The sequence below is a fragment of the Crocodylus siamensis genome, chromosome 9 (genome assembly GCF_052110815.1).
Source record: "Crocodylus siamensis isolate JL-2025a chromosome 9, ASM5211081v1, whole genome shotgun sequence".
In the NCBI taxonomy this organism is placed as follows: Eukaryota; Metazoa; Chordata; order Crocodylia; family Crocodylidae; genus Crocodylus; species Crocodylus siamensis.
Window position 1 is genome coordinate 23209366 of NC_143403.1, and position 134037 is coordinate 23343402.

General features: G+C 42.6%; 1 protein-coding gene across 1 annotated transcript; it reads right to left on the minus strand.

The window, feature by feature from the left end:
* Positions 1-50407: 50407 nt before the first annotated feature.
* On the minus strand, positions 50408-120387 carry LOC149857215 (ATP-binding cassette sub-family C member 12-like). Its single transcript, XM_090063277.1, has 29 exons — positions 120269-120387; positions 119526-119681; positions 117889-118036; positions 113774-114007; positions 112863-113036; positions 112224-112371; positions 109732-109880; positions 107515-107622; positions 105301-105579; positions 103735-103806; positions 101314-101438; positions 99808-99880; positions 89764-89967; positions 85630-85764; positions 85429-85525; positions 85265-85336; positions 79522-79611; positions 76695-76798; positions 69176-69379; positions 67282-67508; positions 64935-65072; positions 62752-62938; positions 59988-60077; positions 59682-59871; positions 58417-58576; positions 57425-57503; positions 56993-57106; positions 53997-54161; positions 50408-50500 (listed from the first exon to the last, which is right to left on the minus strand). Exons 1-29 carry the CDS (start codon positions 120385-120387, stop codon positions 50408-50410), a joined length of 4134 nt encoding a protein of 1377 aa, XP_089919403.1.
* Positions 120388-134037: the final 13650 nt, after the last annotated feature.

Genomic DNA, 134037 nt, shown 5'->3' on the forward strand with positions numbered 1-134037 from the left:
AGTGCACATAAACCAGTTTCAAAATGGCAAAATCTGGTTTAAGATAAAACTGGCTGAATGTAGTATCAGACTTAACTGATTTGGGTCAAACCAGACCCAAACTTCTGTCCCAGACCCTTTCCTGGTGTAAGTTAAATCAGCATCCCAGAAAGTTCTGGGCTGGGCTAGGCTGTCTGTTTCCAGCCAAGAAGGGTTTGCCCTGCCCCTCTCCTCCCTAGCCAGAGCGCTGTCACTGCTCCAGCTGCCTGCGAAAAGGGTGGGGATTGGAAACCCTGCTTTGAAGTGCTGCCAGGTCTGCCTGGCAAGGGGACAGAAGCCCTTGCCAGGCATCCCTAGCCCTCCACCTCCTTGTTGCTCCAGCTGCAGTAGTGGGGGCAGGGCCAGACCTTGCTAGCCAGAGAGGAAGCAGGGCTTTAATCTCCCCCATTGCAGAGGGGTGTGGCATGGGCACTGATAGGCTCCACTCCTGTACCCGGGGTCATTCACCTAGGGCTGTGAGGGACAGATGCCAGTAGCCTGAGGGAAAGGGGGGGAGTAATTCCTCCATTGCAGGCAGCAGTGGAGGGGGCACCAAAACAGTGCCCTGGGCCAAGTCCCTCTGAGGAGTGGCCAGCAGGCCATGGGGAGGAGGGTGGGGATGTAACCTGGCTGCAAGTTGGGGGGTAGCTAAGCCTAGGTATGGAGCCCAACTCACTGCAGCTCCCCTGTAACAGGTCCCCCCCCAGGACCATTTTCCCTGTTAAACTGTGCTATACGTGGGGTGCCCTTGGACTCTGTTTTGGAACTCTTATGTCCGGCCCTCTACTTTCCTGCCATGTCTTGATGGAGATTATTGTTGTTGTTCTTACGAGTGGGAGACTGCCTATTATGTTTTGCCCACCTGGGTCTGATCCCTGTTTTCTCTAGCTAGGCCTCCTCATCCAGAACCCACCAAACAGGGTTTGACTCTTAGCCTCTAGCCTTCTCCAGTGTGGGGCCTCATTACCCTTCGCCTCCCCCCCATCCTCCCTGGGCTCTTTGCTGCCCCTGTCTCACACTGCGCCCTCTCTGGTACTTGGGCTCTCTGCAGCCCTGTCTCACTCTGCTCCCGCTCTGGGGTGTCTCGCTTCCCCCTCTCTGGGGCGTCTCACTACCCCTTCTCTGGGGCTTGTTGTTGCCCCCTCTCTGGGGCTGGGATCTCCATGCTGCCATGGATCCTGTATGAGGCCTCCTCCAACCCCTAATAGCCTCACCCAAACCTCTGGTTTTAAACAGCAAACAAAACACAAGCCCCTGGGCTATAACATAAAATTCTCTTGCTCTGCTAAAACATCATTCCAGCTACACCAAGGTGTTCCATCTCTCACGAATCAGGCTGCTCATGTAGTCAGGTCTCTCCCTTTTGCTCACTCTGGCAGAGCTCCTTTCCCCTTGGCTGCCAGCAGGGAACTGCCCGCCTGACCTCTCCCTGGTGTTTAAATGGGAGCTAGGCCCTGCCCCTTCTGGTCAGCTGACCGCTAGCAGGTGTGGGTCACTGGCTCCCTCCGGTTGTCATGGTAACCCACAGCTGGGCTCCTTCCTCACTGCTCCATAAGTAGCAGGCACCTTAATGCCCTGCTACACCCCTACTGTGGCAGCATGGCCCAGGCTGGATTGGCCCCAGCGGGCATGGATCAGTGCTCGCCACCTCCTGCCTCCAACCCTGCATGGGGGCCATAATTTACAGGGTGGCTGCAGCTGCATTGTAGTTCCCCACCCCCTCCCTCTCCTGGCAGCAGCAGCATCAACTAGCATGATGGGCACTGGTGAAGCACCTGCTACCTGCTCACAGTGGTATTGGGCACTTGGAGCAGACTGCTGATGGCCAGGGGTGTGGTCTGTGGTGGGGGGAGGTAATGGACCACTGTAGTCCAGTCTGGCCTGGCTCCACAGCCCAGGAGTGCAGCCTGGTCTGGCCTGGCCCCATGGCCCAGGGGCCTAGACAGCAACTGGCCCATGGTAGCTCATCCCAAGCTTCTGGCACACCATGAGCAGGTTGTGGGTGACAGGTGCCTCACCTCCACCTGCTGTAGTTGTTCCGTCTGCTGCTGCCACTGGGAGAGTGAGTGGAAGGCTGCTACGGGCCAGTCACTGCCTACACTTCTGGGCTATGGGACTGGGCCAGACCAAGCTGCACTCCTGGGCTGTGCGGCTGAGCCAAATCAGGATGTACTCTTGGGCCATGGGGCCAGGCCAGACAGGGCTACAGCAGTTCATTGCCTCCCCCCAGTGCTGCCCATGCCCCTGGCCCACAGAAGCCCACCCCAAGTGCCTGGCCTCATGGCCCAGGAGTGCAGCCTGTTTCAGCCCAAACCTGTGGCCCAGGAGTGTAGGCAACAACTGGCCAATGGCAGCGCTCCCTCCCGCCCCCCCACGGTGGCAGTGGAGGGAACCATTGTGAAGGGTGGAGGTGAGGTACCTGTCATTCAATGCCTGCTTGCAGCAATGCCAGGCACTTGGGGTGTGCTGCCATGGGTCAGTTGCTGCATAGGCCTGGGGCCACAAGGCCAGGCTGGACACCAGACTGCACTCCTGGGCCATGGGGCCAGGCTGCAGCAGTCTACTGCCTCCCCCTGCCATTGCTCATGTCCCTGGCCTGCCGAAGCCTGCCCTGAGCACCTGGCATTGCTGCAGTGACAGGTGCTTCAGCTGCCCCTGCTGCAATAGATCACTCCTCTGCCACTGCCGCCAGGAGAAGTGTTCACACCACTGATCAGCAGATACTGCTTAGGGATCATTAAAGCACAATTAACCCTTAAATGGAATGTGAAATATGGACACAGACAACTCAGTGTCCTAAAATCAAAGTCTAACTTTATTAGTACAACAAGTATTATCTTAGCAGTTTCTGTATTCATAGATTTCATAGATTTCATAGACATTAGGGCTGGAAGGGACCTCGGGAGATCATCGAGTCCAGCCCCCTGCCCAACGGGCAGGAAGTCAGCTGGGGTCATAGGATCCCAGCAAGATGAGCATCCAATTTACTCTTGAAGGTGTTAAATGTAGGTGCTTGAACCACCTCCGCTGGCAGACTGTTCCAGACCCTGGGGGCTTGGACAGTAAAGAAATTCTTCCTTGTGTCCAGCCTGAAACGGTCTTGCAGGAGTTTGTGACCGTTCGACCTCGTCTTCCCTTGGGGCGCTCTGGTGAACAAACGTTCCCCCAGATCCTGGTGGTCACCCCTGATAAACTTATAGGTGGCCATCAGATCACCCCTGAGCCTACGCTTTTCCAGGCTAAAGAGTCCCATGGCTCTCAGCCTGTCATCGTAAGATCTGTTTTCCTGACCCCTGATCATGCGCGTGGCTCTCCTCTGGACTCTCTCAAGCTTCTCCACATCCTTTTTGAATTGTGGAGCCCAAAACTGGACGCAGTACTCCAGCTGCGGCCTCACCAAGGCCGAGTACAAGGGGAGAATGACATCCCGGGATTTCCTCGAGAAGCATCTATGGATGCAAGCCAGTGTTTTGGTCGCTTTACTAGCCGCAGCATCGCATTGCAGGCTCATGTTCATCTTGTAATCAATGATGACCCCCAAGTCTCTTTCTTCTGTAGTGCTATCCAATGTAGCACTGCCGAGCCTATAAGGGTGCTGCAGGTTTTTCCTCCCAAGGTGGAGAACCTTGCATTTTTCAGTGTTAAACACAATCAGGTTCTCGTCTGCCCATTTGCTGAGCTTGTCCAGGTCAGCCTGGATCACCCACCTATCTTCTGGCATGGATGCTTTGCCCCAAAGTTTGGTGTCATCGGTGAACTTGGCCAGTCCACTCCTGACTCCAATGTCCACATGATTAATGAAGATGTTGAACAGTATGGGTCCAAGGACAGAGCCTTGAGGGACCCCACTGGTCACAGGGCACCACTATGAGTGACTGCCATCAATTACAACCCTCTGGGTCCGACCATGGAGCCAGTTTCCCAGCCAGCGGATCGTGGTGGAGCCAAGGCCACAACTGGGCAGTTTCACCAAGAGGTGATCATGGGATACCAGATCAAAAGCTTTTTTGAAGTCAAGATATATGACATCAATCTCTTCTCCCTTGTCCAGGTGATAGGTCACCTGGTCATAGAAGAAAATGAGACTGGTCAAACAAGACCTACCCGCAACAAACTCATGCTGGCTGTCCCTTAGAATGTTAGCCTGGGCCAGTCCATCAAGGATGGCCTCCTTAATAAACTTTTCTAAGATCTTCCCCAGGATAGAAGTCAGGCTAATGGGCCTGTAGTTAGCCGGATCCACTCTCCTCCCTTTCTTGAAGATCGGTACCACATTGGCCTTCTTCCAGTGTTCGGGCACTACACCAGAGTGCCAGGAGTTTTCAAAGATCCGTGCCAGGGGCTGGACTATGACGCTCGCCAGCTCCTTGAGTACCCTGGGGTGCAGATTGTCAGGGCCGGCTGACTTGAAGGTATCCAGCTTCTCAAGGTGTTCCTTCATGAGGTCAGCATTTATGAAGGGTAGGGGATCCCCATCACCCGGATCTCCCTGTCCCATAGCAGGAATGGGCGTGCCATGGGACTGATGAAAGACTGACACAAAGTACCTATTTAATAGCTTGGCTTTTTCCTGGGCATCAGTTGTCAGTTGCCCCATCTGGTTTAGCAGGGGTCCAACATTGCCCTTGCTTTTGCTCCGGCTCCCCACATATCTAAAAAAGGACTTTTTGTTGTCCTTGATGCCTGAAGCTAGTTGGAGTTCAGTTGCAGCCTTGGCTTTCCTGGTTTGCTCCCTGCAGGACCGGACCAGCGCAGAATAATCCTCCTTGGAGGTGAATCCCGTCCTCCATCCTTTGTAGGCTTTCCTTTTTAGCCGCAGGAGGTCCGCAGGAGGTCCGCTAGGTCCCTGGAGAGCCAGGAGGGATGCTGTGCCTTCTTGCTGCCTTTCCTCCGAGATGGAATAGAATTAGCTTGTACATTGAGGATCGCTCCCTTGAGGAGCAACCACTCTTCTTGAACTCCCCTCTCCCTGGGGTCATGGTCCCTGAGGACCTGACCAACAAGTCTCTTGAGCTTGTCAAAGTCAGCTTTTTTGAAGTCAAGGACTTCTGTGTTGCTGACTGACTTGCCAGCTTTACGGCGGATGGTGAAGGTGATCAGCTCGTGGTCGCTGTCACCCAACTTCCCATCGATCACTAGGTCGCTGATTAGGTCATCCCCCGTAGCCAGTACCAGGTTGAGCAGCACTTTGCCTCTCGTTGGCCCATAGACTTCTTGAGTCAGGTAGAGGTCATCCACGCACAAGAGAAAGCTTTGCGACCGCTCGGAGCTGTGGGATCCTCTCCGCAATGTCTCGGATGCGGGCCCCCAGGAAGCAGCAGACTTCCCAGGCTAAGGGGTCGGGGCGGCAGATTGCCCCCTCAGTGCCCCGCAGGATGGAGTCTCCCATAACAAACAACTTTCGCTTTGACTTGGGGAGAGCGGGGCCAGTAGCTGTGGTTGAGCCTGGGTTGCCTGCGGGAGCTGGCAACTGAGCAGGCTCTGCTGGGGCTGCAAGAGGTGAGAACCTGTTGCTAAGCTCCGGCGAGGGAGAGGCCTTGGTGCGGTGGGCCTTAGGGCCCTTGACCACTTTGGTCCATGCCCCTGACTGGGTAGAACAGGAGGTCCCAGAGTCCTCCTTAGTCCTGGAGGGAGATGGTGCTCTACCCTGCGGCTCCCGGGGGAGAAGGGCCTGGCAGTAGGAGTCTATCTCCTGCTCGCAGTCCCTGATGGCACGCAGTCTCTGGACTGTGGCCTGGAGCTCCTCCAGCTGGCGCGCCAGAGACCCCAGTAGGGAGCAGACCCCGCAAGGGGAGGTGGCCATGCTCCCGGGCCCCAGAGCCTGAAAAAGGGACAGGCAGCCCCCACAGCCAAGAGCCAGGGGCTCTGTCTGCGTGGAGCCCGGGACCATGGGCTCCGTCTGGGTGGCCGTCTCTGAGGTGCCCAATGGGGGGGCTGCAGAGCCTGAGGGGACCCGAGGGGTGCGGCGCGTGCCCATCCGTGTCATGCCTCTGGTAGGCTGGCTATGGCTGGAGCTGACTACTCTGGGGGGGTCGCAGGCAGGGTCTCGTGCCCTCCCGTGCCCTCCCCTGCACGAACTCCGCGCTAACTCGAGCGCCTGTTTATGCAGCCTGTTCGCGCGGCTCTCGTCGCGTGGCTCCCCGGGGGGCTGGGCCAAGTAGTGGCTTGGGTGGGGGCTTGACCCGGCCCGGGACCAGGCAGCGGCTTCCTCCCAGGGAGCGAGGAGTTAACCCCTTCCCACTATGAGCCCGCTTACCTCCGGCTGTGCTGAGGGTCGGCAGGGGGCTCTGCGGCTGCTGAGGGGGTGACTGGGGGGCTTCGGGGGAGCGGGGGCGCAGCGGGCTTCACCTGTGCGTCTCTCACCACTCCGGAGCCTAACTGAGCTTTTTCAGAGAGAGAATAACACTTAGTACAATGATCTCACCCAATCCCAGATGTTACTTTGCCTCACAGAAAAGACGGCCACTCAGTTTCTGAAGCAAAGGGTGTGTTGTTGGCTAGGATGATTTGGACAGGTGTTGAAAGCTGGATTCATGATGTGAATGATGATGATGACGAAGACACACAACTTTGTTGTTTCCACCTTTTATGCTTTTCTTTAACTTGACTCCTCTGATGACTCCTTGCTTTAGGATTGGTCTCTCTGCAGTTAGCATATTGTTCATATTTTATCCTGTCAGCATATTCCTTTGTTCAACAGCCCCATGATGAGCACACCTCTTAACTTGGCCTTTTTCTGGGTCTTTAAGCATTGTCCATTGGTCTCCTTTATCACCTTTCATTAACATATCCCAATCATTTTATTCCTCTGATTCAGCTGGTTAGTGCCAAGTTCAGTTAATTTGACCTAGTAACAAAACTATTACTATGTTGCGTTAGAAAAACCTCTCACAGCGATAGAAAAAGGAAAGAAACATCATGCGAGCAAACTCAAGGCTATAAGCTGCTTGCAAGAAACAAGGCCAGCTGATATTGCAAACACCAGCAAAATGAAAAGTTCAGATAACAATGAGGCTGTACAGAACTTCACTGGGGAAGTCCCTGTTCCCCCGAGCACTGCCAGGAGTGACCAGGAATAATGGTCACAAGCTGGTAGAGGGTAGGTTTAGGTCAGATATCAGGAGGCACTACTTCCCGGTCAGGGTGGCTAGGGTCTGGAAGCAACTTCCAAGAGAAGTGGTGCTGGCCCCTACCCTGAGGGTCTTTAAGAGGAAGTTAGATGAACATCTTGCTGGGGTCGTTTGACTGCAGTAATCTTTCCTGCCATGGCAGGGGGTCGGACTAGATGATCTGCTCAGGTCCCTTCCGACCCTAGAAACTGTGAAACTGAAACTTTAGGCTGAATATAAAGAAAACTTTAAACAATGCTATAATTCACCACCCTTTAAACAGGTGCAACTTTAAAGCATAAAATATGACAAGGTAACCTAGCAGAGGGAGGAGGCAGGGAGCCATGCTGCAGCCTCAGCCCACCTGTAAGCAGTTCACCTGCTTGGGGCTGGAGGTGGGAGGCAGCAGGCTCTGACCCCTGCTCCCTGGGTCCACCCCAGCCAGGCTGCACTGCTGCAGCAGGGCCGTCAGTGAGTGGGGCTCTGTACCTAGCCTTGGCTGTCCCCCTCCCCACAGCCAGGTCAGATCCCTCCTCCCCACCCCTTCCTGTGGCCGGCTGTCAGCTCCTCAGAGGGACTCAGCCCAGGGTGCTGTGCCGATGCCCTACCCCCCCCCCCCCCACTGCTTGCAATGGAGGGATTAAACCCCACCTCAGGCTACTGGTATCTGGCCCCCATGGCCCTGGGTGCATGGCCTCAGGTCCATGAGTGGAGCCTATTAGTGCCTGTGTTGCCCCTCACCCCCCACAATGTGGAGATTAAACCCCTGCTCCCCCTGTGGCTATTGGTGTCTGGCCCTGCCCCTGCTCCTGCTCCAGTCATGCCCCAGTTTAATCCCCTCCCCAGTCATACTCAGGCCTGTCCACGCCCCCCCCATTGGTTTTCCTTCAGACAAGGGCTCGCTCTAGCTCCCTCTGGCTTCTGGCCTGAGCCACTGCAAGCATGTGCCTGCATCTCCAGAGTCAAAAGTGATGTCTATTCACTTGCAAATTGGTTCAGTCTATGCAGGTTAAACTAGATTGCAAAGATTGAATCAGTTCAGGCTTTTTAAATTTCTGGCCGTAACCTTAGAAAACTCAAACTGATTGATTTCTTTGTTCACTGTGTTTAAAAATGATAATGACCATTGATACATTGGTAGAAATTTGTGTTTTAGCACCACATTTCTCTTTAAAAAGGTGGCTTTAGTCTGTTTTCAGTCTTCCTAATTTACTGTGCAACATGTTACCCCTGAAATTTACCAGTAATCCGGTCTGAAGGATAGTATTCTCTAGTGAATAAGATAACATGCAAAGACATTTGGTGTTGCATAAATTTTCATTATTGGCTACATTCACAAAATGGGAGGTGGCTGATAAAGTGCTCACTGGAGGGTTTTTTGAGGCTTTCTAAGTGTACAGTTTTTACTCGTGGAACAGTATGTTTTATGGCAAAAGAATTTATATGCTTTTCAGACTTTTATTTTATCTCAGCTAGTTTTCTGTGAAAATGCAGCTTTTGAATCTTCTCCATTTCATGCATTCACTGGTTATACGGTAATGCTCTGTCCAGCTCAAACTTCAAGAGCTATAAAAGGTTTTCACCCTCCAGTGCCTTATTTTCTGTGTATCCCATCACCAAACATTCAGGTAAAGCTAGGAATTTTTTTAAGGTTCTTTTTCAGGATCCGTTTGAAGCAATGAAATGATAGATGTTTTGTATTATAAACACTATTAGTAAAATTGATTGAGATGAGGTGATGACAAGTATTTATGTCAAAAGTAGTAAAATAGTAATTTTTATTCCACCAAGGTTTTTTCCCACAGAGTTGCATAGTGCATCATTTTCATTAATGGTGATGGGAGCTGGATCCCTATACATGGCATTGTCTAAATCAGGGTTGGGTATCGAGGACTGGGACCTGCCACCAAATTCCTTAATATAGAGCTTCATTTGGGGTTGTGAGTCAGTGGTGGGAGGGGTAAAGGGGGACACCAATGGCTGTGTGCACTGCTGACACTTGCCCCACTTCCACTGCATCCTAATCTGGTTGAAGCAGTCTGCAGCCTGCTTCATTCAAGGAGGCTGGACTTTGTATATTCTTTGCAAATAAGTAACATCGCATTAAAAACTCCAGCACCATTTACTCCTTCTAACTTGGATATCGCACAGAAAGCTGAATTCAGGTTAACTGTAAAAAATGTACAGAATTTAAAAAAACCAACATCTGATCAGGGTTTAGCTGTAACTAATTGATTTGGACTAGTAAATAAAAGCAGAATTATTAGACTCAGTACTTAGTCACAGATTTTGAACACTGGCTTTGGATTCTTGTTTTATATCAATAGTTTAATGCTGTCATCACTTTAAAAAAGATGAAGGGCAATGTATTGCTCTTGGTTACTTCAAATTTAAATTACTATAAGAGGGGGAAATTTCTTGTAGTCTTCTTTACTGAGCAGTGCACAGGGGCCAGGCAGTTTTGCATTATACTGAAACTGTTGAAATTCTAGTGGCATAACAATCTCTGCCTGCACATCATCAACTGTTGATGCTTTTGGACACTTCTGTGCAATGGATCAAGGGGCACATATGATGGATTTTCACATGTCACAAGTAAAGAAAATCCATTCTGTTTCCCAAAAGATTAATTTATTGGTTCTGAAGTTCACTCACCTTAGCATATTGCTGTATGGTGATGGAGTTTTCTAAAGTGAATTCTGCTAATCAGATAGAGGTGAAGAAGCAGCTTTTAGATACCATTGGTTTTCTGTTTTATCAAGCAGTGGAAGTCGAATAGAAATAGGGATTTGGATTCTCTTTTGTTTAGCTCCTAGATAAGTGTTAGTTCAAGAAAACAGTGGCTATATTAAGACCTGAACAGCATCAGGCAACTGATGAAGGAAAACCTATTTAAAGGGAAAATTAGTACATCAATATGGAAAAATATTTCCATGGTGCTGGGAAGTTTGTTTGCATTGTTTGATTAGTATTGGCTGAGGGAACTGGTTTAAGGTTTTAAAAAAGAATCTGACATTTAGAAAGTATTCTAAACCAGCTGTAGAGACTTGGTAACTTTGTTTCCATGGACTTTGTTTAATTATGAATCTGGAATATGGACTTTGTTTTCCAGATGATGTTGGTAACCTATTGAGGAATCTTAAATTAACTTAAGTTTAATTTAGCCTCAGTTTTAGACTCTATGGAGGGGAACTTCACACAGTACTAATTGGTTTAACATGAACCCAGTGTCAGGCATACCTTGGCAATCAGGTGTAAAATTTAATTTGAGTTTTTTGCATTATTTGAACCTGAAATCAACAGGAAGCAAATCCAACAAAAAACATTGACTCACAGTTTTGCACAGGTCTTATTCTGATATGTGTCGATTAGGTGCATATGAAATAGAGCATGAGGAAGTAGAATGGGCAAGGATATACTGCTTTAGATTTACAAAAGTTTCAAGTGCATTAGCTGTTTAAAAATCATTCTGACATTGTTTCAAAAGGAAATACAAAAAACAAGCTTTCTGAAAAATGAGTTTTGTATCTCCATCAGAACTTCTGTAATCCTGGGGTCCTTGTGGCTCAGTTTCCATCTTGGGTTTGGAAGGAGAGAGAGAGGCAATCATAGCAGACATAATCAGAAAGTCATGTTTGTTTCCTCCCTTTGTTCCAATGAGAAATAGGAGGGGCTGGAGGCTGGGGTTGATTACCTTCCCCACAGTACTGGGAGAGAGTAGCTTTGACTAAGCACAGAGGTTTAAAAAGCCCCTGGCAGACGTGCTCTATCCCACTTTACTTAAAGTGCTATAAGGTAGACTGGGAATGAACCAAACAGACGTTCACTGTTCAGTGTGGGGAGGGAGGGGCTCAGTGCCTGCCTGCACTGGCCAAGGCCAGAAGGTGGAGGGCACTCCCTCATGCCTCCCAGGAGGCTGCCAGAATGGCCCCTCTCCCCAGCCCCACTTGCCTGCTAGCTCACAACAGTCAGCAGCAGCTGGGAGAGAAAGGGGGGAACAGAACCCCGCCTGCTAGGAAGCCCCCCTCCTCCCCACCCCCACTGCTTGCTGGCTGAGGTCTTGGGGGGGCAGGTCCATGCTGCAGGGGGCTCCCTTCCCACCCACCTCAACCTCTTGACAAATGCAGCCAAGAGGTACAGTGCGGGGCTGCTTGGCTCAGCTTTTTACCACTCCGAGAACTGGGACTGGGGGGAGGGAACCTCCCCCGAAGCTCGTTCCCCCGAGGCACAGATCTGGCCTAGCCCCCCCACTGTGAACTCATCCAGAAAGCTGGGGGGGCGTGTCTTGCAGCAGGGGGGTCTCTTTCCCCCTGGCCCTAGTTTTCCATGTGACAATAAACTGGGCCATACAGTCCTGTGCTGCAGCTCCTGGTTGCAGCTGTCAAGAAGCTGGGGCCGGGGGGGGTGGGAAGGGAGCCCCCTTGCTGCACAGACCTGGTCCAGCTCCCCCAAGACCCCAGCCAGCAAGCTGTTGGGGAGCACTCACAGCTGGGGTCTCCCTCCTCCCCCCTCACCTGAAGCCTCCTGACAATGGTAGCCAGAAGCTGCAGCACAGACCCAGCTTTTTACCATGCTGGGGTGGGGATGGATCATGGACCTGACCCAGCCCTGACCAAGACTTGAGACCACAAGCTTGGGTGGGATTTGCAGGGCAGAGAGGCTCCATTTCCCCACTCCCCTCCCCCACTCCATTGCATGGGAGGGAAACAGCCTTTTTTGTCTTCTGTCTGTCACAGCTCAGGGCAGGGTTGGCTGGTGCTCACCCAAAGCAAGCAACCACCAGCTGAGTCTATCACGCTGTCTCAGTGAGAAGCCCCTGGGATGGCAGCCAAATGTGACCTACACTGAAGCGCAATGGATTTGGTACAGGTGTTCAAAAAAGCACTCTAACGTAGGGCCTAATAGTCTAATACCGTATGCATTGAGGGTTAACTTAGAGCAGGATTCACTATTTTTAAAGCTTTAGGTGCCATGAATGTCTGTTCTGTTATGGCTTTAAAGCACTTTCTGCACACTTGCTGCAAGTTAAGTGTAACTTCTGTACCTAGCCCTTGATTACAGACTGCACTGAACTGAACCAGCGAGCACTACCTCTGGGTATGTCTGCATACAGACAGTCACGGCAGTGACTGCAGCTTCTGTAAAGAATGCCAAACTAGTTTTCAACTTTCTGGCTCAGATCCTGAGAGCCTTATAACCACCCAATATGGGCTAATGGGCCAAGCATTTACTCAGCTTCTTGAGCAGGTTCTGCTGTCTGCACTGAGTTGCATGCTTGCTGTAACTCTATTACTTCCCATACCTGAGCTACCTTGTTTAAATCTAATTTAGCTGTATCTAGAGAGAGGTAATTAGTTTTAGTCTGGAGTTAGGCAGAAGGCAGTGCAAGGTGGCACCTTGGAGAGTAACTTGTTCAGACAGCTGTTGCCTGTGAAAGCTTCTGAATTAGTTTCTAAGGTGCCAGCTTGCTCTGCCTTCTGCTTAGCTATGTTTGTATGAGGCACGTGACTGCAAGAGTGATGCAATGTAGTTGTACCTTATGTTGAGAGAGGGAAGGAAAGACTTGTGGAAGGTGAAAAATTGTGGCAGAAAGTAGGGGCAAGACTGTAGATGGTGAGGAGAAGGGCAAACAGAACAGGCTGTGGGAGCAAATACAGGGTTTCAGATGAGGAAGAGTATGTTTGAGAGGAATAAGGGGAGAAAAAAGATGGGGAAAGGAATAAAGGAGATTAGGAATATGAGACAAACTGGAAAAGCCTGAGAGGGTAGAGAAATTTGAGAAGATGTAGGGGAAAGAGAGTGAATGCTAAGCAGGCAGAAGAGGAAAGGAGATGAGAGAAATATGAAGAGATCCAAGAGAGGAAAAAATAGTAGAAAAAAATTGGAGCAAAAGTAGAAATACATGGTGTGGAGAAGTTTAACATTTTAAAGCATCATTCAATAGAAGATCGAATATCAAGCATTTCAGTAAAATAAATATAAAGGATGAGAAGGTCTATGAAAAAAATTCAGTAAACATAGTTTCACATTTTAAATCAAGTGTAAACTGGAGAGTAGAACATTTCTGCAGTAACATGTTTCCAAATTCTGGCCTTGCTAGCTTGATTCCTGGGAGGAAATTAGAAATGTCAGTTTTGCAGAATGACTACTTTCACAGCCACAATCAGTAATGCTTATGTCCTGTATTTTCTAAAACTATTTGGTTCAGCAGCAGCGTCGATTGATTGAAGACATTTTTCTTAATTTAAGGAAGGCAACTAATTTCATTTGATAGAAGCACAGCTGCATTAGTTATTTTAGATGCTCCTTGAACTGAAAACCATATTTATTTTATTTCTAGTTAATATTTGCAGAAATCTGCACCTGCTGATAGCACTGTGCTAGTAAAATCTATAGTTAAATTACTGAATTAGTTAAGACAATATTTTAGCTGCAGATCTGACAATAATACTGTAATGTTGTACATTCCTCAGACAGATCTAATTTATTATTGAAACAATAAATCAATACCAATATGATCTAGTTATATTCCACAGGATTCTGCTGCTAAAGTTTTTTTGGCATGCTAGTGAAAATGACAGCACTCTACCAGAAAATGTGCAGTGCCATATACCGAGCAATTACCCATTTATGTAAAGGTGTATGGATATGGAGTTTGATTTATTTAAAGAAAATGCATTTCCTTCTGAAACTACAATAGTATGTTGAATCCTTGCTACGTCATATTGTTTTCCTTACCCTTTATTTTTCTGCACGTTCTAATTCCTAGATGATCTGTTTTTTCATGACTGCATGAGACTCTGAAGTCTCCAGAACATGGGCAATGTCCTTTCTGTGCCTTGTGTTTCCATTTTGCTACATCAGATTTATGGCGTATTGTAGCTAGGCCTTGCCAGTGGGCACATGTGAAAGAGTATAAGGAACCCACAACACAAGGACTCAGTTATGCTCAAAATCACTTTCTCTCTACTCTAGTTTTACTGTGGACTCCTCAACGTTTGTACAGTGTCTGTACTCCCATGGGAGTTGTCTGGTGCTGCCTTATTCAGGGTCATGACTCAGTGGCATGAAGTGAGCCATAGATATTTAACAGTAATTTCTGAATTTTCTGCAATAGTTATTGTTTTACTGTAGCAAAATAAATTAGCAAGGAACAGTACTGGATTTCAGCATAGAATGGATTATCTTCTACTTTAGCAGGTTTTAATGAGCAGAAGAACAGCTTTGCCCTTTAAAAATTAAATATTTGCTTTAATATTACAGAGAAACACCCTAACAAAGGTTAAACTGAATGGATGAATAGATGGCAATAGTCACTGATGCTAGACTGTTTGCATTTGACAAGTATGAGCTAAAAGAAACTGGGGACTGAGTGGGAGGAGTTCAACAGAATAAAAACAACAAAATTAACTAACAGTTTAGTGCAGGTCATATTCTTTCCTTGCACGCGAATGATACCTAATGCATTTTAAACATGTTTTCATGGTACTAGACTGAGACTAATTAACTTTCTGGCTGCCCTGCTCTAAGGTAGCCACATTAATTCGAGTTCAGGGGGTAATGCATGCAGAGCAGTATGGACTGTTTCAGCATGGTGCCACCTGACATGGTAAGTTAACAGCCTAGATCCACTTTTTGTGTGTGTGTCATTTATTTTGTGTTTCACTAACCTCACCAGTGACAACAGCAATGCTGAGAGTGATTTTGTTGTTCCTCTTCTGGGCTTGTCTCATCAACAGTGTTCCTGGTGTTTGGGGTATTGTGCCTTGCATGGACAGATCTAGGATTCTGAAATGGGGTGTGCAAATGGTTGGCTGCATTATCACATATATCACAACACATTTTTCTCTAGGTAAAAAGAAACCAGAAGCTTTGTTAAAATGCTAGGGCCCCAGGGCTATATTATTCAGTTTAAGACCAAAGCAAAAACAAATATAACTTTATTGGAATATGCATTAATTGTCTGTATCATAGATTATGTATAAAAAAGCCCACAATAAACTATGCAGAAGCTAATCAAAAGATGTTGTTTTTTTAGTCCTGTTGTAATTGGAATTAAATCTACATCTCTTTCAGATTCATAAAACAAAATCTATCCTTCTTGAGCATCTTGAAAGTACAATGCTTCACTGAAAGTTATTTCCACATCTGAGCTGACGTTCACGGGAGTTAAGATTTTTAGGCAGAGTTTAAAACAGTCTTCAGGGCTGTCAGATAGGAGCTACTTTATCAGGTGCAGCTAATGGGCAACAGAATTGCTGAAGAAAGGCTAGTTTGATTAGGAAAAACATCATGGCCATTAAAAAAGGATAGAGGTCCATTAACACATCTGGAATAAAGTGTTCAGAGAGAATCAGGTAGATTAAATCAAGTGACTTCCTCCCTGTTACCTGAACAGAAATACTGCTGCTACTGCCAGAGAATTGGTTTTAAACTTTGGGTGGACCAGGATTTAAAGGTTCGGGGGTGGCTGTGGGATGCAACTGCACCACTGAACCTCCCCACTCCCAGAGCCAACCCAGGTGCCTTGTAGTTGTTTGTGATGGCTTGAGGACTGTTTGGATGAATGATTGCCTGCAAATGCAAGGAGCTGGTCTCAGTGGGCCAGGAACGCCCTGCTAGTCAGATACACTCTTTCAGTAAATGAAGGCTAGATTCTCAGCTCTGGTTAAGGAGTGTTTGGTGCAAACTAGAAGTGAGATGAATGTAGATTTACCGATCCTTGATCTTCAGGCAGCTTTGCAACTAGCCAGGCACTGAAGTATGTTTCAACTTGTGTGGACTCCAGTATTGTCAATGACTCCAGTTTAGGGTTGCCAACTCTGACGGAAGCTATTCCAGATTTTTTTCCCCAACATGATGTAATGTCATTAATAGAGGTGCACCAATAGAGATTTTTTGGGCCAATATAGATGGCTAATTTTTAACGAGCCATATTGGCCAATACCAATCTGATTGCTGATATGCAGCTGGGCAGTTTGGAGAGCAGTGTCCAGCTGGTAAGTCTTTTGTGGGGAAAAGAGTGAAGGGGGAGGAAAAGGCATGGGGGGCAGATCGAGGCCCCTGAGGTGAGGGAGCAGGGCTGGGGCAGGGGCAGGGGCAAGGGCAGGGGCAGGCACTGCACAGCTGGGGCAGGGCACGGGACAGAGCCACAAGCGGCTTGTCTAGGGGGCATGGGTGGGGGGGCAGTTCCCATTGCTGCACACACCCTGGGAGGGCATGGGGGGGGGGCGTGTGCCCGGATCTGTGTGTAGGTCAAGGGTGGGCTGCCACTGCGGCAGATCGATGCCAATTCCAGTAGACTTCCAGCAAATCCGGGAGAGCTGGCAACCCTACTCCAGTTGTTGCCTAAGCTAGATATACCTAGGGCACATGAATGATGCAGCTGGCTGCATCAGGAGTGTGTCAGAGCTGCTAGGGTGGCTTTGCATCAGCACCATACACTTTGGCCTGGTCAGGACATCTTTCTGTGACTGTCTAAACTACTATGGGATATATAATTGTTCTTCCTAATATCAGAAACATCATTGTCTCTACTGATTGTAAATTCAGAAAGAAACTGAATCAATACCATATAACTGTCATGCATCATAATATTTTGAAGATATCTTACTTTATGTCTTGCAAAGATACATATTCTTCAGAAACTCATGAAAACAATGTTGGCTATAAAATATTTAAAAAAAACCATGGAAATATAAATATTCCTCTCCCTGAAGCTCTGACAAAAGAGGGATTTATTTGTGCCTCAAAGAGAAACAGAAATATCCCATTCAGCAATGTGTATGTAATCTCCAGTGCATGTCCATATTTGGTGGCCAAAAGGTTAATGTGTTTGAGAAAAATAATCAGTGTGGGAGGATTCTGTTCTGAAAAATGCATTTTATAGGCAGAAAGCTTTAGGGCTCTTGACAGAATTTTACAGAGAGTGGGAAAATGAGTTTGACAGTGTATTTTCTAACCAAAGCTTACAACATTTCAAAAGCCAGTCATTTCTGGCTTTAGAGGAGGCTGTTTCTTCATTCTTTCCACATGTTAAACCTTAACTGATCTATCGTGATTTGTTGTACTGCTTTTGCATACATATCCTTTTTCTCCCATAAATATCCTAGGCAGGTTTACAAGTGGGAATTTGGTTTTCAATTCTGCACCATAGACACGGAAACTACATAGACACATAAAGGCATGTAGGCAACATTTGTGCAGACACAGAATGGACTTTGAATCTGAAATCTCGTCAGAGAAATTCTTTGTTTCATTAACCTATATTGGGGGGGGGGTGAAAATGCCTCCAATTTTTGGAATGCAACTCTCATTTGTTAGTGACTCACTATAGAAATATAGGACTGGAAGGAACCTGAAGAGGTCATTTAGTCCATCGTCCTGCTTAGAGGCAGAGTAAATAAATTCACACAATCTCTGATAGATAGATGTATACTTAACCTATTCTTAAAACCTATATTAAAGGACATGGGGATTTACTTTTAGACCAATCATTTAATCATGTTTCATCTTAATCTTTGCATTTGCTGTTGTTTAGCTACCTTAGGTTATTTTAAAGATTCATTTGAAAGCATGCAGAGATAATTGTAAGAGTGTTTGGTGCAAAGGGTCCCTGCCATTAACTTCACATTGCATTCTTCCTGAAAGTTCCTTTCAGTTACAAAATCCTATTGCCAGATCCCTTTCCCAAATTATAGAGGATCAAACTGCATAAATATTTTTTTCCATACGGTGTTTGGAAAGTGTCTCATTTGAATGTATTTTGAGATTCTCCTCCTCCACTTAGCCTGCCTCTTTTGTCTGCAACCCACTGTCATTACTGTGTCTGAACTGCCACCTCATATTCCCTATAAGTATCCTTATCAATGCTGTCATATATTGCCCATTTAACCAATGTCCTGGAAACAGAACTTGGTTAAATAACATCCCTACATTTCTTTTATCTAGCTTTAACTATTATAATGCTGTCACTTGTGGCTTCCTCAGGTTTCAGTTCTTCATACTGTGCAATGTGTTGCAGGGGGGCTGCCCAGTGCCCATCCATAACATCCCCACATTTCAACATTCATTTTGGGGTGTAATTTAAAACTACTCTTCCTGTGTTTGGAACTTCATTGACTCATTCCAGCATAGCACATAGCCCCTAACCCTGCCTCTCTCTTTTCTATACCTTCCATAAGGTCCATTCCCTAATCTAGCACTTACTCCCATTTTACAGTAAAATATTGTTCCATCTGGAATAGCTGCCTATATTTCTATGCTTCATCAGTTTTTCATCTTTAAAGCTCTAATCTGAAATAATAAGTCCTAGAACTAAGACCCAGAGTTGAAGCCAGGAGTTGCTGAGCATTTAGAGGTTCCATCTGTGGTCTTGAATAAATCACTTAACAGCTCTGTGCCTCTGTAAAATCTGTTGTAATATTCATTTAATTCCAAGTGGTTTGGGTAGGGTTAATGGATGAAGTACTCTGAGGATGAATAACTACATAATGTTAATTATAACTAGCAGCTAGATTGTGTCACCCACTTTCATGGTGAGTAGTACCTTAGTATGTAAGTAATCTCACTGACAGCAATCGAAGCACTCATGTAATAAGGTATTTTTCAACTGAATAATGGTGGCAGTCAGATTTGAAATGAAGAGGTCAACAGTCTTTAACTTGTCTGTATGAAATATAAAATGTTGATGCTAGATAAAATCTTCTAATGATATTTTGATGTTTTCAATATGGATTTCTGGTGACGGATTGTTAAATTTCACATAAAAAATGAAGTGAGCACACATTAGATGTATGAATTTTCTATGATTAGGGCTGACTGATGAGGAAAATCTCAAGGGATCTGACTTTGCTCAGTGTGATTAAAGGCAGTAACCAAGCAATACCTTTGGCAAAAGCGACATTCAAAAGATCCTCAGGCTCTTACTGCTTGCATCTTTTCAATGGACAAAGAGAGATTAGGAGGAACAGCTTTCTCTAAATTTTATACAGTTTTTACTTCCTCCAAAGGATCCTCCTGCTACTGCCTCCAGCTAGGCAGCTCCCTGAGATGTGCACTGATTTTTATGGAGTTCATAATAATTCAGAACGGAACAAACAATTTAAACAAGAGAGCTGTCTCACAGTATGTGATTTAACTTAAACCAAAATCAGAAATACTCACCACATACAAACTGGCCCTTCATATCAGCAATGAACAGCATCAAAGGCAGGCAGGAGCATTTTATTTGAATTGTCCCATCACATCATTAATTCATTTGAAGTTCACTTTGCCTCACTGTGATAACAGTGATCATAATAAATTCATCTGGTATTAATGTGGAGGGCTTACAGCTTCCTGATTCACCCCCACAACATGGATTAAGTACTTGTGGAGATCATATCTCCTTAACCAAACTGCAACTGTGGTTGACAATCTGCGTTTATAAAAATATTCTTTCACCTAAGGGCCCTGTAGGAGCGAGTTCATGTTGTTTTTATATGCTGCTTATATACTTTGCAAGATAAACGTATATAACATTACCCTACTGAAAGCATCTTCTTGTCTAATCTTCAACCACGTTTTTCCTGTAAGCAATATATATAGAAACCATGTTTTCTCATACTTCCAGGAACTATATCATTATTGTTACAGTGTAAGGGAAGAAAATTATTGAATTTAATGGATGCAAATGAATACCCCACTCAAAATAATTTCTGCTTTAAACAACTGGCTTAGATATAAATGTATCAGGTCAAGAGAGATGGGGGGAGGTGATGACTATAACTGGAATTTTGAAATTCCAAAATTCAAACTGTGATTTTTTTTTAAGTTATTAAGTAATAAAACATTGCATTATTGTAGTACTTTTAATCTGAAAAAAGTGTATGAAGTTGTGTGAAAAGTATCACCTCCATTTGACAAATGAATCATGTGTGGCGGTTAAGTGACTTGCCTAAGGTCAAAACAGGGGCAAAGTAGTGAAAAAAAAAATCAAGTGTCTTGTGTTTCCAAGTCCCTTACTTCCACTGTTTTATGCAATCATTGTGAATTCACATAGGAGATGGCAAAAAACTGGAAAAAAATAGGCAGGGAGGGGTTGTAGCAGTGGTTAATTTGCAACTGAGATCCTAGAGCTGTTTTCTTTATTTGTCAGCTAGGTCGCTGCAGGCTCCTCCGAAATTACTCAGAGACTCATTTTTCATATTTTTTGCCATAAGCTAATAAGCCCATCTTTTAAAAAGTTTGTATTCTGGCATAAAGGGGGCACAAAGAGGCAATAATTGCTAAATTTGAAAAAGCAAGCTCTCTTGTTTTTCAGTCAGGTGTCCAGGAGAATGAGGCTGCTTCTCGGCTGAATTTTTACAGGTTTGTTTTTGTTTTATTTTTACTTTAAATTTACTGTCAAATACACCTAAGATGGAAAAGCAATGAGAACATTTCTGAGCACTCCTGCATGGTGAAATGCAAAGAATAAGGAAGGAAATATGTGGGGAGCTCCAAAACGGAGCATTTCTTCCCAAATGATCTGGAGGACAGATGAGGAACCTGCCACTTCAACATAATAAATAGGGAGAAGTAAAGTAATAGAGCTGTCCACATCCACAGCCATATGGCTCCTGCTCCCACAGGCTCGGTAACATCAATCAAACCTGAGTTACAAGGCTGTGTTACACCTCAGCTGCCCATCACACTGCTGTTCAGGTGTTACCACTTACAGGGTTGTTGTAGATGCTCAAGGCAAGAGAACAGCATGGTAGGAATGCATTTGGAAAGTCATTTGCCTTTCAGTTGTAGCAAGTCCTAAATCAAATACAGGTGCAATAGATTATGTGCTACTGCTAATTCACTTGCTTATGAATTCCCATGTGACTTCTTCGGCAGTAAAGCCTGTTATTAAAAAAACAACAAATTAAATGGCAAACAAAGTGTGAAGCTTGTGGTCTACACCTGCCCTATTTCAGGGCTGTCTCATGTTTGTCTAGTGAAACAGAGTTGCAATAGAAGGGGGTTAATGGGCCAACAAGTGATTCCCCCAGTATGGGGAGGTACAGAGCCACTATGGGGGACTTACGTTGCTGCTTGTCCCAGATGCTGGTTTGTGGCCTGGGTCCCTGCATGCTGGTGGTCCTGAGCTGCAGGGCAGTTCTTTAGGGGCCTCATAAGCAGCCAAGGTAGTTTAGAATAGATTTCAGATTGTTTTAGCTTGCCCATGAGACATGCTTGGGAATGCAGGATCATAAGAGGAAGGAGAACACAGGCTGCTTGAAACCAGGTTTCTTCAAGCTTCTCTGCATGCTTTTGATTGCAGGTATGTGTGTCAGAGAGTGCATTTACACAGATCAGCTACCCAACTGGGATCATATGGGCTGCAGCTCTGTTCAGAAAAGAATTCAGAAGTGTTTTGCAAGTCCAAACACTTATGAACGTTTATATTCCTCAAACTTTTCTGTGCTCACTTAGATATATACTTGACAAATTACTCCATGTATTTCACAGAAGTGTTGTTCACATATCTTTTAAAATAACAAACACTTTAAAAGTTGAAAACCTACAGGTCATAAAATTCCATAGATTTAAATCCACCCCTGCTTGGTACAAGACACCTTATTTCAAAGACTATGGGCACATCGACCATTAATGCGCAGTAGATACTACGCATTTAATTTAGTACTTGTATAATCAAGTACTAAATAAATATTCAGTAACCAGAGTTATTGTGCAGTAGTGCCAGTGAATGCCTTTTTGGTGATGCTTTTGTGCAGTAGCCTAATAATACTGCACATTAGCATATTAGCACTGTCCATGTTGTGATGCACTGCTGCACAGTGTTATTAAGCTACAGTGTGGTTAGCATCTTGTGTAGACGTGCCCTGTTATGACTATTTGTATCTAGCAATGTCTACACTAAGAGTGGTTTACTAGCATGTGTGTACTGGTATTCTGCATTGCCGAGTGGTTCTACCGTGGGTGCAGCTATACATGCAAAACTGTGATACATACCAATATAGTAAACCCACAAATGTAACAAAGCTTATCAATAAAAGCTCATTTTTTTCTGGTATAACTGTCTGTAGTAGGGGCTTTTTCTGGCACAGTTATGTCAGTCATAGGTTGTATCACTTCACAAACCTTGCACAAGGTAGGTCACGTCTACATTATAGACTGCTGTAGAGATAACCAAATGTGTGTCTTGCTTTTACTTTGAGGGTCTAGTCAAGTGTTCTGAAAGTACCATTTATTACCCTAAGGTCCTACAGCATTATTTGGCCATACACTATTGTGGAATGACGTTTATTGTACATTCTTCTTAGCCGTATGCACAGCATTGTTCCAGGGTGAGGCCTGTTCTTCACCCTTCTCAAGTGTATGCATGAAGTCCTCTTTGAGACTGGTTTGCACTTGCTCCTCTCCCTTCTGCAAATTAGCATGGATGATGCTGGAAGCAGTTCCTCTAGCACAGCATTAAGCTGTGTCCTTATTTAATACTGTTGCTGCTGCTGCTCTTTCCATGTTTCCCTGCTGCTTGGCTGGTTGGAATCTTTTTGACATCTTCTGCTGCTGCACCTACTACCCCACCACACAGTCCTAAAATAAACTAGTGGCATGCACAAGCACTTTTGTAGCCAAGAGACGGAAACAATTTAATGTTAAGTCAGAATGCCTTGTGCAAAAGATCACTGTATTTACAATTTTATGTATCTGTAGCCCCAGCAGGAGAGTGCCCCAAGAAGATATAGACAACCTGCATTTTAACTTATGGAATTGCTGGAGCTCTGTCCAGTGAAAAAGGAACTGAACTGGTACTCAGAAGAGCAGGGTTCTTGCCTCTGGCTCTGCTGCTGACCTGACAATTGCATCTCTTGCCATGCCACATATAGTAGGATAGGCAATCTTGGGATCAGGGATCAGATCCCAAGAAAAGCTTACTGCTTACCAGTTCAGGGGGAACCTGGGATCATGATCCTGGGCTCCTGCACCAGTAAGTTGAAAGCCAGGTTCCTGCAGCCTGGCCTGAACGATTCTGGTAATCAGCTGATTGTTGGTCGCAGCCCCAGGATCCAGAGCCCTATACACCTGGATGTCAGAAAATCTTGTGTGCAGCCGGGCATGATATGATAGTTGTCAACAGATAAATATCAAATTCTGAGACAGCAGATTCAGAAATATGTGATGGTAAAATTAAATGGCTGGAATCTTATTACAGAACTGCCATTCAACTTACAAAAAAAATTGGAATTGGAAGGAAATAAAAGATAACTATAGGACACTTAAAATTGTCTTAGTGAGAAGGAAATGATGGCATCTCTGAAATGCTGTTGCTCAGGCAGTGTTTCACTGAAATTATGCTTAAATGGATATTTATTTCTATTCCCTTTTAAACTGAAAAAGTGTTTAAACATAAAAATCCTCAGTGCATTTTACAGCCTGATGAAATCTAAATAAAAAGAAAATTTCAGAGGTTACCAGCAGAATCAGCTTCAGTGACACCACTCTTAGCCTGTCCAGCAGCATCTGTCAGATCATACCTGAGGAAATCACCTGCCATTCCAAAGCAGGACACATTGGAAAGAGAGACCATCCAGTGAAACAGAAGATAGATGGAGGAGAAGGAAAGAACACTAGAACTATGCAATTATCTGTGCCATGAAATTATTTTTGTTTTAATGGTGCTGAATTTCCAGTTTTCCTCTAACCACAGCAGCACCCAGTGGCTAAAAAAATGAACAATTCCCTGAAAGCAGTCAGTGCTCTTTGGTTTGTCACGGTACTTTCTGATCATGAATAGAAGGGTTCTTTAATGGAAAGTATAAGCTCTGGTTGAGATGAGTACCATACAAGTGTACATGTGTATTTTCTCTTGAAGTATTTTAAGTGTTCCTGATTGCAGACACCCAGACCAATTGTTTATAACTCTCTACTCCAAGCCTGAAGAAAAGCTGAGCACCTGCTGAGCACTTCCTGCTCCTATTAACTTCAGCAGAGTTGGCATATGCCCAGCATCCATCAGTCAGTTCATCAGTCCCAGTCAGCATAGAAAGGTTAGGCTAAAGAGGGATGTTTCTGTGTTAAATTTTATTTGAGCGCTACATTGTCCTTGAGGGTGGGTGAAATTACAATGCCAGTTGCGTACTCTGGGCAAAAAACATTCATCTAACTCTGAGATTCAGTCCTCTTCCAGTTCATTTAGGGAGTGACATTAAATTCTCCTTTTCCATTTAAAATAGCATTTCTGTTTGTTCACATTAAGGAATAGCCTTCTGCAAATGATTCTGCTGGATTCATTCTGGACAGCTCTCCCAATAATCTCTGGTAGTGTGTCAGGATGTGAATCATGGGGTCAAAATCAGAACCCCAAAATGTTATTCCTAACACACCTGTTCCTTCATTTCATGGGCCTGATTCTGTAAATCCTGGCCTTTCTTTGCAGAAGACCCAATGACCTCAGCCAGGCAATTGATGAGTAAAGATTCATAAGAATAGCCCTACGGGATCAGAATCACTGTGTGCAGCATTTTCCATTTGCTTTTACCTTTGAATGTCCGAGAATTTCATCAAGGTAAGGATCTAGGGGCAGAATATCAAAAGAGCTTGTCGCTTCAGATTCTGAGCCTGTTACAAACCCAGAAGTGAGTGTCACAATGGGAACTTGTAGGTGCTGAACCTTTTGGAAAATCTGGCCTTACTAAGGTGCCTCTTAGCTCTTCTAAAAATCTGCTTCTGATTGTGCATGCTGAGCACTTGGAAATGTGTGCCTGAGCTGTTTTGAAAATCTGGCCTTATGTGAATAATTAGAATCAGACAGGCTTTTGCTGTTGCTTCTTTTGAGCTCTTGCACAATGCATTGGGTTCATATTTAAAATGAATTTGCTAATCAAATGAAGCCTAATAGACTGACTATTAATAAGGGAAAATTGAGTGCACCCATGTGAATTTCTTTCTTTAGACTAATTTTGATTTGTTAAGGGCTCTGTGACATGGGCTCTTTGATTTCAAAGGCTTACCCAATTATCTTTCTGCACAGTGTAAAGCAGTAACCTGTTATTTAGAATTCTTTTTGAGGGAATTTACATGTTGAGTAGTGGAACAGTAACTCTTGATCTGCACTTAATTGACACTGAAAGTATTCAAGTTTATTCAAATAGAGCTAAACACCAAGATGTATAATTTTGATGCCAATTAGCCTACTCAAGTGAGGTTAGCTAATGAAAGACTGTATTTAACCGATGAAAGAATTTGGTCTTGTTAAAAAAGACCCACATGTTGCGGCCCCTTAAATCATTGTGCAAAATACAGTGTAATTCCCCGTGTACTTTTTACAAAACTGAGGAGATGCTAAACAGCAGTAAAGTTCTACACGTGGAAAACCTTGGAAAAACATGAATAAGACAACAAGCAAATATTTTACCATGAATGGATGGGTGGTTTGCCCTTGCCCTTTAAGGGTCTGGGGCAACCCCATACAATCATTGCACTCAACCAGGAAGGATGGACATTTGAGAGAGCAGTGGGAGGCAGGATGTTCTAGGTCATAAAGCAAGAGGAATAAAAGTGGGCAGCGTTCAGGGTGGAAGCTCTTGGAATTGATACTTGGTCGAGAGCAGGGAAGAAGAACAGGAGGGCTGTATGAGATGCTCAAACCAGAGGTACTTTCTCTAGTTTACAGGCAGAAGGTCTGGGGATATAAACCTATAGGAAACTGGAGGTAGCTTTGATTTCTAGAGAACAAGCCTGCCACAAATAAACCTTAAAAAGGACAGGAGAGACTGTGCTAAAGACTCTTGTGCTGAATGGCGTAACCCAGTTAGGAAAGCTCATTGTTCCTTGAAATTTGGCTATAGAACTGGACAAAGGTGTTAATTGATCCATGAAAGCTCCTGTTGAACTTACAAGGAGCCAGGAGAGGGAAAATCTGATGTAGTGGCTAGCCTAGAGTACCAAGTAGGTACTATGCTGGTGATCAAGACACATTTCTTGGTCCCCCTTCTCTTGGAAGGGGTAAGGGGAGGGCATATTCAGTGTGATTTCTTGAGATGTTCTCCATTCTTATTCCTTTATTTCTCCTCCTTAAAAAGCCAATCTCTAGGCAGATGCCTCATTCTAACAGAGGACATTTGCTGGTTGCAATTGCTTCCACAGTTTTCATTGTCTCTTGTACCAGCTGGAGGTTCAGGGGAAGGGGAGCATTTGGAGTTTTGCTTGTCTGCAGCTTGAAGGAGCAGGTCCCCCCCAAACCCCTGCATCAATCTCCTTGAAACTTGGCAGGCTTTGTGGCCTCAGCTAGAGCTACCACCCCTGCAGTTTTGACCCCCCCACCCACCCGTGCTGTAACACATAGACATGACATGAGTTTTGCTTTCAAGAATTTAAGCCCAAACCCTGCACTAATATTCTTGAAACTTGGCAGACTTCATGCTCTCTGCAGAGTCTACCACCCCTGAAAATTTCATCCAAATCAGACAAAAAACAACAAAGTTATAGATATTTTATTGTTTCCCCATTATACCCTATGGCCAGATCTCCGAGGCGGCTCTGAGGTGGCTCTGAAGCACTTCGGGAAGCCTAACAAAGCCAGCGCTTCGATCTGGATATGTTGCTTCAGACACCTCTTCTCCAGAGCCGAAGCTCTTTCCGAAGCCTCGCACAGCCCTAGATTTTACCATGGTCATCCCAAATGTCAGATATGTCAGTGCAGATGCCAAATTATTGTTTATATAAGAAATTCTGTATTTCATTCACATTGGGAGCTGCTTGTGAATTTCTGAAGTTCCACGGTGCTGATCTTAGATGCATGCACTGCATTTCTCTTTATATGGCATGACAACCATGAGATCAGAATTACACACTGTATCAGAACAGAGAACCCTTACCCTGTTATGGAAAGGTAGAAGGGCCCCTTTAAGGGTAGGGATTTGTTAACTGAACAAAGACAGCTGGCTACCTGGGGTTAATAAGCAGCCTGATGGCAGGCATAGGCAGTGGAAGGCTGGGGCTAACGGGGTTTAGCCCCCACTAATGCAGTTCCACTGCTCCAGTGCCACCGCCATGCTCCACTGCTGCGGCACAGCACCCAGCACCTTACCCAGTGCCACTGCCATGTGCCGGCCCTACAACGATCCTGTGGGAGGGAGGGGTAGCCCCACACCACCCTGTACTGCCCCCTTCCCTGCACTGCCCCCCATATCTCCAGCCCCCCCAAATAATATTTTCTCCCACCACTGGCTAGTCAGCTGAGAGTACACATGATCAGAAGGGGGCAGGGCTTGAGACACATAAGCTACAGCCAGAACCAGAGTAGGAGTCAGGTCTTGGGAGTTGCAGAGAAGAACCTGAGGAACGGCTGAGCTGCCCTGGGGTTACCAGTGAGACTCTGGGAGACTACAGGAATGTAATCCAGAATTGGGGTTTATGGAGGTATGTAGATACACTTTACAGAGTGTCCTGTTTTCTCTTTTGTTGATGATGCAGGGTCTAAAAGGGAGAGTTTGTGTTATAGCCAGGGGGCTTATCTTTCAGTTGTAGTTCAGAACAGTGGTTTAGGTTGGGGCAGTGAGGGGCAGTTTTTAAGAGGTCCCATTAGTAACCTAGGGGCACACAATTGTTGGTGTCACTGGGCATAACCCTAGGTAACTCAGACGGATGGAAGACCACAAGTGTCGATGAAGCCCCTCTGCTCTAGGCCCAGGCGAGCCAGGGCCCCCCTTTCCCCAACCTTTGTAACCCTTTCTCTGACTCTTGTAATCTCCTGTAATACTGGAAAACAGGATGAGTAGCAAGCTGAAACTGTTATCTGTGGAATGCAAGGGCACTGCTCAGAGAGAGAAGGGAGGAGGGAAAGGTAAGGAGGAGGGGGGCCAGCTAGTGGAAAACTACTGCAGAAAATGACCAGGGTATAAATATACACTGTTGCAGGGCTAGGGGCCCTGGGATTTGAGTCTCCCTGCGCCTTTTACTTGAGCTCAAATAAACTCTGTCTACTTCTCCCCCCAGCATGTTTATTTGGCGCGACGCACACCGGGCAACGAACCCAATTGTTGCCTCCCTCGGGCACCTTGTGCCAGCAACACAATCATCTTGAGCCCTGCTGTGGGCAGGCTTGAGGCAGAATAAGCAAGCAGAGCAGGACAGAGTTTGGAGCCAGGGGGCTCAGCACCTGGAGTAGGATAAAGCTTGGGCCAGGGGCCCAGCACCCAAAACAGCAAGACTGAAGCTGGCCCAGTATGGTAGGCCTGTGATAGAAGGCCTAGCCAGAGAAAAGGGACAGAGTCCAAGAAGGCTGAAACCCCAACAGGACAGTGAAGATGCAGTGGCACCCACAAGGTGTGGGGCATGGTATAGGGGAAGAAAGGAGTCACATAATTTGCTTTTGAGGCTACAGGTGCCCTGCAGGGGCATAGGCAGGCTGAGAAAGGCCTATCAGACTTGAAGGCTGGATTGAGACCAGTAGGGTCCAGGAGAGACTTGGTGTGGGATATATCAAGATTGAGGCTCACTCTAAGGCCCATGGGCAGCCTCCATCACTCAACTTTCAGTAAGAACAAGGGGTGGCAGATGAGTAATTGAGAGAGGGTGATTGTAGAGTGAGAACCAAGCAGCAGACATGTGGCTGCAAGGGGTAATCACAGCCACCCGTGTGACCACAAGCCTGCTACACACATCAATAGTTACATCAAACTAAAATGTACCACTGATTTTCCCAAATCTATGAAATACTTTTGTATACCAACATTTGTTTGGCTTTTTCTACAATAACAGACACGTAAATCTCCAGTCAGCTCACGTAAATCTCCAGACAGCTCCCTGTCAAGCAGTAATGATCATGATCTGAGCTGCCAGGAAGGGAGTTCAGAGCAGGACCATATTTAGTAAAACTCTCTGGGATTTCTGATGTATTTACAGGACTTTTGTTCAACCAAAGAAACACATGCAGACCAGTAAGGCCACTAATTCCAGCCTTTTCATGGAAATACAGGCTATAAGTTCCTTATTAACAGAATAATAACTACATCTCTTGTTTGAAGCCTACTCACCCTCCTGAACTGTCACTAATAAGGTTGTGAGCCCAGCTAGCTGCTGTTGTATTGGCTAACTTCAGTTCAGAAAGGTCCTCTCCACTCACCTGTATTGGCATTTAATATTTCAGCCCTTGAGCAGCCTGATCTAGGATGGCTTTCCCCTTTGGATATGCCAGGGGCAGTGTATAGTAGGACTCTACTCCAGGGAGGTACAAGTGACCTGGTAACAGTACTTATTATTTCTCTGCATCAGGCACTAAGAATTTGACCATTAGCACAGTACTGGTCTACTTAATTTTCCAGCCCCAAAACCCAGTGAGAGAAAAGCACCACACTGAATAGACTTTACAGCTGAGCTTGGTCCCTTTGTCCTTTGGCCCCTGCAAACATGAGAGTTTCAAAGGATTGGGAGGGGGCTTACTTTCAAATGTTCCCCGGGTGACACTGTGTGTGTTAAGGTGTGTTACCAGTTACCAACCAAACATGATTCACTCAGGGCCCGACTCAGTACAGAGGACCTATCTAATGTAGCCAGTTAATCGCCATCAATTAGCACCTACAAAACCAGGCTAAGGAGAGGAAAGAATCAATACAGACAATCAACTACCCCAAGACAGAGACAGTCAGTCCTGCAAGCACCCATGGCACAAGTTTTATCTGTCAGAAGCTAGGGGTGCAGGGCCCCAGAACCCCCCTGTACTGATCTCCTCAACAGCTGGCAGGCATCCAGGTGGCCTCAGCAGGGGCCACCATCCCTGAAGCTATCACCCCACTGCACCTTAGCACACAGGGTCACCCATGGCACAAGTTTTGCTTATCTGCAGCTTGAGGTTCAGTTCCCCCAAACCCCTGGACTGATCTTCTTGAAACTTGTCAGGCTTTGTGGCCTCACCAGGGGCTGCCACCCCTGCAGTTTTGAGCCCCTTGTGGTGTAACACATAGACGTGACAGGAGTTTGGCTTTCAGTAATTTGGGGTACAGTTCCCCCCAAGCCCTTGCACCAATCTTTTTGAAACTTGGCAAGCTTTGTGGCATCACCAGGGGACACTACCCCTGCCGTTTTTACCCACCTGTAGTGTAACACACAGCCGTGACATGAGTTTGGCTTTCAAGAATTTGGGGTACAGTTTCCCCCAAACCCCTGCACTGATCTTCTTGAACCTTAGCAGGTTTCATTCTCTCAGCAGTGGCTACTACCTCTGCAAATTTCATCCAAATCAGACAAAAAACAACAAAGTTATAGATATTTCATTGATTCCCCCATTATATCCTATTGCCAGATTTCCGAGGCAGCTCTGAAGCTTTGGAGCCATTTTGGCTGGATCGAGCTGGAAACCCGGTCCGGAGCTCTGGATCGGATCACTGCCATCTGAAGCAGCCAGATCTGGAGCTGGATCATATCGCTGCCAACTCGGACAGGCCTAGTAAAATCATATAACTGTTATAGAGCATGATGTGTAATGGGATAGAAAATCAAAAGTGTTTGTGTTTGGGACAGGAAGTGGCTATCCAGACTATCATGGAAGGGATATTCATGCTACTAATGGAGGTCTCTCTGAAGTTTACTGTATGCAAGCACAAATCTAGCAGCGTAAAGGCCCTATCTGTAAATAGAAGTACAGATATAAATTCTGTGGACCAATGATTAAGGAGAAGGAGCTAATCAAGAAAGAGGAACATGGTTAGAGAAGGCTTCATTACATAAACTTTCTGCCTAGACAGAATTGCTTCAATGCCAGATTACCATAAACAATCAAGTCTTGGTTTGTATGCAAGTAGTGGAACTCCAAGCTGGGGAGCATGGGTGAGAGGAAGAGGGTCCTCCTGATAAGAAATCCATCTCTCAAGGATGCTATGAATTCCTATTCTCTGAATGGGACTTATCCTCACCCAGAGACAAGGAGTTGTTTCTGCATCACAGAAGCCCTGGAAGAAAGCTGAGGGACCCTGATAATGCTCCTACCTACTTGGCTTCTAATTAAAAAAAAATAATTATGACTGATTTTTGTGGAAGAGCTTTAGGGCAGGACCAGGCAGCACTTCCTCAGGGACTGGAGAGAAACTATGCTAATTGCACATCAGGATCTGGGACTATGCTATTTAGTGGGTGCTGCAGAGTAAAAAAACTCTGCAGCAGGATAATACTTATTTTTACTATAGTACTAGCACTAGTATTTACAAGTACTACCCTGCTGCATAGTTTATTACTTTCCTGTGGTCCAATAGGGCCTCATATGTAGATGCCAAGACATTTACTAAGGTGCTAATTAGTCAAGTCCACAGTAAATGTCTCATGTAGATCCATCCAATGGTGTATCTACATGTACTATTAATACAAAGCAATAAACTCAGGAGTAGTTTGAGCCAGGGTAAACTACTCCTAGGTACCATGTCTACATGTATTCCTAGGACTGAAGCAATTTGAGCTGGAGGGGAGCCAGCCCAGCTTGGCAAGAGGCACAGGGGGTCAGCTCCAGGCTCTGGGTGGCAGCATCGCATGATGGAGGGGCTGGCTGGGGCATGAGGGTGCTGAAAGTGTGGAGCTGTGTGGCTAAGCATCAGGCAGGAGTCTGGCCCTCAGCTGACTATGCTGACTGGGTTGGCACAATTTATGTTTTTAATAACAGTAAATTATCCCAGTATAAGCTAGTACTGTCCTGCCAGTGCTATTTTACACAGGTGTAAATTAATTTACTGTGGCCTAATACCATTGTGTGTATAAACGGTGGTGCTTTACTTTGCAGCTAACTAGTCTACTCTGCAGTAAAGCGCATGTGTAGACATGGCCAATGACACTAAACCTCACCTGAAATTTAACAGAAAGAGTTAACAAATTATATAGAACTGGGTTTCCTGTCGATTGGATGTCCACAGCAATGGCTTAAGTGACTGCGGAAAAAAATACTGGGGAGGGGAATGTTTTCCTTATTATTCATCTAAATGATATTTAGTAACTCTAGAAATTCTGGGTGAATGTTTGATTCTATTTCATAGTTTTAAGAGCAAGCTATTTGAATCCAGGCTTTTTGGATTCAGATGACAGCTGGTACAAAGGTTATACAAATGTGAAATACACAGTACGTATACTAAGTTTTCATGCCACTGAATACTACAACCCCCAAATTCTTATGGAACTCTTTTAGATTTAATGGAAGGTCTGACACAAATACCTGAGTTTGTTGGTACTTGGGTGTTGGTACACTGCGAGTTGTGTAGAGTAAGATTCTCTGTTGAGTAGAACAGCTACTTGCTGCTGCAGTGCTATACAATTCTCGTTAATTTTTTTCTTTTGTGTTACCAGATATTGAAAACTCTTGTCCATTTCCATATCTGTAGGAGCATTAAATGTCTTTGACATATATCACTATATACCGCACAAACTTATGAAGATTAGTAAAAGTTTCATTTTAGAGAAAAAGCTCTCCCTTTTGGTTCAAGAATGCCTCAAGCATCACTAAAAACACAAGCTCTATGGTTTTGGCTCCCATGTTATGGCTCAGACTGTGCTTCACTTTTCTTTGTTCAACCAGGGGATCCCTTCTAGTTTGACTTTTTTAATATTAGAGAAATTGCTGAATCACACTTAATGTGTGGCTAGTCGTTCTTCTCAAAATAAATTGGTCATCTGCCATGGTGAAGGGCAGCTTAAACACCTGAATAGAACAGAATAAACCCAAATTACCCCTAGGATAATAATCATTAGCCTTATGGGAGACTGTAGAAACTATTTCTGTTATAATCAGTCAATTGACAGCAACAAAGTAGTCTTTTTTTTGAAGGTTACAAAATGTAATTTCCCTCTTGTTTTATTTAAAGACTGCCACTTCACTTAAGTTAGGACTCATGTTTTTATCTGGAATTGAGGGCAAAAAGTCATTTTTAAAACATAAAGCTAGGGAAGACAACAGAATAAGATAAAATTGTGTAGTGGGCTTGTCTGACAAGATACTTACTATATGTTTAAAATTTAGAACAAACACAGGAATACTACAAGAAGTTTATCAGTGAACTAGATTCACTAATAACTTTTACTGGCAAGTTCTCTAGAATTTTCATCTTGTTATCCCTTTCTTTTAACATGTTCCATGCACCCTTGCAAGATTAATAAGGGCTATGTCTGTGGGGACTTAGAAACAGTTCATTCATTTTTCTCCTTCTTGTAAATGAGGGCAAATATGGTTTCCAGTCATTGAAAAATAGCATACTTTCTTCACTCAGTAACTGAGAAATGGAAATAGGCAATCCTCAAAGATTATGATGCAGTGGGTGTGTCTACACATGCAGTAGACCCAGGAGCAGTTTACCTGAAAGTAAACTGTTCGTAAGTAAATGTTCCTGGGCAGACGTCTACACTTGCAAGGAAGTGGGAGCAGATTTGCCGTTAATGGCAGCAAAATGCTCCTGCTTCCTGGGGCCCTGCAATAGGCCCCTGCCACAACCAGGGGAAACTCTAAGCTCCCCCCGGGTGCTAGCCCAGGGTCTGGCAGGGGAGCAGTGAGCCAGGAGACAGCTGTTTCTTGGCTGCGGCTGGGGCATTGCTCCCTGCCCCCTGGAGGCTGCCTGCTGCTGGGGCAGGGATAATGTCCTCCTGCCCTGGCAGTAGGGAGCTCCTAGCCGTGGCTCCCCACTCAGGGCAGGAGATTTGGAAAGAGCTGCAGGGGAGGGGCAGGTCCCAGCCCCCTGCCCTGATCCACTGGTGGGGCAGTTAGCAGCAAGCCCCTGGCTGGGTAGGGATTGGGGCACAGGGCTGGGACCTGCCCCTGACTGGGACAGTTCCCAGCCCCCACTCCATGATTGTGAAGTAGGAGCTGGAGAGCCTGTTTCCTGCTCAGCTCTAGGATCATGAAGCTGGTTGGGGAAGAGGCTCCCCAGCTGGGAGCTCCAAGCACCAGCTCCATGGTTGTGTGTCAGGGGCTGAGAGAGCCTGATAAGGAGATCCTGATTGTGATCTCAGAGTGAGGGGCCCAACTGATCGTAGAGTGAGGGGCCTGGAGCTTCCTGCTGCCAGGACAGGGAGATATAGTCCTGGCCTGGGTTCCAGTGGCAAAGCCTGCCCTGACACCAGGCAGCTTCCAGGGCAGGGAGCAATCTCTTGGCCCCTGAATACCAGCTGACCAGGAGTACATTTGAGCTCCTGATGTGACTGACATGAGCACTATAACTAATCATGAATGAATTTGCTACTTCCATTTGCAGGTAACAAATTTACTTGTGATTAGCAAAGTTTACTACACAGTAAGTGTGTGCACATGTAGACACACACACTTACAGTGCAGTAAACTATGCTGCTGTGCAATAAAGTGTCTTGTGTAGATGCACCCAGTGCGTCATTGATCAGGACTACACAGAACAGTCCTGTACCATTACAGATACCTGACTAGTTTTTTTATCAGTATGCTAATGTAAAGCATTTATTTGATGAATATGCAGCTTTTAAAAAATTGTTTATTTTTATGTTGCTCTTTTCCTTTGGGGTGACCATGTGTTTACTAAAACTTGCTTGTTAGAAAACACCTCACCTTTTTTATAGGCTTTCACTGTAACAAATAATTACAGTTTGTAGGCTGCATTATTTCTGGGCTTAATTTATAATACATAAATCCCTAACTATGTGACAAGATTGGCAAGTCTGTTAGTTGGGCAGCAAAGTGCTGTAAAGTGCACTTGCAGTTATTTGCAGACAGAAAAATGCAGGTGTGAAACAGGTCACATTTGAAGTTGTCCTGAAATTCAGGGTCAAAATCTTGTTATTGGTGTCATAGATTCATAGATGCTAGGGTCGGAAGGGACCTCAACAGATCATTGAGTCTGACCCCCTGCCTGGGCAGGAAAGAGTGCTGGGGTCAGATGTCATATGTGTATATACGCACACATTCACCATATATGATCTATGATCATGCAGTTTCTTTAAGCCGTATGATCGTAGAATGGGTGCGGCATGTACACATGTTCACTGCTACCAGGAGCCATGCTTGGAATCTGATTTAAGTAAGCTGGGTTGAGGGACAGGGTGAGTGGGATCAAGGGGGCTGGTGGCCCATAAGGGGGGATGGCAGGTCTGCAGAGGGGAGGCTTGGTGGGTCTTTAGGGAGATTGTCCACCGGGAGGTGAGAGAATTGTGGGGCTGAAAGTAGCCTGGTCAGGGTGGAGAGGGTAGGGAAAGTGTAGTCCCAGGGCTGTGCTTCCAAACATGTACAGATTTTTGGTAGATTGGGCTAACCCATTTCCAATCTGACTCAGGTGAACTCAATTCACAGTAGCCCACTTGGGTCTGCAGGGAACTTGTGGACCTCCTGTGTCTAAAAAGAAAGACCTATAAAGGACGGAAGACTGGATCCACCTCAAAGGAGGAATATTCTGCACTAGTCCGGACCTGTAGGGAGCGAGCCAGGAAAGCCAAGCCTGTGACTGAACTCCAACTGGCTACATCCATCAAAGACAATAAAAGGTTATTTTTTAGATATGTGGGGAGCCAGAGGAAAGCAAGTGTAACATTGGACCCCTGCTAAACCAAATGGGACAACTGACAACTGACGTCCAAGAAAAAGCCAACCTGCTTAATGGGTATTTTCCATCAGTTTTTCACCAGTCCCAAGGGACGGCCCTACTCAATACGATACAGGACAGCCAAGGTGAGGGAGAATTGTTACCCTTCATCAATGCAGACCATGTGAAGGAACACCTTGACAGGCTGGACACCTTCAAGTCAGCTGGCCCAGACAATTTATACCCCAGGATACTCAAGGAGCTGTCAGGCATCATAGTTCAGCCACTGGCACGGATCTTCAAGAACTTGTGGCACTCACGTGAAGTGCCTGAAGATTGGAAGAAGGCCAATGTGGTGCCTGTCTTCAAGAAAGGGAGGAAAGTAAATCCAGGGAACTACAGGCCTATCAGCCTGACCTCTGTCTCAGGGAAGAGCTTGGAAAAAATTATCAGAGAGACCATTCTTGACAAACTGGCTAATGGCAACATCCTGAGGGACAGCCAGCACAGGTTTGTTGCAGGTAGGTCTTGCCTGACCAATCTCATCTCCTTCTATGACCAGGTGACCTATCTCCTGGACAAGGGAGAAGAGATTGACATCATATATCTTGATTTTAAAAAAGCCTTCCATCTGGTGTCCCATAATCATCTCATGGAAAAATTAGCCAACTGCTGCCTCAGCTACATCACAGTCTGATGGCTGGGGAATTGGCTCCGAGGTTGGACCCAGGGAGTTGTAGTCAATGGAAGTAAATCATCGTGGTGCTCTGTGACCTGTGGGGTCCCCCAAGGCTCCGTCCTTGGGCCTATACCCTGTAACATCTTTATTAATGATGTGGACATTGGTATCAGAAGCGGACTGGCTAAATTTGCTGATGACACCAAACTTTGGGGTAAAGTGTCCACACCAGAGGACAGGATGGTGATCCAGGCTGACATAGACAGGCTCAGAAAATGGGTGGATGAAAACCTGATGGCATCCAACACCGAAAAATGCAAGGTACTCCACCTTGGGGGAAAAAACCCCACAGTGTGCTTATAGGCTCAGCAATGCTATGGTTGCTAGCACCACAGCCAATAGGGACTTGGAGGTTATGACTGAACACAAGATGAACATGAGCAAAACTCTGGCTTGCATCCATAGATGCTTCTCAAACAAATGCCAGGATATCATCCTCCTGATGTACTTGACCTTGGTGAGGCTGCAGCTGGAGTACTGCATCCAATTTTGGGTTCCACTGTTTAAAAAGGACGTGGAGAAGCTTGAGAGGGTGCAGAGGAGAGCCATGCACATGATCAGAGGGCAGGAGAACAGGCCTTATGATGAAGGACTGAGAGCCTTGGGACTCGTCAGCTGGGAAAAGCGCAGGCTCAGGGGTGACTTAGTGGCTGCCTATAAGTATATATGGGGTGTACATCAGGATCTGAGGGAATGCATGTTCACCAGAGCACCCCAAGGGATGACAAATCAAACGGTCACAAAGTCCTCCAAGTCATTTCAGGCTGGACATAAGGAAAAACTTCTTTACTGTCCGAGCCCCCAAGAACTGGAACAGACTGCCAGCGGAGGTGGTGCAAGCCCCTACTCTGCACTCCTTTAAGAGACATTTGGACGTTTATCTTGCTGGGATCCCTTGACCCCAGCTGACTTCCTGCCCCTGAGGCAGGGGTTTGGACTCAATCTTCTGAGGTCCTTGCCAGCCCTAATGTCTATGAAATCTTTTAAATTAAATCAGACTGGCCATTTTTTGCCCAGTGTAGCCTTCCTGAACATCCATACAGATCAGCAGTTAGATCAACCTAGCCCTACTTAGATCAATGTAATTTAATTAAATTATACCCTGTGTAATCAGTGAAAAGGGACTAAGGCAAAATCTCTGGCAGGGCTGTAGGACTTGGAAATGTCTGCTGCAATGAAAAAAAATACAATAAAGGCATTTCTAAGATTTCTGTTGCTTAGTGATCCAAGTTGTTGAACAGATTTAATCACTGTTTTATTCTTGAAGACTTTGATTCACATTAAACATAATAACTGTCACACTAGATTGAATCAATGGTCAGTCTAATCCAGAATCCTGCCTTTTGACAGTGACTGATGCCAAATTCTTAAGAGAATGGTGCAAGAAACCTTGTAGTAGACAGTTACAGAATGATTTACCCATAGGGCTGTTTCTTAATGCTGTTTGTAGAAGTCTCTCTTTCCTATGACGATTACCTTGGTAGTGACTTTTAGTTTTGCTTTACAGCTACTCACAAACTGCACCACAAGAAGGTAGTCAATGATGTCCTCTTGGTGAGATTACTTGCAGAATTAAGCCCTTTCCAGTTGTAGCACAGAATTCTCCCAGCTGCAGTAAATAAATACCTTCCATAAAGCTGCAGTCAGGATTTTCACACAACACACTAAAGTATAGTATGGCTGAGTCCATTTTTCTTTTTAAAGGCCTATTTATGAAGGCACTGGAGCAACCCCTTTCAGAGAATTCAAAGCTGTCACTCATGAGCTGGTGAATCTCAACAAGCATGAACACTAAATTCAGTATTGTTGAAAATGTTAAACCCTCACTGAGACTTGCTGTGAATTTGCTCAGTCTACAATGCAATTACTGTTACTGTTACACAGCTCTTTTCAGTTGCACTAAAACTGATGTTGTACAGGTGCTTCTGCATAAACTGTCCCTTTTTCTGATCAAAGATTTGGAGGCTTGAGCCATTAGGTACCTGTTTTGAGGAACACACTACCCAGGGCCCAGCTTTGTCTTTAGAGCAACATCCAATTCTTGTTTGGATGTTGCTCCACTCTTCTTTCACTTTCATATTTTCCTCTTCTGTTGTGCTTTTCCATTTATCTCCCCAGACTCTTGGTATTACTACTGTGTTCCTATATTTCAATGTCTTCTAACAGTACAATTTCCCTTTTATCAGTGTCACACAAGGTATCAAATACATGACTTTCAAGTGGCATTCTTTTCTATCTACTATGGCCTTAAGTAATAGTGCTCCCTTTTCTGTTTCTATTACTGGGTTGAAATTGCAAGATTATTTTTTCTTTCCTTTCTCTTTCTTTTCTTTTCTTCTCTTCTCCTTAAGCTGCATTTGTCCTTCTGAGACAAAGGATCCTGGAGAGTTCACCTCAGAGAGCTTCTAACTTTTGCCAGAGATGAAGGGCATGGGTTGTGACAGGGAGGCAAGTGTTATGGACTCCAAATCATGGTTCCTGGGTAAGACTAGCAATCCAGAAACATTCGTGTACAGGCTGTCTCCACTGCTTGCTTTAATACAATATTCCCCTTTTCTGTTTACCTAGGATTCCTATATGTCTATATTGCTCTTAAAGGATATCGGCATATATCTGTATTCAAAAGACATATAGGCATAAGTATAAGGCATTACAACAAGCTTTTCTGATATCCATAAACTGACAAAGCTCCATCCTTGTCCTGATTGAATCCATTTGTCTCAAAGACACATCCAGCCAACATCATTAGCCTTGTAGAAAAACAAAGGAAAGAACAGGTGTTAAAACATCTTAAGACCTGGATAATTCAGGGCTGATGTACCATCATCTTAAATGGAAAGTATTGTTTAGTTATGTCTAATATGAAAGGTTTTAGAGGAGGCAAAAAGTGTTATCCATGCTCATACTCCTTAACAAAAGAGAAGTTGTGTATTAAGTGAATGTGATATTCTGGATGAATTTCAAGGACTGTACAGATAGAAACAGATTATGATAAACTAGAAACTAGAGGTGCACTGATATATTGGTCTATATCATATGGGCATTGATAAAAAGAAAATTGATATTATTAGCAATCAGCTTTTTTTGGCTGATGTGGCTGATAATGTAACCAATAAATGCCATGTGCATGCATGCAGCCTCAGCATGCACATGTCCAGCTTGGCAGCTTGCAGAGCAGCGTCCAGATGGTAAGTCTGTTGTGGAGAAAGGGGCAGGGGGAAGGAAGGGGAGTGTGGGGGGATAAATCAAGACCCCTGCAGTGAGGGAGTAGGGCTGGGGCAGGTGCTGCCAAGTTGGGGTAAAGTGGGGTGTAGGACTGAGCCATGAGAAGCTCACCTGAGGGGTGGATCCTGCCACCATGGGCCCCTACCCCCAGGGGAGCCATGAGGGTTGTGTGCCCTTGATCTTTGTGCAGGGTGAGGGTGGGCTGCTGCTGTGGGCTAGGGCCAGGAGCAGCACCGGGCTTCTCACAGTAGAGGGTTGGGCCATGGTTGTGCTTGGGGCGGACAGCGGTGGTGCTGGGAGGGGGGCTATGGGTGAATTTTGGGGTGTCTGTAGCCGCCCTGTAACCCCTCCCCACCCCAGCACTGCTGCTGCTTGCCCTAAGCATAGCCCTGGCCCAACCCTCCACCAGGAAGAGCCCCCACTCCCTGTGACCCCCAGATGAACCTCTTGTGGCTCAGGCCCATGCCACCCCCCCCCCAGCTGTGCTGTGCATGCACCTGCCCCAGTCTACTCCCTCCCTCACTGTGAGGACCTCAATCCTTATCCCCCCCATGCCCTTTCCCTGCCCTCCACCTCTTCCCCCACCAACAGACTTACCAGCCAGACGCTGCTCTCCAAGCTGCCAGGCTGCATATCAGCAACTGGATCAGTAACAGCCAATATGACTCATTAATAATTGGCCATCTGTATCAGCCCAAAAATTCTTTATCGGTGCACCCCTACTAGAAACAAAGAAGAAAAAGTACAACATTTTTGTCCTCTTAAAGGAGCCAAGAAATTGGAATGTTTTGTATTAATGACTTTGCATCTATGTGAGCATTTTAAATGGAGCTTTGCTTGGAGGATGTTGTGTTTGTGGTTTGTGAACATAGGCAGTGGAAGACTGGGGCTCATGGGGTTTAGGACCCCCAAACACAGGTCCACTGCTCCAGTGCCACTGCCATGTCCTGCCACCGCAACACTGCACCCAATGCCCCTGCTGTGTGCCAGCCCCACAATGGCTCTGCAGGAGGGAGGGGTGGCCCCGCACCACTGTATACCACCCCCAAACCCTGCCCTGTGCCACCCCCACACGGCCAGCCCCCACACATAATATTTTCTTCTGCCACCACTACTTGTGAACCAATGTCATTTTTGAGAGGTGCCACATTAAACCCCAGGGATTCATGGGATTTTGAGAGACTGCAGACACTCAACAATATCACTGAGATAGCAGAAATATCATTTGTTGGTTGTCTTTTCCCCTGAGGGCTGAGGGAGAGGGTACTGAAAACAAAAGATGGAAGGTTAGAGTGGATTTACGAAAGCTGTTCTGGTGTGTCAGCAACTTCCCAGTCCTAACATAGCACACTGTTCTAGTTAATATTTTTCATAAAATGAGAAGACTAGTCAGTCAATTAAAGTAAGTTTCTAAGATTTTTACCATTTACACCGTGAATCTGACTCTTCCTTAAAATGCTGTGATGAACTAGTTATAGTCACTCATAGTGCTACTGTTTAACTATAAAAGGATAAAAATGCCCTGATCATTAGCAGGTATTTAGGAACACTAATGCACTATATGCATGTATGGGGAGGGAATAACCCAGAGTGACTCCTAATTCCTGACCTAGTCTACTGTGAACAGTGTGTGATTAAACCCACTGCAAATTCTCTGTAAGGTTCTTTCAATCTTTCAAGTATTACTTCCATAATACCTCCCAGGGCAACAGCTTTGCACAGGGCAGTGGTGGCAGCTGTAGTTGTATGACTGACTACTCTCTGTGGTAGCAGCCGTTTTTGTGCACCCTACCAAAAGGTGGTACCCCAGACTGCTGCCCTAGCTGCCCCTTTTCCCTCTTCCCATTTATGCCAGTGCTGGTTCTTCTAATCCAAGCAAAAATGTCTGTGTGACATTTAGGACAGAGTTAACAGTGAGCGAACAGAAGAGAAAACCTGGAACTGATTACTGTCCACTTGCAATGTTGGTGGAATCTCCACAAACTGCACAGAAACATTGAACTGACATAGGCAATACAGAAGCATGTGACAAAGTGACAGTCATAAAGTTGTGCAATGATTAGCGAGGATCCATCAGACGCTGTTTTCAGAAAGTACTCATCATGAACACTGAAAAAGGTATTGGATCCTCAAACAAGTCCTTGAAGTTACCCAACTTGCACCATTTTCCTGTTGCATGAATGTATGTTGTAACTGCATATGGTGTGAGACATTTTAGATATCTGTTGTGGGATGTAACTTTTCAGAAGGGATTGAGTGGAGGCAGTTGAATCTGTGCATCACAGTTCTTTCCTTTTACTGGCTCCATTTGCAGTATGAATGGTGCAGACCCAGTGGTACAGATGGGTGCCCTTACGATGAATAAACAAGTCTTGAGATAAAATAAGTGTTATACCCTTGTCTATCACCAAAGGACACCCCACCACTGCAAGTTGGGATATTTTTATATTGTGTCTGAATCCAGACTGCAAGGCATCAAAACATTAGAATCAGACCCATGGGAGCTTCTGAGCAATTCATTTAATAATTTCAGTGTTCCAGCACTGTGGCCCTGTGACTCTAATGCTTACTTCAAAGGCAACTCCCCCTCCCTCCTTTAGAGTCACTTATAAAACAAAATTGCCTCCTCTCAAGGCAACACCAGCACTTCAAGTATGCTGTCTTTAACCATATACAAAGGTGGTATTTCTGACTGGGTGAGAGGGTGATATTTATATGACTTTTGGCTACCCTAAATTGCTGTATTTTTATTCACTTTAAGAGCAATGTGACTGTGGCCAAAGCAATTCCCATGCTTAAAAAAAGTAATTTTTGTTCTGAGTCAGGTTGAGAGCTTATAAACTAATTGGGAAGAACCCAGACTCTTACTTTCTTTTGAACTGTTCAAGCAGAATGAAATATGATTTAACAAGTATCCCACAGAGCCTAATAAATCTCCAAAATAAATGTATGCCCAGTATTTTGTTCTTTAAATGTACCGTTGTTTTAAACAGTGTTACAATTGGATTCTTTGTCTACTCCTTCCTAGCAACACCCAGAATGGGTCTTTTTGTCCTGTGAGAACAAAAGGCCTCCTGTTCGTTTCACATTGCCTTGCTGATATTTCAGAGACTATAAAGTCAGTCATAGTGATGGCTTCTTTGACACACCTGTGTCAGTAAATGCATTAAGTCAACAGTCAGCAGCCTGCAGCAACCTACACAGCCATCACTTGGGTGGGATTTGCCTATGGGGGCTCTTCCCGTGCTGCGCTGCACTGCAGTCGGGCACCTGGGGCTTCAGCAGTGGGAGTCTCTCCCTATGCTGTGCTTCAGTCAAGCTCCCAGGATTTCAGTGGCAAGGGCTGTTCCCTGCCCTGCACTGCTGGTGGGCACTCAGGGCTCCAGTAGCGCCAGGGCGGGGGAGTAGTTTGGTTCTCCCTATAACATGCTGCAGTGAAGCAGCAGAGGCAGGCAGGTGCTGGTGCTTGCCTATCTCAGAGCCAAGCTGGATTGTTCCAGTCCCCTGTGGGTTAATGTCCACCCACCCCTGCATTAAGTGAACTGCTGCCTGGTAACTGCTGCCTGGGGATTGCTTTGATGCAAAAGGGCTTGTTCCTTCCAAGTCAGTTGTTGTAAAGCCAAGGGGAACTAAGTGTTATTTAAAAAGTGATTCCTAATGTTGACTCATCTAATATCAGCAATGCTAAGCTTGGACCTATTCACCCATTACTAGGTGTTGGAAAATGACATGGCTCTGGGTACACACTAAATGAAATAAAAATGGAGCTGTGCAAACCTTCAAAAGCAACCTGTATTATTTTAGCCTAAGATTTAAAAAGAAATAGCACAGGAGGAAAAAGGTGAGTCCATAAATGTCCATTTAAGCAGTCCCTCTCACTCAGAGGTTCAAGAAAACACGTGAATATCAAAGCTCCGCTACATTTCTACTCAAAGGCTGCTTTAGGCCTGAGGTTTCTGAGGGAGAACCATGATTCCGAGGAATGTTTCACCATAGTTTTCAATGTGTCACCCCTAGAGTAGCCTCTGCTGGTGAGTCTTGCTTTGGATACCTAATGGCTAGGAGATATTTCAGCTTCTTCCTCTGAGGCTTGATATTATACCATGGGGTCATATCCAAGTGCATCCCTTGTAATTGGAGCTATCAAGCTCTTCCCTTTAGGCAGAAGATGTGCTGCTTGAGTATCTATTATGTGCATTTTACATTCACAATGAGGGCATTGCTTGAAGCTGCTATAGTGGCACCCTTAGTACCAGTGAGAAATGAAAGAACTATTTAGATCCAAATGGAGAAAAGAATCATGTGGCTAGTAAAAAGCAAATGTGTTCACTTAATGAAGAACTCTAATGCTTTATTAAGTAGCAATAAGTGGTGCCAGTCACCTCAGAACTTGGGAACTTCACAGCAATTAAAACAAAACTTGACTAAATTAAAATCCTCATAGCTTATACATCAATTAAGGAAATGACTTTCCTAGGAGATAACTTTTGCACTTTTTTCTGTAGCTTGTCAGAGCTGATGGACCACTTCAGGGAGTATGTTCCCAAAAGCACATGCTTTCAATGGAGAATGAGCTGCCAGCCGTTTCGCAGTATTTTATCTCATGACTCAAGAGAGTGAATTTCCCTAACCATTGCAAGTGTGTGTGACCTTTACCACTTGGGGCTTTAAAAATTAAATCTGTATCCAGAGTCCAACAGCCAGTGATGAGCACATAGCACTATTGTTAAGACTATACAAAGGTACTTGCCCATTACAACCTGAATTTCACTTTGCATTGTCTGAATTTTCCAGGAATGATTCTAGAGCAACACCCAGTAGAACATGCACAGTAATCAAGCCTTAATGTTACAAATCTACATCAGAGAGGAAAGGTCAGTGACAAAGTCCATAACTTTTTAGATTGAAATAAGATGTCAGGATGCCCCCCATAACATCACTTGGATATTGAAAAGCAGTGTTGGATTTGGGATGATCCTGAGATTGTGAACCAGTCCTAAGCTGCACATCTGTTTGGAAGAAGACTCATGGCCCCAGCTGATTCTTTAGAGATGTCTTTATATCAGTGGCAACGTGTAGGGGGTGTATGGGTGTGCACATGAACCCCCTGAGATTGCTGGTGCATGCCCTGACAGCAGTGTTCCCAGGCTGGGGCGGGGAGGGGAGCAGGCAAAAGCACTGGTGCCGGCGAGGGAATGCACCAGGAGAAGCGGTTCCCCCATGGCCAGTTCTGCCGACCCAGTGGTATGCCCGGAAGTGCCAGTTGTGGGTTGGTGGGATCGGCCATGGGGTGACCCTCCCCCCCGATCTGCAGGATTGGCTGTGGGGGACCACCCCCCAGTCACTGACTGTCCGCTGTGGGGGCAAGTGCCTCCCCTGACTCAGGAGGCACCAATCGCCCATGCTCTGTATACATATTGACATCAGCTGTCTTGTCAAAATTGTGCCTTAATGCAGTGCAGTGCCTGTTAAATCCCTTAAGACTGTGAGGATGTAAGCAGACCATAGCAGCAGGATTTAACAAACAGAACAGCTTAGAATGTGTACCCACATGGGTTTACAGACAGCAAATTGCATGGCTACAAGTGCAAAACAGACATGAGCCCTCAATTAAATCCTTCTGAATCTGCAAGCTGAGTCCTTGGAGAGGAAGAATAAGAGCATCTCCAAAGAGCAAAATGCCCACCACAGAGCAATCTCTCCCACTTCTACAAGATCTACTGGCCAGCCAACCAGACCTCATACTCCATGGTATCAAAGTAAATGAAACTAAAACTGGCAAAAGTATTTTGGTCGTTGCATGAAACATTGAATCATTGGTATCAATGCTGTCTAGTACTTAAATCTACTGTGTAGGCACTGTAGGACACATTTGAAAGAGGGTTTAATCTCTACAAAGAAAAGACTCCTAAAATAAGCAAAATTAAAACAAGTTGGTTTTACCTGAATTAAATTTTTACCTGTGTGAAAAAGTTCTGCTGAATAGGATTTGGCTGATACTATAGAAAAAAATGCCATCTATGTTTCTGTCATAGCCTGTCTCTCTCACTACTTCAGTCACAAACTATTGCTTGACTGATGACAGGAATGTCAGGGAAAAGGACATTTAGGTGTCACGGTATCTTTGCAGAAGCATAGAGTGTTCTTGTAGTATCCCACTATTTGGACAGTGATTAAGGCATGCACTGTGTCATCTCTGAGTTCTGGGATAAAATATTAAAGCCCCAGTTCACCAAAGAACTAAGTGTATTATTATTTGTATCTCCATGGGTGTGTCTACATGTTCATTAATGTACTATAGTTACAGTGCATTAAGTTTAGTACTTGTATAACCAAGTACTAAATCAATGCACAGTGACTGGCACTGGTGCACAGTAGCACCGATGCACGCCTTTTTAGTGGCACTACTGCACAGTAGCCTAATAATATTGCACAGTAGTGTATTAGCACTGTTTCTGGGGGCCCTAGTAATAATCTAGGCCTCATTGAGCTAGGGGCTGTATCAACACAGAACAAAAAAGACTATCCCTTTTTAGGTTAAACATAAACTAAACTAGGGTATACAACAAGTTTTCCAAACCTGACAGTAGCAAGGACCGGCCCTAACTGCAGCATGCAAGTGTTAGACAAAATCAGAAATGATAGAAGTATTAATTTTTAGAATTGGCAACATTTCAGGAAATGAAAAAGTGATGTCTGTATATTAAAGTTAGAGCTATAGTATGAATGCTTGGTTTTAATGTTTGTTGGCTGAAATTAGCCAAAACCATTTTTCATCCAAAAAGAAAAAGGTTTCTTTTGGTAGGGGGGTTAATTTTAAAATTAAATGGGTAAATGCGGTGCTGAAACATCCTTTCAAGTAAAGTTTGAAGCATTTCATTTTGAAAATATCCAAACAAGACTGTTGCAAGCTGCACACAGGCTGCACACTTCCAGGGCTACCATGTGGCTACAAGCAATAAGCAAATGGTTGCCAGCCTAGTCTGGAGGGTTGGGTCAGCTGAGAACAATAATTGGCTGGCCTATGGGAGTTCAAAAGCTCCCAGGCTTGAGTTGAGCAGGGGAGAGAGCAGGTGGGTTGGCTCCTGGGATAAGCTCTGAGCACCATACCAGCAGTGTTTTTCTTTCTTAGGGGTTTGCATGAGACTGTGAAAAAACCCTGAGATGCTGTGAACACAGAGACTGTAAGTTGCTGTAGTGAAACTGAGAGAGAAAAGTGTGGGGCTAGCAGCAGCAGACCTGAACATGGGCACTCTCCATCTAGGAAAAGATCACAGGGGTGAGAAAACCCCATCGTTTGTGTTGTTCCCTGCAGGGAGTATGTGTGCCCCAGGGAAAACAGGGATTGTCTGAGCTAAGCAAGTTCCCAACTCACTACAAAAACATTTTGACATTTTAAATGTTTTTATCTGAAATTAAAATCAAATTAAAAATTGTTTCTCCTGACTCAAAAATGAAATTTTGGGGGAGTAAATGATACGTTCAAAAATCTTTTCCCACCTTTAATCAGAGAATGATTTGCCCAAATTAGACTGCTTCTTACTGCATGAGTATCACAGTCAACTTCAGTGAGCCCATTTGTAGGTTAAGTACCATATTGCAAGGTATATAAGTTGAGTTTTGAAGCCCAATTTTTAACTTTTAAAATTCAGCCTCTACTTATACATCATACCTCTGTCCCCTGCAAGGGACATTGGGCTCAGCGCTTAGGTCATGTGGCCCAGGCAGTGCTGCTTGCCGGGGATGGGGGCACACCAGCTGAGCACTGAGCCCAGTACCACTCCCAGGGAATGGGGATGGCGATGGGGATGGGGCCAGTTTCAGTGTTCGGCTGGCATGGCCCCACCCCCGTGAATGGCACTGCCTGGGCCACACCAGCCAAGTCCAGTGCCATTTGCAGGGGATAGGGTTGTGCCACCTGACCACTGAGCCTGGCCCTGTCTGCTGTGAGTGGCGCTGAGTTATACACCACATCTACCTGTACACTGTGAAATATGGTAAGTGTTACAGTCTGTGTTTCTCCATATTATTTTGTAATGAATCTTACCCATAAGTGTCTTGGTCTGTGACTGAGTTCTGGGCATGGGATTCTGTACGTTGTGATATGCCACATATTGTGAAAGATTGCAGGCAATTACATTACTGTTTGAAAATAAGTCCAAGGAAGAGAAACAGTTCCTACCTGAGAGACTCAGAGGGTGTGTCCAGGTAAATGTGCATGTGCACCCATTTGCCATGCTGCTAATTAGCAGCACAGAGGCTTTTTGGCACCAGGAGATCCAGCTGTCAACCACACTCCCCTTCCCCCCGCTAATAAAAGTGGTGTGGTGCATATGGCAGCAGCATATGTCACCAGAAACAGAGCCTGATCAGCCAAAGCCACGTCTGGCTGCCAGTGGCTGGCTTGGCACCTCTGCTACTCCAAGAAGCCCCTAGAACTCCAGGTTAGGCTGCTGGGGCCAGCACAGGTCTTTTTGCCATGTGCCAGAGCACATATGCAGGGGTGTGCCCAGGGACAAATACCAGTGGCACAAATATGTGCTGTTGCTACTTGTTCCATGGGAAATGTATGCCCCTGCACATTGTCAGGACATGCCCAGGGAAAGCAAAAAATCTTTGCACTTGTAGTAAAATGATGTGTATATATGTACTGTGAGTGCATATACATGTACATGAGTGTATATACATGTCTTGTGAGCGCAAAGATATATATTTTATCTAGATAGATGGAGATATATATATATATATATATATAAAAAAATATATATATATATATATAAAAAAAATATATATATATATATATAAAAATATATATATATAAAAAACATAAATGAAACTGTCCAAGCAAAGTAGAGAGAGGCAAAAACTTTACAAGTGTCCTGAAGAGATTAGTCCTTCTCCCACTGATGAAGAAAAGGAACTAGCAGGTAGGGCTAGAAAGATTGCAATCTAACCCAGACAGCAGTCTCATCTGGAGATTCTAGGAGGTTATGAATATTTCTCCCTCAGAAGTGTAATCTCCAGAGTCCAAGTGCTGGAGGCTCACAAATACACAACGGAGATTTGAGTTGCCCTTACCAACAAAGAGTTGTTACCACTTGATCACACATCAGATCCTCATTTTGTTGTTTAATTTATGCTGTCTTTGTTCTGCAAATGTCTTTATACTTCATTTCCTTGCCTAAATGCACAATACGTTTCAACTGAATTTTCTATCCTTGGTTCTCTTGTGCAGTACATATGGCAGTAAATGTGCTGGTACATAAAATAGCCACCAGCCCTTCTAAGCAATTTATTTTAAATCTTACCTGTCACCTGACAGTTGCATAATTAATTTTATTTGTAGCCAGATTAAATTTCATCAGATATATTCTGTTCTGAGCCATTTGTTGTTTTAATAAGATGCCCATCATGGTTATATATCTTAATCCTTACAGAAGTCAGAAATTGTGCAATCTTTCATTCTGATTTTTAATATAATTGTTTCCAGCATGCAGCAAGTGTTGTGAATGAACAAAATCTTGAGGTATTATTTGAATAATGCATTATAGTTTTCATGTATGTATCACTTTCCATCATTAAAGATCCCAAATGACTTTACATTTTACAAAAAGATCATTTCATCCACCACTGAACTGCTATTGTCTCTGGAGTAAAACACAGGAACTGTTTAACAGCACACAACAAATCTATACAACAATAACAGAGAGCTGTACCCTTGCTGATATCAGCGCTGATTTTACAATGCATATAAATTAAGATTTTAGCCATATCAAGCAAGCATACTGTAATAACATTTTTGCATCAACAATTAACACAAATAGGAATTTAGGCTTAGTTATAAAAGCAATCCAAAGGTCAATATTTCACCAGAACTGTTTTGGTTTTGAAATATTTTCAAAAGGTCACCGCTAATTGACACTCTTTATTTTCTAAATTCTTCTGGAAATATTCGTAACAGTATTAAGTAAACACAAAAACTGCTGCTATTACGATGTTCTAATCAAATAATAAGCATGTATATAAAAGGAGGAGAGTTGGAAGATATCTTTTTCAATGAAAGAAAATATCATTATAAACATGCAGGCCCAAATGGCAGTGCATCTGCAAGCAGAGTTGTCTGGTATGCAGATTTTAATTTAGCATTTGAAAAATAGAAGTGTTTAATAGGAGGTGCTTTCGGTAATGTTTCAGTGATAAACAACAAGGGAAAAAATGTTGAAGTGTAATGCCCAATGGATAAAGCATTTAATTTTTTCCCTGTTGTACTATATCACATGGAGTATACAAGATGATTATCTCTACACAAAACATGGCAACAAACCATATTTCATATTTGGATCAATAAATCTATTGCATATTAAAGAGAGAGAGAGAAAGAGATTAATCAGAATTTAAACCAAAACCTTGCAGGCATTTAATTTCCAATTTCATACGAAAACCTTTAAAATATTTTTATTGTGTTTTTTCTGGGGGTGGTATTGTAATATATTTATACTGTACTCTTATGGGGAGATACAAAATTTAACTCTTTTAGATGACAGAATTTGGTAATATAAAAGAATGTATATTTCTGGAATTTCCACTGAACTATTTCTTACTTCAGCCCTGGTGTAAAGAAAGGTGTTTATTTAGCATGTATACAATATTTTTATTTTTTTAGCTGACGTGACTCATAGGCTGATCCTGTGATTTCATCCAGAATCCCAGTGTTCTTTTCTAATTGGGTTTTATTATAAGGACTTAGATGAAGAAATCTATAGCTTCGTTTATAATATGAATCATCTGTGCATCTCCATTGATTACACAGTCAAAAAAACCCAATGTGTCTTCTATGATGCCCCTTTGCTTGCTGCAGCCAAGAGTGATGCAAATGTAGAATCTGGTTTCTGCATAAGATCTTCTGGTTTGCCAAACTCAATTATCTGAAAAGTAGCATAAAATAGATTGAATAAACATTGCGTCACTTCACGTAAAACTACTTTATGTGAAGATACAAAGTAGCATAATACTTTGAATGTGAACGCCTCAGTCGTGATAAATTAGAATTACCTAGAATTCTACTAGAAAGAAAAATATAGCCAAAATTACATGACCAGAGACATGTTTGCTACACATGACAATTTTTATCTGGCGTAGCTGGAGAAGTGAAAGTATATCGTTAGAGAGTCTGAGCGCTACTTCCTTTCCCCCAGTGGTCTCCACAGGGCAATTGCCAGCAGGCTTAACCGCTAGGGTGTTTACTCCACAACTGACTGCAAGATAGCGCAGTGGCTCTAAAGTGAGATTTACAGCAGCTAGCTTGGGTACTGACAGCAGTCTAGCTGTGATAGCATGGAACTCCAGGCAGCCTAATGTATCCTTCCCGTGCTGACCTATCAAATAGCTTTAACAGGATGGAATTAGAGCAGCAACCCCTAGCCCAGATGCTTTATGTACTGGGGAGATGCATTTAGATCCCTTCAGACAGAAAAGACAATTTAAACCCATATACCACATCACAGATGAGCGCTAACTACGGAGCTACTTGGCTGGGATGATATAGTTGGGTCTGGTCCTTCTTTGAGCAGGGAGCTAGATTAGATGACCTCCTGAGGTCCCTTCCAGCCTTCAGTGCCTATGAGTCTGATTCTCTGAATAAAATAGAGCTCCTAATACCACATTTCCTCCCCCTGCTTTTTACTGAAATAAAAGATTTAGTCACCTATGTCCAGGACAGTGGGTTAGGACTGTAGATCCTTTGTGGAGGGAGGCACCTGCTTGCAGCTCAGCTAGGAGCTTAAGACCCTAGGAAGAGTGGAATTTAAGATGGATCCCTCTTTTCAGTGTTTCCTATTTTTTCTTGTTCCTGTGAGGGCAGGTTTGATTTTTCTCCAATTTTCTCATTCCAGTCTAATTTTGATTTTCAGACACTTTCATTATTTCTAATTCAGATGTATTTCATACCCTTTTGTTATCTTTTGAGCAATAAACATTGTAGCAACAGAGGTTTTCTGTGGAAACAGCTTTTATTTGTCACCTAGCTATGAATATCTCCTTTCTGTTATTCTGGTATACTTATATGATGCATTGACTTTTACAAAGTATTTCACATGAAGAGGGTGAGAAGGATCTAACGTTACATAGGTATTGATAAATTGTTATTCTGTAAACTGTATGACAAGTATAACATTATTTTCAGGTAAAGCAGGGTAAGTTCTGAGTAAATTAGTGTGTTTCTGTGGGCTTATGGAAAAGAAATCCGCTCATTGCATTTGAAGATGAAAAATGATGCTAAGAAGCAATTCACCATGTTTTACGCATTTCTCACAAATCAACTTAACTTTTAACTAGTTACAGTAAACTCTCTGGTAGCTGGCACCTTACAAGCCAGCGTGCTTTGTTAACCGGCATGCAGCTTGTAAGAAAAAGTGAAACCTGAAGTGCACACCGTGGCCCTTCTGGTTTCTCCGAGCCCCCATGGCCCGGGGCAAAGCAGCCTGTGCTGCTGATCCCCCACAGCCTGGGGGCACAACAGGCTGCGTGGGGCTGTGCGAGGCCCGCCTCCTAGTCCTGCGGGGCCCACAGGAGGGGCAGTGATATGGCAGGAAGGGTGGCAATGCTGCGGGAGGGGCAGAGGGACATCCCAGATGCAGTGGGAGGAACAGCAGCTGGGGCCACTCAATTAACCGACATATTTTGTTATCCGGCATGCCCCATTCCTGGGGGATGCCAGATAACAGAGCTTTTACTGTACTTTCTTTTTAACTTACCTTTTAACTAGTTGAAAGTGGACATATTTAACTTTTAACTTAACTCAAGTTAATTTTAAAGGCTGCTAACTTTTAACTAGTTACATTTTTCATAAACTTTTCCCATGACTGCTTTTCTATGTCTATCCCTCAGACTTCCTGCATACAGCATCTAAACAATACATGTATGCTGACAATGTCTCCATAGTAGCCTAAGGAATAGACGTGACAATCCTGGTAAAGATACTGAGTACTGACATGGAACTCATTGCTACTGTCTCCACAAGAGGTAACTTAAAGTTTAGCATCAATAATTCAGTATCTTCAGTTTTCTACCTGGACAATCATCGACCCAGAAACATGCTGAATATTAGAGTAGGCAACCACATCCTTCCCCATGAGCTTGCTCCAACCTAACTAGAAGTCACATTAGACTGTTCCCTTACCTATAAACATCACATTCAGAAGGTCAGCAGTAAAGTCTCTGCACGGGTAGCTAGCTGCCTTAAGACATTTAGCCAGCATGACATGAGGTACCAACTTCAAAGTACTTAGAACCACTGCACTTGCCATGATTATACATGCCAGCAGAATATTGTGCTCTCGTATGGTCCAAAAGTTGTTACACTAAAAAGTTTGACGCTGTACTTAACAGTGCACTGAGACACACAACAGGCTGCACAACTTACACACAGATGTGCTCTCTGTACTGTTGGGCATTAGACCAAGTGATATAAAAAGACAGACCCTAACATCATTGCTGGCAATAGAGGCAAGATATGATGAAAATCACCTGCTCCTGTCAACTGTTAACTGAGGACTGAAACAAATGGAAGTTTAACAGGCTTAAAAGTCATAAATCATTTGTACATGAAGCCCACAAACTCCTGGAAGAGATTAGGGATGCTGAATCAAACCAATGGGTAGCAATGGAGTGGGCTGACCACTGGGAGCGGTCAGACCTATTCCTACAGTATTTTATATCAACACCAAATGAGTCCCCCACTGGGCACGACCTTGACAGAGAAGCATGGATCAAGCGAAATAGAGTGAGATCTGGATACAGATGTTGCAAAACAACCTTTCACAAGATGAACATCTTGGACAACCCCCTGTGTGAATGTGGTGTCCAACAAACAGCACAGAACTTAATCAAAAGCTGCAATCTTTATAAATGCCCAGACAGCATATTATTAAACAATAATACCAGACAGTGGCCCATAGATTTTGAAGTTGATATCTGACACCATACAAAAGAAAGAGGAATAATAGTGTAAACTTGTTGAGCTGTGTTAGTCCCAAATAGGCACTTACAGGACTAATATTGACCCTGAAGTTTGGCCCCAAAGTTAAACACATGCCATATTTATTGGTTGTACAGGGACCAAGGTGCTGAGAATAAAGGGTGTAAACACCAAGGAAAAGAAGGACATCTTGGGTGGGTGTGGGTTTGACAAGGAATACTGGGAAGAAGTTAAGAAGGGAAAAGTTAAGGAAAAGCTTCCATGTAGAGAGATCTATTTGGTAGGTGAAAAATTTCCCCTCAGAAATAATGGAAGCCCACATGTTTTAGACATTTGAAAATAAAGTGGGCAAAGCTTCAGAAAATGTACAATAAAGAAAAAGTGGCCAGTGGAAGAGTGATGGATTAGGTGGTCTATTAGGTCTTTTTCATGTCTGATTCTTGTACCTCTCCATTGCTCATAACCAGGATGCGGTCACACTCCAGAACAGTGTTGATGCGATGTGCAATGGTTAAGACAGTACAGTCCTTGAATGCATCTCTGATTGTGCACTGAATTAGTCTATCTGTTTCAGGATCAATTGAAGCTGTGGCTTCATCAAGCAGTATGATCTATTAGGGAAAAAAAGCTTTTAATCATGTGGTAGTAATCGTTATAAAATATCTTGAAGTCTTATAAAGCTTTCAAACTAAAATAACCAGGAACATATATTAAAACATGGAGTTTATTAAGATACACATTAATTTTAAAATGTTTATTTCAAACCACAAAAATTAAAATTGGATTATTTAATTCACATCACTGAGTTTTATTTGAAAATATGTAGGATGGGGAGATTTTGGGTTTCACCCCAATCTATAACTACTTAGGTATGTGCTAAATGTGTGTGACTATTCATATTACACTTATTTATGGAAGGAACATTAAATATGTGTAAGTTTGTACAGGATCAGAACTTAAAATTCTCCCTGGCCCTCAAATTCTCAGACATGAATTTAACAATCTTATTTTTACTTCTTGGTGTTATTAACTTACAAGCATTGTAAAGATTCTTCATGTACAAACTTCAGTGGGGTGTCCTGCCAGCTGTGAGCTGAATTCTACCATGTTTATTTTCAAAATTGCAAATGTGGATTTAGAGTAGTGATTGTTAATCTTGTTAGGCTCAAGTCACCCCTCAGAAACTGCTGGCTCTTAGCTTTCACTCACCTCTTGACTGTTGCAAAGAACGCAGAAAGACTGCAACAGTTCAGAATATCTTTGACACTATAGATTTTTTTTTGAAATGTTTGGATTTATTTTGTGAATTGTGTAGTTTTTTGTACTTATAACAGTGCCAATATTGCACAGTACCCCACATACCTTTGAAAGAACTTCATAGCATCCCAAGGTGCCACAGCACCCTGCTTGAGAATCCTTATTGTAGAGAAGACAAAAGTCCCTTTAAAAATGTGACCCACTACAAAGGGGCAAATTTGAGACCCTTATGATTTAGCAGCATGATTTGAAACTGTTTGCCAAAGGTGAAAAAATACATTTAATTTTTTTTTAATATAGTAGTACAGGGAGGCATGGATTATTGCAACTTTATCTTCCTGACTCTTTTGAGTGGTTGTGAAAGAATTAAAAACATATTTAAGCTAACAATGCATGTTTTGTAACATTAAAAGTGGGACCAGATATTTGCATGGATCAGTGGCCAGCTACAAAGTGTCCATGTGTTGGTATTAAAATGAAAAAAGCTGAGGCCTTGATACTTATAGGGTGCATCTACATGTCACCCTATGTCACCCCAGTGATGTGCTACATCACTGTACAACATGCTACAGTAACGTAATGATCATGTGAGTCTACACATGACTGGCTGCTACTTTGCCATAGGAGCCCGCTTCTCAATTTTAGCATGCTGCTACAGCGAAGTAGCAGCTAAAACTAACCATGTGCTGCATGCATGGCACAGTATGGGTGGTTGCTGCACTGTGGTTTAGTACTTCCAAAAGAAAGTACTAAAGCATGGTGCAGTGACAATGTCACCATAGGGTGACATGTAGATATGCCCATACAGTGATCAGACTTTTGGGCCTAATATACTCTAAGGGAAATTAGGCTCAAACATAGATATTAAAGCCAGACCAAGGTTTTTGTGCTTTGAGAAGCATCTGTAAGGACTTGTTTGCTGCTGCAATTGTAGACTTGCAGAGTGTCAATACTGGAGGAGTACTGTGATGGCTTGGCGATGGGTTTATTTTAGTAACTGCACAGTACAGGGAAATCTAGGATCACATTATAGCTTAGTTCCTCTCAGGAACAAGTTCTGATGGACTTCATTTCAAGGAAGTTTAGACATGCATAGGTTAATATAAAAAGTTGATTGTGGGAATTTGCTCCTTGAAAGGGAAAATCCCTGCAGGCCAGGGTCTGCATTTCAAGTTTAAAATTTTCATTTTCATTTGAAAAAGTATATCTGAACAGCAGATGCTGCTCAGATATGTGGTTTTTTTTTTCCAAAAAAAGACCTTGGGATCAACCCTCAGCTGGAATATAGCTTCACTGAAGTCTAGAGTGTTAACTGAGGTCCCTGACATACATTGCATTTGTATCATGTAATCATGCCATAAATTGTAATGTCACATTTTCAACCAATTTATGTTGTGATAAAATGACAAAGTAGACACAAAGATGTTCAGTAGAACATGGAGATGGAACATCTTTGCAGTTGGTTTGTAGGGCACCTTAAATTAAACATGTGGCATGTATCTCAGATCTGGAACTGTCCCAGGCTGATGTGGACAACAAGATGGTTGTCAGCATCAGAACCAGGACAGTCCTGGGCCCCAGGGCTGTCCCCATCTTGATCCCCAGGGATTGCATTATGTTACGTTACACTCCAGATCAGGCTGGGGGCAGTCCCAGATCTTGAACCGCATCTCAATTGTCCCATTGCCGACAATCAGCTGATTGTGTTGGCATCAGGCCCAGGACAGCCCTGAGTCTTGAACCAGGCCAGGACAGGCCTGGCCTGGTTCAAGACTCAGGGCTGTCCTGGGCAATACCAGCAATCAGCCACTGGGCAATGCGGAAACAGCCACTGCTGCCTGATCCCTGGGACCAGGCCGGGGGCAGCTCTGGGACCTGGTTTAGTCTTGGCAGTCATGCAATTGGGATCTGAGGAATTGTATGCCCCATTGTAAAAACTGCACATCAGATTACTGGGATGGGGCATACAATTCCTCAGAACCTAATCATGCCTGAGTTATACCTGGGGTGATGTGGCCCTATCTTTTGATGCACTTTCAAGTGCCACAGCTCCCAGTCTTTAATCTATGTTAGTTTCTTTTTCAGTTCCCATCCCCTCCTCTTTTCTTTAGATGACACATCCTGCCACAGCTCTCATGTATTCAAGACCATTGCTAGAAGTATTCAAATCTCTCCAGCTACTTACTTTTGAATTTCGAAGTAGTGCTCTTGCCATACAAAGCAGCTGTCGTTCTCCTATGGAGAAATTTTCTCCATTTTCAGCAACTTCTGCCTGTAATTTTCCTGGGAGTTTCAATATCTAGAGTGCATAAAAAAGCCACTCTGACATTAGCCACTAAGAAAGTATGTGCTGCTTGTTCTCTGTCACACATTTTAGCAGGATGTCATTTTGAATGACCATTCCAGAGGAGTACATTTCAAACATTCTGCCACTATAAAATGGAAAGAGGGAACCAGGAAGTAGGTATTCACTATTCAGAACTCTCATTAGAGTATGTATTCATATTGTTAGTGCATAATGAATGATACAATAGCAAAAAAATAAATAAACAGTGACTTTTCATTTATTATATCTTTATCAAAAAAATAAATTATGACACAAAACCACAAAACCTACTCTGTCCTTCATAAATGTTTTTTCAAGAGCTTGCCATATCTGATCATCTGTGTAAGTACTGAAAGGATCAATGTTGAACCTAAGAGGAAAAATTAAGATAGTCTTTATTTTGCAAATTCTTATCATTTCAATTTGAATAGAAAAATGTTGGTTGAATAGGAACTGAGCTTACCTTGAAGCATTTTATTTTAATATTTCATGTTAAATATTTTGAGTTCTTAGGTAGCTTTAGGGGGGAAACCTCAGTTCTTTTTCAAAATAGTGATACTCTTTGTTACTTTATTATTATAAAGAACTGGTTGATATTATTATAAAAATATAATAGCTACTTTAATTGATATTGCAAATCTGATCTAAGTTCTCCATGCTTTACACAAGTGATTAAACCCATTCTAATTACTGTCTTTCTCCCTCCTCATTTTCTGTAGGAGAGATTGAAGTGAGGTTTTTACAGCTATTATAAAACAAGTTGGTGAGCAAGTTGGGCAAACATTCCAAAAATAAGAAGCAGCATGAAGAATGATATTGTGGTTCTTGTGAGAGAAGATGAAGGTTTAATATAAAGATGGAAAGATATATAGGCAAGCACTGTTTTATGGGGCTATGTAGGCAAGTACAGGAAGGTGAGCTCAATGGGCAGCACAATATGAAGCCAGTGGATTGACTCAAAGAAGATGGTATAGTTGCAATGAAATAGCAGAGATTATTTTTGGAAGCAACATTTTATGTGAGTTATTAGGGGGAAAGCATCAACCGTCATGAGAAACGTATGAGGAGAGGAAATGAAAAAGATAAATGAACTCAATTTTAGTCACATTAAGCTTGAGGTCATATGCTGGCTGGAATGGGATTTAGTCAGGACTTCTAGGTACTGCTCAAATACTATAAATCATTACTATAATATTATATTAGCAGTCTTACCAAAAATGGTACTGATAAATGAGATTTTACTTTGAATTAAATGTTTAATTTAGAATTATGTCACCAAATACCTTACTGTACCTACAAACAGAACAGGATCTTGGGGAATAACAGAAAGCTTTGTTCTTAGATCTTCCAGACTAATTGTACAGATATCAACATTGTCAATTAGGATGGTACCAGCAGTTGGTTCTGCTAGGCGAAACAGTGCCACTCCTAGAGATGATTTTCCTGTAGGGGATTAAAAAATAGTGTAGATATACCTTGTGGTTTTTTAAAATAATTATTTACAGTGCATTTTGCTTGAACTGCAAGGCTCCAGGTTTACACACCTGTGATCTGAACTCCTTCCTTTTATTCAGATTCAGAGATCTGGTTTAGCATAGCATAGCCACAGTACAAGTTTCTAAAATTTAGTTGTCTCTTCCTCTGCTACTGTGCCACATCTCTCACTGGAAGTGATTGTTTTCTAGGGTGACAAATTATGTCATTATTCATGCTCATTCACTCTTGGGCTTTCTATTGAGAGTGTTAATGAGTATGTCAATAATGTTAATTATAGTAATGGCTATGTAATGAGGACGTCCACTGAAAATTTTGCTGAAAGCCATGAGAAGCTTTTCATTTTTAATATGTACTGTTAATCAAATAACAGAACAGTGTAAAAATTACCGCTATACAGGTAATACTTTTGTTATAAGAATAATTCAGCATGAAAAACCTCACTTACAGTAGACTTCATGAGCCATGTGCTGGGTCATGCTTTCAGTAAGAAATTTGGAAGTATTTATAGACATTCCCAAGATTTCCATTTGCTTATTAGCTATAGGTAAAAAAAAGGCTGATTGAATCTATTGTGGTGGATTCTGTTGCAATTGTCCCCATGCAGGTTAGTTAACATAATGGTTTTCAGTTTTCTAAAATGGCAATGACTGCCCAGATCTCTGTGTTTTCAAGGAGGAAGTTCTGGATTAGCCTGCCTTATAGATAAAAAAATAGACTTTATAGTATAGTTTAGTATTTATAGATATAATATTGTCTAGTCTTATCAATCCAGTATTGAAATTCCTATGGCTATTAATAGCTGAACAGAGCCCTTCTGATGTTTCCAAAACTTTGGGGAATATACTTCTACCCAGAGTTTCTTCCTGGGCTGCTGTTACTACTATGACTATCTGGCCCTAATATAAGGATGTATCTTAATGGTACAGCTGAGCTCTTAGAATGTAAAATCACAATTACAATTAAATTTCCTCTAAAAATAACAAACTCATGACATTTATTATATGTACTACCATAAAAGAAAAAAAAAACTAAGGAAAAATATGTATCTCACCAGAGCCAGTTCTGCCAACAATACCAATTGTTTCTTGACCATGAATTCTCATATTTAAACCATGGAGAACTATAGGACTGTTTTCTCTGTATTTCATTTGGTAATCTTTAAATACAATTTCCCCTTGATTTGGCCAGCCTTTGGGAGACTTCAAAATATTTGAACACTGTGGAGCCTCAGGAACACATGTCTCAGAGAAATAAAAGTAGAACAATATTCAGTTGATCCATAGTAGTGAACAGTTAAATATTCCATAATATTTATAAATGGTATGGCCTTAATGTTACATGTAGATATATTTCTTACCAAGACATATTCCATTATTTGTTCAACAGAGGTAAATGTGGTTTCTGTCTCAATTCCTGATCTTACACATACTTGGAGAAGTCCACTCAACTATAATAATCATAAAGAATTATTTCAATAGAATTACCTGCATATACAGGAAGTTAAGCATTTATGTAAGTTTCTGCAGGATAAAAATCATAGAAACTTGTTTATACTTATTACATCACCTTACTGAACTCTTTTGAATGTTATTAAGAGATTTATATGAAATTTTCTGTCTGATGTGAGTCGTGGCTTTGATGGTGATAATTTATAGGGAGATTTTCAAAGGCACAAAGGGGAGTTAGCCAGCTTTTGATGTGGGTGCCTAATTTGTTCTTTATTCCTGTAAAAATTAATTTCTTACAGCCTGATCTTCTCATCGGTGTCTCATCCATTTTATTTGTTCAGCCAATAATCCCCATCAGGCTCTTGCTGTGATTCCTTCATTCTACAGCCTCTCCCAAGTAAAGCTATAAACACCTTTGAGCCCACAGCTATGTCCACCCTTCCTTTCTTTTTTAAAACTGTAGAATCTTCAGGAAAAAAATGCATTTGATGATTTTTACCCTGTAATAGGCCTGGATGTCTAAATCCTTATGTGGGAGTTTGAAAAAGTACTTGTAAATCACATGACAAGTCACAGAATATCCTGTTTAGCCCAATGCATATTGGGAAGCTGCTTTCTATTCATTTTTATCTACAATAAATATCTGGTGAGGAAAGAAAAGTGAATAATCAAAGTAAAAGGGTGCTTAAGAGAATGAAGCAGTGCAAAAGCCCATCAACAACACAGCTCAATGATAGACCCTCAGGCAATTTCAAAGCTATTACAACTGCCTGTGGAGACTGCCAAGCTGCCGTAGATGGAAAAATATCTTTCACAGTTTGACATGAAATCCTGTGTTTTTTCTGGCCTCTCTTCTTGCTGTTAGGAGATATTCTGTAGTCAATGAAATGTGTTAAATAATATATTTACCGTGAAATTTTAAGTACATAACAGTTAAGAGCAAATATTGTATTTTAAGCAAATGCTACATTTTTTCATATGAATTTTTAACATATTTAAAGTATATATTTTGGCAACATTATTAACCCAGTAGCAGTGCTCTTTGGGTATGTTTATTTATTATACACAAACTTTAAACAGATGTGTGAGTTCTAAATGTCATGAAAAGAAGTAGTGGGCTAGGGACAGAAGTAAAAGTAAAGATGCAGACATTGCTTCTAATAGGTCCATTAGAACTGGAAATTAGGGGTGTGCGAAGCAGGCCGTATTCAATTTGGATTCAAATTCGGCCCGATTCAGGGGACAGTGATTCAATTCATTGATTCAGATCACTGTCCCGATTCAATTCGGCCAGATCTGAATCTGAAGATTCGCTGCTGATTTGGAGAATCAGTGAATCGGCCATAGACACAGCTTTAAATGTTTTTTCTACATACCTCAAGATACCAGGCAGCTCATGAACGCTGACATGGTGGGGCAGATGGAGTGTCCCACAGGAGTGTGGGGGGTTCCCCCACATGCTCAGCGGCAGACCTTGTGGTCCACTTCCAGGTCTGGTGCTGAGTGCACAGGGTACCTCCCCCTGTACCTCACCTGGCTCAGCGACTGGCCAGGGGGGACCCCAGGTGCCTTCTCAGACCCAGGAGGCACCAGCCACAAAACTGGGGCATGGGGGGGGTACCCCATACACTCCCTGGTGGGCCTGGAAGTGGACCAGAAGTACTTTTGGTCCCTTCCAGGTCTGCTGCTGAGCATGCTGGGGACCCCCCTGTGCTCCCATGGGACGTTCCATCCCCCCCACCATCTCAGTCTTCACGAGCTGCCTGGTACACTGAGGTATGTAGAAAAAACATTTAAAGCTGTGTCTATGTCTTAATCATCAAATCTCTCCAAATCTCTCCAAATCGATTTGGAGAGATTAAAGGGTCTCCTGGTTCGATTTGGATTCAGAGATTCAGCCACTGAATTGGGCCGAATTTCTGCTGAACTGAATCAGCGACTGAAGCTTTGCACAACCCTACTGGAAATGCCTCTATTACTGTATTGTGAACATAAACATTATAAAAAGAATAACAATATTACCCCAATTATGTAGAAACAGGGATGGCTTGTGTGACTTTTAAGAAGAAAATAGTATTAATTTTCATTTATGATTGCAAAGCAAATCTCATTTATTTTTGTGCTTTTCAAAAAAAAGAGGCTTCATTTTTTGTTGTAAATTCTGTATAAAGCTAAGGGATATTTAGCGTATTGTAAACATGAGTGCTTTGAAATTACTATTTAGTTATACATATTGTGGTAGCATAAAAAGGCAACAGTATGTACTGTGACATGGTGCATATGTGCACACCGAGTTGCATGAAAGTAGGTTTAACAAAATATAGGAGGTAAGATGGGGTGAAATAAGGACAAGGTAACATGGTTATGTAGATTAGCAATAGAGCTTACATCTCAGGTCTTTCCAAAATGTGTTTTCTCTGTATTCTCCTAGTGTAGGATTCTTACACTCTCTCACATTGGGTAGTAGCACCTTGCTTCAAAATCCAGTGAAGTATTTGCAAAATAAAGTACCACCCATTATAAGTATTGATAATATAATCTGATTCTAAATTAAGTCATTGTAATATTTAAATGGCATTTGGAGGTATAAAGAGTGGCTAAAAAAGGAAAACTATATGCACTAATATAGTTAACAACATAGGTTAAATATGGATATCAAGCATTCCATTTTACCTGGATTATATAGGACAAAGCCAAGCCTTTTGCTGCAGTACTAATTGAAGAAGGGCTCAAAGCAACAAATAATGCTACAATCAAAGTTATAACAGCTGCAAGGATATCTGTTCTAAGTGCAAACCATCGTAGTGCACAGTTAAATAGGAGAAAATGGTTGGAGTTTTCATCATTTAGCATTTTAAATCTGAAATTAAAATAAAGATGAACATTGTGAGTATAAAATAGTTTTAATATGTGAACATGAGATCTGTATCCCCTCTGTAGAGGAGCTGCTGTATTTACCTTTTTCATAGCCTTCATGTAATACTCTAAGTTGATTTAAAATGTTATGGAAACAGAGTTGAGTAAAAGAGTAGATATTCTAGGTCAGAATTATATCAGAAGGAATCAAATTATATCCCTAATGTCATTTCCATAAATCCCCACACATACATATATTAGTGGTCGTGGTATCTTTTTTTTTCTCTGGATAAGACCCATAAATGCTGTTAGTGACACAGCTCAGCAGTGTAAAGGGCCTTAAAGTAAGTGCAGATGTTATTTATGTTATTTACAGTCCATTTAGAGTACATGAGAAGCAGATCCACCATATGGAAAAATGCTTTCATGTTTAACATCATATCATCTGGCCTTAGTAAGGCCAGAGTCCATGTAGTATTAAACATAACCACATAACAGGCCTTGGCTATACTCAGGGCAGAATTGTATTTAGCATTATATTAATTAACCTGTGCTCTGGTAAAGTTTTACAATGTAAAGAGATTCTTTAAGACATCCTTACTTCACTATCAAACACATAGGGGAAGTACATCAGCTGGTCTTTCAACCTGCATTTTTCCTGCCCACTCTGGGAATACTCTCTCTCATTACCCCATTTTCCCCCAAATGCAAGAGACTGTGACTCTTCTTGCAGCCTCCTTTCAACATTGTTACTCAGGCAAGGACCAGGGACTGTCAAGCTCCAGAGAAGACTGTGAGAAAAGAAGAAGAAAGTGGAGGTAATAACTGATACAACTAGTTGGAGCTGAGATGTCCTTGGATTTATCCTTCTAGACCTATATCAAGAATGGCAATTTTTTATCTTCTTCTTTATAGAGGATGGTTATTATGTTTCTGAATAGATGGGTTTAAAGAGGCAGGTCCTACAACTGGTGGCTGAGAGAGAGAGACCATACAGTATTTCCTAAAGACCCCAAGGAAGGAAGTGTTAGACTTCTGGAGAAGGCAGTGTGTCTTGGGAGACTAGATTACTGATGCTTCAGGAACCGTCTTAAAAAAAAGAGAGAGAATATGTAAGGAATATTCAGGAATACGTAAGGAATTTGGAATTAAAGGGTGTTTATATGTGGTCTGGGAGTGGAGTGGGGGAAGTGCTTTAATCACAGCGGCTCTGAGAGCTGCTCTAATTAAAGTGTGTGGCATGTCACATGTATCAGTGTCCCCGCACTGAAAAATGGTGGCAGCGGTGCTTTAACTAAAGCTCATCAAACATCAACAAACATCAGTCAAAGTGTCCCCACTGCCATTTTTCAGCATGGAGATGCTGATACACATGATGCTGGAGTCTGCTGGAGCACGGTAATTACCACGCTGCAACAGACTCAATTAATCAAGTCTGCTCTGACACACTTTAATTGCAGTGCATCGGAGCATCCTTGCTGCATGTATATAGGTGCCCAAAGGGGCTATAAGATCTAAATCCTGAAGTAAAGAAGCAGGTCTATTCTCAGCTCCATAGAACAGATTTAGCATGGTTCAGTTCACATGGCATCATAAAGCAAAGCCTGGAGGTGTTGCTCCTTTATATAAAAGTCTGTATAATTTTGAGTCAAGCCATGTGAGCTCACTGAATCTTTCTCTTAAATTAGGTACTAGAGATCTCTTCAAATTCAAAGAATAAGTGAACACATTGCTTGAAAGCTGAAACAGCGAGTCTGGACACACAATGCTATCTGTGTGACTCTTTTGAGATTCTATGGCACATATCAGGAGTATTCTTCCATCGTTCTCAGATAGTTGCTGGTCATGTAGTGTGATAACAGAATGGTTTCATCAATAACACTACAGGTATCAACCCCTGGTATTGACAATTCAGTGAAGAATAACAAGGTAATATTATTTGTCCATAGCAGGGTCCCAAGCAAAACCAAGAAGGTGTAATTGTAGTGTTTGCAGCTTACTGTTTGATATAGTCTTCTTTTTTATCATAGGCATGAATTACACTGAGTCCTTGCACAGAAGAAGAAATATGAGAGTACAGTGGTGATCTGCTAATATTTTCTATTCTCTTTAGCTCTCGAATAGCTCTCTTGAATATTCTGCAACAAAATAGAAGCAATATAATACAATGATTATGCAAACTATGGATGTATATCACTGCTTCATTGCTAAACCCAGTACTTTTAACTAAAACTTCAAATGTCCTGTAGTGAAGGAATATGGAGCAGTCCCATCCAGTAGGCTGTTCTGTCAGAAACTATGCCTCGAAGCAGGGCTGTCTAACTGGTGGCCTGTGGGCTTCTGCCCACCTATCACTCCCTGCATTCTTCCTGCTTCTGCAGCAGTGGATAGGGCCTCTGGAGCAGGACAGCATGGTGAGAGGTAGCCCAGGCACTAGGGGGAGGCTTGGGCTGCCTGCTTAGCACCACTGGTAGGGGGATCTCAGATGAGGGCATGCCATTGCCTACATGGCATTGGGGGAGTGGGCTCATGCTGCTTGCAAGGCAGCAGGGAAGGTGGGTGGCGGGGGGGACTCCTGCCCAATAGCAGGAGACAGAAAGTGTGGTGGGGGGAGGTATCTCACCTGGCAGCAGCAGCAGAGGGTTCACATGATGGGGGATGGGTAGGCTTGCCCTGCTCTGGTAGGGGGTTGCTTGTACTGCCTGCATGGCCACAATGATGGGGGGACCTCCCCTGCCCAGTGCCAGCAGCAGGGACTTGTATGGTGGGGGTGGGTGGACTCATGCTGTTCCAGTGGGAGGAGCTGCACATGATGGGGGTCTCTGTAGCCTGCACAGCATTCAGCCCCCATAGCACAAGGCCCCAGTGGTGTATGGCTCAGGATCGTTGACCATTGTGGCAAGTGGCCCACAGCTGCTTTGACATTGGACAGCCCTGCCTTTTAGTCTTACCTGGAGTGCCCAGGAATGCAGAATACTGCACCATGCCCCAGAACCTTTGCTGGTCACTGCAAAGGAAGCTTTGGCCACAATCTCATCTCCTCTCTTCTCTGTCTCTCCATACCTCCTTTTGAGCAGCGGTGCCCAACCTGGACTGGATAGGTGGTGTCAGGCCAGTCTGCTAGCCTGGTTACGCCTATGGATTGAGCCAAGTGCCAGATCTGGCTGTGGATCAGTCCCGTATGCTGGTCTGATCTGATGCACAAGGCCATGTGATTTGGTCTGCTGGACTCCCCATAGGTACAGAAAATTGGCAATCTGGGTGGTGGGAAGTGGTGATAATGGTAGCCTGCAGAGTGTTGGTTGAGCAACACTGCTTTAGAGCATCTTTTGTTCCCAGAAGGCTAAGGCAGCCCTCTTAGTTTAAGAGTAACTTAGTTTGCCAAGTAAAGGAAAAGCAATTATGTCTAGGCCTAACAGAGGGATGCAAGGGTAGGAAAGCTCTTTGGTGCAAATTAAAAAAAAATGAGTAGCAGTTTTAGGTTCCCAATTTGAGCTCTCTTTAGAAGTGGCTATTCAGGGGAGGTGCCCAGCACTTTCTGAAAATCAAGTCTGTTCCAGGGGACTCAAACTGGGCACACAAAACCACAGCCAATTTAGAAAATATTTCTGTTTGTCCCCCAGAAAGGGAGCAGGCAGAATCCAGCCTTTCAGTTTCATTTCCTTCTTTTTCATTATTGATCCATTATGAGTACAGAAGTATGACAGCAGATTTTGCAAATTGAGAATTACCATCACCTATCCTGCCTGATGAAGAGGAGATGAGAGGCCTATAAAAAAAAATACCAGCAAAATGTGTTGCATAATCATGTGCTGTAATGTGAAGAGAAGAGCCTAGCCATTAGCAGCCCACCAACCATCCAGCCCTGTTATAATTCTCTGGCGTGGTTTAAGTTGCTGGCAGAGATACAGTTTCTGCACTGACAGAAGCTTCCAAGTACATTCAGTGCATGTGCACTACACCAGTGCATTCAAAAATACCTTGGTTAAACTCATCCCTGCCTATTTTTGTGTAGATGGAAAGTTGTAAATGATTACTGTCTAAGGAGACTCATTCTGAATAAACCAATGGTTCTGGGGTATATTGGCAGAAGGCAATATAAAGAGTGACTATATTAGCCCTTTAATAGAAGCTAAGATGACTGACAGCTTCCCAGTTTTTTTCTGAGTGTGATTTGCTGTCTTAGATTTTCTTCTTGGTTCCTGTAGTTTCTCAACCTCCTGTTATAGTTTATGAAAGAATTTGGAGCGTTCTGCAACTGCATTACCATACGAACATATGTACTACAGTTTCTGCAGGCCAAAAATTGCTTAAAATATTTCTTAAAGAACCAGAACATCGACTTACTGAAAAAGTAGTACAAAAAAAGCAGCTATGACGATGACTGCAATTAGAAGAAAAGGGAACACAAGGCCTATTACGGCTACAATAAAGAACACCATAAAAAACTGCTGCAAAAATGTCTCAGCGTGAAATGGAAGTCTCATATCCAGTTCATCCATATCCTTAGAAAAACGGTTCATTAGCCTACCAGTGGGAGTTGTATCAAAGAAACTCATTGGACTATGTAAGATCTGTGGATAAAGAGAAACAGCAAAATCAGATGCAGTCTTTGTCTTTTACTGTATTTAGAGTCTACATAGGAAAGTAGACATTAGCTTAATCTTGGCTAACATTTAAATAATAGAAGCAGCAAACATAAGTTTACTATAGCACTTAAAGCAACAGTAGTATTTGTGAAGCAGCTTTTGACAGTAGAATTAAATGTGTCGTAGGGGCTTATTTTCACAACTAAAATAAAGTGCAAATGAGAATCATAGAGATCTAAAATACACTTTTAAAAGGGAATAATTATAAAAAGAGATGTACACCTTTCATCAAAGTGCATAAATAGATTCCTAGCTCACAACATATGGATGGTTCCATTGAATTAAGTAGTGTTACATATATGCTTAGATATAGGAACCTGCTGAAATAGCTTGTCAAATTAAGGCCTAATAAAATATAGGAACAAATGATAGGTCATACCAGAATTGGGAATCAATGGGCTTTCCAAAAGATCCTAAGTAGGTTAGGTGACTAACCGTGTTTGACTTAAGTGCTTAATTCCTTTGAACCTATTTGAGCCTTATAATCTGGTCCCAGGTGCCTAGGAATGAGACTTAGCCTCCTACATCACTTGGGCACTTTTGAATATTTTACCCATAGCCCTTTTTGTCCAAATATTTTCCCTCTAGTAATTGCTGGAAAGAGAAAATCTCTCTGGTACATCTTATCCTATTGTGCCATGTTGTATCATGGCAAGGGTGGGAGGCTCTATCCCTCACCAGCACTGACTTGTGTCCCAGATTACCAAAAAAAATTGCATTTAAATGGGGCCTTTCACTTGGATCTGGAACCAACTTACAAGAGAAGCGGTGCTGGCTCCTACCCTGGGGGTGTTTAAGAGGAGGCTAGACGTACACCTTGCTGAGGTCGTTTGACCCCAGTACTCTTTGCTGCCATGGCAGGGGGTCGGATTTGATGATCTGCTTAGGTCCCTTCTGACCCTAGAAACTATGAAACTATGAAACTTGATAAGCTTCTAAACACTTTGGAAACATGAATTGATTAAAGCTTATAGCAACCTTTTGGGGTAGGTACAGTAAAAGCTGCCTTAGCTGGCCCCTTACAAGCCAGCATGCTCTATTAACTGGCATGCCGGCTTGTAAGGTAAAAGCGAAACCAGAAGTCCCCACCATGTTACTTCTGGTTTTGCCGAGCCCCCATGGCCCAGGGCAAAGCAGCCTGTGCTGCCGAGCCCCCATGACCTGGGGCATAGCAGGGTGCAAGAGGCCCGCCTCCCTGTCCCTTGGGGCCCACGGGAGGATCAGTGATACGGTGGGAGAGGCAGCGATGCCCCAGATGCAGCGGGAGAAGCGGCGGCCTGTACAGACCTGTTCAGATCTCTTAATTAACCAGCATATTTTGTTATCCAGCAGCCCCCATTCCTCATGGATGCCAGATAACAAAGCTTTTGCTGTACATAGTATTATAACATGATAAACAAAACACCTGAGATACAAAATGTTCATCCATATTGCTCAAGGTGAGATGATAAGTGAACAATTGAGCTGTGAATACAACAAATGGCTGCTGACCCTCCACAGCAGCCCGAACTACAAAATCACACTGCTCACCTTCCTAACTTATTAAATTAAATATAATTTAATAATTATAAAGAACAAAGCATATACCATACCTTATAGAATACATTATCATGCAGTGTTGAAGAAGCCTTTAATGTTGTCTTTGTAAAAACAAGCCCTCTGATGATACTTAGGACAATCATGGCCACCAGGCTGATTCCATAGATGAGTTGGTAAAAGTGTAGTCTGGGGTTATCCAAGATGTTTTCCATATCACAGGTGTATTTTGTGTCATTACTCAAGATGGTACAAATTTTCTTTGAAACAAACAGATACAGGACAGTAATTGAAGTATGAAAGCTGTTTCTGATAACATGATAGGGATGAAGGAAGACTGGATAGCTGAAGTATATGGGTACCTTATCCACAGCACTTTCCCCATTAGAAAATGCCATGTGCCCAAGTAAGAGATGGAGGATGCATCTACACATTCATTAATGTGCTTTTGCTACTGTGGATTAAATTTAGTACCCCTGGTTGGCTGTACATGGGCATGGAGGCTGTTCCAATGTGCTGTAATTACAGTGTGTTGGAGCAGACTTGATTAATTAAGTCTGCTGGAGCATAGTAATTACCATGCTTCAGCAGACTTCTGTATCTCGTGTATCAGAGTCCCCATGTTTCAAAGTGGTGGGGACATTCAATGAGCTTTATTTCAACTGCCCCGCTGCCATTTTGAAGTGTGGAGACGCTGATACATGAGACAATGCAGTGCTTTAATTAAGGTGGCTCTCAGAGCCACTCTAATGAAAGCACTGCCCCCTGACCCCTGGAGCACATGTAAAAGTGCCCTCTAATGTGAGGTACTAAATTAATGTGCATTAGGCTGCCTTAATGCACAGTAGCAAAAGTGTATACTTTTTTAGTTACTCTTAATGCACAGTAGCCTATTTTTCCTGTGCTTTAGCATATTAGCACAGTTTTCAATGTAACACTTTAATGCGCCATAAAATAGGCTACTGAGCATTAAAGCACACATGCAGACATGCCCAGAGTGTCATAGAAATGTTATGATATTGCTGTACTGCCTCTTTATACAAGGAGTCCTCAGAAAGTAGGATCCACTGGCCCTATGTAACTGTAATGGCCCTGAATGTGACCCAGTGTTGTTACTTTTTATGAAGTAAAACATTTTTCAATTTGAAATCCTACAGATTTTGCAATAGCCATTTGCATAATGTAACATGAATTCCTTTACTTGTTTCCTCTTTATTTGAGGTTTTACAAATTCCATTCTTGCCATTAACATTTTCCTTTTGGCCTACATCCCAGCCCTTATTTCTTTTAACACCTTGTCCCTCATTCATATTTGTAGGAAAATTACATTTTATGCTTTAGGAATTTTCTCTGCTGCTCTGTTTAGCATGTATGGGCACATCCACACATGCAGACACATGCACTTGCAGCAGCTCAAATAAGAGTGGCACAAAGGTGTGCTGGCCATTTTTGCCTCAGCACATGCCTGAACATGCACTTCGGGGCCAAGTGCCACTTAGGGGCAAACTGACCCTGTTCAGCTCCTCCCACCTCTGCAGCCAGGGGGAGCTTTTATACTGGCCCCAGCAGTATAAAAACCTGTCCTGTACTGGCCCCAGCAGTACAAAAAGCTGCTCTGGCAAGCAGCTCAAGGCAATTTCTGGGACAGTGGCAGTCCCTGTCCCACCATGTCCTCCAGTCCACCTGAATTTGTCGTAGGGCTGGCGCCTCGCCCAGTCTTACGGCACTCCCCACTCCACCACCTGAGCTGACTGGAGCACACCAGACTGGTTCGCTTTTCCACCGTCCATCACCTCCACCTCTACACACTCATGTGCCACATGATCCATCATGCTGCCCTACATCCTGCCCAGACACCAAGTGGTGAGCTCTGCTGAGCAAGGGCATAGCTGGGGCACCCCAGTGGCTGACTCTGTACTCCACCCTCATCCCACGAGCCACTGGGGACCTCAGCTGGCAGCTCCTCCATGGAGCCATCACCCCGGACATGTTTCTGGAGAGCTTCATAGACACCCCAGCCTCCTGCCCCTTCTGTGGGCAGAGGGAAACCCGGGTGCACATGACCCTCCTCCTGAGGTTCTGGTTGAATTTCACCCCCACCTTTTTGTTTTTGGTCACCCCATCCATGGCCCCACCAAGTCCTGGGACCTCCTGGTCAACCTCCTCTTGGCCCTGGCCAAGTGGGCCCTGTACTTGACCAGGAAGGAGGCTCTGGCTACGAAGGTGCCCAGAGATTGTGGGGCCACTTTCCTCTCATTTGTCTATGTACATTTCTGGGCACAGCACCAGTGGGAGGTGTACACCAGCTCTTTGGATGCCTTTGAGGACCAGTGGGTGTGGCTCAGGGGGCTCTGCTCAGTGTCCCCCTCTGAACAACTTCTTTTCACATTTTGAACCTTTGACCCCTACGTCACTCCTACCCTTTTCTTCCTTCATTGTCCCACCAAAAAAAACCAACTAGTTTTGTCTTTCAGCCTTTGGTTCCACACAGTTGGGGCTATTAGTTAACTAGATTGGCCTCAAGGCCCATGATCTCTGGAAGATACAAATAGACAGGAGCTTCTGGAACCTGGCCAAATAGTATCTGGGAACACTGGCACTGGGGGCTGCTTCCTGATTATGACCTGCTGCCACCTGCTACAGCATGCAGCCCCAAACTGCCAGACCCAGATGGGGACTGCACGGCTGCCTGAGCTGTGCCATGGGCACTGTAGCAGAGGCATCTACACCTCTGAGCCAGCTGCCAGTGTGCCATGGCTGCACAGTTGGCCTTTGTGTGGCACTGCTGACATGTGTGCCCCTGCCCTGCCCTCTGGGCAGCTATTGCCTGAAAGATGTTCTCTTTGTGGTGACCTGCTTTGAACTGTCAAAGCATGTCCTCCGGGCCCCAAATGGCCAGGAGGTCAGCCACCTCATTTACCCTCCAGCTTGGTCCCAAGGTGCCAGCTCTGAGCAGGCTTCTCTGCCTGGGTCCTGCCACTTGCCTCACTAGCAGAAATCCTGGTGTTCTTTCCCTATTTAACAGCTGCACATTCTCTGGACAAAAAGATCTGAAATTCACTCTTTAAAATACCCCCAAATCCACATTCTTTCACAATTAAAAGACTACTATATATAGACAGAGACAGAGAGAGTGATCAGTTGGGCAATGTTTTATTGATATATTTACAATTTTAAAGCAATTTGGAAGCCTACCAGTGTCTCTATCATCATAATAAAATTAATTCTAAATATCTATATGCTTTTAGGTTTGCTTTTGGTTTTCTTATCATAGAAAAATTAGAGCTCCCCCTGACCCCTTCATTTACCAGGATGTGGGGACAGCTTCCCCTGAAGCCACAGCTCCTACCAGCAGATCTCATCCTGTCTGGCAGCTGGGCATGCTGGGTGTGTGATGGGATGTGAGGTTTGCAGGAGGAGGGTGGGAAGGGGGGAATGTAGGGATAGTGTGGGGTATGTGGGAGGTGTGGGGTGTGTGTGTGGGTGTGGGGTTTGGAGGAGGGGGATGGGGATGTGGGGAGATGTGGGGCTGGTGTGGGAGTTGTATGGTGTGGGGTGTGTGGGGGTGGGGGAGGGGTTTGCAGGGGGAAAGTGGGAGGTTTTGGGGATCTGAGGGCATGTGGGGTGTGTGGGTTGGTATGGGTGGGTGTGGGGGTGGGTGTGGAGGGATGTTGGATTAAGGGGGGGCCATCACAAGCCTGGCCCCCCACCCCCTGTGGTGCACAGCCCCTGGCACTGGCGGCAGCAGCCAGCCGAACACTGTCCGCTGAAGTGCTGCCTGATCCACAGTCTGTGAGGGGAGAATTGGGACTGGGCTGACCTGACCTAACCTGGCCTGACCCGCTAACACGTCTTTGGACAGGACTAGGACATGTGGCTCTGGGAACCATGGCTCCTGTCCAAAGGTGCACGCTAGCTGTGTGGGACAGGCCGGGTTGGGCTGGGCCCATTCTCCATGAGGATCAGAACATGGCTGTGGGGCTGTGCCATGGCCCACTTGTAGGCACAGTCTTGCAGCTGTGCATTGCCACCTGACCCTTATGGAGAATGGGCCCAACCCAGCCCAGATCACCCAGCTAGTGCATGCCTTTGGACAGGAGCAGCCATGGGTCCTGGAGTTGCATGTCCCTGTCCTGTCCAAAGGTGCAGTAGTGGGTTGGGCCGGGTCAACTTGGGTCGGATCAGGCCAGGTCCATTCTCCCTATACAGACCATGGGTCAGGCAGCACTACAGTGGGCACAGCATGGCCCACTGCTGTTGCCAGCACTGGGGCCTGTGCACCACAGGTTGGGGCCGGGCATGTGGCAGCCCCTCTTCAGGCTCCACCACAAACCCCACATCTTCCCCACACCTCACATATTCCCACATGCCCTGCCACTCCCCACACACTCCACATTTCTCCACACCCCCCACCACTCCCCACACACCCTCTGCCATTCTTCATACATCCTGTATCCCCACCCCCCCACCACTTTGCACACACCCACTGACACACCCCACACCCTCAAACCACCCAGAAACCATAATGCCCCCCAACCCCCCATCCCCAGCTACATAGGGCAGTGCTTGGAGCCAGGTCATGCCGCTGCCTTGCCCCATTTCTGTTTGCCTTGCACACTAAGGGTGCATGCTGGGGCAACAGAAGCTCCACAGAGATACTCTGGCCAGATACCAGGGCATCTCTGGAAGAAGCATACCTCCAGGTTGCCTGAGGGGATGGTCCTGGACCATGCCTTGCCCTGCTTTTTTTCTGTGGGTTTTTTTTTTTATACCTGGAAATCCAGGTATCAAATTTAGAGCCCGTGCTGTAAATATGCAGTGCTGGAAACATTTTGTTGTTCTCAGAGTGCCTCTCGTGGCATCTCAAACTTGTTTGAGATGCCACAATAGGCACATGTGCACTCATCTGGACTCTCAGCTATATTTCCCTATGTGTGAATCCCTTCCTTTTACTTCATGGAATCAAAACTGGTCAGATATATTTCATATTGCAGGTAACCATTTTGGCTGTAGGGCTTTTAAAAAAATATCTCAGTTCCATGTTGCTGTTTCTAAGCTTCAGATGACCATAGTGTGGAGCTTAGTGTTATCTGTGATAGGCCACAGACTTGTTACTTTAGAAATAATACTGCTTAAATACCATGCATATCTATCATGCTCTATAAACAAATGTTATCATTTTGGTGTCTAAAAACTATGGTTTGATTTTAAAACCTGCACTTGTACATTTCAGCAGGCTGCCAGCCACTCTAACCCAGAAGTCAGAGTTTTTACTCTCAGTCTCTGAAACAAAGGTTGGATTGGTGAAAATAAGGTAATAGTATGTTTTAAAAAGCTGGTACTTTATAACCCATATTTTATTTTTGTCAGCAAATTTGCATCTTTTTACAAATAAAAGTGGTGTTGAGAAATGGATTTCACATGAGGAAAAATAGGATCAGGATTTTGAAACACTACTACAGCTTTAAACAATTACCTTAAGCTAATACCTGTTTAAAAACAATTGCAAATTTCAGAAGCCTTTTGGCTTCTTTCTTCTGTGCATTATATCCATCCATCCATACACACACACATATGTATATATAAAATAAATTTAAAAGGAAAAAATAATAAAAAGTAAATATTTCAGGGAAACTGTTACAGACATCTCCTTTAATCCTTTTATTTTTAGCCTGTTTTACTAATTGTACTTTAAGTTATCAGGAATCTATTTTACTTTTCTCTGATACTAATTGTTTGCATTTTAGATTTCCATTAGTTTGGTGAGTGAAAATGGATTGATTGCTTTTGTTTAGAGTTCTGCTTTATGGTTCTGCACTAGAACAATTCTATTGCTGTCTTGAGGTCACAAATACAGCATACGGAATCTTACCCAAAAGCTGTTCCCATTTACTTTAAGATTAGGTTTTTGATGTTGTTGCTTTGTTTTAATGATGCAAAACTAATTTTGGGGATTAACAATGTTTTTAATTATAACCTGTTATTTAGTGTTAGGGAAAATGTGCTATACCACATAAGGGCTACATAGATTGTAAAAGTGCTCTACATAGCTGCAGATGGAGTAAGAGGGAATGAGTTCTTCACTCAAAAACCTTTCATAGGTAGGCAGGGAAAGTGGCCATGCACTGGAAAGTTCCGATAGGTGCATAGGGGATAGTATAATGCATCAGAAAATGAGGTGTGTAAATCTCTCTTCCCTCTCCTATGCAGTGGAGATACCAAAGGATCATTGTACCTTTGAAACACAGGGCCCCTACTGCTCCATATGACTGGTGTCAGGACCCAGTTTAATCCTTAATCAGTATTAGTCTTGGGAAATCTTGGACTAACTGTCTGCTATTAAAATATGTACAAGAATAGAGCTCTCAGGCTAATACAAATCAGTGTGATTCATGTCCGCTTATTTAAACTCATTGTGGAAAAATGTGAAGCAGTAAATCAGATGTATGCAGCTTCAAATTCCAACTATTATGTCTTTAATGCAATTGAGGGGTGTGTTTACATGAGTGCATTTAATGCAAATTAGTCCAATTTAAGGTGCATTAAGGGTGTGGGTCTTAAAAATGGTGATTCAAGACTATTTAAGCCTAAATTTGATACCTGCATAAAGCAGGTATCAAGTTTATGCACAAATAACTAAATCACATTAGTGAACATGTAGACGTGCTTATGTGCATTAATGCAGTCTGTGTCCATTGACTTGGGACTAACTTTAGTCCCAAGTCAGTCCACACACCCACATTAATACTCATTGGCATAGAGTAGAGGTGTGCCTAAATTGCCCTAATGCACATTAGGCTAATGTGCATTGAGTTTAGGTGGGCCTAAAAGTACATGTAAACATGCCCAATGTTACCTTTACATAGGGTCCTTAATACGTATTATCACAAAGGCCTTTATACAGGAAATTAATTGTTAACTAAAGAGAATAGGAAACCTAATGAAGAAAATTTAAAGTATGTCAGTCAATGGGTTGGAGAGACTTAAGAAAGAGACTCTGAGATGCCAGAAAAAGTGAAAAAATAACTTCCAGAGGAGCTCCAAACTAGGGAAGGAATGAGTTGGAAAAACTAGGGTTAAATACATGTGCATCCAAAAGGGTGATGTAGATTGAGAACACAGCAACCGGGAAAGTAATGATGCATTGGAATGGGCCAGGAGTTCCTGAAAATGGCAGGGCTGATATGGTCCATTTACTGAGAGAGAGGAAAAAATGAATATATTTTATGATGGTGAATGTGTACTATGTGAAAAGTGATGCTACCCTGGACACTGTCAGGAATAACTTCAGCAAAGTCCAGGGGACGAGTCCATATCCCTCTGAAATGCAGAGAGAGGGTTTATAAAGACTATAAAAGAGAAAAAAGCAATTATTGGATTTGGAAGAAATTAAGAGAAAAAAGAATGTTATCTGAAGCAAGACTTGAAAAGAGCAGTAATGCAATTACCTTCATGCTATAAAATGTATAAAATAATTAAACATAACTGTTCATGGTAAACACATCAAATACATATACAGCTATCTTCAGAAAAAACTAGAAAATTACAATTAAATTGTTATAGTTATGCACTTACACCTGAGCCCTGTTCCAGCCAGAAACTCAACCACCAGTTAACAAAAGCTGAGGTGCCAATCATCAGCATAAAGAGAAGTATAACAAAGGAAGACAGTATGAAACCTAAAAATGGAACATAAAACCAGAATAATAACTGATGATGTCAGAGTGATTAAACACATTGTACTCATTTACTCTGCTGTACACTTTTGCAGCAGAGACTTTATTTTTTAACCCTTATTTATTCTTCTTTCCCTACATGCAAAAGACTCCTTCCCTTTACAAGAATGGGAATGATAGGTGAACAAGGAATTTAATCATAAACTCAGGGAGAATACAGGCATTGATTTTTGTGAGAGAGTTTCTCTCACAAGGGGTGTCTTCTGGTAGATACCTAAAGACCTTTTGCCTGAAGGGGCCATGTTTCCCCCCGCCCCCAGGGAGAAATTGAATGAATGCTTGTACACTTGTAGTCACTACTGGGGGTGCTGATTCTCCCTGTAGAAACACATAATGCATGTATGTGGCCTCAGTGAAATTTTTTCAGTGAAATTAAGGAGCATTTTGTCCAAGTAAAAACTGAGTAAGCGCTACAGACGTTAGCCCAAAGAGAAGGGTGTTCATATTAATTAGATTTTTCCATTTACCAGAATGTTGGCTCACAGCCAGATTCTGCAGTCCTTGCTCACAGTAATATTTATTCATGTGAATAGTCCCATTGTGCAGAAATGTTAATCAGTGTGAATGTGGACTTCAAAATCTGGTGGAAGGGAGAACATTCTTGATGTAGATAACTGCACACACAAACCACCAGAATCTTTCTGAATGAACTCAGCATTGAAATAACAGATAATGCTTTTTGCATACAAGCAGGGCCAGATCCAGAGGGTTAGTGCAGTGCGATTGTACCCCCTTCACTGTCAAGAGCTTTTGTCTCAGCTTCCAGAGGTAAACACAGTGAGCTCTCCACCGTCACTGCACACACTCTTTTCTCTATCCTGCATCCAGGACTGGGTACAAACTGTTATAAGAATTAGTAATATACATGTAAAATCTGATAAATGGGTCTCAAGTCCATTTATGTATGCTATGTCTGATTTATGCACACAAATACTTATTTTCATGTATCTAGTTAATAGGGCTGTGCAAAATTTTTCCCAGTGTTTTATTTTGAAGTTGTTTTGACACATTTTGAGCTTGAACCAGCAAAATCAAAATGAAACAAAAAGCATTGAAACAGTTTCAAAACAAAATGAGGGCACTCAAAACGTTTCAAAAGTTGGAAAATGTTTCAAGTTTCAAAGCAGCCTGGTGGTAAGAGGCAGGGGAGAGCCGGGGCTGCGCTCCGAGTGGCTCCACAGCCCCATGTAGCTGAGCCCAGCGGGGAGCACCATGCTGGCTCTGCCTGCCTCCCACTGCTGGGCTGTGCTCTGTGGGGCTGGCAGAGCCTATGTGGAGAACTACATACTGAGGAGTGCAGCCCGGCGGCAAGAGCTGGACAGAGCCGAGGCTGTGCTCCACCTCCCACTGCCGGGCTGAGCTCCACGGAGCCTGGCACAGATCCAGGGCCTGCACAGCCCAGCCCTGCAGCCCTTCTGTGAGTGCGTGCCCCCGGATTTGCACCCAGATGACAGGAGGCTGCCGCTGCTGCCTGGGGCCAGTGGCAGCATCTATCTTCGCTGGTGCTGGGTGTGGGCTTCGCTCAGTGCTGGTCCCAGGCAGCAGCAGCAGCTGTCTGTCATCCAGCACAGATCTGGGGGCCCACACCCCTGGGAGGAGCCCCCGGATGAAAAGAGGCTGCTGCTGCCAGTAACTTTCGCTTTTGAGACTTTGAGGTGCAGTTTCTGAGAAACCCCTGTGCCTATCTCCTTGAGACTTGACAGGCTTCATGCCCTCAGATGGCGCTACTATCCCTGCAATTTGCATCTGAATCAGGCAACAAATGGCAACATTTTAGGTATTTTCATGATTCCCCGTTATAGCCTATAGGTGAAACGTCGAAATGAATCAAAACGGCGAAACAGTTTTGACAAAACAAAATGGGACAGTGCTTTGAAATTAAACAAAATGATGAAATGAAACACTGTCCCTTCAAAATGGTGAAACGGACATCGAAACAAAACAATGGTGTTTTGCACAACCCTAATTAGGGTGTGTGGCCAAACAATTGGGTACACTTTTATAGTTACAGTTGCTTTGTCTGTGATTATCTTCAAACATTATGTATTTCAGCAGGGTAAAATCTTAAGACTAACATATTCACATGTAGATACATAATTCATGCAATTTTCTTGTATAATTCTAGGTTTAGAGATTGGCTAGAAGCAAAATCTCATACCCGATACTCTAGAAATTTGTGGGATGTAGAATTTGAACCTGAACTATATGTACGTTTTACTACTCACTTCTCAGTGGCATGGGCTAGACTAAACCCTAAATGTGAAGAATTCCAAATTTGAATGAGCCTGAAATTTTGCTCTTTAGGCTCCACTCAAGCTAGGATTTTCCTCTAGGTATTGAATTTTTCTTAAATTATTTCTCATGTACTAAAATATTTCTTTGTAAAGAAGAAAACAAAAGAAGAAACCTGAAATTCTATTTTTAAAACATATCAGCAGTTTACAGTGATTTATTTCTTCAGAAATACAATTGTTTTTGTACATACTTGTCTCATTTCAGTAAGGCTAAAGTAGAAAACTTTAACATGAAAAATGAGTCAGTATGGTACCATGGTATCAGAGTTTAGCTTTAGGAAAGAACATTGATAAGAAATCTTTGTTTTAAAAACAGAACTGTTAAAAGAATAAGTGAAAACTTCTACATAAAGACATTTTTGCAGAATATACCTCCAGATGCTTTAATATAAGCATGATAAGTTTTCCATGTCACTGAACCTTCCAGTTTTTCCTCTTTTTGAACAAGTTGGTTTATAGGAGCTGTAACACAAACAAAAGCACATATATGGCTATAAAAAGGTGATATATTTAATCTAGTATCAGCCAATCCTCTGTATGTGAAATCAAAATAACAAATCAGAAAAATCAATACACATAAGTACTTCTTTCTTTGTTGCTTCAGAAGAATCTCAGTGAATGTATTCCTTCCTTTAGAGAATCCCTGCTTGTCTCAGTGCTGCCATATGGTACATGCTGCCTCCAGTTTGTAATTGCTATTGAATGACTAGAAAATTGTGATACGAATTAAAATGTAAAGTATATGGATTTGCTAAAAATGATCAATAGTGTGCAGTTTTGAATGCAAAACCTTATTGATATTCCTGTTCTCTGTTCTCTTCCTCAACAGAACAAAATACAAAGGTCAACCAAAGCAAAGAACAAGAAACCACTTAAGACAGTTATAAAACTGTTTTTGGCATTTTAATTCCTATCCTGCTGCAGTATAGAATTTGACCCAATGCAGAGAACGTTTATAACTAAAAAGTTATTTGCTGGCTATATTAGTGCTTTACAAAGTACCCATAACTTTATTTGCCTTACAAAGTATCCTCCTTAAAAGCAGAAATGCAACAGTTGTTGAAATAAAGGTTTCACCCAGGTTGGGATATATAAATAAAAACCTGTAGGTCAACATTACCCATGTGGCCTTTGGGTACCTGAAGGTAATGGCTTATGTTTTAGCCGGAGAAATGTTAGCTTCTTCTTTTTTGAAGAGGCTGTCCTAACACTTTTCAGAGGTACCCCGCCTTGCAGGAAATACGTTATTTGTCCTATCTACTCCACCTCTTCCCTACATTGTTCTGACCAGAACCCCACTCCTGCAGCATATTACATTTCATATGTTTCAAAGTTGTCCCTGTTCTTCCAGCTAGGTTGAAAATACCTCTTTGACTGCTTTACCCTACCACTGTAGGAATATTTGCATATAAGGAAACCTCACTAAATACACTGTCTACCATTAAACATGCTGCCAGAAGCAGCATGTGCTCAATAATGGAAACCAACTATGAAATTGCCAACACTGACCATGACTATAAAATGCATGGTCCATATTGAGCAAACACACTGATAAGAACCTTATTATTATTATGAAAGTACTTTTCAAAAAATATATCAACTAACAAACAAAACAATAAGGCTTAGGTCAAGACTTAAAACATGTTTCCATCAGCTTCCAAAACTTTAACAAATAAGACCAAAAAAAAATAGAAAATGTATACATTATCTAATGATTCCCTTTTTCCCCGAATTCCCATTTAATATAGAGGATTAAACATTTTAATTTCTTAATATCACATTATTCCCTGTCACCTTCCAAACTCATCTATTAATGCCTATCACCCCTTATTTCATATATATCTTAGCCCCTATCATACCTTTTCCTAGCCAATTCTTGGCCTGCAGCTATAGCTCTGCCACCTCTCAGGCCTCATCATCTTCTTAGCTTCCTAGATCTACTAGGCATCTCCATTCTTTTCTTTTTCATAAATCCATCACCTACTCCTTGCCTAGTTCTCTTGTGTCCCACCAGAAATACTACCCCAGTTTGCTCAAGCCTAAATACTTCTACAGAGAGGTCCAGTTGTTGTAAGACTAGTAAGTTTCTTGCCTTCCACAACGTGTGCAAAAGCTCACTACAGCATTCCACGCTCCTCTTTCCCCCCGGCCCACTCCACAGAGAACCACTTCTAGTGTGAATTGGCTGTGAGCACCCAACTGTTGGAGTTTCTCTGTCTTCCCTCAGTCCATTTTAGTGAACTGACACTCCCACATCACATTTGCTATGCTTTCATCCCTGTGACATGTTTGTCTGGGGCATTCACCTATTCTACACATACCCCAACTGTAATGGAGCACCCATACCATTATAAACCAATGTGCTAACAGTGAATCAAAGTCCCAATGCTGCTTCTGCAAGCTTTTGTCAAGCACCTCCTTCCAAATTCCTTCTGGGCTTTGTCCCCGATGAACTTCCCAACTGGGAACATAGTCTCCTTCTCCCTGACCCAGGCCTTGACATTTTTATGGTCCACCAGCTCTGTTGCAGCTATTGTCTGCATACTGTACTGATTCACAAAGTTTACAGTCTTCTAGTACATTGTGAGCTTTGTCCAGACCCAGGGCCATGAGAGTGACCTTTTACAAGTATTTATGCAAGACCATTTCTGCACACAACTGGACAAACTCAGCCCATTTGGTGCCCCCTTTCTCCCTTCTGTGGAGCATAGATTGAGATACTGTGCATAAACAAGCAGCAACACATCTGGGAAGCCCCACTCTCCAGTCAATTTCTCCTTGTGTACTGTTGTTCTCCTAAGCTTTTTCCTTTTGGCTTTCCAAAAGAACACCATTAGTTCCAACTGAATCCTGTGTGCAGTGGTCCACAACAGAGGAAACACCATGCCTACATACAGTATGATTAGAAGTATCACCACCTTAACTACATTTACCTGTCCTGCCATCAACACCTTGTGTTCATATCAGCTCCATTTTTTGTTTAGCTTTCCCTTTCACCTTCTTCCAAGCTGTTTCACCTGTCAACTGCACATCCACCTCCACACCCAGTATCTTGGTTTGGTCTGTTGTGACCTGTAACCCCAGTTTTCTATTCCTTCCATCTTCCCCACCACCAGGCACTTACTTTTTCTACACTTTTTCTACATTTAGTTTTGCCCTGATGACTTTTTGTATTATTGCCCATTCTAAGAATGATGGTGAAGTGGGAGCTAGGAGATAAGGATCTCCCAGCCCGCGCTCTTTGACCACAATCTCAGACCAGGGGCCTGGGAGCTCCCTGCTTCTCGGATAAGCAGGCATAAACCCTGCCGAGAGTCCAGTGGCAGAGTCCACCCTGGCAGCAGGTAGCTTTCAGAGGGCAGGGAGAAATCTCCTGCCCCCTGCTGGCAGGCCAACTGGGAGCAGATTTGCTTCCAGTCAGACATCTACATGAGTGCTAATGTGTAGAACTTATCACAAGTAAATCTGATACTTGCATTTGCAGGTAGCAAATTTAATTACAATTAGACCAGATTACTGCACAGTGGGCAAATCTACATGTGCACATTTACTGCACAGTAACTGAAATTACTGCACAGGAACCAAAAATCACTGTGTAGTATGGACGGTATCTACACATGTATGCCCATACTGAACAGTAAATATGGCAATTTACACCAACTTGGGCATATAAATTTGATATCTGCATTACACAGAATTAGGTACTGCAGAGTAACAGACATGTAGACTCTTTAGTCCCAAGTTAGTCCACACACAGCGTTACTGTGCTTTAAATGTGCACATGTAGACGATAGCCTAAACCCACTTACTGCACAGTAAATTACTGTCCATTAAATTTAATGTGCAGTAAATTCACATGTAGATGCACCCAATGGGCACATCTATATGTTCTTTATTGTGCAGTAGTTACTGCACATTTAATTTAGTGTTTGCTTAATGAAGTATGCATGGTAACTACAGTTACTGTACAGTAGCACGGGTGCATGGGTTTTTAGTGATGCTTCCTGTGCAGTAGCCTAATACTACTGTGCAGTAATGTATTAGCATATTTTTTGCCTGGAATGCTACTGCGCAGTGTTACTTGACCTCAGTGCATTAAAGGCCTTATACAGATGAGCCCAGTAAGCATGCACATATGTAGACACACACACTTACTGCACAGTAAACTGTTCTACAGAGCACTAAAGCATCTCGTGTTGACGCACCCAGTATATAGGAGCTAATCTGAGGTAGTTTAGCTCACACTAAAAGAAAATTAAGTTACTGTGGATTAGCTGTCATTTATTGTTATGTAAGAATGTAAACACAGGGAATTACTGTGGAATAGCTAACATGCTGCAGATCCCTGCCCCCATTTACATCACAGTAAGTTGCTTGTGTGTCTGTGGCAGAGCACCTTTGGTGCTTTCCACTTTAAAGGGCTGGAACAGGCAGCAGAGCAGCTGGCAGGTACAGGCCAGCCCTGATGAGGCAGTCACATGACTGCAGGAAGGCCCTGGGATAGGAGGGAGGGGCTGAGCAGTCTGTATTTTAACCCAGGCTCTCAGGGATGAGCCAGAAGTTTTGCTGCAAGCAGCCAGTGAAGAACATTGCCTGCTTGAGCTGCTGCTCATGGAACATCCTTGGAGGAAAGGGCAGGAGCTATGGGGCTGGCAGGAGGCTCCTGGTCCTGGGGCATGATGTAAAACTACAGCCTGCTGGGGTAGGGTGGTGCGGTGGGGCTGCCTGTGGCAGGGTGGTCCCCTGGAAATGCCAAGCCAGTTGCCTCCATAGTGAAAGGTGAGTAAGGGGCACCTTATAGCCCTAGTCCCCACAACCTGGTGTGTAACCCAGAGGTGGGACAGACAGTAGGGGCAAGCATGTCTTCAGACACCTGAGCCCATGAGGTGTAAGACCCCGAGGCCCCAGTAAGGGGGTGTGGAGTTGGCCCCAATGAGGGTGTGGAAGAGTGGCCCCAGCAAGGGGGAAAAGTGTTGTCTCCAGTGAAGGGGCGAAGTGAGAGAATGGACCACATAGATTAGGGCCCCAAGGGTGGCCTGAAGGGCTGTACTGTGGGCACACAGAGTAGGACAGCAAGAGTGACCTAAAGGTCTGTGTATAGACCAACCCCACAAATAGTTTGGGGAGTTAGCCCTGGTGAGGGGGTGTAAGTTGTCACCCCAATGAGTGGAGTAACCCCAGTGAGGGGGCAGAGGAGTTGGACCCCAGTAAGCTCACAGATGTGGTGAGGCTGAGTTTAGGATCAGAGGGAGACACCAGTAAACGCTCAGACATTTTGAGGCTGAGTGTGGGTCAGAGAGGAAGAACTCTGGGATGCCATCTGTGAGGCATGGGACATGGTATAGGGAAGGTCAGAGCTGTGTGTAACACGCTAGGCATAGGGGCATTAAATAGGCAGCCTCTCACATTTTATATCAAGTTTATTACAACAAGTTGTGGCAGGCAAGACAGGGCAGACTGCCCTAGACAGAGGGGCAGGCCGGTATGGTGACTAGCCACAAGCCAGCCCCCTGTCACAGTGTCCATACCTGGAGTCCATTTGTGGAAGTCCCACTCATCATAGGACAAATGAGGCACATCTACAAGTTGCCCTATGGTGACATAATGACACAGTACATTGCCATACGGTGCACTATGATGACATAGTGTGCCTATATATGTTTGCCAGTTGTGCTGCTGTAGTGGCATGCTTCCTGGGTATAGTGTGCTGCTATGGCAATGTAACAGTGAAATCTAACCATGAGCCAGATACATAGTGTAGTAAGCACCCATACTGCACTGTGCTTTAGTATTTCCTTTTGTAAGTATCTCCTACCTCAGATTAGCTCCAAAAGGAAGTACTAAAGTACTGTGCCATAGCAACATCACCATACCACATGGCAACGTGTAAATGTGCCCATAGAAAACAAAAGATTGACATGCCCCAAGATCTTGCAGTCAGTCCATGCAAGAGGAACTGAGAAGCAGAAACTAGCTCATTATGGATAGAAGGTACATTTTGATAGTAGCAGTCCTTTTCAAACCAGAAATTTATACTTATTTTCAATTAAATTCATTCATCTAAGAAGCAATGTCTAAAAAGTAGCAAGAGGAAGAGGGATTCTGTTTAACCTACCTGTTGTGCTTCTCCCTTGTGCATCTCTTTCAGGTTCCTTATTGATGATTCCTTCTTTAGGTATGTTGGAAACTGTGAGTATGAAATAACAGAGATGTAACTAGACTTTCTTTACAGATTGTAGACAGTAGCCTACTATTCTTTATTAGAATAACTTATTTTACCAGGATTTACAGCTCCTTCATAAGAACTTCTAGAGGTATCGCTCTTGTCTTGGGTTTTCATCCTAGGTTCTATTACTGATTCAATCAATGTTGGCTTCTGTAAAAAATGGCAAATTTGCTAGTGAAATCTGAACCACCTCTTTCAGTATTCAATAACATGTCAGTAGTGGAGTATGTTTAGTACTAAGGGTTATGTGTTACCTTTGCCTGTTCCTTATGGAGGTTTTCAATTAGCTGGGCATAGCGTCCCTGTTCTTCCATTAATTTTTTGTGAGTTCCAGTTTCACATATTTCTCCATCTTCTAATAAAATGACTTCATCACAGAATTCCAAATACTACAGGGTTTTTAAAAATGCGAGAGTGATTCTATAAAAATTGTTGTGATTACAGTAGAAGTAAATGCATGTATCTAGCATTTTTAATAGAATGATGATAATTAACCAGTTTCATTTCATAGTTGAGAAAATTTCAGCAATTTCATGTTAATTTGCTACCATCATGCAAGCGTCAGTGTTCCTTTTTGTGTGTCACAATTGAACGTGTAAAGGGATTGTTTTTAAAATGGCTTTCCAATACCATCAGTTTTGTTACAAGGATTCAGTCAAAATTATCAAAATAGCTTGCCTGGATTCCTTTTAACCAACTTAATTGGTTTACTTCTCAGCTGAGGAAGAATTGCAAAGAAAAGAAACTGTTCATAGCTGTATTGCCTTTGGACTGTTTCTGTGCTGAGCCCAACATAGTTTAGAGCAGCCTAGCTTTTAGCTGGGTATGACCCCAAAGGTCTGACATATTATTTACAGATTGCCAAAGCACAGGGGCACTCTAATTAATTTACTAATTGCGTTTCTGTTTATTTTGTCTCTGATAAATCTGAACCATACTCCCTAGGCTTAATAAAAACAATGCTTCCTTTATTGCTGCAGGTGTAGAAGGGACCAATGGAAGCAAAACCAGTATGGCTACTGCGCAGGGCCTGCTGGGGGCAGGAAGTTAAGGAATACCCTTTGGCTGTCATGATAACCAGCAGCCCATAGTAGATGTTTGGGAGATCCAACATGAAGTTCAGCTGGAAGATCTGTTTCTGCACAAATCTTCCAAGTTCTCCTTGCCTTGTATGTTTCATGGAGCAGGTTGGCTCCACTGGCATTTCCTTGCTTTGATGAGAGTATTTTTCATCTTTCCCTTGTGGACCATCCCATATCCCAGCCAAGACATTTGGTCTGGGTAATGGAGACAGGTTTTACCATTAGTATAACTAGGGGTCAGGGTGTAGGGCTTGAGCCCTGGGTCCCTATTTAGAGCCACTGCTGGTGTATATGGAGATAGTAAAGGGGTGGTGGCAGGCCCAGTATAAAGGGAGAATGCGCTGCAGTGGCAGGAGCAGCAGTCAAGGTTTTTTGAGTTTCTGGTAAGGCTCTCCCCTGCTGAGCACCCTGCCCTCATCACTGTCTGGCCCTTAGCAGAGCATCCCCCACCTTGCCTAAGGCACCTAAATTACCAGTTACGTTTCTGGGTTCTGTTGCTATGTGTTTGACAGAAAAATGGCCCTAAACCTGGCATAACCTTATTTGGCAGGCCACTTATTATCCTTCCAAAACACATTCATGTGTTACATTGTACTTTCAGTTCAGGTGTAGGCCCTTGCCTGCCCCGGAATGGACTGAGAAATTTGAAGTAGGTGAATAGCAATATGCCTCTAAATTTTGCTTTGTCCCCAGTGTTGGGGTGAAACCCATTCCATATAATTTCTGATGGTCCTTCCCGTCCTTCCCAACATTCCTCGGGGGTTCCAGGGAAGCAAGGATGCAGGTGGTTTTTTTTAAGCATCTCACAATTACCTCTTACAAGTCTGCACATCTTGAAGTACACTTACTCATATCGGGGACTCCTGGACATAATGCACTGGTGCATTTTCACCATAACAATGAACATTTTAGAAAAAAGTTAGGCAGTTAAATGCAACTGACATTAGTACAACATTGAGGTTTCCAGATAAAATAAGAAGTAAGAACTTTATTAAAGGCTTCTATAGCAGTGTTAATTAGGTTATACTTATCTATTTTTGTTATTTCTCTACATTTCTGTTTACACTGTTAAATAATAACAACCATAACATATGCACAATGAACGCAGGTCCCCAGTTAATATTGTTGCAGGAATTTTACATTTTGCTTTTCTTGACTTTTCTTTTATCTCTGACCTTAAAGTTTCATTAATTTAGATTTTGGCATTTATTACATGCCATGCTACTTTCTTATATTCCTGCAGGGTATTGTTCTCCAGCTTGTTCTTCAAGACAGTATAAGCTGTTACTTCTGTGCCACCTGCTGGCAAATTGCTTTTATATTACTAGCAGGAAAAAAATATAAATGGTCATACTGGACCAGTGAAAAAAGGAAGGATATTTTTTCCATTACATAGCTATGAGGCATTCTAGATATAAAAGTACTAATTCTGAACATAGACATTTATATTCTAATTCAGGTTAAAGTATAAACTGTGGAAAATTAAGATTTTGAAAGGGATATATATATATATTCCTGTTTACCGGAGGAGAGGCCTGAAGCACAGTACTTAGCCAGGCTGGAGAGGGATGTCTGCTCAGATATGAGCCTTATACTCCATATTTATTACATAAGCACAGAGGTCAGAATTAAGTTGGGGAAAAAGGATGGTGTCAGACCAAATGAACATTTGAATGCAAAATAGGAACAGAAGCATCATCAAAAAACAAGTGGATTCTACTGATCCCATATTGTACCAATTCCCCAGGAGAGTCCATAAGAAAATATTTTTCTCAGAACACACTTGTTGAATGTGGACAATAAGTGATAAGAGCACAGATACGGGATTTCATCCAAACCCCAAATAAATCAATGGAAAAGTTGATGAGGCCCACAGACAGTGCTGTTCATTGAAGTCTAACTTGTAGATATTGTTGTATCTGGCTCATACTTAATATTTTTAATGACAAACAACTCCATCAGTAGGTCTGATCTTACAGTTCCTGCATACTGTTTTTTAGGTACACATCAGTGCCAATGGTAAGCTCCCCAGCACTATATTGGGAGTAGTTTTCGTTGCTAACCTGGCAACTACTAATAACTCATGCAGCTAATAAAAATGGCTAATAACTCATGCAGCATGGTCAAATGATATTTAATAAATGTTTCTTCCATATATATTAATAAATTACTCAGTAATCTCTAGTGCATCAGTGAGAAATTAGAGTGCCTAATAAACTAACTACCAATATTTATTTTTAATTATTATGAATTTTTCCTTAAGGTAGCTGAAACATAAACTGATAAAGATATCCAGCACTAATGAGGGAAATGAAGAACGGGAAGCAGCTGATTACATTTTTCTGCTTCTTGATTCAAATTTTGCGTAATGAATTCTATGCTTCACTCCCTGATGTAGGAAACGGTGATGGAATGCAAGGCTGAAAACAACAACCATCTCAATTCATCTTTAAGCATTTTCTCTCATAGCAGACCTCAGACTTTACAGGCTGCCAAACCCATTGTCCCACATGAAGCACCTGTGAATTATTTGAATTAGAACCTCACCTCTGAACAGTCATGGCTAATTCAACTTAATTGCCTTTTAAGTCTGGTGTGCAAATGGCTGTGCCACATCTGTTTTGATGCAAGTCATATCCTGGCCTAATAAGAGTTGCATTAAAGTTGTTGTCTGCTTTTAGCTTAAAGGATGAATCTTTACTTATATATTTCACCATAATTTACTTTAGGGCCAGGAATTATTTTCAGAAAATACATGATGATAATAATGTTTAACTGAAGAGCAGCAACTATGAGCAAAACAAATTTTGTCTTATTGATAGCAAAGAAAAAGAAAATAATGGTTGGAGATTACTTAACATGTTACTTTTGAAAGCACCTATAACTCCCACTTTTACAGTGCAACACGGTGCCACATGAGTACTCTACTCCAGTAGCACTGCTCTGTGTGGCTGCTCCCCAACCATGCTTCTCCCACTAACAGCATCCCCACTGCAGGCATCACTGGCACCCTAGCTTCCCTGGCACTGCATGCTGTTCTGTACTACCACCTCTCCCCACCCCCTGGGGCCAGGGCTGTCCCTAGTGGGTGTGAATCAGAGCGACCACCCTGGGCCCCTCGCTTTGCCGGGCTCTGCAGTCAGTGCTGCATACATCAATTCCTTTTATAACAGAAAGCATGTTTTTCCTTTATGAAGAATGTATTTGTTTGTAGAATTGAATATTGTTTCACATTTATACTTACATACATATTCTACAATATATTTTATATTTACAATTATTATAAGTTAATTTTGCTTTATTTACCTGCAGTTGGTGAGTTACAAGTACTATTGTTTTTTTTTTAAGGGCTTCTCTTATGCATTTCTCAAAAATATATTTTCCAACATGTGCATCAACTGCTGACAAGGGATCATCCAACAAGTAAATGTCTCTATTAGAGTAAACAGCACGAGCTAAGCTGATTCTTTGCTTCTGGCCTCCAGAGAGGTTGAGACCTCTTTCACCTAACTTTAAATGACAAAAGATCAGTACATTAATTTATTTTTAGTATTTAATTTGATAGAGAGGGAAATGCAAACAGACACACGTATATGCATGATGATATTTCATATAGGCTATTTGAAAGTGGGCATGTCTACATGTGTCGCTATGGTGATTTTATTATTGTGCCGTCATTTAGTACTTACTTCTGGTAGCATAACATACTATATCAGTAATATTCCTTACTGCACCGTGTGTGCTGTGCACAGTTATTTTTAGGCACTACGTTGCCATAGTGCGTGATGTCACGGTTCCTGCCTGCAGATGCTATTTCACCATAACTTTTTGCTACAGTGATGTAGCATCATGTCGAAGCACCCAGTAGTTTTCATGTAGGTGAAAGTCTGTCTGTAGTTAAAGTTGACTGGTGTTTTACCTTATAAGACTCTGTATTCATTTATTTATAAACTTTGTTAAGTGAAGTGTGACAGCCAGAACCAGAGGGATTAATAAGTAATATATATATGCTTCTTGGAGGCATTTGGTATTTTGCCTGAACAGGTAATATTAGTTAATATAAAGCTTGTAAGTTTGTAAACCACAAATGTAACTTGTCTGTCATAAGTTTAACCAAAATGATAAAATTAGCTGTTCATGGAACTGACTGGGCCCCATAGACAAAGCTGTAGTGAGATTAGCTGACCTAATGGTTTCTGCTCAGGGTTCAGCCTTGATGATAAAAAACTGGATCCAACTGCCTGGCACACCCAACACATTTCAGGAAAGCACATCCCAAGAAAGCATATTCAAATGAAACCTAAAAGGGGTTGGGGCTTAGGCGGAGCAATGTCAATTTCAAACCGAACGGTGCTACATTATAATTTGTTTATTGGATAAACACGAGTCTGGGTAGTAACCATTTATGATAATTTTAACACCTTTCAATCCCATAGGGTAACAGCTATAGGGCAACATTACAAGTGGCTCTAAAACCAACAGATTAGCATAAGACTAGGTATAAAAAGCACGTGCATCAGGTAACCAGCATGAAGGAGGGAACAGAATGGACATTTCTGTTCCATGCCCGGACTCCAGACTCTGGGTGTGAGTGAGGATTGGATCCTGATCAAGGGACCTTCCCTGGTAATCCCTCTGACAGCATCGATTGGGGATGCCTGACTTTGCTTGAATCACTTGATGCGCACCTGGCATTGAGGGACCATCAATAAGTTGCCAACCCATGTCTGTCTATATGTTGTTTTGAACAGTCTAGTGGATAATACCCTCGCAGTGCTCAGTTGGTCTGCAACAGAATTGATCTATCTATCTGTTGTTGTTATCTGTTATTTACTATTAGCTCTTTAATACTGCATTATCTGCTTATCACATTTATCTTTCTGTTAACTGTTGTGTGTGTGTAAGCTATAATAAATTTGCCTTCACTTCACTCCCAACTTTGCCTCCTTGATCCGAAATTGAATCAAACAACCCAGCTGGCCTGTGATAAAATTGATACACTCATGGTGCCCAGCTGGCCTGTGACAGTGAGGGAAGATAATAGGCAAGAAGAAAGCAACTGGGGAGGAGGTTGATATAGCAGCACAATGAGAGACAGTTATCAGGACTTTACAGAAACTTAGGAAATCACATTTGGGGGCGGGGGAAACAACCCCAAACCCTGCATCACAGTCATAGAGGATTTCTTCCTTATTCTTTCATTCTCCTTCTGGTTGTGCATAGTACTCAACTTAATTTGCTCCTAAAGTTGGAAAGTGTATAGTGAATGAGGAAGAAAAGGATGTTCCATGGTACAGACAATTGAATATTTCCCCAGAGAACTGAAGTCTACCATTGCCTCAGCTACAGAATTCCTAAGTAATGCTGGGCAAGCTATTAAAGTCAGAATTTGCAGAGGTGGCATTGCGTGTTTCTCATTTCCTAGGTATCCAGCTTGGGACATTTAGCCTGATTTGTGAAAGTGCTGAGCATTCACCACCATGGCTGAAGTCAATAAGAGTCCTGCTCTGAACATATACAAATTTAGAGTGCTAAAACGGTACACTTCTCAAACCGAGTACCCAAAATTCTTTGACATTGGTCCTCTTAGGCATTCGTAAGCCATAATTTCATTGACATCAAATGGAGTAATGCATATTCAAGGCATATAAGATCAGGTTCATAATTATCAGCAGACTTGTTTTTTTCATCTGAATAAGGGAAAATAATCTTCTGACATTGGCTAAATGGTTTAAAGCACAGTGCTAATTATTGTTACAACAGGACTACCATATGAAAATCAAACCTCATTGCACTAAAATATTAATGTGCTATTTAAAAAATGGACTGAAGAGAAAGCAGTGGGTGAATTACACCAAATGCACAGTGACTCCTGAATTTCCTCTGGTAATAACACAGCTTCAAGCCACCTGGCAAACAAGCCTATGCTTTTACAGATACAACTGAGCCTTCAGTTAAAAGATTATTTATGGTTCTACTTAGATTGTTGAGAATAAAAAACATAAACTGACAAGCTAGCCTGGCCATGGGGGAAGCATTGTTGAATTCCATTATCACAGAATTCTCTTAAAGTTTAAACCTGATTCTATTTCAGGTTAGGGGAATATCTAGTATGATACAGTGCAAAGCAGGTAATAAAAAGAGGAGGCTTCAATGTATTTAGGAACTCATCTACAGTGGCCTAGCCAGCATGTTCAAGTAAAAGGACTTGAGGGGGAAGACAAGGGACACAGGATGAAAAAGAGGAGGACTAGTGGTCTTAAAAAGGAAAGATGAGTCACAGTTTCAGTAAGCTTATGATTACAGTGAAGATAACTCTCCAGTGTTCAGATGTCTCTGAACTTTGGAAAAATGTACATTGAATCCAGACCTGAAACTTCTGGCTTGTGCCTATCTTTACTCTCTGCTAACTTTGGTGATCTCATCCACTCCTTGTGCATCCTGCTTGGTCCAGGAATCACTGAACTAAAAATTCCTAGAAGAAACCACTGGTGATGTAAGTTCTGAAAGGGAGGAACAGTAAGTTGGCAGATTCCTCAGGACATAGTTGTCACAAACCCATTTGAGGGGTTCTCCCAAAACTCTGAGTTTCTCCCAACTGTCCTGCTGATTGTTGCAAGGAACAGACCAAGTTTTTCCCTAGATTAACTCCTTATCCCTGCAAACCTCTGCTCAACTTCCCTTTACTGGGCTTCACAGCTCTGTCAGCTCCAAGTGGCTTCCTCTTGGGTGGTAAAAGAACCCAAGGCAACTTTATGTCCCCCTTCCTGTAGGATGGGTTAGCTTAGAATATCACCTGCCCTGATATTCACAGGCAACCAGCAAGGAGACAAAACAATTAAAAGATTTAATAAATAAATACAAGGAGGAAAGAATTACACAAGAAAACTGATCATAAAGTCTGGAGACAGAACAAAAAGATGACCCTCGCATCTGACAACAACTTAGTCTTTCAGAGAGCCCTTCCAGTATTTTCAGAGATAAGCCTTTCTGCTGATCCTGTCAGTCCTGACCCTGGGGACCTGGAGCCTCAAAGCCTGGAAAACCAAAAGACCTCAACTATCTACAACATAGTCCCCATCTCAGAATCCTTTCTAGCTAATGCCCCACCTCTCAGAGATGCCTTTGCTATTGAGGGGTTGATTCTCCCACATCAGCAGGGGACCAGAGAGGACAGGGGAGTTCTCTGTCCCCAGTCCTGGAGCTGCTCAGCTCCCAGCTCCTCCCAGAAGCCAGGAACCGATCAGTGCTGAGATGGGGTTGCACTCTGTCCTGCGCTTCCCTACCCCTTCCCAGCACTGCATGGCTCCTGGCTCCCTATAGGCACTGGGACTGGGGAGATGCCAGTGAGCCCCTGGTTGAGTAAGGATTCCCCACCCATCAGGGAGTTAGCCAGGAGCTAACCCACTCCTGGGGCAGCTGCCAGCCATACCCCTGCTGGACAGGGATTCCTTGCCCAGCAGGGGGCTTGCCAGGAGCTGTCCCACTCCTAGGGCAGCTGCCGGGGAGCCCCTGGTTGGGCTGGGATTCCCTGTCCAGCAGGCAGCTGGCTGGAACCTATCCCACTCCTGGGGCAGCTGCCCCCCAGAAGTGAGACAGCTTCCAGTGAACACCCTGCTGTGTGGGGGAGCCCAACTGGGCAAAAGGCTCACTGGCAGCTGTGTGACCCACTGTGCATGGGCCCAGGAGAGCTCTGCTAGCTGCTGTGGCAGTTGTCTCCCAGCTCCATGCACATCAGGACCCCTCCTGACGTGCACAGAGCCAGAAGCCAGCCATTGCTGCAGCTGGCAGAGCTCTCCTGGCCCCACCTGCTTTTGGACTGGACCCTGTTATCCCTGGAAGCCCTTAGGCTAGCACCCCAGGGGAGCCCTGAGTTTCCCCTGGCTTTTGCAGGGAAGCAGAGTAGGGTAGAAGCAGCTCTGTACTGGGATGCTGCCATTGGGAGCAGATTTGCTCCCAACAGGGTGCACATGTAGACACGTTCCCAGGAAAGACTTACTGCACAGTATTTTACTACACAGTCAGCCTATATCACATTAATAGCATGTGTAAATGTATCCACAGACAGAATAATATAATTCATATAGTGATACAATGAACATAAAAAAGTATAGCACAACGTTGAATTTTCATGGAGATCATGCATACCATATCAGTAAAACAAGTGTAAGCAAAACCTGCAGGACACCCCTCTAGCACCTAGAATTATAGTGAGGTTTGTGACAACAGTCTAAAGCTACCAAAGTACCTTTCAATTATCTAGAAACTAATTAGGAAGAAGACTGGCTAAGAATGAGTAGAGAAAAGAAGCTTAGTTTTTAATGACATGTATCTGAAAGTTACTGTATAAAACTGTGAAAGTACTTTATGATAGTGGTCACGTACAGTACTTGTAATGTGGTGATTGTGTTAGGAAATGTAGCAACCACCATACTCATTGTAATAGCTAACATTCAGTTCTTGCTGTTTAGATCTGTTTCTCTGATAGCTGGCTGGGACACCTGGGTACCCATCTCTTATTTTTCTTGTAGTTACCCACCTCTTTAGTTATTTCTTAGAGCATAGACAGAAGTGACTTTTTTGCATGATTTGGTCTGAAAGCACTCTATAGCTATGGCATAACACATGTGCATGGCTGCAGGGCACTTTTAAAAAGGCTGACTGTGCAAAACATTAACCTTTGTTAAATCAGGTAGTAAATGAAGGTGCTCTAAATTAGAGCACTTAGGAATCTTCTATACAGTTCCCTGAAAAGGTTAAGTGTCAGGCCCTGGGTCTATCACATGGAGGTGGCAGAGAATTCAAGGAGACTTAGCTAGCTGACTGTCTGCCTCCATGCAGGTGGGGGTGGGGTGTGATCGAGCCAGCAGTGTGGGCTGGGGAGGCCCTGGCCAGGTCCCACCCCCCTGGGAGAGGGTCCCCAATGTCCACGGCTCTGGAGGAGAAGAACCACCCAGAGGTCCTCCACGTGTACTGACAGCCAGGAGCTTCTAAAGCAGGCAACAGTGCCTCCTGCTGCCTTTGTCCATGCACGGAGGCACTGAACCCCCATGCACAGGAGCATAAAGTGCAAAAAGTGACAGCGTGATTCAGGTGCCCTTCTGTAAACACCCTTATTTTTGAAGAAGTGCTATGGGATAATAAAACTTCCACAGAAGGACAGAAAGGAAAATTATAGGAATGTGATTTATTGTAATCTCGAAGTCCCTACCTTTGACAGTACTCTAGCCTTAATAGCATATATGATTATTAGCACTAGGTTTGACCCCGTAGCACGGTGCACGCCTGTGACCGCAACCCAGCTGCAGGGCTGAGACAGAGATTTCCTGTTTACCTGCCTGGGAAGAGTGGCCAAGCTGATGGGAATAATTAGCTGGCCCAAAGGAAGCGAAGAAGCTCCCAGAGACAGAGGCTGAGAAGGAGGAGAACGTGAGGGAGCTGATCAAAAAGCACCATGGCAGAATTGCCTCTTTCTAGGTTTGTAGAGAGAATACCAGGTGTATTGTTTGTGGATTTAAAGGGCCAGACAGAGAAAAGAGGTGGAAAAGCTGAGCCCTGCAGCCTGGGACAGTACTTTTTCTCTGAGTCTGAAAAGTGAAGGGAAATCAGAGGTTGGTTCCCATGTTTGTTGTCTGTGTACTTGAAGAGAAGTGTGTTTGTTTATCTGAAGGTAAAGGTCTCATTTGTGTTCTCTAGAGACAAGGCCTCCGGGGGTACAATAAATGGACTGATTGGCCAGTTGTACATGTGCTGGGGGTTTAGTTCACTCTAAATTGAAATGGTGCGTTTTTAATTGGTGGATTTTTGTTTTGATTAAAAACCCACTGTTTCAATTTAGGGACTTCTGTCACTGTGATGGAACAATGACAGCCCCTGTCAACTCATGTCCCAGACCCTGCCACCATTGGCAGGTTCTGCTGAAAGAAAAAGAAGTGGTGAGGAACCTGATCTTTTTTTTTTTCCCCCAGAGCCTGCCCACCTCTCCTACAGCCAGGAGGCAAGCTGCTGGTGGGCTCTGAGCTGTGGGTGGCCCAGGTCCTTCCCTCTGTGTAGTGGCACCCCCACCCCAGGTGGCACCCACCCACTAGCACCCCACCCAGGCGGTCCCAGGAGGCATCACCACCAGGCCCTCCATAGCTCAGGGGCTGTGCGACCCAGAGGCAGTTTACGTGGGCAAGCTCCACTGAGGAAAAATAGAAAAAAATGGCTAGGGGCCTGATCTTTTTTTTCCCCCCTCCCAGAGCCTGCCTGTGTCTCCCATAGCCAAGGAGCAAGTGGCCAGGCCCGTGCACCATCCCTGCCACTATCTCCAAATATATTGCTGTAATTTGTTATGTAGCAAACCGAAATACATCAGATGCCTTTTACTTTGCTATGTAAAAAAGTTAGTTAAATTGAAATTGGCTGCCACAGGTGTACAAAGTTACAGAATTTAATTGCAATAAGCCACTGAATATGTACACTGTGACACAATTAGATTGCCAAAAGGGCAATTAAACTGCTAAAAAGGGCAATTTCTTCACATGTACAAGGACCCTTCATCACGTGTACAAGGGCCCATTGTGAGCATAAAAGGGCTCTTGAGTCTGTCAGAGGGAGTACGCACCACTACAGACCCCTGGTTGCAGAACTTGAACATGCATTTTTTCTCAAGCCTGCTGTAAGACTGCTGGGTAAAAACAACTGAGCCTCACTAACATATATGTGAAGAAACTTTATACTGAAGCTTACAAGAGAATTTAATGAAATGTTGAAACAGGATGTTTAGAGCTTAAGAGGTAGAGATGATGGTGAAATATATGGTACTGTTTCCATTTCCTTACTGGATCACTTTTATGAGCATTCAGCACAGTATAAATGCTCAATATTAGTCACATATGCAATGTAAAATTTATGTTGTAGAGTTAGTTGTGTTAGCAACATCAGTTAACGCACAAACAATTATATTTTCTGTTTTAATAATTTGTTTTCATTTTAAATCTCCATAAGGAATTGTAAATTGTGACTTGCATGCAAAAACATAGACACTTAGGAAAATTATGACTAACTTCAAATAATAAATACATATGAGAATTGCACAAACTACTCCCAGAAAATAAACAACAAAAAAAAGCCAAAATTCATTAGTTGAATTACTCAGAACATTTTGATCAGCACTGCTGTAGATATTAGTTTAATGGAACAAAGAACAATTTGGAAAAGCAACTGATTAAAGACAATTCAAGGAGGAAAATGTTTTATTGTAGGAAAAAAATAGATAGCTAAGCCTGGTATGGGATTTGACTTACTGCAATGTAAACTAGGCTGTGAACTCCAAGTTGCTGCATGGTAACTGCCCACATGTGGGCCCTTAATCCAGACAAAATTTGAAGAAGCTTAGGCTGCAAACAGATATCACCTTTGTGCCTCCATAAGATTTGTTCTAGTGACTCAAAGTGAAAGCAAAAACATGCCCATGCCCTCTGTTATGCCACAGATGCCCATATGTGCCATTATGCAGCAGATGTCTGTTTTAAAGCAGGAAAGTGCAGGTAGCCTGCAGCTGCCTGTGCTGTCCAGGTGCTTTGAGCAGGTGGTCCCAGGGATTCAGGGGCCCGATCCTGAACACCCTGGGAATCCTTCTGCATGCGGGATTGGGCCCCTGAAGCCCTGGGAGCACCTGCCAGAATTTCCCCATTTTCAGATGCACACCCAAGGATAGCTGGGGCATAAGGGTGCTCCTGTGCACAGCTAACCAGCAGGCAGCCCCCAAAACTGAAGCACTCTCATGCCCTAGCCAGCCGCATCAACGTCTACGCATGTGTTGCTGCATACTAAAGAACTCTACCATAGGATAGTATTTTTATCTACAAACACTAACCTGTGGCAGAGTTAATTAGTTCCTCTGGCTTAATAGTGCTGCGTGCATAGATGCTGAGACATTTAATGCAGACCTAATTAGGCAACTCCACAGTAAATGTCTCGTGTAGACACATGAGATGTGCGTCAAAGGGTTGACAAAAAACATTTGATTGATAGAAAATACTTGACCTTAAAGACTAGGAGCATTCAGGGAATAGAGGAGCAAGATTATTTGCTCTAGATTGTAATAACATTTTCAATGCCTTGCAACCCTTCATCCCACTCCCAAGTGCTAACTGATTTTCAAGACTCCCTAAGGTGGTGGACCCCACCAATTAGGAAAAACTGACTAAATAATCAGGGCCAGATCCTAGGCTGCTGTAACTTGGCATAGCTCTGTTGGCTTTGGTTTACAAGGCCTTGTTTAGGCTTTGACCCTCACAAGTCATTCATAAATGGTTGGCATACAGTAACTAAGGAAATCCTTGGGAATGTAGTCTGCAGTCACATGGCTGAGGGAATACCACTATTCCCTTAAATCTGCTTCCAGAAAATAATGGCTTCTTTATATAATGACCTGGAGTGAACCCTTCCATTGGTTATTCAGGTAGGACAGAGTTATTTCTTTATCTGGGAGGTCATAAACCCATTTTCTTTATATAGCTGGGTGAACAATACACTTTGTTAAATGGTAGCATAATTGTTCATATTTTATGCCCCCCAAGATTTTATGGAAGACAGAATTCAGCTCAACTTTGCACCTTTTTAGGTTCCCTGTTGTCTGTGCAAAGCCTGGGAAAAAGAGAAGTGTCTAAGATAGCCCTGGAAAAAATGTTACTTCCTAAAAAGCAAGTTACACACCTGACTCATGGCTGGAGAGATTAATCTATCTGCCTAGGATATATTGCTATAATACCTCTTCTAAAGGCCTAAACTACAAGAGTCCTTTTTTAGAGGAGAAACACTTAGGGGAAAATCCTATTTCACTTTATGCACCCAAATGGCCCCCACCCAGCCACATAACTGTCACTTTTGGCACTCATGCACAATTTACAATCTTATTCCACATTCAGTATAGATGTGCAAGAGCTGATACCACTACCACACATGCTCAATAGGCTGTGCTCTGGCCAGGCAAGTGTGGGGCATTGTATGCACATACTCAGGCAAGCATAGTCCCAGGTGTGCAAACTGAAATAGGATTCTGCCCATAGTTCATATTTTCAATACATTTTTGCAACAAATAGATTGAAAACTTATCAAAAACATTTTCAATGGCTCTTTATTTAATTTTTATTCCCAGGACAAAAAATCTAGCCTAGAATTAGATGTGAAATGTGAAATATGAGGTGTGGTAATTTATTCATGGTGGAACAGAAGTGCGAGTGGGTTGACATCTGAACTCATAATGGAAAGCAATTTTAACAATGGAAAGAAAGATTGGTACTTCTCTATAGTATGTGGCAATATTGAACCAGATTGGCTGTTTGTTTGCATAAGAACACTTACTTCAGTCATATCACCAGCAGGAAGAAGTTCCATATCTGCTTTCAGACTGCACGCATTGATTACATAACTGTACCTGAAGAATGAAAGGTTAGTGGTTTTAAATCCTCAAAATCAGAACAAAATCTCATGGATTTTGAATGACTGTTTGATCTATATGAATTAGTAACCGTGGCTATCATTCACTCTTTCAGATCCAGCTCTCTCCCTCATGGTTTCTTTGCATATATGGTGTGGCTGTATTAGGCTGTCAGCCCTGTGACCAAGTTGCTTCTGAAATTCTTATAATGAAATTCTATATGGGTAGATATACGGTGCTGCTCTTGGCAGCTTCCAGTGGAGAGTGAGAAAGTCATATCTACAGAGGGTCTAAAAACTGCAGAGAAAACTTCATAGGTATTTAAGGGAATTTAGTATTTCCTATATTTTTCCACATTTCATTGGGTTGGATTCTTTTAGTATAGTTAATTTCTTCCAACTTGGGACTTCAAAAGCCTCATCCCATGTAAGATGGCCTTTTGTGTGACATGTGCAGCCTATATAAATATAGAAGCGTGTACACCCCCAAATCACTGTGGAGAGGGGAATAAGCCACTTGTATTACTCTTCTTGCAGGGCTATTGTCATGTGCACAGCTACACATTACTGTGGATGGACTAGTACCCAAGCTAGATCATTTAAACCTAGCTTGGATATATCTGTACTGCTTTGCAGACTGCAGTGTAGATATGCAATATATCAATTAGTAGTGTCAGAACTCAGTAACTGCTGCTTTTGATTTCTGGGGATGTTCCTGTTATCTACCTTATGAAAATTGTAACACACTCATTGTCTTTTAATATTAGAAACACATACTACTGCATCTGGAATCTGAACACATGCTACATAATAATAGGATTAAAATAATAATCGAACAATCATCACAATGTGTGTACAGTACAGGTCCTGAGGAAAGAAAGTACCTAATAATAAGGTCAGTCATAGAAAAAAACCAAAAACAAGAAACAAAAAAAAAAAATAACCAGCCACCATTTGCAGCCTGATATAAAGTTAGTATCACTTTTAAATAATCCAATTGCCTTCAAAGATATAAAAATAATTAAAATAACCAACTAATTAGATTACTCAATTTGCTGTGTTGGACATACATGTATAGAGAGGGACCTGGAAGCTTTAATTTTAAAGGAAGTTGATGCTGGGATCCTCACACAGGTGCTGTTTTCTGTTTTGTGATTGATCTTGTTGCACTCTTTCTGGTAGCAACTTTTGGTTGGCTGTGGAGGTAATGTTTTGGGAAATAATGTTTGGCATTGATGACTGCAGCAGATTACTGAGTTCTACTGAATGTAGATTGAATCTAGCACTTTCAGTGCCCTTATAGTTTGCCACACGTATGTGTAAATACCATTTTTTACTGGTGCATCTATCTTCTAAGAGAAATGGAGCTCACTGGAAAGAAAAAGGAACATACAGTAAAAACACACATGTACACTATATTTTAATGTTTACCTCTGTTCATTATATTCTGTTCCAAATAATATATTTTGTCTAACGCTTCCGTGAAATATCCATGCTTGCTGTGACACATAAGCTAATGTTCCATCAACACCTACTGTCCCATTATTCAAGTGCAACTGAAACAGATTTTGAAAAAGCAATATTATAACATAACTTAAATAAACTAGGGGCATTTTATCTGAGTTTAATCTTGCAGTATATAAAGTAGGTATTTAGTTTGTGGCTTAAGAAGAACCTGCAGTTCTGTTGGGTATTTACCTAAACAATTCCTCTAGGATGCCCTATTTATTGCCCTATTTTCAGGAATGGCTGAGAAGTAGAGGCTATAAAAGTAGCACAAAAAGCTTAAGCATCAATTACTATAAAACTAGCTAGAGATATAGTTGAGCGCCCTGTGCAGTGGTGGTGTACTGGGCAGTGATGAGGCCACTGGCAGTGGAGGCAGTGTTGTGTCAGCAGCTATAGTAACCATTTTTTGTGCCCCTCCTTAAGTCAGCACAGGGGCCTGGTGCCTCACTTGTCTCCTCTTTAACTTACTCTCCTGGAACTAGCTTTAGTTTCTACCTATGTTGTTTCCCACTCCTCTGTGTAGAATCCCTCTCCTGTAGAAGGTAGGCTGGAGCTGACGAATAGAACATTTCAGAAGCTTTCCAAGAGACTGACTTTCCATCAAAAATGTCAATGTATTGAAATCAAGATGTCCCATGGGAGTATGTCAATTTTGAAAAAATGTCACTGGAAACTAGGCAGAAGTTTCTCTAACAGAAACCTATTTGGTTTTCTGCCCCATTTTGGCAGCCCATCATATGTACTGTTAGAAACTTACCATCCCAGATGTCCAATAGGGCTGTGTGAAATTTCAGCAGCTGTTTTTTTTCAGAAGTGTTTCAGGCCATTTCTGCACCCAAAACACCAAATCTGAATCAAAATGGAAGGCTCAGAAACACCTCTGAAATGAAATGAGGTATCCAAAACATTTCGGAAATGTTTTGGAAATGTTTCAGAAAATTTCAGTGTTTCAGAGCTGTTCTTCCAGGGAAACAGCTGTACACTGCTGCCCTGCCACGCAACCTGGCTCCCTTCCCTGAGGTCCCTTCCAATCCCAGTGCTCTGGAGGAGGGATGGAAAAACTGCAGACAAGGCAGCATTGTTTGAACCGCCCTGCTTTCTGCCTTGGGGTCAGTTACTGAGCTGTGTGTTCCAGTTTTGCCTGTCAGCAGCTAGGGGTGCAGGGCCCCAGAACCCAGACTCCCCTGCACCTATATTCTTGACAGCTGGTAGGCTTCATGGCCACAGCAGGGCCTAGGAGGCCTGCAGTTTTCACCCGCTGTGTGCCCCCGGACAGACATAGTCAGTTGCATAAGCACCCATGTCAGGAGTTTTGCCTGTCGACAGCCAGAGGTGCAGGGCCCTAGAGCCCAGAAGCCTCTGCACCGGTTTCCTTGAAAGCTGGCAGGCTTCATGGCTTCAGCAAGGGCTAGCATGCTTGCAGCTTTCACCCTGCTGCACCTTAACTCACACACAGTGTCACCCATGTCATGAGTTTTGCTTGTTTGCAGCTTGAGGTGCAGTTTCTCCAAAACCCCTGCACCTATCTCCTTGAAACTTGGCAGGCTTTGTGGCCTCAGCAGGGACTAGCATGCCTGCAGTTTTGACCCTGCTGTGGCTTAACACATACATGTGACATGAGTTTTGCTTTCAAGATTTAAGGTGCAGTTTCCCTGAAACCCCTGCACCTATCTCATTGAAACTTGCAAGCTTCATGCCCTCAGAAGGAGCTACCATTTCTGTAGATTTCATCCAAATTAAGCTAGAAATGACAAATGTATAGGCTGTTTCAAGCTTCCCCATTATAGCCTATGAGCGAAACATTGAAACAGCATTGAAACAGTGAAACTGTTTTGATGAAATGAAACAGAACGGTGGTTTCAAATCGAAATTAAATTCAAAACGAAACACTGTTCCATTGAAATGTCAAAATGCTAGTTGAAATGGAATGGTGCCATTTTGCACAGTGCTATATACAGGACATTTCCATTTGCTCCACACACTTCTGTTTCCAGCAGACACAGTGCAGGGTCAGACTGCGAAGGCCTGTGGTAAGAGTAAATGCTTCTGAGAACCACAGCCACCTCCTGATCTTTCTGGTGGCAGCAGCATTTATCTTCAGCCTGTGACTGCCACTGGGTGAAACTGCCCTGCATGCTTCTGTTTTCATGAGATATGTTGGAGTTGAACTGTGAAAAGCTGCAGAAGAAGCAATGTGCCTGCCTGCATCTTTCTATTTTTCAAGATAGCTAACAGAACAGCATAACAAAACAAGCACTGTCAAACATTCAACAAGGTATATATTTCTAATATAAATGGAAAATAAAAGTCACTATAGAAGTTAGTCCAAAGTGATTCACATACCTGTCCTAGAATGGCTGATAATACTGAGCTCTTTCCACTTCCAATATTTCCACAAATACCCAAAACTTTTCCCTACAGAAGAGACATATTTTGAAGATACTTGAACTGTATTTGTAAAATAAGAACCCACGTCACATTGTCTACCATTCTGTGATCATGGAACAAGTAGTTTATACAGCCTGTTATACAGTGGCAATGAGCATGGCGTGCACAGGGGTGCACCCCCTAAGAGCACTGGTGCATCCCCTGATAAGCCACACTCGCTGCTTTGGTGATGGGCAGGGTGGCAGCTGGGAGCACCGGTGTTCCCCCTGCAAGTGCTGAGTGATCACTGCAGCTGCTCCCAAAAGTGGCCACAGCCACTCCCGGAAGTGGCTGCAGTGATTGGCCACAGTGATCGGCCACAGGGGAACTGCCTCTGGGCAGTGTGATCTGCTGCAGAGGGACCACTCCCTCGGCATCGAGATCTGCCACGGGGGACCCAACCCCCTGGGCAGTGAGACTGATTGTGCAGGGGGGCATGTGCCCCCTGCGACTAAAGTGGCACCAGTTGCCCATAATGTTATACGCTCTAATTCTTAAGAACACTCCTATTCTGGAAAAGGCACATAAACACTTAATTGTAAACTTGTACTTATGTGCTTTCCCATACCATGGCCATAATACTTATCTGAAACCCAAGAAAGTAGAGATAGTGTTAGAAGCAGTTTGGTAAAATCTGTACAAAATATTGCCACTTGTAATAATACAGTAATGTGAATCTTTTTTAAAGCATGTTTTTATTGTTTAGGGTTCTGTAGCCTAGGATTTTAATTAATGTAAGGAATTTAAAAAATAAATCTCTATTTTGGTGACTGGCATAAACAGCCAAGCTTGAATGTGCAGTTTATTTGCTAAAATTAGTCTCATTACTTAAGAGTGAGAGTTGCATTCCATTAACCATGTTCTGTGTTTGTGTACATAGCCTACATTAGGGTCTTGTTCCATCCTTGGGTTTCCTGTGCACTATGACATAATAACAGTAAAAATTATTACGGGTGACCCTCACCATTTGCAGGGGATATATTCCCATGATCCCTGTGAATGGTAAAATCCGTGAATAGGGCACTGCATTCATAAACACAGTCTGCCTACATGAATGCAGTGCCCCTGGGTGGCTTGGGTAGAGAGGCACGGCTCCAGCAGTGACAGCAGGAGCGCGGCGGTGACAGTGGGAGCACGGCAGTGACGGCAGGAGCCTGGTGGTGGGAGCCCAGCAGCAGCAAGTGCGGAGCTCCTGAAGAGCTCCGCTAAGTGTTTAAAGTGTATTTAAAATGCGGGTTCAGTATTCGAGAATATTTGAAACCGTGAATGCTGAACCCATGAATACTGAAGGTTTCCTGTATTATTTCTTAATAGTCCAACAAGTGCTTTACAGGTGCAGGAAAAGTGAGAGGAAAATTTAAACTTTTGTTTTAATCCATAGAGCAGTATAAGGCAGAGGTGGCAGAAGAAGCAGGACATCCAAATAGTTGCATGGTAGATTGTTAAATAATCTTTTGGACAATTATTTTAATACATACATACCTTTTTCACTGTAAAGCTTATGTTACGCAAAACACAAACTTTGCTATCCACTTTTCCTTCCTCCATTGTCTGGGATGTCACCGTGTGAGAAAATTCAGGCTCTGTTTCTGGTTGGCATTTATAAGCATTCTTTCTGTTCATAGTCTTTTTATTCTTTTCATTTTTCCTGTGTCCATTCTGATGTTCCCAATATAGTGTGGCATTATCCATTACTACAGCATTTTCTGAATCTTCCAGTTGCTTTACATAAATGGGAGGGATTTCAGCTTTAAGAATTTTCTAAAATATGAGAGAGACAGTTTAAGAATGCTGCTTATTAGTTAAAATATGAAGAAGAATGAAAAACATATGACTGCTTTGATAAATTCAGCAAGAGCTGACTTGGTGAAATGGGGAGATTCTGGGCATACAAATTAGTATGGCAGCAAAATCTGTTCAGGAAAGGCCTTTTCCTGCAGTAGGAAAAAAATATTGCAGCAGAAAAACTGCAAAAAGATTGTTCTTAGGAGATTTTCACTTTTAATATATGAGAGTTGGTGTAGTTTGATGAAACCTTTGACCATTTGAATTCAGATCCATTTGTGACTGCTTTATCTTAACAGAAAAATTCAGTGACTAGTTCTAATACAAAGGGCACCATTATGCAAAGACCTGGACACAGGCCACATCCAGATGAACACAGACACTTGGGACAAGTAGCAGTGGCACACCCTGTGATGGCGGGGCTCCAATACACCCACTCCACCATCCAGCAGGGGCTGAAAAACCCCCAGACTGAACTTCCTTCACTCCCTTTCCTCCCTCCCATTCTGAAAACAGCGATAGGCTGAGAGGCAGCACAGACAGAAATTACAGAAGACGCTGTGTTTGGAAAGGTCTTCTGACCTCTCATTCAATAAGTGTTCAGATTTTTGCCAAATCAGCCATTTTAAGTGGTCTGCAGACATACACTTGTTTGGCCATGACTATAGACCATTTTCTATGGCCAGATCAGGCAAAAACTGTTACTTCTGTCTAAGCCCCTAGGGTGCATCTACACATGAGATTAATGTGACTCAATAAACTCTGGCACAGTTTGTGCCAGAGTAAACTGCTCCAAGGAGCAGCATCTACACATGTGGATGGGACAGCAGCAATTTGCGCTGGGACAGAGCAGGCCCCTGGCTGGCTGGGCTGACTGGGTGCAGTTTACACTCTGTCTACTTGTGCATTTCAGCACAGTAAAGTACTCCACTGTAAGATAGTACTATCAGGGACTAGTTAATTAGCCTACAGTGCCCTAATACCGGTACGTGTAAACTCTGATACTTTACTGTAGAGCTAATTCATCTACTCTGCAGTTAAGTTCATGTATAGATGTACCCTCAGTATCTTAATTCAGAAAACAGTTCTAATTGGCCTATCAATAGGGCCAGGCATTTCTTTAACAGTCATCTTAGAGGAAAGAAAGTAGAACTTATTCAGTCAGTTGTCCCATAAGAAGGCATGGAAAACAAGAAAATAGAAGAGTTGTTAGAAGGTAAGTTATATACAATCATGACAGCAAAATATAGAAGTTGTGCATGTTTTTAAAAAATAATCTAAAATAATTCTCCTATCAACTTAGTGAACCAATGTGTGTATATACATTAAATGCATAATTTATTTGCATATTTGAACACACAGCAGCTAGACAGGCAGACAAGCCTATGTTGGTTCACTTAACAGTTGGACTAACAATTACTTATAAATTAATTCCCATTTTTAAAAACTCTTGTAAAACTCCCTAATTCTGAATGCATGACAACAGGAAAGCTGATTATTTTGGTCTCTCTTATTTTCTCTTGCCTCTTTAAATTTTTGTATACAGTACTTGGAACATTATCCTAGTCCAGGATACTTGGGCATGCTTAAGTGCTATGATGATGATAATAAAAAAGGGGAAGGATCATGGCAGCTTCCAATTTATTGGATAATTATTTTATAGAACTATTTTTAAGTAATATATTTTAGTTTTTACATTTTGAAATAAGATATGAAGTCACATAGGAATTCTTTAACTAGATCCTTTAAGAGCTAGATACTGTAGTTATTGCTATTACAAAAGCTTTATCCATTGTCCAGCCAAATCTTTTTATTGGGTCAGGCACCAAAAACTCTTAACAAGGAGTAAAGTTATAGTTCAGATCTATTTTCAGTAGAACATTTCTTAAATATATTCAAACAATATTTTACTTTCAGTCTTTTCAGGGAAACTTTAGCTTCTGCTGCTGCTTTCACTGAGTATGGCAAGATTGCAATTGAAAACTTCATTACATTAAATATAGCAATTACACTAAAAGCCTGCAAAGGAAAAAGGGAGAGAGGGATTTTATGATTTTAGCACTGACTATTATTTTCTATAAACATTTACAATGTATTTTGTGTTATAATTTAAGGAATAGGAAAAAAGAAAGATAACAGTAAGTTCTTTGTGTGATTCCTATTTGAATAAATAAAACCTATACAACTAATGCCCCATGCAACTACTTTCCATTTTCATGTACCCTTTGAATATTTTAAATTAGCATTGGTGCCATAACTGAGATTTCTTGGATATCACTTTGTGAGAATTGTGGCTAATAGCTCCTTGATTTTATGTCATTGATTTCAGTGAAGTTAGATACAGGGAGAATTTGGTCCAGTAACTGTAACTATTCAAACCTTTCTGGCCAACCAGCTCTCGATCCATTTTACTATACTAATATTGAAGCCTACTTTTTTTCTTTGTCCCTCAAACTGCCTGTGAGATACCGTACAGAGGCTTTACTGAAATTCAACTAAATCACGTACATTGCTTTGTCTTCCTTAGTATTCATCGTCACTCCTTTAAAAAAATTAAAGGTTTATGCTTCGCAAACCTATGCTGGCAAGTGTCTAACCTCCTGTTAAATCTAAGAAAAACACTATTCCATGCCTAACAAATAACCTAGTATTTTATCCTAAAACAGAAGTTAGACTTAATGGGTGCCTGTAGATGTGTGGGACACCGGCTCCAACACACTGTAATTACAGTGCATCAGAGGAGACTCAATTAACTGAGTCTGCTGGAGCATGCTAATTAGCACACTCCAACAGTCTCAGTGTCCTATGTATTCAGCACCCCCATGCTTCAAAATGGTGTCAAGAACACTTTAACTAAAGCTCATTGAATGAGCTTTAAAGCACCCCCACCGCCATTTTGAAGTGCGGGACAGTGAATACACAAGACACTGCGAGTCCTTTAGGAGCCAAGAGCTGCTCTAATTAAAGTGCCGTCTCCCACACCTACCTCACTTTCTTTCAGTTATCCTTCATTCTTCTGTTATGTAGTTGCATGCAGAGTAAAAAGATGATAACCTTTTTGCTTGCTTCTTATTTACTTCCCTAACTAATCTGGAGTGGATGTGATCTGCTGTAAGCACACCATTAATGTAATATTTTCCCAAGTAACAGTCAGTATGGGAAAGAGCTTTAGGCCAAGATTTTCAATAGAATTTATGGACTGTTAAACGTTTTTCAGAAAATAGGATTTTTAGCAACTTTTGAAGTTTGGGTCCCTTTAGAGTATTTCATGCTGGGTACCCTAAAATCAGAAATAATTTTTAAAAGCTTGGTCATGAAATTAATATGGATGAAACTGTAAAGCAATTAAATAGGTTTTGATAAAATTATTCTAAAACAAGATTACCATGGCTTTACAGTCTCAGAAAGTATCTGGGTGTTATGCAAGTCCTATAGGCAAAAGCAAGGAATCAGTCACATTACTGCAGGCCCTGCAAGAACTGACTGAAGCAGGTTTTCACCCAGATGTGCTATCTTTTCAGTGTTACATGGAATCTTTTCCTCTGGTTTTCTTTTGTTTAAGTTTTTGTTGTAGCCTTACTTTCATATCATAGTTAGCATTTTTGCCCTTAAATTCTCTGCATGTCCAGAAAGTTTTGAATGAAAATTTCTTCTTTGTTTGCATGTTTACTCTGTCTGGCATTATTTTCCTTTAGCTGCTGCTTTCTAAATGGATACATTCATGCTGTTCAGGAAACAGAATTTTGCTTTGATCTAATTTTGGTCCCATTTGGAAGTAGTGGATGGTGAATGATCCCAAAGGTCTAGTCTTTTCTGTTAAAGAAAGCCTCTAAAAGACCATGTATCTTCATTTAGCAGGTGCACCAATTAGTAATCACATTAATTTATCAACAACACCTTTGCCATGCAGTTTTTAATGGCAGCCACAGTTGTTTATTAGCTATGTACATGCTGCACCAAAAAGTAATTAAGCTATGTTCTTTTGAGAGCTACCCTTCATTAAAAATCCCAGGGAGAAAAAAAATTAATAGGAATGAAACCTATTACAAAAAAGTTATAGTGCTACAGGGAAACAAGGGGAAAACACAACTGATGTTTAGAAAAATAGGTAAAAGGAGAAAGTCATACAACTGATGCAGTTAGTTCCTGCTTTAAAAGGGTATGTAAAATAAATGTCATGACAACAGCCACGGTAGATACAATAGGTGTCAGAGCAAGGTTTACACTCTGTACATATCCTCCTTTTTCCAATATTTTCCTTTCCATTTTTCTGATACCTGTGAAAGATACAATATTGTAGTATAAACAATGTGATAATAAACAAATTTCACAGTTTGCAAGAGAAGGCCATTCTGTATAGTAAAGGCCTTGCATTAATCTTGTGTTTGGTAGTCACATATATCAGTAAGAATTGCCTGCATAAATCAAAGGTATATCTTTAAGTTATCTAGTTTCTGGTTACAGTTTCAATATGATTTTAAAATTAAACACTGTTTTTGCATCTAATTTCCTTTAAATTTAACATTTAGCGAAAATGAGAGTAAGCAAAATCCAGTTGTTTGTGGTGTGTGTGCTTGCATGTGTATGCATATATTGGTTGTTAAAAAAATAAGTGATAGATAATTAAATAACTAGACTTCTAAAAAATTGCACTTATGATCAGTTAAACATATACTAATTTTAGACAGCTCTTCTCCTCTCCTTTCATTACCATATTTATCTTGTATTTTGATACAAACATTATATTTACATACTCTACAGCTCAGAAGGGAACCTGAAGAGGGTAGAATTTCAGCTACCATGGCTTGTGATAAACTGGATGATAGGTTTGCTTGTATGGTTTCAAAACCTCTTTTTGATTTGAATAGAGGTTTGTGTGAAAATAATGACCCAAAGCAAAATCAGAGGAGAAAAAAACATGAAGTAAGTTGTACTGGAACTGACGAAAGCACATCAGTTACCCTTTTACACCAGTAGCTTTGGTGCTCTTTGCTGGCCTGGACACCCCAGGGCACGACACTTTAAAGTGAGCTAAATATTTTTGCACTGCTTTAATTGTGACAGTGTTTGCATGTGTCAGCGGCATATTGCGCATTAATTCCAGCTGCTGTAGGAAATTTGTTGGCGTAATGCGCCTGAAATGACTTGGGGCCCAGCAAACTAAAACTCCTTTGAGGATTTAATCAGCCCTTAATTGAAGCAGTGTTTTTTAAAACCCACCGCTTCAATTTAGGGCCCCTATTTCGTCTACACACGCCCAACAACTTTCGCTCCATACAGGTCTCTTGTTGTTTACCTTTTGCAGCCTCCTTTGGCCTTTCCTAATGCTTTTAGTTCTTGCTCTCTCTCTGCTTCCTGTATGATGGGGGAACAGCTGGGTCATCTATTCCCATGTGCTTGAAACCGATGGAGAGTTGCTTCTTTGATATTCATAGTAACACCTTCTTGGGGACAGGAGCAGCCTGGTACTTTTGTTCCCTTTTCACTAAATTTATTTGCCCCAGTGTTTCATTTGTATTCCACTTTATCTTATTCAGTGCAGGATTTTCAGGCCCTCAGATCCATAGCAGGAAGCCTGGAAATCATAATTCAGGGATCTCTGGGATGTTAGGATCTTTACTGCAGCTCTAGAATCACAGACTTGGAGCTTTTGAGAGCCAAGGCTTTCAGGGCTGCCAGGATTCTGGCTTTGTGGTAGGAAGCTGGAAACTGTGAGAACCCTGATCCAAGTAGGGTTTTTTTCAGAACTTCCAAACTTGTAGCATTATGGCTCTGTGGCAGAAAACTTAAAAACGATCTAGGGCCTGTTCACATGGCACAACTGCCCTGGAGCCACAGCTCCTAGAAGCTTGGTCACCCAAGCTGACTACAAGGAAGGCCAGCACAATATTCATTGAAACAAAAAGATAAATTAGCATTTTCCAGTGAAAACCTGTTTTGTTAGAAAATTTATGACCAGTTCTAATCTTTATCTCCATCCATTGGCTGGAACTCTCCTTTAAGAGGAGCACCTTGGTCTATTGTTGTCCCGGTAAGGCCTTTCTGGAGGACATGCATGGCGGCACTAGCAATCAGGGACTGAGTAAATATACAAGGTGCTAGGATGTCCTATCCACAACCTCACTGCTATTGTTACCCATGCTAGCTAGGTTATGGTCCCATGCGTAAGCCAGCACATGCACAATCACATTTGGCTTTTATAACAGTCAAATGTAGCAAATGATTAGATAACCTATATTTAAGGAGTTAAATTTCCCAAAGTGTCTAAATGAGTTGGAATCCTAAGTCTAACTAAGTCTCAATGGTGCTTCTGTTGTAGGGACAGCTTTTAAAAGATTTCTGGGAACCTAAAGATGCAGATGGGGAGCTACTGGATTTTTCAAAAGCGTTAGGTATTTAAGAACCTTTGTAAATTGCACTTTGAGTAATATTTCACTGTTTACTATACTCTGTTCAGTAGAGAAACAGAGCAGATGGTTTCTGAAGAGCCTTCCGAAAGACTGATAAATGGTTTTGAAGATTATAACAGAGCAATTTAAGTTTCTGTATCTCACTGATACTTAAGAGAAAATCATGCTTACAATTTTGTATACTACTTTAAAATACCAACTTTCAATTACCTTTAATACTCATTGCAAAAGATGTTTCCCAAGCATACATTTTAATCATTTTAATGCAAGTTAAAATTTCATTTGTTGTTCTCAAACGCTTATCAGTTACTGAAATAGCAGCTCGTCTGAACATGGCTGTAAGCATAGCTGTGAGCATCTGAAATCAAGATATAAAAAGGTTATTAAAACATCTCATAAAAATGGGAATGTAAGCAAAGCTGCCTAAGTGTGTGAGCATAGCAAAATACCTGTGCTTGGCAGTATCACTAGGGGCTGTTTGCCATATATTTTTCCCTCACTAGTTGGTATTTATACCTTTCAGAATCTTCCCTCCATGTGCTTTCAAACACCTTTTTAAATATTTATGCTTTCATTTTCTATTAACACTTACTACAATATTGCACTGTACATTAAGGGCCTCATTCAAGCTTCCCTTTATATACCCAGTAATATATATATTGTATTGCTTTCTCACTCTTTTTCTGGTATTCATTCTCCCTGTGAGATCTGGGTCACTTACCCTCCATTCAGGATCTTGTGAAAAACCAAAACCAAAGATCTATATATTCTCATCTTACACCTTTGCAAATCCAATATTTAGCATAAGCATTGATTGATTTAAAATAATTAGGAAGTTAATTACTTTACCTGCAGAGGTATAAATATAATATAAACAAATGTTCCAATCAGTGCAGTTGGACCAAGAATAAGACAAGAGTATACGGTGCAAACAGTTATTAGTATGGGCACTGTAATTGGCAGAGGACAAAAAACAGCTGCTTCAAATATACGATGGCCATCAGTAGATAATATATTGATAACCTACAAAAGTATAAAGAGATATATGCGTAACTGTAATGATATATATAATACTCCCTTTATAATATTTATTATTTATATATATTTATAACAAGTGTTTTAAGGTGTCAAAGTGTTTTTTAAAACAAGTGGGCATGTCCCTAAACGAGTAGGGACACACGCAGTGACAGGCTTCGATGACCCCAAGATAGATCTTTCAGGGTCCACTGCCCCTATGTTATTTATTAGGATACCAAGGGTGCATACATGCATTACATTTAGCTAGGTCAATTTAAATGCCTATTCATGCAGGTATTCACAGGGTTTTAACTGGCCAAAAAATGGCATGCCTGCTTTAAGTTACTTCACCTTACCTGATCCTAGGAAGGAGTTAATCCAATCTAGTGAATGTCTGCACTCCTCTCAGGGACCCACAGAGCACCCCCCTCCCTACCCTTAGGCCTTCTGGTCCCTCCAGAGACCTGCCAAACCCTCCTGAAGACCAGCCAGCTTGCCCAATCTTGCCTGCCCTGAGTTAAATTACTTTAGGCTCCCTGCACTACTCCTGGCAGCAGTGAATAGCTGCACTTTCTACTCCCTGTCTAGGTTTACAGTAAGTCACCTAAACCTAGACTGAGTCTAATAAACATGTTTGTACCCCAGGTAGATTCAGTGAATATACGTTTTTCTTAGCACTTCACTAAAACAGCTTGCACATTTATAACTAGCAGAAATTATAGAATACCATTATGAAAACTTACCTCACCAAAAGAGATATGTGCCAAAGATTTAAATGCCAATAGATATTCAAATGCAACTGTAGACAGAGCAACTTTTAATCGTATGGCTGTACGGTAGTTGATGGCCCATGCCAATGCCCAAAGTATTACTTTGAAAAATTCAGCAAGAAAAAGTGCTATGCAAAGTCCAATTCCTGTAACAATATCTTTGGACTTGCTTTCGCTGTGCTGTAGGATCTTATGAATGATCACAGTCTGCAAAGTAATATCAGAGAGATTTTTTTAAAATATCATTATGAAAATGTCTATAAATATAGTAACCTTTCAAAGAATTCATTTAAATTTAATTTAATTTAATTTAATTTTACTATTAGAATGTCTTTAAATTGCAGTCTTAGAGCAAATATATGTCAGCTTTCAGTTTTGGTTTGTGGTCACAAATTATAAGATTAGATGCTTGAATTATTGAATCAGTACCATTTATATCCTGGTAACGCTCACTGAAATGAGGTCAGGTTGCTAGTGACCAAGAGTTGCCACCTTTCTTTGATGGAGGTAATTACAAACAAAAACATTAGTTAATAAACAGCAACAAGGGTGATTTCAGCTACCTCCATTTTAAGTGGTTAAATGTCTTATCAGGGTAATGTTTAGGAAGGGATTCCTTAATAATTTGAAACCAATTGCTTTCTAAAATAACTAATTCTAAAGGAAGAGTTTATTCTTATTTTAAAGCCAGATGCACATTGGCAAGGTAGGTACCAAACAGGAGATAGACAGAAGTTAGTCTTGAAAGTCACAAAAAGCAGTCCTAAGTAACCCCGCCACCTGTTAAGTGCCTGTTATTCATTTGGCACCTATATTTTGGGCTGCAAAAATCTCTAGGTACTTCAGTTTATGTTTCAGCACATGCACACTATTGTTAAAACCCAGTTGGTCGCGCGGCAGTGCCGCTAGTCCTTGGGGCCACCTGAGGGGGATGGCCACGGGTAGTCGAAGCGCCCGCCCCCCGAGTGCTGAACAGCTAGGTGGCTAACTCTCACCTAAGCACACCTAATGCATACCGGCAACATTGAACTTAACCCAAAGTGCAGCAACCGATGTTACTTTCACTCAAAAGTATGACTTTTGCTTGCCAGCTAATGGTTAGAGAGAGCACTTGCCCAGGAAGCAGAAGAACAGTTTTTAAGCCCTAGAAAAACCAAGGGGATTCAAAACCACATCTCAGCCCACTTCCCAGCATATGATCACTGTAAGGGCAACAAATTTAAAGCTGATAAAATGAAACATTTATTTATGCAAAACTACATTAACCACTGGAATTGACTGCCACAGATACCAGGGCGACTAGGAATTTATTGGGATTGAAAAAGGTTCAGACATTTATCTGGATAATGAGAATATCTACAGTTACATGACATGGGAGGAAAACACATGCACTACCATAGTACAAATAATACATAATAATTAGAAAGTCTCCTGCTTCAGGGTAAAAGCTGAATACCAGCTGTAGCAGTGAGGAAGAAATGGATTACAAAGTTGTACCTGTTTCATGAATAAAATCTTTAAGACTTCAGTGCCTAAGGCCACATATATATTTCCTCCCTGCTGATCCCTGAACTACTGCAGAGAAACAAGTTCCTCCATCCATTCCTTTTTCTCCCACACCAGACCTAGCAATTAGGCCCCATACGTACCTTAGAGGGGTATTAAGTCTGCACCCCAAGTGCCAGTCTCAGGTTTTCCTGAGACAGATGATACAGTGATGGGGAGGAAGATGCATTCAGAACAAGAGAATGTTGCTATTAGGATCTCTGTGAAGAATTCACTGTTTAACAATAAAATACTTTAGATTTCCATTGATTCATCACATATAGACTATGATGTGTCCTTTTGCTTAAACACGTAGCTGGACTGTTGGGAGCTGAAGCTGATATCCCATGTCCCCAGGAAACCTCTTTAAAAAACTGTAATAAAACATCAGGTTTGACCCATACCTTCCATATCATCAGGTATTACTAATACGCTCCATACATCAAAGTAAGACACGGCTTTATAAAAAATGTAAAGGTTGAAGATTTAAGCTCATTTTGTCCTGAACTGTCTTTGGCCTCCTCGTATTACAGGCAATGAATAGAGAGAATGGCCTTTAAGGCCTGTTCATACTTTAAATTCCATCAGTGACTGAGTAACAAAAAATGGTTTCAGTTTCCCATTCAGTTCACAAGAGGTGGTTAATGGGAGCATACTATGATTATTCTAGCAGTGGAGCAAATCCTGCCCTGGATGCTTTCTTGACAGTGGAACTGGTCATATGCAAAGTAGGGGCAGAGTTCTAGAGGTTGTGCAAGGGTTACATACTCCTGGTTTAGCACACAGCTCAGTAACCACTTCTTGTGTCAGCTATAAGTAGGAAATAGGAGCAGAAGAGGGAGATGGAGAGACAGGTCAAAAGACTCTGTTGCAACCACAGATCCTCTTGTCTAACCCACACAGCAAAAAAGAGTGTCTTGGAACTAGATATAATGCAACTGCCTTCTGCCCTTAGTTACAGAAAGCTAAGTCATTATCAACCAGTTGCAAACTAATTTAGGTGTGTACAAATAAGCATCTGTACCAGTTTAACTAAAAATTATTTTAGTTAAACTAGTACAGTTTGTGAAGACAACGTCTGAGATGCTCTCCTCCAGCTTCCATGGAAAGCACAACTCATGTGTGTCTGTGTTCATGGAATCTGACTAGAAGATGTCTCTTCATTAGTATTCCAGTCTCTGCACATCCAAAAGGAAGGTGACAGGATGGGTGGGTGGGTAACACAAAGCCCTGAAGAGAAAAAGGATTTTTCCTTTTTTAGTATTAAATCATGTTACTTGTTCAGATTCTAAAAACAAAAATGCTGCCTCCTAACTCTTGCAATATACAGTTATAATTATTTGTTCCTCTAACACTTATATTAGTGCCTTTGCTAGAACATGTGTAGAAAATAAAAACAAAACAAAGGTGAACAGATAGTCTTGGAAAACTTTGGCAACATTTACCCAACTATTGTACCATTTTTACTTGTTTAGGTTTCAGTTTTCTTCTGTGTAATACGTCACATTATTGTGACACAATTAAACCTTCACCATAGCAGAGCTCAATATGTTACTGTACACAAAAAAAGTTTTCAGGAACATAAGACAAACGATATGCTTTAGCTTAGTATTAATTTCTAGGCTAGTGTTATTTCGGTCATTAGACTTAAGGCCCCCCTCAGATAATGCCAGCTCTTAGCTGTCACTTTTCTTTGACAAAGGAAAAATAATAGAAAAAATATTTGTTGCAAAAAATTCAGGAGGACCACAACAGATCAGAATGTTTTGGACACTATGGGCACAACCCCACGAACAGGAAAGGGCATTTCCCTGGGGACAACTAGCAGCAACACATATTTGTGCCCCACATATGCACTTTGATGCAAAGCAGATTGCTTCAGGTAGAATAGGGGAGGCTGTGGCCAGTACCAGGGCTAGCCTCAACAGCCTTACCTGGAGTTTTAGGGGCCTCTTGGGGCTGCAGTGGTGGCGATCTGGTTGCATGGAGCCTGGTCGGCAGTCGGAGCATGGGGCTCTGACTGGCCAGGTTCTGGTTTCAAGCAGTACACGCTGCAGCCACATGCACTGCCCGGCTTTTTTCTGGCAGTTTTTTTTCACACTAGGATCTCCCAATGGCAATGCCCCCCCCCCCTTCTACCAATTAGCATCATGGCAAACACACGCATATGTAGTATGTACAGTTTGTGGCACTGCAGACAGGTTTGCAGTGACGCAAAACACACATGCATGCTTGTAAGGATGTGTCCTATGAAATCCTATTTGAAATAGATGGTTTAATTTTGTGAATCATGTAGATATTTGCATACCTAGCAGCGGTAATGTTATGTAGCAATTAGGGGCACCCTTGAAAGGGTCTTACAGCACCCAGATTGAGAATCATTGTTATAGGCTATTTAAATATACTCTGTCAAAGCAGAATATGTAAAGAATAAACTAGTAACAACAAGAAATAATAATACATTTTAAATATGTAACAGACAATATTACAGTATTTAAAAATACGTATTTTAGGGTTTTTGCAGTAGTATGAATAGTACTCACTGGTCCTAAAGAAGCGAAAACAATACAAATAAAATTTACTATTGCATCTACTAGAAGTCGTGTTTTCTGAAATTTGAGAACTACTCTGTCCAAAGAAGCCTTCTCAGGCCCAACTCTTGCAAGCTCTGCTTCCCAAAGGCATCGAAATCTATAAAAACAAAGGGTTAAATAAAACAACATAGCGTTTCTTCCAGTCACAGCAATTTATCAGAAACATGTATAGGAAACTTGCACTTTAAATAGAATTAAGATTCCGTTCCTCACCTTGTCATTCAATACCATAATAGAAGTCTAAAAAGTATTGCATAGAGAATATTTTTAGACCTACAGTTCATGAAGGGAATTCATTATTCAAAATAACTGTTCTAGGAAAAACACCACATTGAAACTTTGATCTAAAGTTTGCACGAACTATTTAACAAAATACACAGAAACCAAAATGGAATGAACTTAAGAAGATATGAGAATTTCAGTAAGTAATTGATTGGTTTGTGAGTATAACTACAGCCAAACTAATGAATACTACCATGTTCTTCTTACATAAGAACTTTAATATGCTATTTCTAATCCATTAATATGCAAAATTTACCATCCTTTCAAAGAATTATGCAGTGCATTTTGGCTTGATCCTACAAGATGTTGTGAGTTCTGTTCCTGATCCAGTAACACACCCAGGCATATATTTAAAATCATAAATACACCTGCATAAACATTCAGGATAAAGGCAAAAATGGTTAGTAGCTCTGTGTGCAACCTGTAAGGATGAAATTACACGTTACACTTAGACCACACTAAATCTGTGGAGCGTTAAGTGGTATTAAAGTTAGAGCAGGCTGTGAACAGTCGCATGTTAAGTCACTATTTCTTGCCTGCTCAGTTCTGACTTGCCACTAGAGGGCTGGTGAGCAGGGACATTGCTAGGAAACAGGTAATCTGGGCAATATCCCTTCTCTGGGTTAAAGGGGGTGGAGGTTGGGAAGGGGGCTGGGAGTAGTACATCCTGAGATGCTTGAGGACTGCAGATTACTCCTTTTATCTCTATGGAGCAGACAGAAATTATCCTAATATAAGGTGGGTAGCACAGTCTAGAGTTAACCCTCTCCTGAAGTGGCATAACTTTAAGATGCTCAGAGGGCACTTAGCACAAGTTAGCAAGCTTTAATGTGTGGATGTTCACATTTTAAATGCCCTCAGTATGGTCTAAATATAAAGTGTAACTTTACCCTAAGGCTCAATTTTGGAACAGTAATTGATTTTGTCTCCCCTGTTTTATTGTTGTGGGGATCTCCAGCCTCTTATATGTGATTAAGGAGAATGAAACAAAACTTTGAAAGAGTGTTTTATTTTCTTTTTTACTCTCCCATTTTCTTTTCCTTCTGTGTATTTTAGGATATGGCTGGCAATTATTTTTCTTCTTTCCTTAACTCATCCTACATCTTTTCTTTTAAATTTGTCTTTCTTAAAGATCCTGTAGTATGTGAAACAGTAGAAACCATGCAAGACATTTTCCAGCTAAGTTCTTCCATTATATATTACATCAGGTACCCTCAGAAGAGCTCAGCATCAAGGTTTCCAGTGAGGACAGCCACATAAGCAGAAATCTTACATAAATAATTTTACTGAAACCGAAATGCTACCTTTTTGCATTTGGATCTGAACTATCGTGATATGATAATGGAGGTAAGGTGTCCACATTTATATTATTCCTGTATCCTTTGATCATTAAAGATGAAAGCCAAGAAAATGTAGCAAATGAGAACAGCCCTGCATTATCTACTGGATTAATGGCAGATCTAGGAATAAAAATAAAGATATTACTACAGTATTCTACAAGTCCATTTTTCAGTTATCTCACTGACCTTACAAATGTTAACTGTAGAAAATTATGTTTTCTGAGCCATATAAAGACCTTTTTGCACTTAGAGGCAGAAACCATTATGCATCCATTAACAGAGTGATAGACAGCATGAATACACTACTTATTAATTAATGATAAGGTAAGGTCACACTGTGAGGGTGAGAACTCAGTCTCTAGCTTCCAGAGCATGCTGTGTGCTCAGCTTCTCAACAGCTTCACTATTTGAAATCAACTGGCATTTGCTGTATTTAACCAGTCCTTCTCATATAATGCTACAGGGCATGCACAGAGCATCAGGGTAGACACTCATGTTACCTTTCAACAATGCTGAAATGTCATATTCTGTCAGATTAGCTCAACTCAGATTATGCCTAAAATTGTCTTGACAATGTAGTGACCCAGTTAACAAACAAAATAAAGCAAGCAAGACAGCCGGCATTTCATAATAGCATAGTTAATGCAATTTCAACTATCCTGCAGTTTTTATTTCTATTTTTTAAAATACAAACAAATGCAACTTGCTTTGCTCCAATGCGCACAGGAATCATTGTTTTTAAACTAAGTTCATATTTTTCATGAAAGTTCCTTTCAGTATCTTGTATGTTTAGGCTGGGTAGCAGATAAGGTGCTGAAGTAAGCATTTTACGGATCCAGAGGTACAAGGTTTCCTGTCACTTGTCGGATCTTTCTTTGTAGTAAAAAGAGAAAAAAATATATGTTAGCTTTAATTGCAACTTTAATTAAACGTTAACATGTAACAAACCATATAACCATTTACAAACCATGACAAAAATCTGGTAATTCAAGATTGGAATGGAAAAGATCTTCATGCCATCCCCATTACTATGGTTGCTCAGTTACGAGACCTATAAAAACACACAAGCAGATGCATAGCTGGGCAGGTCCGTACAGAGGGCAGCGCCAGCTCCTGCTGTGCTGATTGCAGTGGCACCATCAGCTGCTGCTGCAGTAATGGCTGCTTTTGCATCCTCCCACAAAGGCAGTGCCGGAGGATGCTTCCCTGGTCCTCCCCCCCACCTCTCCCCCAGATGCGCTACTACACAAAAGCATTCATAAGACTGAGTTCTCCTTTCGCTTTGTGATGTTTAGAGAAACTGTGTTTTGCCCTCTACATTCAACCATAACACAACAAATGCCTACAGCTCAGCAAGTCTCAAAATCAGCTCATTTATTTCTGGTGCCTACTTATGAATAGGGGGCTTAACATTAGCAACCCACATATAAAACTATATTGACTTAAGTGTTTAATCAAATCTGAGTCAACATGTCTAATGTTGTTGCACCAGTGACATTGGTTTTATAGCACAAATATTAAATATATCTTCAAAATGTTTTTGTACGCTGTTATACCCTCTTCTTCTGTAATTACCTACTTAAAATCATTCAGTTTATCTTTAATTACCACTAAATTACATTTAGGATTGTCTTATTTCCCATATCTCTTGTTTTTCTGTGAATTGCTATACTAAGATAAGATAGGGCTTAATTCTGATATGCAGATGTAGGTAAAAATGCACTGATGTAAGTGGTAGTATTTTTTATTAGGATGTAGAACTTAACTTAACCTCTCCCCATTTGTTTTATCCTCTAATATTTTATCTTTTTGCTAGTCTTTTTTCATGGTCTCTGTCTTTTTCTAGTGAAGTCTTGAAACTGTAATCAGTCTGAGTCAGACTATATTAAAGTTATGTGAAGATATGCATATATACTGCATCTTGCTCGCTCTCCCTTGAATTTAATTTCTTTTTTTTGGTAACATCCCTAAATTCATGTTGGATTTTTGTGCCTACATCCTTCTCTATATCAAAGTAGTTCAATCAAGAGTCTACATTTTGTATTTCTGATTTCCTCATTTCATAACTGCTATTCCATTCACACTCATTTCTTTTTAAGGTAGCTCAGTCCTAGTGATTTCTGTGCAGTTCTCTAGGCTCTCTTTATCATTCTGTAAATTCTTTGTATAAGATGGTATGTTCCCAGGCCATCCTACAGGTCATCTGTATATTTAATCACTGTACAATATATTTCTCCTAGATTATTGAAAAAACCCAAACCATAGCTCCAGTATTGACAATAGCAGGATCTGTTTGATACCTCTCCTTTTCCTTTAATTTTGTACCACTTATAACTGTTCTACTTATGATTCAAGCAGCAGACTTTGCATTAATTCTGTGGTTTTCCTATTTAAATCGGAACATGTATATATGTCCAATTAGATACTTCTGAGAGACTATGTTAAAATGTGATGGATAGATTCTTTGGTTTGGATAAGCTGAACATAGCACAGGACCTAAGAGGATTTTATCAAAATTGGCATCTTTCTGCTTCCTCAGCCCCAGAGCCGTATGCCAAACTCAGTCTCTGGAATAAGTTAGAACAGTAAGGGCCAACCCTTTTGGCAGGCATGCCACAAATTAAATCCCATGTCCTCTATGATTACCACTCCACCACCATTTTCCTGCTTGATCTGCTGCTCTGCTTTCTGCCCCCTCCCCAATCTCTCATGTGCCACGCAGAGGCTGCCCATGCCAGTTGTGGCACACGTGCTGCAGGTTGGCCACCCCGAGTTAGAATATCCTTCAAGATGTTTGGTTGTATCTGTGACTGCTTACCAACTTGAAGAAGCATTCTTGTAATGTAGTCCTGACTACAGTTCCTTTACCCTGGCCTCACTTTCCGCTTTAGGATCTGTTGTGGGGTAACAAAAGTATCATGCTGCAGGTGACTTTTCCACCATGTCTGCATATTTCTATCTGGCCTGTGAGGGTGCTGTTACAATTTACCTTTAAATAATCCTAAATCTATGGAATGTTAGGCAGTGTTAAAATTAGAAACATTTCAAAGCAGTTAAGGCTTAACACCATCTTTGACCTGCACAACTGTGACTTGCCACTACAAGGCCTGGCAAGCAGGGACATGGCCAGGAGCCAGGACTCTACCCCTTCTCTAAGAGCATAGACCTGGGGGTTAAGCATAGTGAGAGCATGGAGCCTGGGGAAGCATGCCTCCCTGGGCTCCATGCTCTTGTCACTCAGTGGTTCCTCTTGCAGCGCAGAGCTGCCAAGAAGTAACTGCAGCAACAACATGGACCCTGGGGAACACAGGCAGCTGGTAGGGGGGGCACATGCCTCTCCCTGAGATTGGCCCCTGACTTGGCACTGCTCAGGACGGGGCAGAATTTTTGCCAAGTGGGCTGGCAGTGAGGGGTGGGTCAGGGAAAGGGGCACTAAGCCATGGCACAGAAGTATAGGAGTGGATATGGGCAGACAAGGTTCTTTGGGTGAATCTGATATCTTTTATTAGACCAACTTAAATAGTTGGGGAGAAAATTTTTAGCAAGCTTTTGGGTTTAAAAACCCTTCATCAGGCTGAAGAAGTCTCTGCACTTGGTGTGTGCTCTTCCTGGATGGAATGAATAGTAAAGAAGCTGGGCTGCATACAAGATAGGCAGTCAGTGAAGATGTAAACTGAAGAGTCAATGGGTGAGAAACAGGCTGGGTGGTGGGGAGAAAGGAGATGAATGTAGCAGTTAAATAGTGAAGAGGTACCTGGGAAGTCAGATGTCAGGCAGGTTGAATGTGTCATAAATCCAATGTCTATATTTAGTCCATGATTTTTTGTACCCAGGAGGTTGATGAAGTGAAGTTCATAGGCTCACCTCTGAGAAGTGTTTTGTAATGGGGCTTTTGGCCCATCCCTGGGCCCACTCACAAATTGTGCCCCACCCCCCAGACTCAGGAAGCACCAGTCACCCATGCTGGGGAAGCATGCCTTCACAGGCTCCATGCTTTTGCCACACTTGGTGTTAGGCAGCCCTTTGCCCCCACCCCACAGGAGCACGGAGGCTGGGGAAGGAAAGCCCCTCCAGTCCCAAATTCTCCTGGCTCTCTAGATGGGAGGCAAAGGCTTAGCCCTCTGGGGGGAGGGTCATAAGCTTGGCATCCAGTGCAGGAACCTCAACTGGTCTCCTGGGGTCCTAGGAGCCAGCAGTGTGAGGCCATGTGGACTGAGGTCATACCCACTGGTGGTGGGTGGGAGTGTTGTTTTTTGGGACCAATACTGTCCCCGATCAATACAGCTTGGGAGGTTGGAAAGTTTGACAGGTAGAAGGGTTGGATAACTGCAAATTCCTCACTTTATCTCTGTGGAGCAAACTAACAGTTCTCTAGCTTGGGCTAGGTAGACTATCTCAAAAATAACCCTTGCCTCAAGTGCCCTCTAACTTTAAAATGCTTAGAGGGTACATAACACAGTTTAACACCCTTTGATGCATGGACACTCCCATTTTAAGTGCCTTTCAGATGGTTTAAAGGTAACCTGTAACAACATCATAAGGTATTAGTTTTGCAGTTGGGGAGTAAGAGTTGAGAAGCTATTTCAAGCAGAGTTGAACTCTAATTCACAGTGGGAGCATCTATATGAGATGTTCACTGTGGAGCTGACTAATTAGCTCTGCAGTAAATGTCTCAAAATCTACACGTGCACCTCTATTAGGGCACAGGAAACTAATAAACTCTGCACCAAGGTAGTGCTTATAAATACAAGTATTACCCTGCTGTGAAGTTTTTTCATGTGCAGCAATGCACATGTAGAGGATGACCTGGCTGGCTGGCATGAGAGTGTTTCAGTGCAGGGGCTGCCTGCAGGTTAGCCCTGCACTGAATCACCTTTGTGCTTCAGTGCACAAAGAGCTCTGTAGCACATTGAGCTCTGCGGCTAACAAGCTGCCACCCCGTCATTCCCCCAGTCCCTTGTGAGTCTGGGACTGCTCCAACCCAGCTCAGTGTGTTACAGTCTGGGCTTACATGTAAATGGCACATCTGGGAGCTTCCCAGGAGCAAGAAACTACAGGGCATTAAGCTCCAGCGTTTACTGCTGTGCATTAATGACATGTGTAGATGCCCCCAGTGAAGAACACAGAGGATGGTAGTCCTTTCCCAAATTCTATTTCTTCCAGCCATCAAAATCCCCCCTCTGCCATATCTATCAGATCCTCAACCTCATTATATGGAAGAACTGCTGCTGAGTAGAAGGGCCCTGGAGCTTCCTTCACATGATCCTTCATAAGGTCTCCAAGTCTTTCATATAGGCTCCCTTCTATCCCCCAGAATACAGTATTTGGCTCATAGATTTAGTGTAACATGTTATGTAAATACCACAGGAATGTAGATTTATTCTACCAGGAACCTCATTCTGATTTTCCTTGCACTGTTTTGCACCATTGTAACTCCATTGACTTAAAACAGGATTTAGGTTTATTTCATGGAAAATTGACATTATGCCTTTCTAGACTATGCAAATAATAGGAATGTGGAAACAGGCATGCTATTCATTTCCATCCTTATTGCTTTGCTTTGTGCTCGGTCCACTGTATCTGCCATTTCATTTATTTGCACAGTCTCTAAGGCCAGCATGCAATGGCCAGGGGAGCCTTGGAATATTTTCATCCAGGAATGTTTAGGCACAGTTACTCTGGCCACAGTGGGCAGGTTCTCTATTGTAAACTCTACCTATGTTCCTCATTTTAAAGCTGTAAAGTACCACTGAAACCCAACAGCCCTTTATATTTTTCATAAGGCACATTAGACCCAGTAGGCAAATTTAAACAAAGTGCTTGACATAACATGCTGAGCACTGAATACACAGCAAAGAAAAATGAGCTCTTTTCTGGTGAAGCAGGACTAAAATTTTTTAAATACTTTTTTCTAGCATGCTCCAAAATGCTGAAAAAAGCAGATTTTTAGGCTACAATGAAGAAGATTGATTTCCATCTATATCACTGTTCATCAAAGAATTCTTGCTGCATTTTTGTTCCCATAAATTCTTAGAGAGATTGTAGGTAAAATAGGTTCTATTATTTGTCAGTTCTTTTTTTAATTAAACTTACTAGCGATTGTGGCAGTTAATAATAATCATCTACCCAGTAGAATTATTCTTTTTTAAAATACTTAATTGATTTAACCATAAATTGAAGCTGTATAGAAGTCAAATTGCCACAGTTCACTGTAATTTAAACAATGTTGCTCTTTGCAGTTCATCTCCCATGTCAGTTACTTTCTGTTAGCCTAAACCCTAGCCATGCTTTTTCTTTCACTGTTTTTTCTTTTGTTTCAGGTAGCTATAAAGAATTAATACATGTGGCAATTCTGCTAAAAGGTTGTTATTTGATTTACTTCTGAAGAAGAACTATATTGCAAACTATAGAACTAGTTTAGAAATACTGATCATGGTATAGTGATATATACTCCACATGGTGTTGGACTTTTTTGTCTGATAGAAAAATGAGTCTTTGCTGATGTAATGGAGCTGCCTTCAATGTTAATTTTATCATTTCATCTTTGCATTAAGCTAGGAAAAATCAGTACTTTTGAAGTAGAGTTAAGAGTAGAAAACATTCTTTCTCTCCTTGAATCTATTTGAAATAAATATTGGAATAATAGTGCGGGAAATGGAGCTTCCTGAATAGATTTCATAGATTACATAGACATTATGGCTGGAAGGGACCTCGGAAAATCATTGAGTCCAGCCCCCGACCCAAAGGGCAGGAAGTCAGCTGGGGTCATACGATCCCAGCAAGATAAGCATCCAATTTATTCTTGAAGGTGTTCAATGTATGTGCTTGAACCACCTCCAATGGCAGGCTGTTCCAGACCTTGGGGGCTTGTACAGTAAAGAAATTCTTCCTTCCTTATGTCCAGCCTGAAAAGGTCTTGCAGTAGTTTATAACCGTTCTACCTCGTCATCCCTTGGGGTGCTCTGGTGAACAAACGTTCCCCCAGACAAACTTATAGGTGGCCATCAGATCACCCCTCAGCTTGGGCTTTTCCAAGCTAAAGAGCCCCATGGCTCTCATCCTGTTGTCATAAGGTCTGTTTTCCTGACCTCTGATCATGCGCGTGGCTCTCCTCTGGACTCTCTCAAGCTTCTCCACATCCTTTTTGAATTGTGGAGCCCAAAACTGGACGCAGTATTCCAGCTGCAGCCTCACCAAGGCTAAGTACAAGGGGAGAATGATGTCCTGGGATTTGCTTGAAAAGCATCTATGGATACAAGCCAGCATTTTGGTCACTTTACTAGCCGCAGGATCACATTGCAAGCTCACGTTCATCTTGTGGTCAATGATGACCCCCAAGTCTCTTTCTTCCGTAGTGCTAGCCAGCATAGCACTGCTGAGCCTATAAAGATGCTACAGGTTTTTCCTCCCAAGGTGGAGAAACTTGCATTTTTCAGCATTAAACACCATCAGGTTCTCATCCGTCCATTTGCTGAGCCTGTCCAGGTCAGCCTGGATCACCCTCCTGTCTTCTGGCATGGATGCTTTGCCCCAAAGTTTGGTGTCATCGTCAAACTTGGCCAGTCCACTTCTGACTCCAATGTCCACATCATTAATGAAGATGTTGAACAATATGGGTCCAAGGACAGAGCCTTGGGGGACCCCACTGGTCACAGGGCACCATGACAATTGACTACCCTCTGGGTCTGACCACAGAGCCAATTTCCCAGCCAGTGGATCATGGTGGACCCAAGGCCACAATTGGACAGTTCTGCCAAGAGGTGATCATGGGATACCAGATCGAAGGCTTTTTTGAAGTCAAGATATATGACATCAATTTTTTCTCCTTTGTCCAGGTGATAGGTCACCTGGTCATAGAAGGAAATGAGATTGGTCAAGCAAGACCTACCCACAACAAACCCCATGCTGGCTATCCCTTAGAATGTTGGCGTCAGCCAGTCCATTAAGGATGGCCTCCTTAATAAACTTTTCTAAGGCCTTCCCCGGGATAGAAGTCAGGATGATGTGCCTATAGTTAGCCGGATCCACTTTCTTCCCTTTCTTGAAGATCGGCACCACATTGGCCTTCTTCAATTCTTCGGGTACTACACCAGAGGGCCAGGAGTTTTCAAAGATCTGTGTCGGAGGCTGGGCTATGATGCTCGCCAGCTCCTTGAGTATCCTGGGGTGTAGATTGTCAGGGCCGGCTGACTTGAAGGTATCCAGCTTCTCAAGGTGTTCCTTCATGAGGTCAGCATTAATGGAGGGAAGGAGATCTGCCTCACCCAGACCTCCCTGTCCCGTGGTGGTCATGGGTGTCCCATGGGACTGATGAAAGACCGACGCAAAGTATCCATGTAATGGGTTGGCTTTTTCCTGGGAGTCAGTTGTCAGATGTCCCATCTGGTTCAGCAGGGGTCCAATGTTGACAAAGTTTAACCTTCATTAGTTATAAATACAGGAAGTTAATGTATAAGCCCTACAAAATTTGTTTGTATGCGTATATGCAGATATATAGATATAAGTAAATATTTGTTGTATCTTCACAAAGCACAAACATGTATCTGGTGAATATGTATCCCAACATTAGAAGACTGAGGAAGGGGAAATGTTATTTGTTTTATGTTAGAGCTAGCAAAAAGAGTCTCCATTTTCTTTGCTGGAAGATCTTATCCAGTTTGTAAGGTTTTCATGTTGATGTTCCATGAATTTCTCAGGTTACCTGCAGCTATCTCTTCTCCTAAGGAAAAGACAGGGTTCTAACTTTTGCTTTGAGTTTCTTATTACTTACCATGTATTTTATGATAGTGCCTATGGCAACCAGGAAAGGCATTGTCCAAACACAGACTAGTAGATGGTTTCTACCCCAAAGAGATTTTAAACAAGTCAGACAGATACAAGGTGGGGAAGAGGTGAAATATACAAGTGAATGAACAATGTGATGGTAGCAGACTTTGTTATTTCTATGATTTCTGAGGGTTACAATTAGTTGAGAGAAATTAGTTAGATGGAAAAAAGAGAAAAGGATAGGAAAGCAGAGATAGAGAAAAGACAAGGGAAAAGTGTAGACAAGGTGGAGGCTGAGGAGGAAGTTTGGTATAACCAACCAATCAGCACAGGGCAGAGGAACTCCAGTCAAACCTATAGAAGTTCTCTGCACAACTAAAGTTTTGTCCTTTGGCTGCTTCTGTAGGAGCCCTGCCTAGGTCCTTTTTGCATTTTTCTCCAGGCTTAATGAGTTGAGAGGAAAGGGGTACATCCTGGGTGTTCCTGCCTCAGAGTGCCTTTGGGAGATCTCCCCTGCACAGCTCTGGGTCCAAAGATATATTGGGTCCGATGTGGCCATGTGAGCTCCATTCTAGCCCTTCCTGTCAAAGAACAGAGCAGAAGTGTGCGCTTTGGCTGCTTCTTCCATTGCTTCCATTGGTTGGGGTGCAGGCTTTCCTGCAATGTATATAGGTGCATGACTGTGTGTGTATATATGACAGTGGTTCTCAACCTTTTGCACCTTATGTCCCACCTACATAAGGTCAAAAAATCCTGGTCCCACCAGTTGATGTGTGGGTGTGTGTGTGTGCGGGGGGTGGGGAGGTGTCTCCCAGAGGCCAGTCGAAGACTGGGGGGGGGCAGGGAGGGGCAGCAGCCAATCGAAGCGTGCAAAAGTGAAACCAGTTGTCCTGCTGAGGCACTTCCAGTTTTACCACCACAACCTGAGTCCCACTGGTTGAGAGACCCTGGTATATGATATGGTATATTGTATTACATATAAAATGTTGATTATATATAACACCACAAACACAAACTATCCTAGAAGATGTGACATAGCAATTTACTGTACTTTGTATTTAATTAATAGAGTAAGTACCAAATACTGTTTTCAGTTGCACTAGGGCAACCCAAGTAAATGAATGGGTTAACGCTAAATCAAAAACCATTTGATAAGAGTTTGGCCCTATGTTTATAACTGGCATACAAATAAGCAATCCTAAATCCCTGATGGCTTTGGGGCCAGGAATACACTGTTGCTGGGAACAGCACAAGGAAATGGGCTAAAATTTCAAGATTTAAGATGAAACAAACTGGATGCATCTATATGTACAATTAGCACATAACAATGAACTCTAGCACAGTTCATGCCAAAGTTTATTGTTCCTGGGCTCAGCATTTACATGTGCGCCTGGGACTGCAGCACACTGAACTGCGCTGGAGCAGCCCCTGCTGGCAGAGGAGGAGTTCAGCCTGCCAGCCTGGGGCAGCTCTGCCCTGGCTCAGCATGCTGTGGAGGGGCTGTCTGGGGCATGAGGGTGCTACAGTGTGGGGCTATCCAGCAGGCAGCCCCCGCTCTGTAGCACCCTTATGAACCATCCAGCCCTGGTCACCATCTACAGGTGTGTTTTGGCATATGTAACTACTCCTCCATAGGATAGTACTTGTTCTGGACAGTACCACGCTACCGCAGAGTTAATGAATTTACTGCGCCCTAATACTGGCATGTGTGTAGGTGGTGATGCTTTACTGTGGAGCTAATTAGTCAGCTTCACAGTAAAGGTTGTGTATAGACTCTGTAAGTTAAATTAGCTTTTGTTATTGTTAATGTATAGTCCAATTCAGTACTGCTTGCAAATACTATTTTCCATTTTTCTTCCTGAACAATGAGTCCTGAAATGGGCTATTACATTATGTATATATACAATATTGTTGAAATAATTTGCAGCACTGGGTGTTATCAGAGGAGAAGCTAAAATAATTTAATTCCCTTTACTCAGTGCTCTTTTTGGGGAAATGTGCTCTGGCTCCATCCTGTTTGTCAAATCAATGAATCAATCTAACAGAAAATTTCTAATCTGAGAATTCACAGGAGTGGGTCAGTTACATGTAAACTGCAACATTTCATTATTCTATACTGTACATTTTCTCTTTTCTGATTGCAGCCTTTTTGTTCATTGTTATACTTATTCATAGCAGTTAAACAATACTCCTACATTTTTTCTAAACAGCAATAAGAATCTTTTTTGAGAGATACTAAAGGATAGTGTGTACCTGCCAAGTTGTTTTAATAAAGATGCTACAAACAAAAATAAGTGGCTCTGTGGTTGCCTTTTTGTGTATGTACAGTATTTTAATGCTCGAACAGATGCCCTAATGATTACACTTAATAACCTGGAACTTCATGTACACAACTGGTACAATCAGTTTTATGTAATAAAGTTTCCTTTACCTTATTCATATGCTTTAAAGAAGTCAGTATAAAACTGCAATTTGGTTACCACTTATGCATGCCAAGTGTTTCTGCTACAAAAATTTCAGACAGGGAGGTCAGTGGATACCTGACCTGAATTTAGACAACCATATTAAAGGAGGAAATTGGTTCTAGAATATTATTTCCTGAGATATCCACAGGGAATGCACAGTTATAGTTATTCAATGGCTTCAAATCAGTGTAGAAGAAACAATGCTTGCAATATTTGGCAGCATAAAAAATATGTTTTTTTACAAGGAATTTTGAAATGACAGTTTTGGCTAATGTCTCCATCTGGTTTGTAACATAACCAAAAATCAGTAGAAAAAAGGCTCCATGCATATATAATACATATCTTGCCAACTGGCTTTTACAAAGGCAATAATAGCAAAGAACACTGGCAAATATAAAAATGATCATAGGTCAACTCAGTGGTAAAGCTAGCTTGATTACTGCTTACATCCCAATCTGTTTCTGAGGGGTGTTTCCCTTGGAAATATTTAATAGGATAGATAGGAGTTATATGGTTGGCTCAATAAATAGAGGCCAAGTGGTTATCAATGGCCATATATCACATAGGGAACCATCAAACTGATGTGTGATATGCAGATAGGGAAGCATTGTCAAGCTGCGTGGTTCAAGAGATAATGCTAGGACTATTACTATTTTATCAAATTGTTAACAGTCTAGAGGAGAGAATTGATAGTACATAAATTAAGTTATAGGTAATACAAAGTGAGGAAGAGACCCAAATACAATGGAGGATGGACAGGTTATAATTTGAGCTAGAAAAATTACATAAGTAGGTAGAAATTATATTGAATGAGGTTTTATAAAGATAAATATGAAAGGCAAAATCCTGGTAAGTGCTAAGCAAGACACTAAATATCTCCAAGGACTGTGGACAACTGGGGAGTTGCAGGTGTTCAGCAGCAGACTGATGTTGCTTGGAAGTCTGTCAGAGCTGTTCACCTCAGGAGAAAAATGTCCCTGGACTAATTGTAGAATAGGAGATTGCCAGTTTCATAGTTTCATAGTTGCATAGTTTGTAGGGTCGGAAGGGACCTGAGCAGATCATCTAGTCCGACCCCCTGCCATGGCAGGAAAGAGTACTGGGGTCAAATGACCCCAGCACAAGTTCACATACTACTGCAGAGCCTGGAATTCTTTGGGACATAGTGCTGTGCTACATTCCACACTCACCCCTTTTTTGTCTCACCCATTAAATCTGACTGCTGTAAAAGCAAAAGTTGCCAGCTCCTTGAGGACCTGCAGGTGATTTCAAGATTATTCCACTCAAGTGATAGAATAAAAAATAGGTTTAAAGGAACTGCTCCAAAAAAATCCTGATTCTACCTTATACTCAGAAGCCCGCAACAGCAGGATTAAAAGGCCATTTTCTTTCCTCCAGTATAAGAAAAGCTCAAAATGGAACTTAAACTCTTTGAAAGAGAAGAAAAGAAGGGAGGGGGGGTCTGTTCTGCAGGATCCCACACAGTCCCCAAGGTGCACTGCTGCCAATCCAAATCCCATGATTCCATAGGAAGGATTGTACTCCAGGATGCGTGGGAAGCAGCTCTTCTATTGGGCATGCTATCTTGTGAACCTAGCAGGTTTCCTTTCAATGAAAAGCACAGATAAACTCCTAACAGCATTCACCTGGAGACCTGCATTCCCTTGAAAGTGGTTCAGGGTTCGTGTGCAGTGCAAACAGTGCATCACTAATGGCATCACAGCTCCTAAAGGGGAAGTTATGGATTATTTTCTCTTGGGACAACCTCAGCATCATGGGAGGTGTCTGACATTTCCCTTCAGAGTTTGACTGTTATACTACAGACAAAACATTGGAGAAGACTGGATTTGATTCTACACTAAAATACAACAAACTGAATTTGATTCTACAGTAAAATACAGCTTCAAACAATCAAATTCTACACCAGAGGTAGGCAGCCTCTGCTACAGGTACCAGAGCGTGGCACACGAAAGCATTTTGCTTGGCGCACACACTTCAGGGAAAACAGAGAGGATGGGGCTGGGGCTGCACTGCCACAACAGGGATCAGGCCCCACGTAGCTCTTCCAGTGTCCAGCTCTGGCATGCCAACATCTTACAAGTTTAGGTTGTGGGGGGTTTTGGCACTCTGCCCAAAAATGTTGCTGACTCCTGTGCTATACCATGTTGAATCAAAGGAGATATTTCATGTAAGATCAGGCAAATACAAAGCTAGTATCCAACATGTACGAGGGGCATGGGGGGCATGTGCCCCCACCCTGAGATTGGCCCTTCCTCGGTGGTGAGTGGGGGGCAACAGCCAGTGACCCCCCTGAGATTTTGGGGGCATCAAGAGAAGCACCAGTGGCACTTCCAGGTTTGCTGCCGGCACTTCTGGTTTTCCTGCTGGCACTTCCGCCAGCAGTAATGATCGCTTCTAGGAGTACACATCCAGCCCCCTCAGCAATCAGCTGGTGGTGCCCCCCGCAAGTATCAGGAGGCACCAGTTGCCCATGTCTATAGAGTTGTTGAGATGCAGCCTCAGAACTATTATAAAGCAATGGTGCTTAATGATTTGGCCCCATGGGCCAGAAGAAAGTCATGGGGCCAATCCACAGGCCATATCAGACACCATGTGCTGGCATCAGGCCCTGCACCATCCCCATGCACCTGGATCAGGCCCCAGTGTTCTACACTGCCCCCACCAGGCCCCATGTGCCAGGATCAGGGCCCCATATTGCCTCTACCTGATCCCATGCACTGAGACTGGGGCACACGTTGCCTTTGCCCAGCCCCACATGACAGTATTGGACTCCAGGGTTCAACATTGCTTCTGCCTAGCCCCTCATGCCAGGAATGGGTCCTGCACAACTGATTTAACATGTAGAGCCACTGCCCATAGGGCTCTCTGCATACTTATGGAGAGCCCTGCAGGCCAGATGACCCAGTGCCCACGACCAGATGTGGTCTGTTGGCTAGGAGACCCCTGATGTAAAAGAAATGGGACATGGAAAGTATGGAAAGAATGTGGGTAACTCTGCTTTACTCCATCCACTTTTGCACAACATTCTTGGTGAGAAACCTGCTTTTGAGGGTCAACGCAGAGCCGTCTTTGGGAACCTGCTGTCAAGATTATCAGTACCTGACCATGGACACCTCCCTGCCTTGGATTTAGACTGCTCACTGGCTGGACTAGGGTTTATTTACTGCTTCTTAACTGTACATTGGTGCTGGAAGGTTTCTTCTAGCTCTCGGGCCACATCAAAA

What these genes read in the sequence shown, in the direction of transcription:
- LOC149857215 (XM_090063277.1), bottom strand. Translation starts at nt 120,387, where the DNA reads ATGCTTACTTCAGCACCTTATCTGCTACCCAGCCTAAACATACAAGAT. An exon ending in TCAGATCCAAATGCAAAAAG is followed by an intron (nt 118,037 to 119,525) that starts GTAGCATTTCGG and finishes TTGTTTTTATAG; the next exon opens with ATTTCGATGCCTTTGGGAAG. An exon ending in ACAAGGGAGAAGCACAACAG is followed by an intron (nt 79,612 to 85,264) that starts GTAGGTTAAACA and finishes TTTGTGTTACAG; the next exon opens with CTCCTATAAACCAACTTGTT.